General features: G+C 42.1%; 2 protein-coding genes across 4 annotated transcripts; both read right to left on the bottom strand.

Moving 5' to 3' along the window:
* Positions 1-2599: 2599 nt before the first annotated feature.
* ugdh (UDP-glucose 6-dehydrogenase) lies at positions 2600-27326 on the bottom strand. 2 transcript variants are annotated; one of them, XM_068036696.1, is made up of 12 exons: positions 27122-27323; positions 20680-20846; positions 20466-20567; positions 16078-16278; positions 15534-15731; positions 14575-14722; positions 14374-14468; positions 13761-13891; positions 12135-12274; positions 6877-6968; positions 5245-5355; positions 2600-5080 (listed from the first exon to the last, which is right to left on the bottom strand). In XM_068036696.1, the coding sequence occupies exons 2-12, from the start codon at positions 20839-20841 to the stop codon at positions 4976-4978; spliced, it is 1485 nt and encodes a 494-aa protein (XP_067892797.1). In that variant the 5' UTR covers positions 20842-20846; positions 27122-27323; the 3' UTR covers positions 2600-4975. The 2 variants fall into 2 exon arrangements, with proteins under 2 accessions (XP_067892797.1, XP_067892806.1); XM_068036705.1 differs by lacking the exon at positions 2600-5080 and having other exon boundaries at positions 5248-5355; positions 6855-6968; positions 27122-27326.
* Positions 27327-70514: 43188 nt separating this feature from the next.
* smim14 (small integral membrane protein 14) lies at positions 70515-128514 on the bottom strand. Of its 2 annotated transcripts, none has more exons than XM_068036601.1 (5): positions 128406-128514; positions 119432-119534; positions 82026-82074; positions 76421-76569; positions 70515-74803 (listed from the first exon to the last, which is right to left on the bottom strand). In XM_068036601.1, the coding sequence occupies exons 2-5, from the start codon at positions 119504-119506 to the stop codon at positions 74765-74767; spliced, it is 312 nt and encodes a 103-aa protein (XP_067892702.1). In that variant the 5' UTR covers positions 119507-119534; positions 128406-128514; the 3' UTR covers positions 70515-74764. The 2 variants fall into 2 exon arrangements, with proteins under 2 accessions (XP_067892702.1, XP_067892694.1); XM_068036593.1 differs by lacking the exon at positions 128406-128514 and adding an exon at positions 111913-112031 and having other exon boundaries at positions 119432-119519.
* Between the last annotated feature and the right edge of the window lie 2055 nt (positions 128515-130569).

The following is a 130569-nucleotide window of genomic DNA, read 5'->3' as shown; positions in this document are numbered from 1 at the left end:
ATTCAGCAATGCTAATGCCATTAAACATCATGGGGAGGTGGTTAGATTCTGTCTTGTTTGAGATGGTCATTGCCTGGCACTTGTGTGGGTGGCGCAAATGTTACTTGCCACTTATCAGCCCAAGCCTGGATGTTGTCCAGGTCTTGCTGCTTCTGGACACGAGCTGCTTCAGTATCTGAGGAGTCGTGAATGGCGCTGAACATTGTGCAATCATCAGTGAACATCCCCATTTCTGACCTTATGATGGTGGGAAGGTCATTGATGAAGCAGCTGAAGATGGTTGGGCCTAGGACACTACACTGAGAAATTCCTGCAGTGATGTCCTGGAACTGAGATAATTGACCTCCAACAACCACAACCATCTTCCTTTGTGCTAGGTATGACTCCAACCAGTGGAGAGGTTTCCCCTTGATTCCCATTGACTCTGGTTTTGCTGGGGACCAAACTTAAATAAGTTATCTGTGTTAATGGAACTCTCATATGCTTTCAACATAGGCTGACTGTCTCCTGAAATCACATGTTGCAAAATGCTATGCATAGCAAATCGGGTGCATGAGATAAGGTAGAGTTGCCAACTCTGATTGGATGTATTCCTAGAGGTTTCACCACATGAGCTCCTGCCTCCACCTGCCCCACCCAGTAAAACAGCCTTTTTCCAATCTCCAATATTTTAAAACTAACAAAAGTTTTCAAAGAAAATTAAACACTCCCATTTTGTTATGTCGCAATGAATTTTCTCCTGTGTCTGTTTGCAGCAGCGTCATCAGAATTGTTCTGATGAAAGGTCAGCAACCTGAAATATCAATGCTATTTCTCTCTGTACAGATGCTGCCTGATCTGCTGAGTATTTCCAGCATTTTCTGTTCTTGTTTCAAATTTCCAGCATCCAGGGGTATGGTAGTGTAATGGTTATGTTAATGGACTGGTAATCCAGAGGCCTGGAATCATTATCCAGAGACATGAGTTCGATTCCCACCACGGCAGCTGGGAAATTTAAATTGAATGAATGAATTAAAATCTGGAAAAAAAATACTATTAGTAATGGTGATGAAACTACCAGATTGTCGTAAGAACCCATCTGGTTCACTAATGTCCTTTAGGGAAGCAAATCTGCCTCCTTACCTGGTCTGGCCTGTATGTGACTCCATGCCCACAGCAAAATGCCCTCTGAAAAGGCCTAGTGAGCAACTAGTATTCAAGAAGGTGCCTCAACCCCACTCTCTCAAGGACAATTAGGAATGACTGATTATATGCTGGCCTTACTAGCGTGCCCACGTCCCGTGACTAAATAACACAGTTTTGGCAGTATCCACAGTATTTTGCTTTAGTATTATTAAACTATTTTGTATTTGTGCAATAACAGTAGTCTCCATAGATGAGACCATGTAGGATGTATTCTGCTATTGATATTCTTCTATTGTCAAGACATTAGAATATTTAGCTTTGTGGGATGAGTTAGCCGCCATTAAGGAGAATCATAAAACTCTACCATGTGAGTTGGAGTGTTACTTTTAAGTGAAATAATTATTTTGATCAGGCCAATGATAATTTTGTCAAAATTTAATGGATCCCACAATTAAATTTTAAAAATCATGAATTCAATACTATTACACTAAATAAAAGATTTTTTTTTTAGGAAGTAACCATGTTGTGTGAGAAAGGCTTCTAAAGTTCAAAAAGAGATGTTGAATAACCTGATGCATTTGTAGTTTTTACATCACCAAAGGGCACTGCTTGCAGAGTGTAACTAGTTGGGTGGACATTATCACACATGTTAAGGCTGTTTATTTTCTTGCAATGAAATATCACCAGAAGGGATTGTGATGGAAATGCCATTACAATCGTCAACAATGCCCCTGGACTAGAGAAAGGAAAATGAACCATGGTTTTCACTGCTCAGCTATATTGTGACCCTTGCAAAAATGACTGATGGAGGTCTCGATTCACACTGTCCTATGTTTAAAAGCAAAAAATCACCTGTGGTAACTTCCATACTTTAGGCTTTTTGATTAAATTGCAATGTCTTGTAAATATGTTTCCTTGATGGCTCAGTGAGTTAACCCATGGAACTCTCAAATTTGGGCAAGACATTAGAGGTGACTGGAATCTGTAAAACCATATCCCAGCAAGAAGTCAAAAACTCTCAGGCAGGAAAGGAAAAATATTACTGAGAAAAATTATGATGTTTCATAGTTTTGATTAACTAAAACACTGTAGCTTATTCAACAAATGTTTCCTATCTAACCCAAAATCTTATTGTAAGTTAATAGTTATAAAAAGACAGAATATTTTTAGAATTATGTCTTGGTGTCAGTGCTAAATAGATAAATGGTTGGCATTTTTCCATTATTTAGAAGAAAAACTATCATAGAGTCATAGTCATAGAGTTATACAGCACAGAAACAGGCCCTTAGGCCCATCATGTCCATGCCGGCCATAAAGCACCTAACTATTCTAGTCCCATTTTCCAGCACTTGACCCGTAGCCTTGTATACTAAGGCGTTTCAAGTGCAAATCCAAATACTTCTTAAATGTTGTGAGGGTTCCTGCCTCTACCATCACTTCAGGCAGTGTTTCCAGTATATCAAAACGCAAGTCATTCTTTCAGCAGTGCACCATTGAAACTTGTTTTATTTATTATGACATTTGCATAGAAGTTAGAAGCTCCCATCTAAGTTTTATTTAATGATTCTTATCCTAATTACAGCTGATAAATTAAACATTCAAGTAAATGTCAGTGTTTATTTTTAGCAAGGATTATTCAGTGCTGTTAAAAGTTCAACAGTTGGATATGGAAGCATTTGTTAAAATGTTTTAACACAAGGTTACAACTAGTTCCATTGCTGTTAGAAAGGAGATGAAAGCCATGTCTCACTGATGACTTTAGGGTTACAATGATGTGGTTTGGAATAGTCTCAGTATCCTGAGAGATCTTCTCTGAGTGAATTTGCCAATTTGTGCCAAATCATGGACAGCTTTGTGCTATTGACACATTACCAGGAACTGAATTGGCTGCTCAAAATAATTTCATGTATGACAGCAAATTGTACTAAGTGCACATATGGGTATGTGGCCTCATCTGCCAGGAGCACATTGGGAAATCATGGTTCTTATGATTTTCCATCCTCAATTCCTCTTAATGTGCTCTCAGTGGACAAGGTTTCTAACAAAGTACGATTTTGTCATCTCTATAATTTTGCTGACAACAGAGAGGAGATTTTCAATCCAATTGTGTGGGCTATATTTAAAACCAAGTGCCAACATGTGAAACAACAGTGCGCTCAACCAATTGGTCTTATCCAGCTTTATGATGGCTGAAATACTAAATGCAACTGGCAAAAATCCCTTAGTATGTGGGGAAAATTCTCTATGATCAGCTACTGACATCACAAATAGTAGGTTCCAAATATGGTGAAGTCTCAATTAAATGGGAGAAAAGGTTTATTTTTTAAACCACTGCCCCAGTTTTTTCTTTAAACCAGTTAATTTCCCATGGCTCTGCTCATGTCTGGAACACAGCTATGATATTAAGTTGACAGATCTGTGTTTAGTATGGCCTGTCCTTTTCGGCCATTTATTAGATCTTCCCTGTGGTTAAGTAGTCTTAACAGGTACAGCCTTGAGCCAATTGTAAGATAATTGTTTAGGAAAGTTTTTGTAATACTCTTGTTTCTGTCCTTTTGAAGAAGCCAGGTTATTAATGTCAGCAAAAACAGCAGCAAATGACTGGCTTTCATTTTCCTTTTTTCACACTTCGAAATGTGTAATGTGAAGTATATTGGATGCAAGATAAATAGGAACTGGGCCTGGCTGGGGAGGGGGGTAGTGGTGCATAAATCAACAAGGTAGCCTTTATTTGTTCATGGGATGTGGGCATCGCTGGCTAGGGACAGCATTTATTGACCATCCCTAATTGCCCTTGAGAAGGTAAAAGGCTGAAGAAGACCACAAGAGAGGGAAGATAGGTATCAAAAATTTAAGTGGGGGAAAAAAATTAAAGGGGTAGGTAGCCTTGGTGTATGTATGCTTCTCATTGTCGATTGTTAGGTCAATTCCAGGCCTTTTTTCTCTAAATGTGTTGGGTTTTTGATAACTCAACACAGGCAAGAGAAAGAAACAATTATTACTCAGATGGGTAAGAAGATTTATCTCAACTTATATAAACCTTTTGGCTCAAACTCCATATCAGCTATTTCAGTAACCTTTTTTGGTAATAGTTACAAATTAACGTCATCAACTATAGTCAGTACCTGTGTGTTTGGAAATTTCACCATTAGGTTTTCTCCAATTTGCAACCTGAATTTTGAAAGCATTAAAAATACTCAATTATTTTTATATTTTATTAGCAAGTTGAAAACTTTAGAAAGTATAAATTTCAGGATTTAATAATGGTTAAAATACTTGCTAACAAAATTAACTGCACAATAAATGTCACGTAAATGATGGGCTCAGTTAGTAGTTGTGGTGTTAAGTCATATGAGTCGGAAAGGTCTCTAGTGTGATCCCTGGTAGGTGCTGAATCATTTGAGTTTAGCCAAGGTGGCAATGGGAGGTGCTACAATTGGCCTCAGAGCCACTTGGTTAAGGAGAGGGAGAAAATTCAGGGACCCAGCTGAAAAGTGCATATACATGGTGTTTGGGTAAGGATGGACTCTGTCTCTAGGGTCAGCTAACCTGTTGATAATTTCTTTCTAAACATACACATCAAGAAAGGTCACAGGGCAGCTGGCACCTCTACCGCACTCCAGTGCAAATTAGTATTTTCAGGGAGGAGGGGAAAAAGTTAGAGGAAAGAAAATACTACCAATTATAATCAGTAAAAAATTACAGGGTACCATAATTGTTTCATAAAGAAAATACTTTGATCATTATTTTCTTCAATTCAAAGCCCTTTTTAAATATGAACATTAATATTTATTCTGTGGGTGTAATGTTACATTAAAAATATGGCTAATATTTGTCCAAATATTTACACCTAGACTTTCTTCAATGGAGGTTCTTGAAGACTGAATTTAGAAATTTCAGCTGTGGGTGTGAAAGGAATCCTCTGTCCAGTTACTTTCTTACCGATAGTCTCAACCTGGAAGCAAAAAGTTCCAAAAACACTTCATGTTAACTGAGAAGATTCAGGACGGTCTGAATTCTGTTTCACAGATTCAAATCCTTTTCAAGCCATTCAATAAACACAATAAATATCACAAGAACAGCTTTCCTATTACTGAGGGAAAGTCAACCACTTTGTACCTGGAATCCCAGCTTCGGGAGTTTTGAATGCAAATCATCTAGAACACGCCTGCCATCGAAGATGAAAGCTGGTTTTAGCATTTTCTTATGAATGAGTTCGTAATCCAGCACCTGGGAAAATGAAGATACGGAAACATTAGATCAAGACTCATTGAGGGTAATTTCCTAGTTTGTACTACCAGCAGGAGCCTCTCGCATATCTGGACTTTTTGGGTATGCTGCCCACAATTGTTCATCCATTTACCAAAATGTTTCTGGCTTCCCATTTTAGTCATTTTGTTCCAGTTAGTCAGGGTGCCTCACTCCCCTTTGCACCAGGCATTCACAGGTTGAGGTAGTGCCTATGACCTATTCCTAGGTCTTTACCATTCGTGCTATATATCTACCAAAGTGCAGTGCATTTCCGATGCTCCCTGATTTGCCCTTTCTGAAATAGAACCTTACTTATGCAATCTCTCCCATATGACCCAGCTCGGAAAGAAATGTATTGTGATTTAGCCTGTCCTACTCTTTGGCATTGTGAATTACTGTAGAAACACTGTTACTAGCAAGGGATAGGGGGGAGGGGGCAAAGGAAATTATTTTATATAACTGGACCACTTTTGAAAATTATAAAATGCTTTCTAATTTTTTAAATATAATTCTTGCTCTCATTCAATAGTAAGGGCAACTTATGTGATCCACAAACTTGAAGGCTTACTTCTAAGCAGATATTTAACCAGCTGTTCAAGAACTTCACAGGAATAGAGATTGCCATTTGCTCCATTGCTCCTGTGCTACCTGTCTGAATAAACCACCTGTAGTTCCCTGCCCTTTTCTCATATTCTTTAAAAAAATTTACTTTTCAAATAGTCATTCATTTCCTTTTTAAAAGTTATTATTAATTCTGCTTCCACCACTGTTTCTAGTAAAACATTCCATATCCTACCTTTGCGAGAAAAAAAATATCCTTACCTCTTCCTTCATTCTTTTGGCAGCAACCTTAGATTTATGACCCCTTGTTACCAACGCAGCACCCGCCTAATTTCCAATATGCATTTCCGGCAAGCGATGCAGTAGTGTGAGGACAGAAAATTACGCCCATTGCGTCAGCAACAAGTACTACAAATATCAATGCGTCTCGGTCTCAACATTTACCCAACAGCACCCCTATTACACCATCTTTCCATACCCCCACCAGGCACCATGTGACTTCTCTGAGTGGTTGCCAATTTATTGCCAAATTAGGGGCAGGTTAGTTCCAGGAACTGAATTTATTTCACATAGGACCCTTATAGCAGACAGGATAGTCTCATTCAATCAGTCGGAGCTGGGTTTGACTATAAAGATGAAAGATCAGCATTTCATCCACCACCACACAGTTCTCTTTTATAGATCTACATAATGTTAGTTTTAAAAACTTGAGTCATCGATTCCTAGCAGCTTTCCTCATATGAAACTTTTGTATTGCTGTATAAAAACATTAATCAGAGTGCTGCCTATTTCCTCTATGATTCTGGAGTGTACCTAATCTGGTCCCGGTGACTTGTAGCAGTTTATTTCTAAAGTTTCTTAATAATGTGTTTCTTGTGCAAGATAATACTGTGAGCAGGATCTGATTAGGAGCTCACCTTTCATAGGGTTTCCTCCTACCTTGAACTCATCCCACTCAGTGCAGATGACAATGGCATGAGCTCCGTCACAGGCTTCATATGCATCACTGCAGATAGTGATCAAGCAAGGCACTGCATGTTGAGAAAAGGTTTACCTCAGTTATTGTAACTAGTATCTGTACTTCTGACTTAAATTTATACAGCCATTTTTCTGCATCGTAAAAATTTCTAATCATTGCTTTAGAATTTATTGGAAGTCCTAAAATGTTCAACGTGGGCTAATTGAATGAAGTTTAGTCAACAGAGTAATGTTGCACAGTGTTAAAACTGAAATGGCTGTAACAGTCAGGCTTCCTGAGAAATAATGAACAACTGATACAAGAAAGCATAGAACAATCCTACACGTAGAATGTGATAAACATTTTGCATGACAGGTACGGCGAGAAATTCTGTTATTTTAAACAGGTTATCATCAACAAAATAGTAAATTTGGGAATTTTGTACAAGGTCATTCACAAAGTTGTTAAAAATAACTGAATAATTTCTATCCCATCCAAATTTAAATTCCTGTGCCACAAAGGAAGGAACTTCTAACTGCAATATTTTCGGTGCAATAGAAATTCTGTTTGCATTAAATGAAATCTCCCCCTCCCCCCTCACCTCTGTCATTGCTTTGAAGGAAGGTGTCTAAAAGTTAGGCAAACACCTGCCATTCAATTTTGTCATTGGTGAAACTAGATATATTGGTTATGCCTCTTACTGTAAATTCAGCAAGAGGTCAGTGGAAACAGCCATTTACACCACTTCTTCAGGGGTTATACTGATTTCCTGCTAAATCAATGGTAGGAAAAAAGGGAAAGCCCCAGATGAAATTCAGAGCAGTAACATACAGGGATTTTTAGACAGTGTTTGATATGGTGCTGAACTTCTGGATTGCTCCCAGTGCCACGAGTTAGTGAGTATGGAAATTGGAGGATAGGGAAAATGAATGTGCAGCTGGAGAGATGGTGCAGGAGGGGGCTTTAAATTTATGGGACATTGGGACTGGTTCTGGGGGAGTTGGGACCTGTGCAGGCCAGAATGGGTTGTACCTGAACAAAGCCAGGATCAATGTCCTCATGGGGGCAGTTTGCTAGTGCCTTTGGAGAGGGTTTAAATTAATTTGGCAAGGGGATGGGAAGCAGGATGTAGCATCAGAAAGGAGAAGCAAGATGCACAAAAGGATTGGGAGAGACAATAGCACCAGAACAAAAAATAGTAAGGTATTAGGTGGGGTCAGAGTAAGAGTTAATGTAATACGGTCTAAATTAGGTTTACAGTGTGTTTATGAATTCGGTTTATGAAGCATGGGAATAAAGTTGATGAGCTGCTGGTGCAAAAAACATGGGAATATGAGGTTGTAGCGATAAAGGAGACCTGGCTCAAAAAAAGGACAGGATTGGGTTCTAAATATCCCTGGATACTAGTTGTTCAGGAAAGATAGGGAAGATAAGAAAGGAGGAGAGGTGGCAGTATTCTAATTCTAATTCTATTGATTATGGAGAATATTACAGTGCTGGAGAGAATGAATCTCCTAGAGGGGTCAAGGACAGAATCTATTTGGTTAGAGTTGAGAATCAACAGAGGTGCCATTAGACTACTGGGTGTATTCTGTAGGCCAACAACTAGTGGGAAAGATATAGAGGAGCAAATTTGCAGTGAAATTACGGCGCAGTGGCGCAGTGGTTAGCACCGCAGCCTCACAGCTCCAGCGACCTGGGTTCAATTCTGGGTACTGCCTGTGTGGAATTTGCAAGTTCTCCTTGTGACTGCGTGGGTTTCCTCCGGGTGCTCCGGTTTCCTCCCACAGCCAAAGACTTGCAGGTTGATAGGTAAATTGGCCATTGTAAATTGCCCCTCATATAGGTAGGGGAATTAAGGGAAGGTGGGGATGTGGTAGGAACATGGGATTAATGTAGGATTAGTATAAATGGGTGGTTGATGGTCGGCACAGACTTGGTGGGCCGAAGGGCCTGTTTCAGTGCTGTATCTCTAAAATAATTTTTTAAAAATGCAAGAACCATACAGTAGTGATAATGGAGGACTTTAATTATCCTAATATAAACTGGGATAGTAATAGCGTAAAGGGAAGAGAGGGGGAAGAGTTTCTAAAGTGTGTTCTGGAAAATTTTCTTGATCAGTACGTTTCAGGCCCAACCAGGAAGGAGGCATGGCTGGAATAAAAACAAAGTGCTGGAAATACTCAGAAGGTCTGGCAGCAGCTGAAGGTTCTGATGAAAGGTCACAGACCTGAAATGTTAACTCTGTTTCTCTCTCCACAGATACTGCCAGACCTGATGAGTATTTCCAGCACTTTCTGTTTTTATTTCAGATTTCCAGCATCCACAGTATTTTGCTCTTATTTGAGGCATTGCTGGATCTAATTTTGGGGAATGAAATGGGTCAAATCAATCAAGTATCAGTCGGAGAACATTTAGGGACTAGTGATAATAGTATCATAAGGTTTAGATTAGCAATGAAAAAGGACAAGTAACTATCAAGAGTAAAAGTACTTAATTGGAAGTCAGCCAATTTCAGTGGGCTGAGAAAGGACTTGTTCTGGGTAAATTGGAATCAAAGATTGGCAGGCAAAAGTGTAATTGAACAATGGGCTACCTTTAAAGAGATGGTTCAGGTATAGGTGAGGTACATTCCCACAAGGAGAAAAGCCACACCTCCCTGGATGATGAAAGAGATATAGAGTAAGATGAAGCAGAAAAAGAGTGCATATGACAGATATCAGGTTGATAATAAAGTTGGAACCAGACTGAATATAAGAAGTTCAGAGGGGAAGTGCAAAGGAAGTAAGAGAGGCAAAGAGAATATAAGAGACTGGCAGCTAACATGAAAGGGAATCCAAAAGTCTTCTATATCATATAAACAGTAAAAGAGTAGTAACAGGAGGGGTGGAGCGATTAGTTACCAAAAAGGAGACCTGCACATGGAGGCAGAGGGCATAGTTGAGGTACTAAATGACTAATTGCATCTGTCTTCACCAAGGAAGAAGACGCTGCCAAAGTCACAGTGAAAGGGAAGGTAGTTGAGATACTGGATGGGCTAAAAATTGATAAAGAGGAGGTATTAGAAAGGCTGGCTCTACTTAAAGTTGATACGTCACCAGAATCAGATGGTATGCATCCAAGGATGCTGAGGGAAGTAAGAGTGGAAATTGCCGTGGTACTGGCCAAAATTTTCCAACCTTCTTAAACATGAGGGTGGTGCCAGAGGACTGGAGAACTGCAAATGTTACACTCTTGTTTACAAAGGGTGTAAGGATAAACCCAGCAACTAGAGGGCAGTCAAGTTTAATCTCAGTGGTGGGAAAGCTTTTAGAAATGATAATCTGGGCAAAATTAATCGTCACTTGGACAAGTGTGGATTAATTAAGGAAAATCAGCATGGATTTGTCAAAGGCAAATCATTTTAACTAACTTGATTGAGTTTTTTTGTTGCAGTAACAGAGAGGATTGATGATGATAACACTGTTTATGTGCTGTATATGAACTTACAAAAGGTTCTGATAAAGTGCCACATAATAGGCTTGCCAGCAAAATTAAAGCCCATGGAATAAAAAGGACAGTGGCAGCATGGATATGACATTGGCTGAGTGACAGGAAACAAAGAATAGTGGCGAACGGTTGTTTTTCAGATGCAAAGATGGTGCACAGTGGGGTTCTCCAGGGGTCGGTTCCAGGACCACTGCTTTTCTCAATACATATTAAATGACTGGAACTTGGGTGTACAGGGTACAATTTTGAAATTTGCAGATGATACAAAACTTGGAAGTATAGTGAACTGTGAGGAGGACAGTGATAGATTTCAAGAGGGCATAGCCAGGCCGGTGGAATGAGCAGACATGTGTCAGATGAAATTTAACACAGAGACATGCAAAGTGATATATTTTGGTAGGAATATAATATAAACTAAAGGTTACAATTCTAAAGGGGATGCAGGAACAGAGACACCTGGAAGCATATGTTTACAAATCGTTCAAGGTGGCAGAATAGGTTGAGAAAAAGTGATTAAAAAACATACGGGATCCTGGGTTTTATAAACAGGGCTACAGAGTACAAAAGTAAGGAGGTTACGGTGAACCTTTATAAGACACTGGTTCGGCCTCAACTGGAGTATTGTTGTGCAATTCTGGGCACCACACTTTAGGAAGGATGTGAAGGTGGCAGAGAGGCTGCAGAAAAGATTTACAAGAGTGGTTCCAGAGATGAGGGGCTTCAGTTAGATAGATTGGAGAAGCTGGAGTTTTCCTCCTCAGAGAAGCATGAGAGGAGATTTGACAGAGGTGTTCAAAATCATGAGTCGAGACAGAGCAGATAGAGAGAAATTGTTCCCATTGGCAGAGGGGTCGAGAACCAGAGGACACAGATTTAAAATGATTGGCAAAAGAAAAAATGGCAACACGAGGAAAAACTTTATTTTGCGACAGGTGGTTTGGATCTGAAATGCACTGCCTGAAATGGTAGTGGAGGAAGATTCAATCATAGCTTTCAAAAGGGAATTGGATAAGCTCCTAGAATCATAGAACGTTTACAGCACAGAAAGAGGCCACTTGGCCCATCGTGTCTGCACGGCCAAAAAATAAGCCATCCAGCCTAATCCCACTTTCCCGCAATCGGTCATGAGCCCTGCAGGTTTAGGCACTTGAAGTGCATGACCAGACACCTTTTAAATGAGTTGAGAGTTTCTGCCTCTACAACCCTTACAGACAGTGAGTTCCAGACCCCTACCAGCCCTCTGGGTGAAAAAACTTTACCTCATCTCCCATCTAACCTTTCTACCAATCACTTTAAATCTATGCCACCATGTCACCTGAAGGGAAACAGTGTGCAGGGCTACAGGGAAAGGGCAGGGAGAGAGGCCAGCAAAATTGCTCTTGCAGAGAGCCGGCATGGACTCAACGGGCCAAATAGCCTCCTTCTATGCTGTAACCATTTTATGATGTAATGATTCTATTGTTCAAAAAATACAGGCACATGGCAGAAAAAGGAAATGTAGCAGCTAGATAGAAAGCTGATTGATATATAGTAATCAGAGTTGGTGTGAATGGATGTTGCTCAGAGTGGAGAAGAATTGCAAGTGGTACATTCCACGGCTCAGTCTGGGTCCACTTTGGTTCTCAGTGTATATACAGGATTGAACTTAGAGTATGGGGCACACAGCTTCTTATTTTAAAAAGCTATTCATAACTCAATAGTATATACAAAGAGGGAAGAGGAAAAAGAAAAATGTTCTATCATATTACACCTTCATCAGAGGTATCCTGAGAGATATTGGGATGTGACAGGTCCTTAAGGATCTGTTCCTTGGGAACTTTGGGATCATAGATGTGAAGATTTGCACCTTCATCCAGTAGGTATTTGCTGATGTAGATACTGGAAGATTCTCTAAAATAAAATAAAATGTCATTAGCTATAAATCAATTTAAAATTCCATAGAATTAAAATGAATGAATTTAAATTAAATTAAAACAATTAAAGGGAATGTCACTCTACTGGGGTAGTGTTGTAGAAAAATCTATCAATGTAAAACATTCTTCATTCAAAATATTTCTTCTGCGATGCAGGATTCTCAGTTAAGTTGAGTCCCTAGCAGCCTCATGAACACCCCATATTGGTTCCCTTGGTTAGGACTGAACAAGTTAAGATCAACCACTGGATTAATATATAATGATCAGTGGACAAAGAAACCACCAGCTGCATGGGCATTTTTTTTCTCCACAGTTAATTCCACAAGATGCACAGAAATTAAAGTTTCTTTTATCAGTGTCTGTCATATTGATTTCAGTTAAAGATAGAAATTCCTACTAGGTGGATACTTTTTCAAGATATAGTCATAGTATATGCTGCTGTCGTAAATATTTTCCAACGGAAAATCTCAAGATAAGATTCTTCTCAACATTACCGCACTGCACACGCAACTTTATGTCATCATAGTGTCATGTTAGGCCCCCACCTGCCAAAAATGAGGCACATTAATTTTGTCATGAACATTGATTTTAAACTGTTACTGGAGTGAAGAAAGGACTTGTTAAACAGATCAGCTGTAGCTGGAAAAGACATTTGCAAGTTAACAGAGAGTGTTTGGAAGGACAAAGCAGCCATTCCCTGACACATTCAACCCACAATGGACTTTTGATCAACAGACGTTGAAGGTGGGGGAGCTCGCATTCCAGGTTGACTGCTAAGGCGGCCGAATACACAAACGGACATGGTCAAACCAACTAGTCACATGACTAACCTGCTGGGCAACCTAAGTTTTTTGAATTTGTACAAACAGTTTGGGCAGAAAGTCCCTTTGCTCCTGGACTGAGAAGATCTCTCTCCTGTCTGCTCCCATCTCTTTCTCACAAGCCTCTGAATCCATTGATAACACATGAACCCAAGAGAGAAAAGTCTACAGCGAACAAGGTTTAAGAAGAACACTGGACCCCAACGAAAAGCAAGATCTACCTACAATCAAGGACTCTACAGTGAGCTCAAAGAACCGTAACAACAACTCTTCAGACACTGCCTCAAACTTTTCCATTTTGTTTTTCTTCTGCTCTTTTCTGTCTCTATTTGCATGTGTGTATCACATATGCATGCTAGCATGGGTGTGTCGTGTATCTGTAGGTGTCAACCGAATTAGAGTTTAAGTTTAATAAATTTCAACTTTTCTTCTTTAAACCTAAGAAAGCCTGTTTGTGCTGGTTTCTTTGCCTTATAATTGGAAAGTGGTGAACAAGGGTTCACCAAAGGCGAGCTAAAAACAGTGTGTTTAAAATTAAACCCTGTGGGTAAGACCAGGTGAAGGCTGAGAGAGACCCCTAGACACCTTTCTCATCTGGTCGTAACATAAAAACATTGAATCATATCAGAGTAATAAAATTACCGTGTGTCCCCAGTGTCTTTTTTGAAAGCAAATCCTAAAAGGGCTATCTTTTTTCCTGTCACAGTATTGAAGAGACAGTCAATAATGCGGGAAGCAAACCTCCTCCGCTGATAATCATTAATGTCAATCACCTAAAAGAAATCAAACAAAATGATATGAGCAACTGATTTTTAAAAACAATATAACAGAAATTCTTTCAATGTTTTTGTTTTCATATTTCAGGTCGAATATCATTTAACCAGCATAACTTAACACAAAGCAATTAACAATAGATTTGGTAAAATAAACCAAAATTATACCAATTCAGATCCCTCAGATTACACCACATAGAGCAGCTAGCTGAATTTTTCTCTAAGTACAGTGAATTCTGGATACTTATTCCAAGAAACAATGCTGGCTTTGGCCCCTGTGAATTAGTTTTAATTAATTTGGAAACACATTTTAATTATATTCACTCCAATTGAAATGAACAAGGAAATTGAGATCCAGAATAACGTATCTTGGTAAATTAATAATTTGTCATATTTTAACCTGTAATTGTTCCGCAAACCAAAAATAGCTGCTGAGCACTGAGTTAATTATAGAATTTCTCCGACACACCTCAAGAATTTACCTGCTGCCAGTATTGAGCCACTTCAGGTAAGTTTAATGCTTCACATAAATACACCAGGTTCAGAACATCTTTCTGGAAACAGCTCCCTCCAAATCCTGAAATAGAATAAAGACTCCACATATTGAATGCACTTATGAATCCCAACTAGATTTTATAGGGAAAAAAATCTGGATCTTTGTGGTATAAAAATAAATTGCTAACCAATGCTGGCTTTGAGAAATTTGCTTCCAATTCTCTGATCCATGCCTACAGCATGAGCTACCTCCTCAACATCGGCACCAGTCGCCTCACACAGAGCACTGATTGAGTTAATACTGCTGATTCGCTGAGCGAGAAATGCATTGGCAGCCTAATAATAAAGAAAAAACAATAAACATGACTGATAAATCCCATCTGCATTCTGCCAAGTTGCCAGAGGTCATGCTGAGACTGTACAGTTTCTTGGGCAGCTTGTATTCAGTTCTGACTGTTGAGGCATCCAGGGACCATCTAATCTGTGGAAATGGTGAACAGTAGAGCGACAAGGCTGATACACAGTGTTGGAAGGAGGACCTACGAAGGCTTGATAAGTTCTGGCTCTTCATCGCCAAAGAGGGGCCTCACTTAAAATTTTTTTTTAAACTTACTTCTATATTGTGCCCTTCATCTCATTGTGTCTCAAAGTGTTTCAGAAACAATAAATTACTTTTGAAGTGTGGCTAATATTTTACAGGTAATTGCGATTCAAACAATGTCCGACAAACAGCAATACAAGTGCATTTTAAAGTTAAATTTAAAGCATTATGCAAACATCCTCATAAATTCCATTTCTACGTTTGGAAATGAGGTTATTGTATAAATCACCAGCTTCTAAGTCAAAAATGGAAATAAACTTCTTAATTTTAAATTAATATTGATTAAATGAAGTTACTGCAAGCTTTAGTGTAGAAGTTGCCACGTTATGTAGGCAGGAGAGTGACTTATATGTCAGTACAAGTTACAAAGTTTTAACCAAAATGGAATTGTAAATGAAGCCAATAGCCATCAACAGAGAGGATATTTACAACAACGAAAACAACTGGATTTATGTAGCACCTTTAGCTTAAGAAAAAGGTACTTCACTGGAGCATTCTCAGATAAAATTTGACAGCAGACTGTAATAGAGTTGAAAGTGAGTGTACCAGTTTGGATAGCTCCGAGGACCATGTGTTAGTAGTGATGATTTTGTCTTTTGGTACCCAGCGCTCATACACAGCACAGAGTGCATGAATTGCCTTCTGACCCTCTGGTGTTTCATCTCCACCGATCAGCACTCGGTCTGGGTTCTTCAGATTATTAATAGCCGTCCCTTCAGACAGAAATTCTGGGTTTGATAGCACCTACATTGTAAATATGTCCATGGTCAGGTTCATTGCGAAATGGGAGAGTCAAATAGCTAAAAAACAGATGTAAGAGCAGGGAGTGACTGTCCTATGTTTTTTAAATCTGTGGTGACAATTTCCTTTCTGCTATGTGTCGTAAAATTGCAAATCTGCACTTTAAAAACATTTGCAATGTTGTTATACTTAATGCAGGGAGGAAATTGCCTCCTACCACTGATGTACATATTAATTAATTTTATGCGGTTTTCTAGTGTTAAATACACTGCAAAGCTCCTTCTAATACAAATAAGTACAATGGTTATTGAGTTGCTGTATTACCCAGTAGAACAATGCTTGAATTCACCTGTAGAGTCAGGTCTGGCTTTTTGTTTGAATGGAATATCCTGCGAATGCTCTCAGCCGCACGCACAGGCACAGTGCTCTTCTCTGTGACTATTTTGTATCCGTCTGAGACTGCCACTATTCTCCGAGCACAGGATTCAATGTATCTCAGGTCTGCGGCTCGACCTTTACCCATTCCATACATTTTAGTGGGGGTGTTCACCTATTACAAAATAAACGGAACATCCGTGGTTAGGACTTTTCTTGTAATCTAAAAAAGAAAAAAAGACTTGCATTTATACAGCACTTTTCACGACCACCGGACATTTCAAAGTGCCATGCAGCCAATTAGGTACTTTTGAAATGTAGTCACTGTTGTAATGTAGGAAACATAGCAGCCAATTTGCACAAGCTCCCACAAATGTGATAATGAACAGATGTTGATTGAGGGATAAATATTGACCAGGACACTGGGTATAACTCCCCTGCTCTTCTTCAAATAGTGCCACGGGATCTTTTACATCCACCTGAGAGGGCAGACGGGGCCTCATTTAATGTCTCATCCAAAAGACAGCACATCCAGCACTCCCTCAGTACTGCACTGGAGTGTCAGCCTTGATTTTTGTGCTTAAGTCCTAGAGTGGAACTTGAGCCTGGAACCGTGACTGAGAGGTACTACCAAATAGCCATGGCTGACACAAATCTATAAAAGGCAACACGTGCATTGTTTTGCTTTGATTAGCATGTTTCTTTCTTGTCACTAATATTTTTTACTTCAGTATTTTATACGATAATATCTTGTAGGTTTATAAGGTACGAGGCCTTGGATTGGAATTTCTTTTTGGTGTCTTTTTTTTTGTTTCTTTCCATCACACTGCACAATATATTAATCCATAGCTGGAAGGCTGGCTGGGAATTCTGCTCCCAACTTCACACACAAGGCAGGATTTTGGTGCCAATATGGGGGCAGGAACAGAGGAGGGCAGGCGAAAATTTCCCAACGTCAGCCGGCATGCCGGTTCCTCGCCATGGTCCTGACTCCCAGCCATTTTCCTGGAGGCCAGATCGTGCATGGAATGGCTACCCACCCCTTGTTAAATCAATTAAGAGGCCAATTAAGGCCATTGATCAGAGGCCGACTGGAATTTTCCACCCATGGCATCAGGAGCTTGGCAGTTGTCTGGAGGTGGCCTCCTGGCAGCAGACTGGGGGACCAGCAGTGCAGGATCACTTTGAAGCCCACCTCGCAGCCACCATACCTACCAGGTTACTGTTGTAACTGCAGGCTGCCCTGTGGGGGTGGAGGGGGCACCCCCTACATTGGGTGGTCCGGCAGCTGTGGCCATTGATTTTCTTCACATTGTAAAAAGCGCTCAGAGAGCAAATCATGATGGAGGTTCCCTCTCTCTCCCTCACCTACAACGGCAGACTGCAGCTCCTTCAGTGCTGGAGGGCCTCCTATTGGCCCTGCAGGTTCAAGAGCTCACTTGCCGTCCTTAATTGGCCAATCCTGCAAAAATCGTGTTGGCTGACTGTTGCCGACAGGATGTGAGGTCAGGACCTGGATTTGATCCTGACGTTGGGCTCCTGACCCCAAACAGAAAATCCTGCCCACACTATTGGTGTTGCTCTGTAACTATCAGGAGTTTTACAGGACCAATACTTCTTTCATTTTAATGTATTGTGCACAAAGAAAGATCTATTAAATGAAGTTACTGCAAGCTCTTGTGTATAAGTTGCCACTTTCTGACTTATATGCCTGTACAAAGTTTTTACCAAAGACCAACCCCACAGCTGTTCCTGTCTGGAGATGTCCTCATTCTGTCAAATAAACCCATTTTGTTATCATCTAAGAAAAGAGTGTAACCATAGTCAATAGTAACAATAACTGTGCAAGTTTATAGTACAGGAGCGACAGTGCACTCTCAGGAGGAGGTCTCACCTACTCGAAGCGAATGTTGAGAAATTGGCTTTTAGAGGTTTTCACCAAAAACAAAAAACTTGCTTTCTCACTATCTTCCCAGATGGCATGTACTACTCCTCGAACAAGGTGGTGACCAAACAATCTTCTCATAAACCTTTTAAAACAAAACAAACTGCAAATCTTAAACCAAAATAGAACAAGTTGGAAACACACAGTTTTCAGTCAGCACCCTTCCAGGAAGCACACAAGTTGACATTTTGGGTGCTTCCCTTTGCCAGAAATGGAAAACTGAAAAGTGATTATCATTCAAATAGGATCAGAACAAAAGAGAAAGGAGAATAAAAAGGAAGCAGACATACACAAGAAAATATTGGTGAATTGATCTGTAATGTGCTTCAAAGAAAAACAGGAGATGATGATGTGGCAGAGAGTAAATTAACATATGATGGGAAGAAGTATAATTTAAAAAAAAGCTTAAGAGAGGCAAAGAACATTTGAGAAACTGAGGGGCAGAGAGTCATGGGTAAGAATGTACAATATAGGAGCAGGAGCAGGCCATATTGCCCCTTGAGCATGCTCAAAGGATTGTATAGCAAGTCTGAAAAGGAAACAGGAAAAGCCAACAAAACAGGGCAGGATCCAGCAGTCTGAAAGGAAGAGAACCAACTGACCCAGTGCTGGCTGGATGTCAGGTGTCAGCCTGCTTCTCTTCTCTTCAGAACGCTGGATACTGCAGTTTTCTTTTCCTTTCCTAGCCTTCTCTTTGTTCTGATCCTAATTAAATATTATTCTTTTTTCCAGTTTTGATGAAGGGTTACACCTAAAATGTTAACTTGTCTGTTTGCTCCACTGGTGATGTGTGTTTCCAGCATTTTCTATTTTTGTTGATCCAAAACCAGCTACTAGGAGGTGCACAAGAGTGACAACAGGTTTGTCCATCATCCATATCTGATTTATCCTCGCTCTCCCTGTACAGAAGTGCAAGACTTCTAACAGAAAAAATAAAGCTTTTGTAGAACAAGAACCATGTTCCTTTCCATTCAAACCAGCTGCATTTCTACGTTTTCTCTGAATTGTCCAAGTGTCTCTTTCTGTCTACTTTCCGCTGTTCATCAGTCTATAACATACTCCCAAAAAAATAACCACTTTCCCCTCTTATTCCTTAGCTCGAACCAAATAAATTTGATACTTGCATTTATACCTTCCCCATGTTCCAGCACTGTAATTATAATGGAATCTTTGATTAACACTGCCATGCCTTCTCACTTTTTTCTTACTTAACACTCCTAAATATTTTGCAACCAGAAATGTTCGGCTGCCAATCCATCACTAATCCAAGCCACATACCTGTTAATATTATTATACTGTACCCACCCATAGCAATCTGGGCCTCTCGTTCACCAATTTTATTCATAAAACTCTATTCATTTACATATATACAACTCAAAGCTGCCTGTTTGGCCACCTTACTTTTTTTAATCCCTTCTCCTTATCTGTTCTTTCTGACTTCGCTATTTTTCTCTTTTATCTTTCCCACCACCTTTTGCTTTCTTTACTGCTTCCTCCCTCCTACCATGTTAGTTTAAACCCCTTCCTTTAGCACTGGTTACTTTTGGTTCCAGCTTTGTTCAAGTGAAGCTCATTCATCCTGTTTCAACCACTCCTGTTCCAGATTTTGTCTTACTATCCCAAGAATTTGAACCTTTCCTCCTACACCAACTCTCCTATATGGAATACTGTATGAGTAATCCTGAGATAACTACTCTTAAGTTCCTGCTGTTTAACTCTTAATTCCTGAATGTTCCTTTGCAGGACCTTAGTTCCATTCACTTCCAACGCCATTGGTCCCAACACGACTTCTAATTATTCCTCTTTCTTCTCCAAAAGTATGTACAGCTTCCTCTTTGACAATTATTTTCTCCACAGTGTTATGGCATTACTCCTGGTTGCTCTCTTCCAAGTTGTTCCTATTGTCACAGGTATTCAGAACTTGAAGACCTGTTTAGCGTTCAACACTCTCAGGGAACCTCCTGTTTCCTGTTCGTCCTGACAGATAGCGTTTCAGTTTTCTTCCTCACTAAGTTGCTCTGGTTGTCGGGTGGCTGCCTCCTCTTCAGCTCCCCATATCCTCAGAAACTTCAAGCTTGAGAGCAAGTAGTCAGAAACACCTCCTACTTATGGTCAGCTAGCAGACAAGAAGCATTTGGGATTTCCCAATACATGTGAAAGTATCACACATCACAAGCTTCAGCTGTACCCATGTATTGAACTAAAAAGTTGTTTTCTCTAAACAGCTAATAAAATCAAACAGAACAACTTAGTGATTTACCACCTCAAATATAACTTTATATCAAATGCATCTCAAGCCTGAACTCCCTCCAAGGCTGAGGCTAAGCTCCTCAATCTACTGAGCCTGCGCAATCCATTGCTCTCTCAGTGCACAAGGCCCTCACAGAGGAGAGGAGGATATTGGGGGAAAAAGTTACCGAAATAAATATAAGGTCAGCTTCTCGAATGGCAGCATCGATATCAGTCAAGAAGAAAAGGTTCTTCCCTCTGCATGACTCGACCACTTCCTTCAAACCAGGCTGAAAAAAATTAACAAGAACAACTAGAATTTTATACCAATAAATGGCAAGTGGGCAAAAGCTTTGTGAAGCAGAGTTAGCAATAAATTGGATAAATGTTTCAGTGTTGAACCTCATAGATTGGAAGCGTGTTTGAGTTCCAGGCCTCTATTCTCACATGGTTAATGTCTACAACTGTAACACGAATCTCAGGGCACATGTGAGCAATAATACTGCATGTTGGCCCACCAACATATCCAGCACCAATACAGCAGATCTTCTTAATTTGAAACATGGTATCTGTGGAAAAAGAAAAAGAAAATCAGTGCAGAAATTAAATCTTTTAATTCTGTAATCAGGAATTTATCACCTATGTCTACCTCCCAGATGTTATCTAATTTTCTCCCCCAATTTTTCCCTTCTGAACAGCACGATGTACCTACATCCCAAGGACTGCAGCGGTTCAAGAAGGCAGCTCCCCACCTTCTCAAGGGCAATTAGGGATGGGCAATAAATGCTGGCATAGCCAGTGACACCCACATCCCATTAATGGATTTAAAAAAGTGACCTCCCCTAACAGGAACAAGGTGCAAGGCAAGGTACAGAGTTCTCTGGGCTGCTGCTATCCTGTGAATAGCTGACAAGATGCACGCTCATAAACAGAGACAGGAGTATTTTTTTCCCCTTATTTGCTGTGCGTGTACAGGATACCAGGATGCATTTGTCAATCAAGAAAAGTTTGATGTAAAGAAACTGCTCATTTGATAATGTTTAAGACTGTCAGAACCTTTGACCCATTCCTAAATTATTTTCTATTCCCTCATTAGGGCTTTGCACCAGACATCAGTTCCTGTCAAGAAGGGAGGAAAGAAACTTGCTCTTGGGCCTCTTAACAGTGCATTTAACGACACCTAGACTAATTTGTTCCCTGAATGTCTCATTCTTCTTCCCTATGAGCAAGAATTTTAGTACTGCTGATCTTTTGCTGGACATCCTGCCTGGCAAACTGGAATCATAACACCGCTGCCATGTGTTGGCTATCCATGTTCTACAATTTTTTAAATATTGAAACTATTGTCATGCAGGCCTCCAGCTGCCAAGAATGAGGCACATTGGTTTTGTCATGAACATTGATTTTTAGCTATTGCTGGAGCAATGAAATGACTTGTTAAATAGATCAGACGTGGCTGGAAAATAAACATTTACATACTAACAGACATCCAAGGTGAGGAAGTGCATTCCAGGACCTGCTAAGGAGGATACAATCCACAAGGGCTAGGACTGGTTAGACCAGCTGGTCACATGACTAACTGGCTGTTCCAGGGTTTTCTTTTAAACTGGCCACAGAGAGTTTGAACTCAGAAAGACTACTCCTGGACTGAGAAGATCTCTCCTGTCTGCTCCTATCTCTTTCTCACAAGCCTCTGAATCCACTGAAGACACATGAACCCCAAGAGAGAAAGGTCTCCTACAGCGAACAAGGTTTAAGGAGAATACTGGGCCCCAATGAAAAGCAAGATCTACCTACAATCATGGACTCTAAAGTGAGCTCAAAGAACCGTAACAAAAACTCTTCAGATATTGCCTCAAATTTTTCCACTTTATTTTTCTTCTGTTCTTTTCTGTCTCCATTTGCATGTGTGTATCGTGTATGCATGTTAGCGTGGGCACGTCGTGTATCCATAGGCGTCAACCAAATTAGAGTTTAAGTTCAAGTTTAATAAATTTCAACTTTTCTTCTTTAAACCTAACAAAACCTGTTTGTGCTGGTTTCTTTGTCTTATAATTGGAAAGCGGTGAACAAGGATTCACCAAAGGGGATGTAAAAATACGGTGTGTTTAAAATTAAACCCTGTCACGGTAAGACCAAGTGAAGGCTGAGAGGGAACCTTAGACACCTTTCTCACCTGGTCTTAACACTTTCTAGGAAAAAAACTTGCTTTTATCAAAATCTTTTATTGAAAAGATTGCAGTGGACACATTCAACGATTATGTTCTACATTGCTTTCATCATTCATAAGAGATCAGGGATGGGGATCTTCTAATCTGCTGCTTTAACAAAACATGTCCATTTATACCTCACCCTCCCCACAATAATATCCTAACTTTCAGGATTGGGGCCTTCTTGGTATTTCAACAAAGGTTTCTAGTGAGTTGCATTTTGTCATGAGACTGCATTTTGTCAGCCCTGAAGCGGGCCCGCCGCTGGGGCCGAAAACAGAAGCAATCCCGCTCCAGCGGGCAGCAGGACCCTGGGAGGCATTTTTCTGGTGGCAGCCAATTAATAGGCCATGGCCTGGGGTGCCATCCAATTGAGGACAGCAGCCCGCCCCCAATTGCTGCCAGCTCAATCAGAGGGCCAGCAGCTCCGCAGACTCAGCAGCTAGTGGTGGCTACTGCTGAGGCTGAAGCTCAAGGGAGAGGATGTCTCAATGCTGTGGCTCCTTTGACGACAGATAAGTGTTGCTGAGGAAGCCGGGGCCAGGCAGGCTGGCCCTGGTGATCGGTGGGTATGTTTGCATAGCAACTTGGGCATCACTATCAAGTGGTTTCCACTCTGCAACAATGCAGAATTGGAACGAAGTCTGGAGGCAGGCAGTGTGAGATCACACTGGCAGAGATGGAATCACAGGTTTACAAAGTGCTCAAGGATCCCTTGGAACATCTGGACACTTTATAGACTATCAAAACTTGATTTAAATGTATTAAGTACATGGATTATCCATTCTGATTGAATACTTTGCATCCGTCTTCACAATAGAACAGCATGAAGCTAATGTCACAGCAGAGATGGAGGGAGAACAGATATTGGATAGGATGAAAACGGATAAAAAAGGAGGTGCTAAATAAGTTGGCATTGCTTAAAGTTAACAAGTCATCTGATCCAGATGGGATGCATCCTAGGTTGCTGACAGAAGCAAGGGTGGAGCCAACAGAAGCTCTGAACACCTTGCATATGGGAGTGGTGCGAGAGGACTGGATGTTTGCAAATGTTAGAAAAAAGAGAAAGGGTCTTACATCATTGGTGAGAAAACTATTACAGACCATTGTCAAGGGCAAAATTAATTCTCACTTGGTGGTGCATGAGTTAATAAGGGACAGCTAGCATGAATTTGTAAAAGACAAATGATGTCTGACTAACCTGATTGAGTTCTTTGGTGAAGTAACAGAGAGGGTTAATGAAGGTACTGCAGTAGCTGTTATACATATGGACTTTCAAAAGAGATTTGATAAAGTATCACACAACAGACCTATCTGGAAAATAGAAGCACGTCATGAAAGGGACAGCGGTAACTTAAGTACGTCATTGGCTAAGGGATAGGGGGCAGAGAGTTGTGAAGAAAGGATATTTTTCTGGCTGGAGATAAGTATGCGATGGGAACCGCCAGCGGTTGGTATTAGGACCATTGTTTTTCTTATTATATACAAACAACTTGGAGTTGGGTATAGGGAGTACAATTTCTAAGTTTGCGGATGATACAAAACTTGGCATTGTAGTAAATAGTGAGCAGGATAGTAGCAGACTTTAGGAGGTCCCGAGCAGACTGGGGAAAATGGGCAGACACATGGCAGATGCAATTTAATGCAGATCAGTGTGAAGTGATGCACTTTGGGAGAACCATGAAAGACAGTATAATCCAAATGGTATTATTTTTGCCGGGTGGGGGGGGGGGGGGGGGTGGGTCCAAGAGCAGAGGGGACCTGGGAAGCTTTTCACATGTCTCTGAAGGTGGCAATGCAAGTTAATTAGGCAGTTAGGAAAGTGTATAGGATACTTTGCTTTGTAGTTAGGGGTCTTGAATACAAAAAATCCAAGGAAATCATGCTAAACATTCACAAATTTCCAGTTTAACCTCTTCTAGAACATTGTGTCCATTTCTGGGCACCAAATATTAGGAAGGATGTCATGGCCTTGGAGAAGCTACAGAGGAGGTTTACCAGGAATAAGGGACTTCAGTTATGTGGAAAGATTGGAGAAGCTGGAATTGTCTCCTTAGAGAAGAAACATTAAGGGGAGACCTAATAGAGGCATTAAAAATTAAGAGGGGATTTGATAGAGAAAATATGGAGAAACTGTTTTCTCTGGCAAGTATATCAGTAACCAGAGGTCACAAATTTAAAGTAACTTTCAAAAGAATGAGACATTAAACCGAGGTCCAGTCTGCCCTCTCAGTTGGATACAAAAGATCCCATGGCACTATTTCGAAGAGCAGGGGAGTTATCCCCAGTGTCCTGGCCAATATCTATCCCTCAATCAACATCACTAAAACAGATTATCTGGTCATTATCACATTGCTGCTGCAATTCCTACAGTACAATAGTGACTACTCTTAAACAATACTGCATTAGCGGTAAAGTGCTTTGGGACGTCCTAAGGCTATAAAAGGCGCTATATAAATGCAAGTCTTTCTTTCTAGTGGGGAAATGATGAGAAATTTCTTCACATAGAGGGTTGTTAAAATCTGGAACTCACTATCTGAAAGGGTGGTAGATTCAGAATCCATGAGAACTTTCAAAAGGCAATTGGATATGCATTTGAAGATGACTAATTTGCTAGGTTATGGGGAAAAGGCTGAGGTAAGGCACTAAACTGGACAGGTTTTTCAAAGAGTTGGCATAGGCAGGATGAGCTATACTGTAAGATTCTATCATAGAGTACAAAGATTTTACATCTAGGCATGCACCACCCTAATCTATCAGAACAATTCGTGATAACAGGTGACATTTGTTAAACCCATTGTCATGCCCAGTAAAGGCATATCATATTCCTAATTTTAAGATATGAACTATATTCAAGGTGGACTCTTTAAAGTTGGCTTTTCGTTTTGAAAAAAGGTAGACAATGCTGCAAAAGATGGTTGCCAATGGTCAGATGACCTGGCCTGTGTATTCAAACACTGCCTCACTGTCTGTTAAGGACAAAAGGATACATTAGAAGGCTGAGAGATGTCAATTACACCCATCCTGAAACCTTCAAGAGACATCCATGAATTGAATGGGTTCTTCTGAAACAAAGAAGGTGTGAAGTAGCCACATCATAACAGCATTATGCTCATCCAACATTAATAGATAGCCTTGGATACCACATCCTGGTCCATTGTGTGGTCACACCAGGAGAGAAAAACCATGTGTCAGGTACAGCAATTTTTTCTTTTTTTCTTTTTTACATTTTTTACAATTTTTTTTTGCATTTATTTCATTTCATCTTAGTTTGTTCAGTTTGCTTACCCACTGTTTTTTTTTTCAGGTTTGCACTTGCTGCTGTTCAATATTCTGTCCATTAATACCTAATCTGTACTAATGCTTTGTCTTTCAACACACCATTAACATATTGTTTGCCTTGGCTCCATGACCTTTTGGTCAGCTATGTGGCCTTGTCCAATTCTCCTTTGTTATCTCTTGCCCCACCCCCACCTCACTTGCTTATAACCTGTGACTTTTCTAATATTTGTCAGTTCCGAAGAAGGGTCACTGACCCGAAACGTTAACTCTGCTTCTCTTTTCACAGATGCTGCCAGACCTGCTGAATGGTTCCAGCATTTCTTGTTTTTATTACAGCAATTCTAATGATGAATTGTGACCTTAAAAAGTAACCCTCTGGAGAGAGAGATAGTGGGAGATCACAAGAACATCAGAGAAAAGCAGTCCAGTCAGTGGCTGTGGAAAGAAGTCCAGCCAGGAGAGGATGAAGCCCTGCTGCTAATTCTACACTTTTACTTGCTGAAACAGAGAACTAAAAGTGACTCACCACCTCCAATTTGAAATGTTAACCACCAGAAATTTGCAACACCTCAACAAGTCAAAACTACAAACAACCCAGGCCTGCATCTTTAAAAGCAACTGTTCTACTTAGAAGATTCAATCAGTTTACCATAAACCACGAACGCCTACCACACCTTGACTTGAAGGGTGGTGCGAATATTCCGGGGAATTAATATTGATTAATAAATTGTTAATCTTCTGCTTTAAACCTACAAGAAACCCTGTCACTGTCTGTTTAATTGGCAAGTAAAGCACTCAGGGTCTAACTCATCATTTTAAAAACACCCTTGCAGTCAGTTGGGAGGTGAACATTGGGAACCACCCACACCCCCTACCACCTGTCCGTAACACCATACTGCATTTAAAAAAGTATGAAATTCAGACTGCCTTAAAGGCATTGATCACATTTCTACTGTGGGGTGGGCGGGGGATACTGACTTCCCAGGATTTCACTCCTAGGAAGCGATTTATTCCGAGGGAAAGCAATACGTATATTTTAAAAAGGGTTTGATCGTCAAAACTTTATACTTTAAAAAAAACATAAAAGTAGCGTGCTGATCTGAAATGTGCACGTCATATTGAAGCGAAATAGAAAAACAAACAGAACTTTTCCACATTTATTTCCTGCAATGGAGAATGACGATAAGCAGAAAGGAGCACAGCGCTGCTGTACTCACTTACTGAGTGTGCAGTCAAAATCCCTCAGGCTCAGAAAATCTCACGTGTGGAAATACCAGGATTGAAAAGGAACTCAATAATTTTAGGGCAACAGAGAAGTGTCTGAGCTCAACCTTTGCACAAGTAAAGCTTACCTTATGTCAGTTTCAAACAGTTGGGAAATAACTCTGAAGTTCGTACTCTGTTCCGAGTTTCACGCTCCCCCCCACGAATGCCTCTTCCGTGTTTTTAGCGCTTGGTCGACTTTTGACCTGCAACTTCTGTCTGAATAATAATCGGCAATCTAGAAAGTACAGCCCGCCCTTCTGACGTACAAGGAGCCAGGTACCTCCCTGTTTAAACTTGAATTAAGGTGAGCAATTCTTAGAACTACTGTAGCAACAATAAACTGATTCACTTCAGGATACGAATGACGTTCAGAACGGGTTGTAAACTTGAACTCACTCAGGTTGTGAGGGTATTGATTGTTCGTTCAGTAATTATTTTCCCTTTCCTTAACCCCACATTCTCTCCAAATATCCCCTTGCCGCTGCCCTTGTGTACATTACTGCCGGTTTATCCCATTGGAATGTGAGCCTTTAGAATTAGAGGGCGAGAATATGAAGAGTAAGATAAGCTATGGCTATACAAAGTCCTGGTTAAACCAGATCTGGAGCACTGTGCACAGTTCAGGACACCACAATTTAGAAAGCATGGAAGGAGTGAAGTGCAGATTCATCAGAATGTTACCAGAACTCCATGGGTTAGATTATGAAGAGAGATTACATAGATTAGGCTTCTATTCCCTAGAATGTAGAAGGGGTGATTCGATTATGGTTTTAGCATATTTCAAGGAATTGCGAGGATAGATAAAGAGAGACTTTTTCTGTTGGTGGGGGAGTCTAGGGCAAGGACTGACATAACTTTAAAGTCACAACCAGGCCATTCAACAACAACAACAACAATTTATATTTATATAGCACCTTTATAATAAAACGTCCAAGCATTATAGAACAAAGTACCACACCAAGCCACATAAGGAGATATTAGGTCAGATGACCAAAAGCTTGTTCAAGGAGGTAGGTTTTAAGGAGTGTCTTAAAGGAGGAAAGTGAGGTGGAGAGGCAGAAAGGTTTAGGGAGGGGTCTAGGCAACTGAAAGCACTGCCACCAATGGTTTAGTTTAGAGATACAGCACTGAAACAGGCCCTTCGGCCCACCGAGTCTGTGCCGACCAACAACCACCCATTTATACTAATCCTACACTAATCCCATATTCCTACCGCATCCCCACCTGCCCCTATATTTCCCTACCACCTACCTATACTAGGGGCAATTTATAATGGCCAATTTACCTATCAACCTGCAAGTCTTTTGGCTTGTGAGAGGAAACCAGAGCACCCAGAGAAAACCCACGCAGACACAGGGAGAACTTGCAAACTCCACACAGGCAGTACCCAGAATTGAACCCGGGTCGCTGGAGCTGTGAGGCTGCGGTGCTAACCACTGTGCCGCCCTTGTTATGCTCACACGGTGATTGCTTTTTCTTAAATCTGGAACAAACATTTTTCTCTGTTCCAGCCCAGGTTTTCTCTCTATTCCAGACCACATTTTCTCTCTGATTCATTCCTGGTTTTCGTTTGACTTTTTTTGTCTCTGTTTGTTTTTTTGTCCTTGGATCCTTCTGTGCCTCATCTTTTCTTTTTCTCTTTTTCTCTCCTCTTGGCCAAAAGTTGTAGTGTTCTTTTGTGTTCTTAAGTCTTCATTAAGTGATAACCACAGGTTATATATTCAGATTCAACACAAACACTATTCATTCTCTTATTTACCTACATTGCATGATCTCAGGTCCGGGTGTTTTCCTTGCTGGTGTGTGTGGGCTCTCTGTAAGCCATGTGCTGAATGTGTCTCTCAAAATGGTGTCTCCTCCTTATATATATGTATGATTATGTCATCAGTTGCATCAGAAACTTGATCTCTTAAAGAACATAAGAACTAGGAGCAGGAGTAGGCAACTCAGCCCCTCGAGCCTGCCCCGCCATTCAATACGATCATGGCTGATCTCATCTCGGCCTCAACTCCACTTTCCTGCCCATTCTCCATAACCCTTCAACCCATTACTAATTAAAAATCTGTCTATCACCTCCTTAAATTTACTCAATGTCCCAGCATCCACCACACTCTGGGGTAGTGAATTCCACAGACTCACGACCCTTTGAGAGAAGTAATTTTTCCTCATCTCTGTTTTAAATCTGCTACCCCTTATCCTAAAACTATGACCTCTCGTTCTAGATTGTCCCACCAGAGGAAACATCCTCTCTATGTCTACTTTGTCAATCCCCTTAATTATCTTATATACCTCAATTAGATCTCCTCTCATTCTTCTAAACTCTCGAGAGTAAAGGCCTAAATTGCTCAATCTCTCTTCATAAGACAAACCCCTCATCTCTGGAATCAATTTAGTGAACCTCCTCTGAACTCCCTCCAATGCAACTACATCCCTCCTCAAGTAAGGGGATCAAAACTGTACGCAATACTCCTGGTGCGGTCTCACTAATGCCTTATACAGTTGCAGCAACACTTCCCTACTTTTACACTCTATTCCTTTAGCAATAAATGCCAAAATTCCATTTGCCTTCCTTATTACCTGCTGCACGTGAAAACTAGTTTTCTGTGATTTATGCACGATGACACCCGGATCCCTCTGCACTGAAGCACTCTGAAGTTTCTCTCCATTTAGATAATGATTTGCCTTTCTATTCTTCCGACCAAAATGGATAACCTCACACTTATCCATGTTAAACTCCATCTGCCAAATTTTGGCACATTCACCTAACCTATCCATATCCATTTGTAAATTTCTTATTTCTTTATTGCAACTTACTATCCCACCTATGTTAGTGTCATCTGCAAATTTGGCTATAGTACCTTCATCCCTGCATCCAAGTCATTAACATAGATTGTAAATAATTGGGGCCCGAGAACCAAACCCCATGGCACCCCACTTGCCAACCAGAAAAGGAACCATTTATCCCGACTCTCTGTTTTCTGCTGGTTAGCCAATCCTCTATCCAAGCTAATAAATTGCCCCTAACCCCATGTGATCTTACCTTGTGTATTAACCTTTTGTGCGGCACCTTATCAAATGCCTTCTGGAAGTCCAGATAAACTACATCTACAGGATCCCCATTATCCACTTTACTTGTTACATCTTCGAAGACCTCTAGCAAATTAGCCAACCGTGATTTACCCTTCATAAAACCATGCTGACTCTGATGGATTGCATTTTGACTTTCTAAATGTCCTGTTATTATTTCCTTAATAATGGGTTCTAATAATTTCCCAACGACAGATGTTAAACTAACTGGTCTATAGTTTCCTACTTTCTGCCTCCCTCCCTTTTTGAATAAGCATTAGCATTTGTCCATCACCTCAGCCAGATGAACTACACAGCTAGGAGCACTGACCAGTACTGGACTTACTGTTCTCTGAGAAGTTTCTCGAGTACCACTTAACCTATATGGCATCACTTGATACTGGAAAACCCTGTCTGGTATAACAAGCTGATTTTTCTTACCCTGGGGTCTCAAAGGAATTTGACAGTATCCCTCCAACACATCTGACTCTTTGAGACACATGGTGTTGCCCACTCTGTCCATACAGTCCTTTAAATAAGAATTTGGGAAGGAGTCTGCCTTCCTTACCGCAGTTACTTTTCTAGAGTCTATGCAAGTTTGAGCCGTCCCACCAGCTTTAGGCATCAAGACTATCTGAAAATTCAAGCTGCCCTGACTAGGTTCAACTAAACTGCCCTTCAGTATGCATTGTACCACTGCTTCTACTTGGGCCTGTCTGTCTGGACCTGGACCTAAGTGGCAAGGATGTTGTTTTAAAGGAATGGTTCCCCCTATACCCACATCATGTGTGGCTATGGTTGTACATCCTGGCTTATTCCTACAAACGTTTTGAAACGTTTTGAAAGCCCTGGTTAGGACTTCATGCTGTTTTGCCTCTAAGTGTAAAAGCATATTGTTTAATTTTCCTAGCATTGCTAATCTGACAGTTGGAAGTTCAATCTGTGGAGAGAGAAGCAGAGTTAACGTTTCAGGTCAGTGACCCTTTATCAGAACTGGCAAATATTAGAAATCTAACAGATTATAAGCAAATAAAGCGGGGGTGGGGCAAGAAATAACCATAGAAGATGTTGATAGGACAAGGTCACAGAGAATAACTGACCAGAAGGTCATGAGGCAAAGGCAAACAGTATGTTAATAAAAAGGGTGGCACAGTGGCGCAGTGGTTAGCACCGCAGCCTCACAGCTCCAGCGACCCGGGTTCAATTCTGGGTACTGTCTGTGTGGAGTTTGTAAGTTCTCCCTGTGTCTGCGTGGGTTTTCTCCGGGTACTCCGGTTTCCTCCCACAAGCCAAAAGACTTGCAGGTTGGTAGGTAAATTGGCCATTATAAATTGTCACTAGTATAGGTAGGTGGTAGGGAAATATAGGGACAGGTGGGGATGTTTGGTAGGAATATGGGATTAGTGTAGGATTAGTATAAATGGGTGGTTGATGTTCGGCACAGACTCGGTGGGCCGAAGGGCCTGTTCCAGTGCTGTATCTCTAATCTAATCTAAATAATTTCCTAGGCCTGCTTCTGCCTCATCCTCACTATCCTTTTCCTTCTCCACATTCCCGATTACTTGACCTACCTGTACTGGCTTATCCTCCTCCCTGCGGTAATATTGTTTGAGCATATTAATGTGACACATCCGGTTCTTCTTCCGGTGATCAGGGGTGTCAATCAAGTAATCTACCTTACCCACTCTTTTGATCACTCTATATGGGCCACTGAACCATGCTTTCACTGGTTCTCCCTGTAATGGGAACAACACTAATATTTCATCCCCTGGTTTTATGGTAGGTTGTGGTTTTCCCACCATTTGACAGGTATGGTATGTCCTACAAAATTGTCTTACATCCTTTGTTAGACCTGGCCAGTAATAATGTTGGCTTTATGTGTGATTTGGTCTTCTGAATTCCTCTATGTCCTGCAAAAGGAATGTTGTGTGCTAACCTTAATAATCCTTGACGATATTTAGGTGGTACCACTGTCTGTTCAACAACTGTCCAGTCTTCATCGGCAGGTCTATGAGGTGGTCTCTATTTTCTCCTTTAAACCCCTTTTGCCATATATTAGCCTTCCGGAACTCCTTAGCCTCAACGTCTGACAGAGCTGTCTGTGCTATTCGGTATATCTCTGGATCAGCTTGCTGTGCTGCAATGATAGATGATCTGTTAAACATCTCATTTGGATAATCTAAATCCCCAAATAAGGTTTCAGGTACTTGGCTATCTATTTGTGGTGCCCTTTTTACCTCCGACAATGGATCCTGTTTAGCCATTGCTCAGGTGACTACACACGCAGGAAATATTCCTGGAACTTGTTCCTGTAATTACTCCGTTTCCTTAATTTCACTTGTTTCCGCTGTAATTATAGGAGAAACTGATACTTTTGATCCAGCCAAATCATTTCCTAGGAGTAGATCAATTCCCTTTACAGGCAAACTGTGGATAACACCTACAGTTACTATCCCAGATATTAAGTCACTCTCAAAGCATACTTTATATAAAGGTACGGGTATATACTCCCCGCCAATTCCATTAACCAAAACTTTAGGGTTCAAGGCGCTCTCTGGTGGAAACGTTATATCTTTCCCCAGCAAGAGTGTTTGGTTGCTCCTGTATCCGTGAGTGTAATGATAGGTTTTCCTGCCTCACTTACAGGATACGGAATTACTCTCCCCTTCGGCAGAAAGTCATTGTAACTCTTAGGTATTTTATTCTTAACCTCTACACTCATTTTCATTTTAGTATCTGATCTCACAGCTGTTGTTAAAGCTATAACCTGGTCTGCTATACGCTCAGTCAGAGTCTGTTCCTCTGCACTATCTTTGTGTACCCCAACAAGTCCTATGGGTTTACATCACAATTTCCAGCACTCTGAACGAAGATGACCCGTTTTGTGACAATGATAACACTTTGGCTTGCGAACCTCACTTCTACCCTCAGCGCCTTCCTTTCTGACCTGAGGAGGTGATCCTGGGGCATTCCTAGCTGTTCCTTCTTGTCCCTGGCTACTTGCCTTCCTTTCATTCCCCCACTTTCTATCCTTCTCGAGTTTATGGGGGTGATGGACAAAATAGGTTGGCTTATTCACAAGCTGAAAATCATCAGCAATTTCTGCTGCTTGCTTAGCTTTTGAAACTTTCAGGTTATGTATATGAGTTCTCACTACTGAAGGAATGGAGTTTTTAAGCTCTTCTAAGAGAATCTATTCTCGAAGGTTCTCATATGTGGTTTTTATCTTTAATGCCCGTATCCAATGGTCAAAAGTAATTTGCTTCACCCTCTCAAATTCTGAATATGTCTGCCCAGCCAATCTCCATAAGTTCCTAAACTTCTGACAGTAAGCTTCAGGGACTAACTCATACGCAGCGAGAATACCCTTTTTTGCCATCTCATAATCTGCAGAAGCCTCTTCAGGAAGCATGGCATAAGCTTCATGAGTTCTGCCTACCAGCCTGCCCTGCATAAGCAGTGTCTAGCTTTCTTTCGGCCATTTCATCGGTTTGGCTATTTTTTCAAAAGATGTGAAAAATGCCTCTACGCCCTTTCCTCAAACTTAGGAAGAGCCTGAATAAATTTAAACAACATTTCACTGGGTCCTGCGCTAAATTCAGATTCTTCCTGACCTGAATTTTCCCTAGATTTAAGACTACTCCTTTGTCTTAGTTCCATCTCTTTTAACTTAAATTCCTTCTCTTCTCTTTCGCTCTCTCTCTCAAGTTCAAGTTTTCTTATTTCTAACTGAACCCTAGCCAATATCACTGCATCACTCTCTGACCTACTACTTTCTTGTTCCTCGTATCCACTTTCATCATCTTCATTATCATCATTATCTTCTTCTACTAATTCCAGATGTTCAGCTGTTATACCAATTATCCCTGCTTTTTTGGTACCCAATTTCAATTCTAACCCCAAGTGCTGAAACCACTAATGCCATTACAATGGCATAGACTCTTCCCAATAAAGTCCATTCGCAGTCTTCCAGGGTCCAATGAAGGAAGAAAAAATGTCCATTGAAACTTCAACTTCTCGTTCGTCCAGTGATGACCTCAGCCAATCAACAACTCACAAACACTGAGTCAATTTGGCTTTAGAATTTTTTGAGGGGTGCAAAAGTGATCAGTCTAAAATTCACCTTCCTTCAGTTTAAATTATCAGAGATCTCTTCTGTTCATGCTGGTCCAGCTGTCTGTGTGTTGGAACAGTCTGTCTCTACTAAAAGCCAGTTCAAAATTTAATTGCAACATTGTATAATTGATTCTCAGTCTCTGAGTGGCTGTGTCCAAGGCAACCACAATGCACACTTGAAGAAGGCTGGTTCTTCCTCTCAGAATGGCTGTACCTAACGGCACCCACAATGCACCTTCTCTAACTTCTGAGGCTTGCTGGTTCTTAAAGCAATACTGATCCTTTACTGAATTAAAGACACACCACAGAGTTTTAAAAAAAGGATCATAACACAGGTTCAGTTGCAATCTGACCCAAACTGTGCTGTGAGCAGTTCAAAAAAAACCCTGAGCCTGTAGGTTAGTCATGTGACTAGCTGTTTTAACAAACTCCTGCATTTGTGGATTCTCCATCTTAGCAGACATCCTGGAATGCTGGCTTTCTTACACATTCAATGTCTGATGATCAAAGTCCATTTGGGTTAATTGGATCTATTATCCTTCCAGGCAACTGTCCCTTAGTACGCAAAAATGTTTCCAGCCACTGCTGTGATTTATTTAACAAAGTGATTACTGACAACGCACCGGCCCGCTGACATCATCAGAGTGTGCAAAGCTGCGCACATGCGCAACAACATGTTGCCAGGACTTCATGGCGCATGCGTGGGATGACGTCATCACGCAACATGAACGTCATCTCGAATCCGCGTCAGGTCCATCTTCGCGCATGCGCGATAAAGCGTCATTGGGTATCCAGTCCCCTACTCGGCTGGAGGAAGCAGCTGAATGGGAGACTGTGAGGCTGGAGCTCTCCCCACTTGCTCCAGGCCTTGATGCTTCCTCACCTCAGCCGCTCACACCAGACCTTGCTGCTCCCTCCACCCCCCCACCCCCTACCCACCCCCCTGGCCGATTGCTTTGCGCCACCCCGCTCAGTGGCTGCTCGCTCTCTGCCCCCGCTCTAGCCGCTGAGGGGGGTGGGGAGGGGGTGGGGAGGCGGCCAGTAGGGAGGAGGGGGAGAAAGCGTGTTGCCGAGGGGGGAGAGCGGCCAGTGGGGTGGGCGCTATTAGCTGCGTTCAGGTGAAATCAGCCCTGGTCAGTCATATAAACAAATCACACAACAAATTGACAGCACATTTTTTTCTCTTCCGTCAATCGGATGCCACTTCACTATCTTCTAATGGAAATTCAATCATAAAATTGCCCATAGCCTTTGTCACATTGCATGCACTCAGCAGTTTCATAGAGTGAATCGAATTGGCTGAAGACAGGCATCGGTTTCATTTTCTTTTTTTTTTGAGAGGGACCTTTTCTGCGTATTAACCCTTTTTTTTCCTTGTCTTTTTTAATGAAGGAAGCCTTTATACCCCAGGCCCCTTTTATTTTTGTCGAGGGGGCCTTTATTCCCCAGACCCCATTTATATGCATTTCAAATAAATAACTTTATTTAAAACAGACAAATAAAACAGAACTCAAATTAAAATGCAATTTTCTGCATCTATGATGCATTCCAGCCCTTGCGGTGCCCAGCAGTTGCGGAAGACCTCAAGCGAACTGGCAGACACCGCATGCTCCTTCTCCAGGGACACCCAGGCACGAAAGTAACCTTGGAAGAGGGGCAGGCAGTCAGGGCACATAGACCCCCCGATGGCCCGCTGCCTGGACCTGTGAATTGCCACCTTGGTCAGACCCAGGAGCAGACCGATGAGGAGATCCTCCTCCTGGCCCACCCCCTACGCACCAGGTGCACAGAGATCTGGAGAGTGGGGCTGAAGTGCAACCAAAACTTGAGGAGCAGTCCCCTTTAATACTCAAAGAGGGGCTGCAACCTCGCACGCTCCATATAAAAATGGAACACAGATTCGTCCAGGCTGCAGAAATTACAGGCGGCCTGGGAGTCTGTGAACTTACTTAAAAGTCTATTGTACGAGACTGCCTAGTGCAGCACTCCCCACCCCAGGTCCCCAATGTAAAGGAGGTGGATTCCCATGTAGAGAGACCTCCACTGCGGATTCCCCTTGCCGCCAGATGGCAACATGTACTGCCAGAGCATGTCCGGGCGACAGATTAGGGTGAGGAAGTGGAGAGTGTGCAAGAGCAGCCCGTACAGGAAGCCCATCTGCGCGGTGTGGAATGGCATGGAGGGCATTTCCGAGAGGTGGCTCAGGTTATGTGGGAAGACTGGCATCCGTGATGCTGGGGATCTCAGGAGGAGGCTGTGATGGATCATCCACTCGGCACTTCCAGATGAAGATGGTTGCAAATACTTCAGTTTTGTCTTTTGCACTCATGTGCTGGGATCTGCCATTATTGAGGTTGGGGGAATCTGCCATTATTGAGTTTGGGCCTCTTACTCCTGTTTGTTCTTTAATTGTCCACCACCATTCCCGACGAGATGTGGCAGGATTGCAGAGCTTTGATCTGAGCGGTTGGTTGTGGGATCGCTTAACTCTGTGTATAGCATGCTGCTTCTGCTGTTTAGCATGCATGTAGTCATGTGTTGTAACCTCACCAGATTGGCATCTCATTTATAGGTATGCCTGGTGCTGCTCCTGGCATGCTTTTTTATATACTTCATTGAAACAGTGGCGCAGTGGTTAGCACCGCAGCCTCACAGCTCCAGCGACCTGGGTTCAATTCTGGGTACTGCCTGTGTGGAGGCACTGGCAAGCAAGAACCTGGTTTAAAGTGTGTCTATTTCAACGCCAGGAGCATCCGGAATAAGGTGGGTGAGCTTGCAGCATGGGTTGGTACCTGGGATCTCGATGTAGTGGCCATTTCAGAGACATGGGTAGAGCAGGGGCAGGAATGGATGTTGCAGATTCCGGGATTTAGATGTTTCAGTAAGAACAGAGAAGATGGTAAAAGAGGGGGGGGTTGTGGCATTGTTAATCAAGGAGAGTATTACAGCGACAGAAAGGACGTTTGAGGACTCGGCTACTGAGGTAGTATGGGCTGAGGTTAGAAACAGGAGAGGTGAGGTTACCCTGTTGGGAGTCTTTTATAGACCTCCGAATAGTTCCAGAGATGTAGAGGAAAGGATAGCGAAGATGATTCTCGACAGGGGTGAGAGTAACAGGGTAGTTGTTATGGGGGACTTTAACTTTCCAAATATCGACTGGAAATACTATAGTTCGAGTACTTTAGATGGGTCAGTTTTTGTCCAGTGTGTGCAGGAGGGTTTTCTGACACAGTATGTAGACAGGCCAACCAGGGGCGATGCCACATTGGATTTGGTACTGGGAAATGAACCCGGCCAGGTGTTAGATTTAGATGTAGGTGAGCACTTTGGTGATAGTGATCACAATTCGGTTAGGTTTACCTTAGCGATGGGCAGGGACAGGTATATACCGCAGGGCAAGAATTATAACTGGGGGAAAGGAAATTATGATGCGATTAGGCAAGATTTAGGATGCGTAGGATGGGGAAGGAAACTGCAGGGGATGGGCACAATCGAAATGTGGAGCTTATTCAAGGAGCAGCTACTGCGTGTCCTTGATAAGTATGTACCTGTCAGGCAGGGAGGAAGTTGTCGAGCGAGGGAGCCGTGGTTTACTAAAGAAGTTGAAGCGCTTGTCAAGAGGAAGAAGAAGGCTTATGTTAGGATGAGACGTGAAGGCTCAGTTAGGGCGCTTGAGAGCTACAAGCTAGCCAGGAAGGATCTAAAGGGAGAGCTAAGAAGAGCAAGGAGAGGACACGAGAAGTCATTGGTGGATCGGATCAGGGAAAACCCTAAGGCTTTCTATAGGTCTATCAGGAATAAAAGAATGACTAGAGTTAGATTAGGGCCAATCAAGGATAGTAGTGGGAAGTTGTGTGTGGAATCAGAGGAGATAGGGGAAGTGTTAAATGAATATTTTGCGTCAGTATTTACAGTAGAGAAAGAAAATGTTGTTGAGAATACTGAGATTCAGGCTACGAGGCTAGATGGGATTGAGGTTCACAAGGAGGAGGTGTTAGCAATTTTGGAAAGTGTGAAAATAGATAAGTCCCCTGGGCCAGATGGGATTTATCCTAGGATTCTCTGGGAAGCTAGGGAGGAGATTGCAGAGCCTTTGTCCTTGATCTTTATGTCGTCATTGTCGACAGGAATAGTGCCGGAAGACTGGAGGATTGCAAACGTTGTCCCCTTGTTCAAGAAGGGGAGTAGAGACAGCCCTGGTAATTATAGACCTGTGAGCCTTACTTCGGTTGTGGGTAAAATGTTGGAAAAGGTTGTAAGAGACAGGATTTATAATCATCTTGAAAAGAATAAGTACATTAGAGATAGTCAGCACGGTTTTGTGACGGGTAGGTCGTGCCTCACAAACCTTATTGAGTTTTTCGAGAAGGTGACCAAACAGGTGGATGAGGGTAAAGCAGTGGATGTGATGTATATGGATTTCAGTAAGGCGTTTGATAAGGTTCCCCACGGTAGGCTATTGCAGAAAATACGCAAGTATGGGGTTGAAGGTGATTTAGAGCTTTGGATCAGAAATTGGCTAGCTGAAAGAAGACAGAGGGTGGTGGTTGATGGCAAATGTTCATCCTGGAGTTTAGTTACTAGTGGTGTACCGCAAGGATCTGTTTTGGGGCCACTGCTGTTTGTCATTTTTATAAATGACCTGGAAGAGGGTGTAGAAGGGTGGGTTAGTAAATTTGCAGATGACACTAAGGTCGGTGGAGTTGTGGATAGTGCCGAAGGATGTTGTCGGGTACAGAGAGACATAGATAGGCTGCAGAGCTGGGCTGAGAGATGGCAAATGGAGTTTAATGCGGAAAAGTGTGAGGTGATTCACTTTGGAAGGAGTAACAGGAATGCAGAGTACTGGGCTAATGGGAGGATTCTTGGTACTGTAGATGAACAGAGAGATCTTGGTGTCCAGGTGCATAAATCCCTGAAGGTTGCTAACCGGGTTAATAGGGCTGTTAAGAAGGCATATGGTGTGTTAGCTTTTATTAGTAGGGGGGTCGAGTTTCGGAGCCACGAGGTCATGCTGCAGCTGTACAAAACTCTGGTGAGACCGCACCTGGAGTATTGCGTGCAGTTCTGGTCACCGCATTATAGGAAGGATGTGGAAGCTATGGAAAGGGTGCAGAGGAGATTTACTAGGATGTTGCCTGGTATGGAGGGAAGGTCTTACGAGGAAAGGCTGAGGGACTTGAGGTTGTTTTCGTTGGAGAGAAGGAGGAGGAGAGGTGACTTAATAGAGACATATAAGATAATCAGAGGGTTAGATAGGGTGGATAGTGAGCGTCTTTTTCCTCGGATGGTGATGGCAAACACGAGGGGACATAGCTTCAAGTTGAGGGGTGATAGATATCGGACAGATGTGAGAGGTAGTTTCTTTACTCAGAGAGTAGTAAGGGCGTGGAACGCCCTGCCTGCAGCAGTAGTAGATTCGCCAACTTTAAGGGCATTTAAGTGGACATTGGATAGACACATGGATGAAAATGGAATAGTGTAGGTCAGATGGTTTCACAGGTCGGCGCAACATCGAGGGCCGAAGGGCCTGTACTGCGCTGTAATGTTCTAAATCTAAATCTAAATCTCCCTGTGTCTGCGTGGGTTTCCTCCGGGTGCTCCGGTTTCCTCCCATATGCCAAAGACTTGCAGGGTGATAGGTAAATTGGCCATTATAAATTGCCCCTAGTATAGGTAGGTGGTAGGGAAAATATAGGAACAGGTGGGGATGTGGTAGGAATATGAAATTAGTGTAGGATTAGTATAAATGGGTGGTTGATGGTCAGCACAGACTCGGTGGGCCGAAGGGCCTGTTTCAGTGCTGTATCTCTAAACTAAACTAAACTGGGTCACCTGGTTTGTTGTTGTAGCCATAGTCCCTAAGGACCATTGGCATTTCGCCCCATTTGAGAGAAAGACAGTTGGTAATGTAGAGCTTGAGGGTCACCACTACACAAGCATGGACAAGGCGAGGAGGCAGGCCGGTACATGGATTGAACCCACGCTGTTGGTATCTTTCTGCATCACAATGTAGCTGTTTAGCCAACTGAGCTAACGGATGCCTGATGGTGTTGGTAGATTGAGGGATATGCCTGGCCATAAGGTGGTGATTATAGTGGAATATAATTATGCTGCTGTTCAGTTTTGAGCTGTTAGATGTGTTTCGAATCCTTCTAGCATGCTGGTAGTGCCACACAACACAATGGAGGGCATCCTCAGTGTGAAAATGGAAATTTGTCTTTATGGGACTGTGCAATAGTCACTCCTACCCATACCATCATCGACAGAGGTATCTGTGACAGCTAAATTGGTGAGGACAGGGTCAAGTGTATTTTTCCCTCTTGTTAGTTCTCTCACCACTGCCGCAAGCTCAGGCCAGCTATGTTCTTCAGGGCACAGTCAATGGTGGTGCAGATATATTGGATGCGTTAGCTATGATTTTCCAAAATTCCTTAGATTCAGGAACGGTCCCATCAGATTGGAAGTTGGCAAATGTTACACTGCTTTTCAAGAAAGGAGGAAAAGAGAAAACAGAGAACTACAGGCCAGTTAACCGAACATCAGTTGTTGGGGAATTGCTGGAATCTATTATTAAAGAAGTCTTAACATTGCACTTAGAAAAGCACAGTATGATTAGAACAAGCTGACATGGTTTTACTAAAGGGAAATCCTATTTGACAAATTTATTAGAGTTTTTTGAGGAGGAAACTAGTAGGGTAGATAAAGGAAAACCAGTAGATGTAGTATACCTGGATTTCCAAAAGGCGTTCGATAAGGTGCCACACAAAAAGTTAATAGGCAAGATAACGGCTCATGGAGTTGTAGGTAATATATTAGCATGGATAGATGATTGGTTAACAGACAGGAAGCAATGAGTGGGCATAAATGGGGCATTTTCAAGATGGCAGGCACTAAATCGTGGAGTGTCGCAAGGATCAGTGCTGGGGCCTCAGCTATTTACAATCTATATTAATGACTTAGGTGAAGAGATAGAGAGTAAAATATCTAAGTTTGCTGATGATACAAAGGTAGCTGGAAAGGTAAACTGTGGAGAGGATGCAGAGAGGCTGCAAAGAGATACAGACAGGTTAAGTGAATGGGCAACAAGATGGCAGATTGAGTATAATGTAGGGAAGTGTGAAGTTATTCACTTTGGTCATAAGAATAGAAAAGCAGAATATTTTTTAAAAGGGGCGAAACTTATAAGTGTTGCTGTTCAGAGAGACTTGGGTGTGCTTGTACAAGGAACGCAGAAAGTTAACATGCAGGTACAGCAAGCAATTAAGAAGGCAAATGGTATGTTGGCCTTTATTGCAAGGGGACTGGAGTGCAGGAATAAGGAAGTCTTGCTACAATTGTACAGGGTTTTGGTGAGACCACATCTGGAATACTGTGTGGAGTTTTGGTCTCCACATTTAAGAAGGGATATGCTTGCATTGGAGGTAGTGCAGTGAAGGTTCATTAGATTGGTCTCTGGGATGGGGGAGTTGTCCTATGATGGGAGGCTAAGTAAATTGGGTCTGTATTCTCTGGAGTTTAGAGGAATGATCACATTGAAACATATAAGATTCTGAAGGGATTGGATAGGGTAGAAACTGAGAGATTATTTCTGCTGGTCAGGGAATCTAAAACACAGGGGCACAGTTTCAGGATAAGGGGCTGATCATTAGGACTAAGATGAGGAGAAATTACTTCACTCAAAGGGTTGTGAATCTTTGGAATTCTCTACCCCAGAGGGTTGTGGATGCTCCATCATTGAATACATTTAAGGCTAGGATAGATAGATTTTTGGTCTCTCAGGGAATCAAGGCGAGTGGGCGGGAAAGTGGAATTGAATCCTAAGATCAACCATGATCGTTTTGAATGGCGGAGTAGGCTCAATGGGCCATATGGTGTACTCTTGCTCCTATTTCTTGTGTTCTTGTGTACTGAACCATTCTTGATGATGGACATTGAAATTCCCCATCCAAAGTACATTCTATGTCCTTGCTTCCACTCACTGCTTCTTCCAAGTGGTGTTCAAGATGGAGGAACACTGATTCATTAGCTGAGAGCGAGTGGTAGGTGGTAATCAGCAGGAGGTTTACTTGCCCATATTTAACCTGATGGCAGGAGACTTCATAGGGTTCAATGCTGAGGACTCCCAGGGTCACTCCCTCCTGACTGTATTCCACTGTGCTGCCACCTGTGATGAGTCTGTCCTGCTGGTGGGAAACTTTTGTATTAACCACACCTCCCGTGGTGCCGTCCACAAATTTTGAAATTGTGCTTCCAATTCCCAAATCCAAATCAATAATGAAAATTGTGAACAACAGTGGTCCTAGCACCAAGCCCTGTGGAACACCACTTCCCACCTTTTGCATCCTGGTAAGCTGTGCAGTTGCACAGTTGCCTGGAAGGTACCATGCAGTGGCTATGCAAAAAAAAATTAAAGGGACCATTGAAAAACTGGTCGGGCACAACAACTAAATTTTAAATGCAACATAGGCAAGCTTACTATACTTGTCCCCTGATTCTGCATGCTTTGCCCTTCGTCATGAATCTACTATGCTGTACCTTGTTGAAGACCTTTTGGAAATACAGATATATTACATCTACTGTGTTACCTCGTCTACTCTTTCTGTTATTGCTCCAAAGAATTCAATAAGGTTGATCAAGCATAACTTTTCCTATTGAAATCCTTGTTGACTACCCTTTATTATATTTTCAGTTTCTAGATTTCTTTAATTACATCTTTGAGTAAAGATCCCATTATCTTTCCTACTACTGATGTTAGCTAAATCATCTGTAGGTCCCTGGACTTGTTCCATCTCCCTTTTTAAATATAGGAATAACATTAGCTGTCCACCACTCCTCTGGCACTATTCCCTTTTGTAATTAATTATTGCATTTATGTAATAGTGCCTCTACCGTGTCTTCTCTGACTTCTTTTACTATGCAATGATAAAATCCATCCAGACCATGGGTTTTCTGGTCAATTAAACTCTTCTAGTTTGTTTAGTTTATCAATTATCTCCCCCCCCCCCCCCCCCCACTTTCTGTCTTAAACATCTTTATATCTTTATGATCTTTCTCCTAATGTAATGCCCACCTTGTTAATTATTTGGTAAACACAGAGGCGAAGTAACTATTCAACATTTCTGCCATTTTGCTGTCATTTTGTGCATCCTTATCCCTATCATAATTTTTACTTTGTTAAGTGGTCAGCCCCTTATCCTGAGACTGTGCCCCATGTTTTAGATTCCTCAGCCAGCGGAAACATTCTCTGAGTCTACCCTATCCAGCCCCTTCAGAATCTTATATGTTTCAATGAGATCACCTCTCATTCTTCTAAACTCCACACAGTATTGACCTAATTTACTCAGCCTTTTATCATAGGACAACCCTCTCATCCCAATCTAGTGAATCTTTGCTGTACCTCCTCCAATGCAACTATATCCTTCCTTAAATGTGGAGACCAAAACTACACACAGTGCTCCAGGTGTGGTGTCACAGTACAATTGTATCAAGACCTCTTTACTTTTACACTCCAATCCTCTTGTAATAAAGGCCAATATGTCATTTGCCTTCCTGATTGCTTGCTGTTCCTTCATGCTAACTTTCTGTGTTCCTTGTGCAAGTACACCCAAGTCACTTTGAAGATCAACATTTACAAGTTTATCTCCATGTAAAGAAATTCTGCTTTTCTATTCTTAATACCAAAGTAAATAACCTCACACTTCCCCACATTATATACCATCTGCCAACTTGTTGCCCACTCACTTAACCTGTCTATATCTCTTTGCAGCCTCTTTATGTCCTCCTCACAGCTTGCATTCCCACCTAGCTTTGTATCATCAGCAAACTTAGATATATTACTCTCTATCTCTCCATCTAAGTCATTAATATAGATTGCTATTTCAGGTATGTAACTTGTGCCTTCTGCTGTGAAGACAGACACAAAATATTTGTTCAATGTCTCTGCCATTTCCTCATTTCCCACGATAATTTCTTCTGTCTCTGCCTTTAAGGAACCAATGTTTACTTTAGTTACTCTCCTTTTTACATACTTGTAAAAGCTCTTACAATCTGTTTTTATATTCCTAGCTAAATTACTCTCATTCTGTTTTTTGCCCCTTGTTATCAACCTTTTGGTGGTCCTTTGCTAGTTTCTAAACCACTCCCAATCCTCAGGCTTACCAGTATTTTTTGCAACATTATAAGCCTCTTCTTTTAATCTAATACTACCCTTAACTTCCCTTGTAATCCATGAATGGATCTTTCTTGCTGAGTTTTTGTTTTTTAATGGAATGTATTTTGGTTGAACATTTTGAATTGTTTCTTTAAATGTTTCCCACTGTTTATTTACTGGCTTGCCTTTTAGTCTATTTACTAATCAACCTAAGTTAGCTGTCCCCTCATACTTAAGTAATTGGCTTTGTTTAAGTTTAAGATTCATGTTTAGGACTGGAGTATGTCACTTGCAAACTTAATACAGAATTTGATTGATTTGTGATCACTTTTTCCCAGCGAATCTTTTATGATGAGATGACTAATTAACCCTGCCTCAGTACACAATACTAGATCTAAAATAGCTTTATCCCTAGTTGGTTCCAGAATGTATTGTTCCAGGAAACTGCTGGGAAAGCATTCTACAACCTCACACTTCCCCATATTATATACCACCTGCCAACTTGTTGCCCACTCACTCATCTTCCAGACCACCTTTGCCAATTTGATTGGTCCAGTCTATGTGAAGATTAAAGTCCTCCACAATTATTTCATTGCCTTTGTTATAAGCTCCAAAACTTTCTTGCTGAATGCTCTGTCCAATGGTATAACAATTGTTAGGGGGCCTATCAACTACTCCCACCAGTGTTTTCTGAACCTTGCTGTCCCTAATCTCCACGCATACAGATTCTACTTCCTGATCTTCTGAACCAAAATCCTTTCTCACTGCTGTCCTTATGTCATGCTTTGCTATCATGGCTACTGCTCCTCCTATTCCATTCTGTCTATCTTTTCAAAATGTTGTATACCCTGAAATAGTTATTTCCCGACCTTGGTCACCTTGTAACCATGGGCTGAATTTTATTAGCGCGCCGCACTTCATTTGCCAGGACACTGATCCCAGCCCAGTTTAAGTGGAGCCCATGCCAACGGAACAGCTCCCTCTTCCCCGAACACTGGTGCCAGTGTCCCATGAATCGAAACCCCTTCTTTCCACAACTTCTTTTGAGGTATGCATTTAATTCTTTAATCAGCTTGATCCCATGCCAATTGGCACGTGGCGCAGGTAACAATCCAGAGATGATTACCTTTGAGGTTCTGTGTTTTAGTTTGGACCCTAACTCCTCAAACTCTCTCAGCAGAACTTCATTTCCAGTTCCACCCCTGACGTGGGCCAGCTCCACTCATTTTCACTCCAAGTTCGTCTCCAGCCGTGAGGAGATGTCCTTGACCCTGGCAGATAACACAAGCTTTGGAGCTCCTGGTGGCGGCTGCATTGTACAGTATCTGTTCCACTGTCTATACTGTCCCCTATCACTACCACATTCCTTTTCACTCCCTGCACTTGAATGGCATCTTGCACTACGTTACCATGGCCAATTTGCTCATCCACCCTGCAGGCCTTTTTCTTATCCACACAGGTAGCAAGTACCTTGTACCTGTTGGTCAAAGTTAAGGGCTGAGGCTCATACATCACTACATGCTGGATCCCCATATCAGCCTGGCTAACAGTCACACCCTCCTCTCCCTGAGCATCGACCAACTCTAAAGTTCTACTTAAGGGCTGTGACTGTCTCCCAGAACAAAGTTTCCAGGTACTCTCCTCCACTCTGATGCCCCACAATGTTTGCCACTCAGACTCCAGCTCAGCAACTCTGAGTCGAAGTTGTTCAACTGCAGACACTTACCGTAGATATAATTGTCTGGGACTGCAATGCCTTCCACAGATTCCCACATGTTGCAGTCACGGCACACCACCAGCCCTGCCACCTTAGGATAGAGCATTGGTTAGTTGAGAGGAAACAGAGAGTCGGCATAAATGGGTCATTTCAGGTTGGCAAGCTGTAACTAGTGACATGCCACAGGGATCAGTGCTGAGGCCTCAACTATTTACAATCTATATCAATAACTTAGATGAAGGGACAGAAGGTATGTTTGCAAAATTTGCTGATGGCACAAAGATAGGTAGGAGAGTAAGTTGTGAAGAGGACATAAGGAGTCTGCAAAGGGATATAGATAGGTTAAGTGAGTGGGCAAAGATTTGGCAGGTGGAGTTTAATGTGGGAAAGTGCAAATTTGTCCACTTTGACTGGAAGAATAGAAAAGCAATATATTATTTAAATGAAGAGAGATTGCAGAACTCTGAGATGCAGAGGGATCTGGGTGCCCTAGTACATGAAACACAAAAGGTTAGTACGCAGGTACAGCAAGTGATTAGGAAGGCAAATGGAATGTTGTCATTTATTGCAAGTGGAATGGAATATAAAAGTAGAGATGTTTTGCTGCAGTTGTACAGGACATTGGTGAAATCACATCTGGAGTACAGTGTACAGTTTTGGTCTCCTTACTTAACAAAGGATATAATTGCATTGGAAGCAGTTCAGAGAACGTTCACTTGACTGATTCCTGGGATGAGAGGGTTATCTTTGGATTAATGGGTAGTTCTTATTTTTAGCGGAATACATTTCTCTTGAAGTCCATGATCACCGTTTTAAATATTTTCCACTGTTGTTCTATCTCATTGTCAAATATTTCTTCCCATTTGCTTTCCCTAGTTCCATTCTAATCCCTTCAAAATTAACTTGTTTCAAATCAATTACTTTGGTCCTGTCTTACATATGTCTTTCTCAAATCAACATTTCAAACCTTATTATGCTATGATTGCTATTGCCTAGATGTACCTCTACACTTACCTTACCTGGTCTGGTTCATTTCCCATTACTGTAATCTAGTAGTGATTCCCCTCTTGTTGGGCTCTTAGGTCCTGGGTAAGAAAGGAGTTCTGAACACACTGTAAAATCTTTATTCCCTTTTCCCCTTTCCCTACCTCTTCTTTCCAGTTTATGTGATGGTAGTTGAAATCTCCCATGATTATTATTCTAGATTTTGTGCTAGTAACGAAGGCAGAACTGTCAGTTTTCACCATCATTTACCTCTGAAACTGACGGCAACTTCTGGAGTCTGCATATGTGCAGTTAATTGCAGAAATCGAGAAGTTGCTGTCACAGATTCTATGTTTCCTTATAGGTGTGTTTTTGAAGTACTTTGTTGAAATCCTTCCCAGTCTGCAATCAATTTGAAATCACTGAACTGTTGAGAGCTTCCACTTTAATGCTGTTAGTATTGCTATAAAACCGTTGAAAAAGTTACACCTTGTTGAATAGCATACTAAGTTCATAACTGTTGCTGAACAGTCTCACTGGCCCTGAAAAGCTAATTTATTTTGGGGAATGTCAAATTTCTCCAATATGATAAATCACATTTTTAAAATAATACAATTTTAAGACATTTTCCTAATGTTTCATCTTCTAGCTAATCCCATGTGCATGGCTCAATCATGTATTTCAGTCTCTGTAATATATTAATTAAAAGTGAAAACTTCAGTGCATCTTATTTCCTGGTTTGCTGTCTGTGAGAATACTCAAATGTGATTGGCTGCTTAGTCTGCTTGATAACATAACTGTTGTTGGATGCCTGGAGATCCCCTTGTTGCAGAGATCGCTAGTTGTTTGTGGGAAACTTTCTTTGAGGTCAGCATTGCTTCACTTCTAACCATGAAATCCAGGCCATAGACTTGTACTCATTTCATACATTTGCCTACATATTTCTTACTCCACTTCCCTTCCACTGTTAGGTGCTCTGTCGATTACTCCTATTAAGGTGATTGATCCCTTCTTATCCTTTGTCTCAATCCACATGGATTTTGTTTCTATCTCAGTCTTCGTTATATTCCTTTTCTCTACTGCCATTGTTATCTCTAATCAGTACAGCTACTCCATCCCATTATTTTCCTTCCCTATCCTTTATAAATACATTATATCCTGCAATATTTAACTGCTGGTCCTGTTATTTATTAAGCCATGTCTCAGTCATTCCTACTACATCTGGCTCCTCACAACAGATTATTGCCTCCAGTACACCCTATTTAGTTTATGGCGCTGTGTAAATTGCAGTACAGACAATTTAATATGTTTTCATTAATCGTTCTATAAAATGAAACCTCTCCTTCGCACACCAGTCTTTCAGCCACGCATTCACCTTCCTGATCTGTCTCTCCCTATGCCAATTAGCATGTGGCTCGGGTAGTAATCCCAAGATTAGCACCCCTGAGTTCCTAACTTCTGATATTCCCTTAGCAGGACTTCCTCCCTTTTATTCTCTATGTCATTGGTCCCAACATGGACCACAACAACTGGATCTTCACCCTCCCGTTCCAGTTGCTCTGGGATATATTTTACCATTGCACCTGGTAGGTACCACACACTCCTGGACTCTCAGTCAAGACTGCAGAGGGCTCTATCCCCTTAATTATCAAATCCCCTATGAGTACAATCTTTCTATCTGCTCCTTCCCTCCTTGAACTGCCTCTTGCTCTTTGGTGCCATGGTTAGCATTCTGGCCATGTCCTTGCAGCCTTCATCGTTATCCTCACAGGTAGCAAGTAATTGTATCTGTTGAATAGGGCCAGTGTCTGCAGGACCTCTTTCTCTACTTCCCCTTGGTTCCCCCTACCCTGTTGACTGACAGTCACACTCTCCCCTTAACTGCAGCTGTGCTTTCCTCTGAGGTGCGACTACACTCTGGGAAACTATCCAGAAATTCCTTCCCTTCCCTAATGTGTCTGAGTTTCTCTAACTCACACTTCAACTCAACAACTCTCAGCTGGAGTGATTCATTTCCTGCAGATGCATTTCCTGCAGATATGGCAATCCAGGCTAGTTTCAATGTCCACAAACTCCCAGATATCACAGTCTGACACACAGCCCATGCTGACATCCCTCTTTATTTATTAATTAGCAGTAATTTATATGTAGAACTAATAGGATCATTCGAGGTCTATCACAGAATCACAGAATTGTTACAGCACAGAAGGAGGCCATTCAGCCCATTGTATCCACACCGGCTCTCTGAAAGAGCAACTCCTTCAGTTCCATTCCCCTGCCTTCTCCCCATAACCCTGCACATTCTTCCTTTTCATCTAACAGTCTAATTCCCTTTTGAATGTTTCAATTGAACCTGCCTCCACCACATTCTCAGGCAGTGCATTCCATTTTCACTGTGTGAAAAAGTTTTTCCTCATGTCACTTTTGCTACTCTTACAAATACTTTAAATCTGTGCCCTCTTGTTCTCGATCCTTTCTCTCTATCTACTCTGTCCAAACCCCTCATGATTTTGAATACCTCTATCAAATCACCTTTCAGCCTTCTCGTCTCCAAGGAAAACAGTCCTAACTTCTCCAATCTATCTTCATAACTGAAATTCCTCATCCGTGGAACCATTCTCATGAATCCTTTCTCTACTCTCTCCAATGCCCTCACCTCTTTCCTCAAGTGCGGTGCCCAGAAATGGACATAATACTTCAGCTGAGGCTGAACTGGTGTCTTATGCAAGTTCAACATAACTTCATTGCTCTTGTACTCTATGCCCCTATTAATAAAGCCCAGCATACTGTATGCTTTATTAACTGCTCTCTCAACCTGTCCTGCCACCTTCAATGACTTATGCACATATACATCCTGGTCCCTCTGCTCCTGCACCCACTTTAGAATTGTACCCTTTATTCTATATTGTCTCTCCATGTTCTTCCTACCAAAATGAATCACTTCACATTTCTCTGCATTGAATTTCATCTGCCACCAGTCTGCCCATTCCACCAACTTGTCAATGTCCTTTTGAAGTTCTACACTATCCTCCTCACAGTTCACAATGCTTCCAAGTTTCGTATCATCTGCAGACTTTGAAATTGTGCCCTGTACACCAAGGTCTAGGTCATTAATATATATCAGGAAAAGCAAGGATCCCAAAACTGATCCCTGGGGAACTCCACTACAAACCTTCCTCCAGCCCAAAAAAGATCCATTAGCCACTGCTCTTTGTTTCCTGTCACTCAGCCAGTTTTGTATCTATCTTGCTACCGCCCCTTTTAGAGTCATAGAGTTATACACCACTGAAACAGACCCTTCGGCCCATTGTGTCTGTGCCAGCCATCAAGCACCTAACTATTCTAATCCCATTTTCCAGCACTTGGCCCATAGCCTCGTATGCTATGGTGTTTCAATTGCTCATCTAAATACTTCTTAAATGTTGTGAGGTTCCTGCCTCTACCATCCCTTCAGGCAGTGTGTTCCAGATTCCAACCACCCTCTGGGTGAAATTGTTTTTCCTCAAATCACCTCTAAACCTCCTGCCCCTTACCTTAAATCTATGCCCCCTGGTTATTGACCCTTCTGCTAAGGTTTATTCCATGAGCTACAAGTTTGCTCACAAGTCTATTTTGTGGCACTGTATCAAACGCCTTTTGAAAGTCCATGTACACCACATCAACAGCATTGCCATCATTAACTCTCTCTGTCACCTCCTCAAAAAACTTGAGCAAGTTAGTTAAACATGATTTTCCCTTAAGAAATCCATGCTGGCTTTCCTTAATTAACTCGCATCCAAATGACTATTGATTTTGTCCCAAATTAATTTTTCTGGAAGTTTTCCCACCACCGAAGTTTAACTGACTGGCCTGTAGTTTCTGGGCTTATCTTTACTCCCTTTTTTGAACAAGGGTGTAATGTTTGCAATTCTCCAGTCATCTGGCATTACCCCAGAGTCTAAGGAAGACTGAAAAAGTATGGCCAGTGCCTCTGCGATTTCCACCCTCACTTCCCTTAGTATCCTTGGATGCATCTGATCCGGCCCTGGTGCTTTATCCACTTTAATTACAGACAGTCTAGTATTAATTAGCAGATGGATTAAATTGATTTTAAATTAATTGCTCTGATTATTTATTTATATATAACCAACATTTACCATGTGCAAATTGAATCCATTTAATATTGGTTTTCTTCACAGTTTATTTTGTCCCCTTACATCTCTTCAGGCTGTTTAGCTTCAGAGGTCACAAACAAAAACAAGAAATGCTGGAGTCACTCAGCAGGTCTGGCAGCATCTGTGGAAAGAGAAGCAGAGTTAACGTTTCGGGTCAGTGACCCTTCTTCGGAACTCAGCATCCGCAGTATTTTGCTTTTATTTTAGCTTCAGAGGTCTATCTGTTTACCTAAAGGATACAATGCTGTTAATACTTAAGGTAAATGATAAATTACTTGGCTCTAATTTCTCGGGCTCCATTGCTCCTGGATCTGTGCTGACTACGATGTCACTTGTTGAGTTTTTCCCTTTTGTCTGCTATCATCTGCTCACTGCAAGCACCCCCTTTAAACTCAGGGTGCCTGCTCTTTTTATCAGCTGATCACTACTACTGATGCTTTTAAATGCTGCTCCTTTTAAAGGTAGCCAGTACATCTCCAACCGTGGTTTTTCCGCCTGCCTCAGTAGAGAAAGAAATAACTTGAATTTATTATAGCTCCAATCACAACCTCATGACAACCCAAAGGACTTCAAAACAATGAAGTACTTTTGAAATATATTGTAGGGAATTGCAGCAGTTCATTTATGCATGGCAAGGTCCCACAAACAGTTTTACAAAGTATTTAAGGCACAGAAATGGATCTTTCAGCCTACCACTTCTATGCTGGTGTTTATCTGCCACAGGAGTCTCCTCCCACCGCTCTTCATTTAACGCCATCAATACTCTTCTATTCCTTTTATGCTTATGTGCCTATCTGGCTTCCTCTTAAATGGATCTATGTTAGGCACCTCAATTGCTTCCTGTGAGAGTGAGTTCCACATTTTTACCTCTCTCTGGGCAAAGAAGTTACTCCTGAATTCCCTATTGAATTTATTAGTGACTATCTTGTATTTATGGCCCTCAGTTTGGTTTCCCACACAAGTGGAAACATCTTTTCTATGTCTGCCGTAACAGTCCCTTTCATAATCTTAAAGGCCTCTATCAGGTCACCCTCATAACCTTTCATATTCTTCTCAAACACTTATCTAATTCTCTTTTAAATAATGTTAGAGTTTCTGCCTCCTCATCTAAAGATTTGCAGTCAGTTTCCACGCGTACACCAATGGTACCCAAGTCTACCTCTCTACTACCTCTCCTGATCCTCCCATGGCCTCTGTACTGTCAGACAACTTCTCTAAAATTCAGTCATTGACCAATCTCAACTTAGTCCAATTTAACAAGAGGAATGCCAAAGTCATCATCTTTGGACTTGCCACAATCTTGGTGACCTGAGCTGAGCTTTAGAGACTATATCTGCTCCATCATAAAGGCCTGTTAGTTTCTGTTGTTGCCTCAAAAGCTACTTGTACAAAGCATTCCACGTTCTTATAACCTGTGGTGGGTGGGAGTGGGGGGTGGGGTGGGATGATGGTGGGGAAACTTCTAGCTTCCCTCTTCTTTTAGTGATATGTTCCAGAGTGGTATGTTTACCATGTGAAGCAACAACTTCCATTCATATAGTGCCTTTAATATAAAAAAAATTGCAAGGCACTTCACAGGTAGGTATTTAGAAAAAAAAATACTGAGTTGGGAAAGTGGAAATTAAGAGGGTTGACCAAAACCTTGACAGAAGAGAGGAGTTTTCAGGAGGAGGGAGCGTAGAGAGGTTGAGAAATAATCTATTGTTTCATTAAATGAATCTAAGAACATAAGAAATAGGAGCAGCAGTAGGCCATAGGAGCCCTCGAGCCTGCTCTGCCATTCAATACAATCACGGCTGACGTTCTGCCTCAACTCCACTTTTCTGCCTGCTCCCCATATCCCTTGATTCCCAGAGAGGCCAAAAATCTGTCTATCTCAGCCTTAAATATATTCAATGGTGGAGCATCCACAACCCTCTGGGGTAGAGAATTCTAAAGATTCGCAACTAAATGATCGACCCCTTATCCTGAGACAGTGCCCCTGAGTTCTAGATTCCCAGCCAAGGGAAATAACTTCTCAGTGTCTTTCTGTCAAGCCCCTTCAGAATCTTGTATGTTTCAATGAGATCTCTTCTCATTCTTCTGAAGGCCCAATTTACTCAGCCTCTCATTGTGGGACAACCCTATCTCGAGCATGTCTGTGGAATAAAACCTTCTGAGTATGTTGAAGATGATGACTTGCCCCATTGATTGGCAAATTATTGAATCTTTTATTTGCTTTAGTTCAGTCTCTACCCCTAACACTTTCATTCTGGGTCTGTATGTTGTGGAGGTTTACATATTCTCCAGGTTATGTTTTTTGATGTGTGGACTCTTTTCTTGGAATATTGTCAGAAGGTGTCTACTGCAGTGGATTTGGTACCTAGGGAACACCTGTGTCTTTGTAAGAGGAAATGACCTCAGCTCTGCTTTCATTCCATTACCTTGTAGTCTATAAGTCTGTATGATTCCATCCCAGTTTTGGAGGAGTTCTATATGTGTATAACCCTGGATGGCGGGTGGCATATTTGACAATAGTCCATGTTGTCGTATTTAAAGTATCCTTGTCTAATGAAAGGTATTGTGTAATTGCATATGTGTATATCAGAGGGAGGTAGTTACAGAGAGCCATTTGATAAACCCTTGGCTGGCATTTTCTTCAAACATTAAAGATTTGAGGATTGTCAAGAAAACCCTATATGCCAAATCAGAAATATCAATTGCATCAATTGGAAAATTACATTAGAATTTTAATGGGAAAAACATCCTACAGTAACTTTAAAAAAACTAGCAGCCAAGATGGCCACTGCAGTTTACATCTGAACTACCAGGAGATTGAACTGGAGGCAAAATGTCTAACAAGAAGCCCAGCCAGGACAATGGCTCGCTCTAAGTGATTGAATCACCTAAAATGGCTTCATTAGCACTGTAGTCAAGGCAATCCTCACAAATTGACTTTGAAAGAGCCAACCTTCCCCCCCCCCCCCCCTCCCTCCCACCCACCTCCAAGTGTGAATTGGCATCCTGGGGCATGTAGAACCTTGAATTTCATTAGAAGGTTCCAGAAGACCTCATTAAAAACAAAGGGGATTGAGAGAACCATGTGACTGTCTGTCCATCTTGGAAGAAACTGGGAGTTGTTACACAGACAAAGAGACAAGCAGTAGCTGAGTGTGCAGTAGCAGAGGAGGCTGCTGGTTCCCTTTCTCTCTCTGTCTCTGCCCAGAAAACAAAGTTTGAAAACCATCTGTGACTGGGGGACCCTCCAAGCCTACAGACTGCTACAGCCAGAGACGAGGGGAAGAGAGCCAACTGCAATTCTGCCTTCAAGCAAACCCTAAGCAAAGCAGGCCAAAGTGTACTTTGACCAGCGAGGACTTCAAGAATACAGCTTCAGCCGAGGACTACTAGATCATCCACTTCACAGACTATATTTAAGTTCCATTTATTCTGGACTTTAATCCAATCACCAAATCTATTTTCCCTCTGTAATTTATTTGTGTGTGTGTGTGTGATTCTTGTGTGAATGTGTGCATGAATGCGTAGTGTATTTTTTAGTATTTTTAAATCGGGTTAGTGTTAAGTATAATAAACTTACCTCGTTCTCGTTTAAACTCAAGAATACCTGTCCGATTGGTTCTTTCACAATCACAGTAAAGTTAAAAAAAAACACTCACGGAGGTGGTAAGCACAACCACTGTTTACGAAATAAACCTTATTGTAGTCAAATAAGAGGAAGGGCACGAGGGGAGCCCGAGATCCCCTCCCCTCACCTGGCCGTAATAGGATTCACATCTGTTATTTCCCATAGAACCATAGAAAAGTTACGGCACAGAAAGAAGCCATTCAGACCATCATGTCTGTGCCAGCTGAAAATCTAGATGCCCAATCCAATCCCACCTTCCAGCACCTGGTCCATAGTCTTGCAGGTTACACAGCACTTCAGGTGCAGGATGAATTGCTAATCTTAGCTGATGCTATCAGAGCAGATATCAGAGGCTTCTCTCTTTGGCCTCCTTGTCTCGAGAGACAATGGGTAAGCACCTGGAGGTGGTCAGTGGTATGTGGAGCAGCGCCTGGAGTGGCTATAAAGGCCAATTCTAGAGTGACAGGCTCTTCCACAGGTGCTGCAGAAAAATGTGTTTGTCGGGGCTGTTACACAGTTGGCTGTGTTGCTATCAGAGCAGATATCAGAGGCTTAATACTATCTTATGAGTATCAGCCATGGCTTAGTGGTAGCACTTATACTGCTTGAGTCAGAAAGTTGTGGGTTCATGTCCCATGCCAGATGCTTGAACTCATAATGCAGGCTAACACTGCTGTGCGGTACTGTTGGAGATGCTGTCTTTTGGACGAAATGTTAAACAGAGGCCCTGTCTGCCCTCTCAAGGAAGACTTAAAAGATCCCATGGCATTATTTCAAGGTAGGACAGGGTAGTTCTCCCTGATGTCCTGACCAATATTTATCCTTCAACCAGCACCACTAAAATAGATTATGTGGTCATTATCACAATGACGTTTGTGGGAGCTTGTGTACAAGTTGCTGCTGCCTTCATTACAACAGTGACTATACTTCATAAAGCACCTAATTGGCTGTAAAGTGCTTTGGGATGTCCTGAAGCACTATATAATTGCAATTTTTTTTTCCTTTCCTAACTAGGTCACGTTTGTTGACAACACAGCCTCTAGTTGGCACACTACCTGCCCATGCAGAGGTGTAGAGGAAGTGAGGGACCTTGGAATGAATCTCCACAGATCCCTGAAGGTAGCAGGACAGGTCGATAAGGTGGTTAAGAAGGCATATGGAATCCTTTCCTTTATTAGCCGAGGTATAGCATCCAAGAGCAGGGAGGTTATGCTGGAACATACATATGAACACTCGAATTAGGAGCAGAAGTAGGCCATTCAGCCCCTCTAGCCTGCTCCGCCATTTAATAAGATCATGGCTGATCTGTTTATGTCTCAAATTCCACACTCCCATCTACCCGATAACCTTTGATTCCCGTGCCTAACAAGAATCTATCTATCATTTAAAATTATTCAATGACTCTGCCTCCAACACCTTCTGAGGCAGAGAGTTCCAAAGTCGCATAACCCTCTGAGAGAAACGATTTCTCCTCATCTCTGTCCTAAAAGGGCGACCTCTAATTTCAAAACAGTGTCTCCTCGTTCTGGACACCCCCACAAGAGGAAACATCCTTTCCACATCCACCTTGTCATGACTGTTCAGGATCTTATATACCTCAATCAAGTCTCCCCTCCCTCTTCTAAACTCCAGTGAAAACAAGCCCAGTCTGTCTAACCTTTCCTCATAAGACAACCCACTCATTCCAGGTATCAATCTAGTAAACCTCCTCTGAACTGCCTCCAATGCATTCACATCCTTCCTTAAATAAGGAGACCAAAACTGCACACAGTATTCAAGATGTGGTCTCACCAATGCCCTGTATAGCTGAAGGGCTGCATTTGCTGCCAACGCAACCACTAGGTGGCACTGCAATGGCACATGCAGCCTGTGCCAGTAAAACGTCGCAATCTGCGACGTCAGGCAGCTGCCAGGATTAAAGATGGCACTGCTCAAATAATCACAATATGGCAACCTAAACACATGGCCGGGGAGGGGAGGGAGTGGGCGGGCGGGCGGGCAGTGAAAGAACAAGCGGGTGGGTTAGCGAGCGGTCGGAGGTTTGGCGGGGGGGCAGTGAGCAAGCGAGCGGGCGGTGGGGGCGGTGAGCAAGAGAGCGGGCAGCAGGGGGAAGGAGGAGAGCGCACCTGCCACCAACAAGGTCTTCGGCAGTGCTCTCCCCACTCCCCCACTCCCTAGATCCCCCCTCCTCTGCTCTCTCCGGCCCGGATCCCCCACCATCTGCCCTAGTTATGCGCGATGACATCTTCCGCACATGCGCCAACCCCATCTGCCCGCGTTACGCGATGATGTCATCTGCGCATGCGCCAACCAGTCCTGGCACTGCAGAACGCAGCGCATGTGCAGAGGGTAGGAACCAATTTGCGTATGTGTGCATATTGGCGCAGTCAGGTGACGTCAGCTGCTGGCTGCGTTGTCAATAATCACTGTGTAACTTAAAGATAACATCCTTACTTTTATTTTCAATTTCTCTCATAATAAAAGGATAGCATTCCATTAGCCTTCTTTATTACTTGCTGTACCTGCATACTAACTTTTTGTGACTCATACACTAGAACACCTAGATCTGTATAAATCATTAGTTAGGCCACAACTTGAGTACTATGTGCAGTTCTGGTCACCTCATTACAGAAAGGATGCAAATGCACTAGATAGGGTACAGAGGAGAATTACGAGGATGTTGCCAGGACTGGAAAAATGCAGCTATGCAGAAAGATTGGATAGGCTGGGGTTGTTCTCCTTATAACAGAGGAGGCTGAGGGGAGATTTGATTGAGATGTACAAAATTGTGAGGGGCTTGGATAGAGTGGAGGTGAAGGCTCTATTTACCTTAGCAGAGAGATCAGTGACTAAGGGGCATAGATTTAAAGTGATTGGTAGAAAGATGAGAAGGGAGATGAGGAAAAGTTTTTTCACCCAGAGGGTGGTGGGGGTTTGGAACTCACTGTAAGGGTAGTAGAGGCTGAAACTCTCAACTCATTTAAAGGTGTCTGGGTATGCACCTCAAATGCTGTAACCTGCAGGGCTACGGACCAAATGCTGGAAAGTGGGATTCAGCTGGATGGTTCATTTTTCAGCCGGCGCTGACACAATGGGCCAAGTGACCTCTTCCTGTGCTGTAAACACTCTATGATTTTATGCGCAAATGCAGTGTCATTGACTGAAGTGTCACTGTCAGCGACATCTCAGGCAGCTGCATGTAATAAAGATGGCGCTGCTTAATCATACACAGAAAAGCGAATAAACTCTGCATTGGCAAAGTCAGCTCGATAGTCTGAAAGGCAGTCGAGAAAACGCAACCCCTCCCTCAAGCCCCGCTCCTCACCCACCCCCCCAAGCCCCACTCCTCTCCCCCCCCCAAGCCCCGCCCCGCTCCTCTCCCCCCCCCAAGCCCCGCTCCTCTCCTCCCCCCCAAGCCCCGCTCCTCTCCTCTCCTCTCCCCCACCTGCCCCCAAGCCCCGGTCCTCTCCTCTCCTCTCCCCGCCAAGCACCGCTCCTCTCCTCTCCCCCAAGCTCCAGTCCTGCCCCTCCCACAAGCCCCGCTCCTCTCCTCTCCTCTCCCCCCCAAGCCCCGCTCCTCGCCTCTCCCCCCCCACCAAGCCCCGCTCCTCTCCTCGCCTCTCCCCCCCCCCCCAAAGCCCCGCTCCTCTCCTCTCCCACCCCCCCCAAGCCCCGCTCCTCTCCTCTCCCACACCACCCACCCCAAGCTCCGCTTCTCTCCTCTCCCACCGCCCCCCCCAAGCCCTGCTCCCACCCCCAAAGCCCCGCTCCTCTCCTCTCCCACCACCCCGCTCCTCTCCCCTCCTCTCCCAGCCCCCCCCAAAAGTCCCGCTCCTCTCCTCTCCCACCCCCCCCCCCCCAAAGTCCCGCTCCTCTCCTCTCCCACCCCCCCCCCCCCAAAGTCCCGCTCCTCTCCTCTCCCACCCCCCCCCCCCCCAAGTCCCGCTCCTCTCCTCTCCCACCCCCCCCCCCCCCAAGTCCCGCTCCTCTCCTCTCCCACCCCCCCCCCCCCAAGTCCCGCTCCTCTCCTCTCCCACCCCCCCCCCAAGTCCCGCTCCTCTCCTCTCCCACCCCGCCCCCCCCCAAGTCCCGCTCCTCTCCTCTCCCACCCCCCCCCCCCCAAGTCCCGCTCCTCTCCTCTCCCACCCCCCCCCCCCCAAGTCCCGCTCCTCTCCTCTCCCACCCACCCCCCAAGCCCCGCTCCTCTCCTCTCCCACCACCCCCCCCCCAAGCCCCGCTCCTCTCCTCTTCCTCCGCACTAGCCCCACTCCTCTCCCTCCCACCACGCTGCTCTACATTGAAGGTTTGGTTTCCCATTTCTTCATGCCAAGTATGATTGCTGGGGAGCTCTGTGTATCCAGCAGTAGGCACATGAGCACTATGCCTTGTGTATGCCAGATGCACCCTTGTGCCTCTGCACTCGTTCACTTATCCTCTTGGGTTGGAACTCCTGCATCACCGTCAGCAATAGTGTGTCCACCCTGTTGCCCTGTCATTTCCAAGGCTTCCTCCTCCTCCATGGGGGTCAGGATGTGCAGGCAAGGCAACCCTTCACTGGACTTGCAGAAGAAAGGAGACTTTACTTTCCCCACACACCACCTATGCTGCTGACAGCCCAGCAGTCCCTGATAGGAGCACACAAATGCTTCCTGTATACATTTCACCAAGATGCAACCAAGTCTCTGACAGTTGATGCAGCTGCCTGATCCCTTTTCCACTGACTGGGCAGTCACTCCATTGCTATGAAATGCACCTTTTTGCATTGCCACATAAAAGCCCCAAAGGGAAAAGAGGTATGGTGTACTCACCTTGGCGCACCAAAGGAGGTCATTGACGCACTTGTGGCACTGTATCCGGGTTCTCTTGGTGACCCCACGGCTGCTGCCCTCCGCTGCAATTTCCATCCAGGTTTGCTTGGTCAGGCGGGTCGGTCTCCTCTTCCTGTCCCTTGGGAAGAGAACGTTCCGCCTTCCCCTTGCAGCCTGGTGGAGATTCTTTAGGGAGGCATCACTGAACTATGGGGCTACCCTGAGTCTTCCTTCTGACATTCCTGCTGAAGGCTTCCAGTCAGCTCCTTAATTGAAGGCACAAGTCAGGCTGAGGATTCGAGTTTTAAGGTACCAGTCAGGCAGAGGACTCTTCTGAGCAGCCATCAGTGAATGCAGGGTAGGAAGACCTTTAAATATGGTTCCAGCACCTGCCATGGCATCACCTGATGCCACCAATGCAACCTCGTTTCCTGCTCCCATGCCTCCCCGGAGTTAACAGGCCGGCCACAGTGAGATCGCGTGCCAATGTCCAAGCAAAGCTGGCACCTATTTCCGGTCCCACCACCATGGCCTGCGGCCATGTGCAAAATCCAACCCCATTGACTCTGGAGTTCAGAAGAATGAGAGGTGATCTCATAGAAACATTCAAGATTATGAAGGGACCTTACAGGGTAGATAGTTGCTTCCTCTGGCTGGGGAATCTAGAAAAGGGGGGGCACAGTTTCAGGATAAGGGGCTGATCATTTAGGACTGAGATGAGGAGCAATTTCTTCACTCAAAGGGTTGTTAATCTTTGGAATTCTCTATCCCAGAGGGTTGTGGATTGTTGAATATATTTAAGGCTGGGATAGACAGATTTTTGATATCTCAGGGAATCAAGGGATATGGCGAGTGAGCGTGAAAGTGGAGTTGAAACTGAAGATCAGCCATGATCATATTGAATGGCGGAGCAGGCTGGATGGGTTGTATGGTCTACTCCTCTCCTCATGCTCCTATTTCGTATGCTCTTATGACTCCTTTCTGGGGATTTCCTCTTCCCGTACTTTATAGTTCATTTGCTCACTCCCAGGGAAGCCAAAAATAATATCTTGTGGCAGGGCTATCATAGTCAAGCATCGCTGATGATTGCAGTATTCAGTTCAATTCACAGCTGCTCAGATAATGAAGCACTCCTTCCCCGTTTGCAGCAAGACCAGGACAACATTCAGGCTTGGGCTGATGTGTGGCGTAAATAGTACTTGCCACATAAGCATCAGGCAAAGACTATCTCCAATAAGAGAGGTTCTAAGCACCTCTCCTTGACATTCAATACATTACCATCACTGAATCCCCCACCAACAACATCCTGGGGATCACCATTGACCAGAAAATTAACTTGACCAGCCACATAAATAATACTGCAAAGGAACTACAAAAGCAGGTCAGAGGCTGTGAATTCTGTGGCAATATCTCACCTCCTGACTCCCCAAAGCCCGTCCACCATCTACAAGGCACAAATCAGGAGTGTCATGGAATACTCTGCACTTTCCTGGATGGGTGCAGCTCCAACAACACTCAAGAAGCTCGACACCATCCAGGACAAAGCAACCCACTTGATTGGCAACCCATCCACCACCTTAAAAATACACACCACCACCACCAGTGCACAGTGGCAGCAGTGTGTACCATATAACAAGATGCACTGCAGCAACTCACCAAGGCTCCTTCGGCACATTCCAAACCCGCGACTTCCATCACCTAGAACAACAGGCAGATGGGAACACCACCACCTGCAAGTTCCCCTCCAAGTCACACACCATCCTGACTTGGAACTATATTAGATTAGATTAGAGATACAGCACTGAAACAGGCCCTTCGGCCCACCGAGTCTGTGCCGAACATCAACCACCCATTTAGACTAATCCTACACTAATCCCATATTCCCACCAAACATCCCCACCTGTCCCTATATTTCCCTACCACCTACCTATACTAGTGACAATTTATAATGGCCAATTTACCTATCAACCTGCAAGTCTTTTGGCTTGTGGGAGGAAACCGGAGCACCCGGAGAAAACCCACGCAGACACAGGGAGAACTTGCAAACTCCACACAGGCAGTACCCGGAATCGAACCCGGGTCCCTGGAGCTGTGAGGCTGCGGTGCTAACCACTGCGCCACTGTGCCGCCCTTTTTAGAGATACAGCACTGAAACAGGCCCTTCGGCCCACCGAGTCTGTGCCGAACATCAACAACCCATTTTATACTAATCCTACACTAATCCCATATTCCTAACAAACATCCCCACCTGTCTCGATATTTCCCTACCACTTACCTATACTAGTGACAATTTATAATGGCCACTTTACCTATCAACCTGCAAGTCTTTTGGCTTGTGGGAGGAAACCGGAGCACCCGGAGAAAACCCACGCAGACACAGGGAGAACTTGCAAACTCCACACAGGCACTGTTCCTTCATTGTCACTGGGTCAAAATCCTGGAACTCCCTTCCTAACACACTGTGGGTGTACCTAGAGGACGAGGCCTGCAGCAGTTCAAGAAGGCAGCTCACCCTCAACTTCAAGGGCCATTAGTGATGGACAATAAATCCTGGCATTGCCAGCGACATCCACATCCTCCAAATATAAAAAACATCACCATCCAACATCCACACATGCACTGCTTGGGGTGAGGGTGGGGGCGTGCAGAATATTGCTTAAACCTTGGGTGATCTCACCTTCCTTCCTGTGGCTCTCATATACTTGGAGTTCTCTAGTCTATCTGAATATATTTGCATGGGCAAATGGCAGATGTGTTACAGCAAATGGGCAGATGGTAGAAGTGCCGTAACCTGCAGGGTTACCAAACTAAATGTTGAAAAGTGGGATTAGGCTGGGTACTTTTTTTCTTTTGGCCGGCGCAGACACGAAGGACCTTGGAGTGTATGTCAGAGATCCCTGAAGGTAGTAGGACAGGTCGATAAGGTAGTTAAGGAGGCATATGGATTCCTTTCCTTTATTAGCCGAGGCTTAGAATATAAGAGAAGGGAGGTAATGCTGGAACTGTATAAAACATTGGTTAGGTCACAACTTGAGAACTGTGTGCAGTTCTGGTCACCTCATTACAGAAAGGATGTAATTGCACTAGAGAGGGTACAGAGAAGATTTACGAGGATGTTGTCAGGACTGGAAAATTGCAGCTATGAGGAAAGATTGGATAGGCTGGGATTGTTCTCCTTGGAACAGAGGAGGCTGAGGGGAGATTTGATGGAGATGTACAAAATTGTGAGGGGCCTGGATAGAGTGGATGGGAAAGGCCTATTTACCTTAGCAGAGGGGTCAGTGACTAGGGGCCATAGATTTAAAGTGATTGGTAGAAGGATTAGCGGGGAGAAATAAAAATTTCACCCTGAGGTTGGTGGGGGTCTGGAACTCACTGACTGAAAGGGTGGGAAAGGCAGAAAACCTGATCTCATTTAAAAGGTGCCTAGATATGCACCTGAAGTGCTGGAACCTGCAGGGCTATGGACCAGATGCTGGAAAGTGGGATTAGGTTGGGTGGCTTTACTTTTCAGCCAGTGCAGACACGATCGGCCAAGTGGCGTCTTTCTGTGCTGTAAACTTTCTATGATTCTATGAAATAGTAACCTATATTTATACCATATTATACTATTGAATATAAGCATTGTAACTAATAAAATTTTTCAATCTCCGGTTTGTGCTGAAATAGCTGGTCTCATATGCTATGATGGTATGGGCAGCGCTATTGGTTGCCGTGTCAATGGATTAAGGAAGAATCAGCCAGAGGTCCTACTCCTGATCACAACTGCTACTGGAAGCATGCATATAAATGCCAGCTGAGGACATTATCGGGCTCGGCTGCGATAACTATCCCCACCCACCTCATGCTGATCTTCACTGTTCAAACACTGGTAATGGCCAATTGGGTATCGGAACTCGGGGGAGCCTGTGGAACCAAATCCCAGCAGGAAATTAGTGTCTTCAGCTCAGCATGAGTTGGCAGGGAGAGGTAGATCTTTCACAATGCAGTAATTTTAACAAAAACAAGTTTTACATTTCTAAAGAAATATTCACATTTTGTTTGAATGCAATCCTTCTTATTCTTCTCCCCTGCTTCCACCTTTCATTTGATTTTGATTTGATTTAGAGATACAGCACTGAAACAGGCCCTTCGGCCCACCGAGTCTGTGCCGACCATTAACCACCCATTTATACTAATCCTACACTAATCCCATATTCCTACCACATCCTTACCTGTCCCGATATTCCCCTACCACCTACCTATACGAGGGGCAATTTATAATGGCCAATTTACCTACCAACCTGCAAGTCTTTTGGCTGTGGGAGGAAACCGGAGCACCCGGAGGAAACCCACTCAGACACAGGGAGAACTTGCAAACTCCACACAGGCAGTACCCAGAATTGAACCCGGGTCGCTGGAGCTGTGAGGCACATTTCTAACTTTTGCCAGTTCTGATGATGGGTCGCAGACCTGAAACGTTGACTCTGTTGCTCTCTCCATAGATGCTGCCAGACCTGCTGAGTATTTCCAGCACTTTCTGTTCTCAGTTCAGAGTTCCATAATCCGCAGTATTTTGCTCTTATTTTAGTGTTTAATTCACTGCCACTTCTCTTCCAGGAATGCCTACCTTGAAGAAGTTCTGCTTTTCTCTCCGACAGGATTTCCATTTATCTCTTCTACCTTGCTCACCTTCATTGCTTTCCATTTCCCTCCTGGTGTTTGATAAGGTTTCTGCTGAAACTTGTTTTCACATGGTCCATAGCCTGGTCATGGAAGGTAGCGTCATCAGAGCAGATGCGGCAGAGACGGAGAAACTAGAGAATAGAATGGAGTCCTTACAGGAGGCAGGGTGTGAAGAAGTGTAGTCGAGGTAGCTGGGGGAGTTGGTGGGCTTATAATGGATATTAGTGGACAACCTATCCCCAGTGATGGAGACAGAGATGTCGAGGAAGGGAAGGGAAGTGTCAGAGATGGGCCATGTGAAGGTGAGAGAAGGGTGAAAATTAGAAGCAAAGTTGATAAAGTTTTCCAGTTCGGGGCAGGAGCAGGAAACGGCACCGATACAGTCATCAATGTACCGGAAAAAGAGTTGGGGGAGGGGGCGTGAGTAGGACTGGATATGTTCGACATATCCCACAAAAAGACAGGCATAACTAGGACCCATGCGGGTACCCATAGCAACACCTTTTACTTGAAGGAAGTGAGTAGAGTTGAAGGAGAAGTTGTTCAGTGTGAGAACAAGTTCAGCCAGGCGGAGGAGTGTGGTGGTGGATGGGGACTGGTTGGGCCTCTGTTCAAGGAAGAAGCGGAGAGCCCTCAAACTGTCCTGGTGGGGGAAGGAGGTGTAGAGAGATTGGATGCCCATAGTGAAGAGGAGGCGGTTGGGGCCAGGAAACTGGAAATTATCAAAATGACGTAGGGAGTCAGAAGAGTCACGGATGTAGGTGGGAAGAGACTGGACCAGCGGAGAAAAGATAGAGTCAAGATAGGGGGAAATAAATTCAGTGGGCAGGAGCAGGCTGACACAATGGGTCTGCTGGGACAGTCCTGTTTGTGGATTTTGGGAAGGAGGTAGAAGCGGGCTGTCCGGGGTTGTGGGACTATGAGGTTGGAAGCTGAATGGATTGAGGATGGTTAACTCACAGAAGACAGCGAGTCAAGATTAATGGGTCTTTTTCAGGTTGGAAAGATGTAACTAGTGGAGTGCCACAAGGTTCAGTCCTAGGGCCTCAATTATTTACTACCTATCTTAATGACTTGGAGGAGGGGGCAGAGTGTAATATATCCAGATTTGCTGAGGATACAAAAATTGGTGGGAGGGCCATGTTGTGTTGAGGACATAAGAAATCTGCAAGAGGGTTATAGATAGGTTGAGTGAGTGGGCAAAAACTAGACAGATGGAATTTAATGTAGGAAAATGTCAGGTCATGCACTTTGGTAGGAAGAATCAAAAGGCAGACTATTATTTAAATGGAGAGAGACAGCACAGAGGGATCTGGGTGTTCTTGTGCATGAAACACAAAAAGTTAGCATGCAGGTGCAGCAAGTAATTAGGAAGGCAAATGGAATTTTGGCCTTTATTGCTAGGGAGTTGGAATTTAAAAATAGGGAAGTCTTGTTACAACTGTACAGGGCGTTGGTGAGGCCGCACCTGGAGTACTGTGTACAGTTTTGGTCACCATATTTAAGAAAGGATATACTAGCATTGGAGGCAGTTCGAAAGAGACTCACTAGCCTGATTCCTGGGATGAAGGGGTTGACTTATCAAGAACGGCTAAACAGGTTAGGCCTCTTTTCATTAGAATTTAGAAGAATGAGGGGTGATCTTATTGAAATGTACAAGATTCTGAAGGGGCTTGACAGGGTAGATGTTGAGAAGATGTTTCCACTAGTGGGGGAATCTCAAACTAGGGGACATATAGTTACAGAATAAGGGGACATTCATTTAAAACTGATGCGAAGGAATTTCTTCTCTGAGGGTAGTGAATACCTGGAATTCTCTACCCCAGAGAGTTGTGGAGGCTAGATCACTGAAAGTATTTAAAGAGGAGGTAGATAGATTTTTGACATATTAGGGAGTTGAGCGCTATTGAGGAGCTGGCACGAAAGAGGAGTTGAGGTATGGGGAAGATCAGCCATGATCTTATTGAATGGTGGGGCAGGCTTAAGGGGCCGAATGGCCAACTCCTGCTCCTATTTCTTATGTTTGCAAGGCCACATTGGAGGGCAGTTGGAAGTCGACAGCACATAGTAATGTAGCCAAGACGTAACAAAGCTTGTATGTGACACATGATAAAATCACTATGCCAAGATTTACAGTTTAGAAATAATGTATGACTCTGTTATATCCCAATTCACAGTCAAAATCAATAAACTCATTGTAAATGATGCATGTCACTCCATTTGAGGCAAAATATCAGATCTACAATTTGAAGATTGCAGAAATCATATTTTGTAAAGTAGGTCAATGAGGTAAAGGTAATCTTTCCTAACTCAATAGTGTCCCTCAAAAATTGAATTAAAATACTAAAGGTTCACTTAGCATTTTACTGAGAATTTATTTGAGACTTTCATGCTGACAATAGCAGAATTTCATCTAATTTTGGACTCCTGTTTATACTGATAGGAGCCACAGGAATAACCAATAGGCTGACTACAGGACAGAAGTAGCACTGGACATGATGCTCATCCTCCTGTATATAAATTTCCTCAATGTAAAAAAATAATCAGCATGTAGTTTAATACCTTCTGAACTATGCCATAATTCCATATCACAATCTAAGCACTCTGATACACTGAAGGCCAAGGATCAAGATTGGAGCACCAGCTGGTTTACAGATCAGTAAAAATTCGGCCTCTGTTATTAATCATTGAAGGGAAGGCAACAGGTTTACATTCTCAGTGACCTGACTATACAAGACCTGCTCATCATGGATTGACAGTAGTGCAATAGTATCATAACATTCCACCACTACTTTTGTATGAGCCTTAACCACTGTGTACAATAATTCAAATAATCAACAAGGAGAACATATAATTCTGACAGACTTAGTGAGGGGGGGGCAACAGGACATAGGAACAGGACTAAGCCATTCAGCCCCTTCCGCTTGTTCTACCATTCAATTAGATTCAATTACCTATCTTAGTTCTGTGACCTTTCATACCCTTGCCTAACAAACATCTATCAATCTCAGATTTGACATTTTCAAATGACCTAGTCTCAACAGATTTTCGGGGCGACAGTTCTGGATTTCTCCTATCCTTTGTATAATGAAGTACTTTCTGACATAATCCTTGAAAGACCTAGCTTTTATTTTATTATGCCCCCTTGTTCTGGACTCCTCGTCTGAATAAATAGTTTCTCTTTGCCTGTTAACTTACTTAATCATCTTAAATACTTCAATCAGATAATCCTTTAATCTTCTATAGGCAAGGGACTACAAGCCAAATATATGCAACCTGCCTCATAATTTAACACTTTTAGTCCCAGTATCATTCTGGTGAATCTGCACTGCACTCTCATCCAAGGCCAATATATCCTTCCTCACCCCTTCCCCTCCCTCCCAGAACTGCGACAGGGTTTCCCCTGTCCTCACTTCTCACCCCACCAGCCTACACATCCATTCTCCGCCATCTCCAGTGTGATGCCACAACCAAACACATCTTTTCCACTTGTCAGCATTCCGAAGGGATCGTTCCTGCTGCGACACCCTGTCCACTCCTCCATTACCCTGACACCTCGTCCCCATCCCACGGCACCTTCCTATACAATCACAGGAGGTGTAATACCTGCCCTTTTACCTCCTCTCTCCTCACTATCCAAGGCCCCAAACATTCCTTTCAGGTGAAGCAGCAATTTACTGGTACTTCTTTTAATTTAGTACACCGTATTTGCTGCTCACAGTGCGGTCTCCTCTCCATTGGGGAAGCCAAACGCAAATTGGATGATTGCTTTGTGGAACACCTCCGCTCAATCCAAAAACACAACCCCAAGCTTCCGGTCGCTTGCCATTTCGGCACAGCCCCCTGCTCTCATGCACATATCTCTGTCCTGGGCCTGCTACAGTGTTCCAGTGAACATCAACGCAAGTTTGAGGAATAGCACCTAATTTTCTGATTAGGCACGCCACTGCCTCCGACTGAACATTGAGTTCAATAATTTCAGAGCATGACTGGCACTTTATAAACAATTTTATTTTGTTTCATTTTTTTTTAAACCACGTGCCTACTTACTAGTTTTTTCATGTTTGTGCTTTTGGCTAGGGCTGTTCATTATTCTGTCATTAACACTTTCACTGCAGCACACCATTAGCACATTCTCTTTGCCTTTATTCCATGACCTCCTTGTCAGTTAATCTCTCCAGTTATCGGTCCTATCACACACCTTCCCTTTTGTTCTCTTTACTTCCCACGCCCCACTTTACTTGTTTAAAACCTAATTACATTTCTAACCTTTGCCAGTTCTGCTGAAAGGTCATCGACCTGAAACATTAACTTTGCTTCTCTCTCCTCACAGACGCTGCCAGATTTGCTGAGTATTTCTTGCACTGTTTTTATATTCTTCCTGGGGTGTGGCATTCAGAACTGAACACAGTACTCTAAATAAGGTCTAACCAGAGCTTCATATAACGAACATAACTTCCACCCTTTTGTATTCCAGCCCTCATGCAATAAAGGCCAACATTCCATTCGCCTTTTAAGTTATCTTTTGCACCAGTCCACTAGTTTTTAGTGATTTCATAGTTCCATAAGAGCACAGAGGTTCAAGGGAACATTAGAACAGGTCCCACTACTCTTTTCTGTCACTGGATACATTGCATTAATTCTATTCAGGAAATAATAAAAGGAAAAATTACTGGGCTCCAGGGAGGATCACATGTTCATACTGAAATGTTGAACACACCTTAATTGTGCTCTAAGTGTTTCCTTTCAATAGACTGGCATCTAAAGCTGCATAGATCAGGGCAAGCAAGCTCAGGAAATACTGTACTCACTTGAAGTGGCATAGCGTCTCAGCTGAAATTATATATTTACAATTTAATGCTTTACTAGTTATACAGCTGGAATCGGCAAATGAAGTTCAATAAATAAATGTGAGATTGTACATTTTAGTAGGAAGAATAGGGAGGTTACATTTTACTTGGAAGGTGCAAGACTAGGTGGAGTAGAGGAACAAAGGAATCTTGGAATACAAATACAACAATCACTAAAAGTTGCACCACAGGTTAGCAAGGCCATAAAAAAACAAACCAAATCCCTGATTTTAATTGCTCCACCATTGGTGGCTACTCCTTCAGTTGCTTAGGTTCCAAGATCTGGAATACCCTCCCTACACCTCTCTGCCTCTGCACCTTGCTTTCCTCCTTTAAGATGCTCCTTAAAACCTACCGGTTTGACCAAGGTCATCTGACTGAATATCTTTTGTGGCTCGGTGTCGTATTTTGGATCCTTTCTTATAGTGAATCTTTTGAGTAAAATGGGTAGCTTTGTTTGAAAATGTTAGTAAATGCTGACAATAGTAAAAAAAAAATTTATGCATCTTTCATATATTTTGAATAAACCCCAAAATGTCTCAAACAAAACAGACTACAGAATACCAAAACCACAAATATAAACTTGTTTGGCTGAAACAAAAACAAAAGGGGTCCAATACCAATTTATACTGAATTTTATAATTGCTTAAACCTTAAACCACATGAGAGGTATAGACAGGGTGGACAGCAAGAGGCTTTTTCCCCAGAGTGGGGGTTTCAATTACTAGAGGACACGAGTTCAAAGTGAAAGGGGAAATGTTTAGGGGGATATGCGTGGAAAGTTCTTTACGCAGAGGGTGGTGGGCACCTGGAACGCGTTGCCAGCGGAGGTGGTAGACGCGGGCACGATGGAGTCTTTTAAGATGTATCTAGACAGATACATGAATGGGCAGGAAGAAAAGAGATACAGAACCTTAGAAAATAGGCGACATGTTTAGAGAGAGGATCTGGATCGGCGCAGGCTTGGAGGGCCGAAGGGCCTGTTCCTGTGCTGTAATTATCTTTGTTCTTTGTTCTAGATAACATGTTACGGCTTGTTATGACATCAAGCTGTAAGTCTTTTGAATTATTTTTCAAAATTGTAATTAAAAATTATGTAGTTTGCTAAAATGTTTAACTTCCACACTTCCTGAAGTCAGAATTATCATGGTTTTATTTATATGGATAAAAAAAGCTGAAAATTAATTGGAAAGAATGAATAAATATGGCTTTTATGCAGTGTGAAGTATTAGCTTAATGGTCACTGACAGTAGTGTGATTGTGCCACAACTAATTAAATGGTTGAGTTCAAACAGTTCCTTCAGTTTCCATTCATTGTAAACCAAAAAATAACAAACTTCATAACCATATAACCATTTAATATTGAACAGAAAGTGCATAGTAGAAGCCATCTTCCCAGTAACAATTCTTTAAAGTTTTTAAAAGCCTTGAATGGCTATAATTACAGTACATTAGCAGAAATCAAGGGTCAAGCAATCATTTCATGTAAACTTTAATATGACTATGACCTTTTGGCATGTTTATAAATCTAATTTACATAATTTCAGCAATAAAAGAGCAGTGCCTCCTGTATCGTGTGATAGCAGTAAGAAGCAATATTAGTTATATTACGAACAGCCTACAACCTTTATTTTAGGGCAAGTTTCCCAAAGGTAGTATTGCCCAGTTTACTTTCTTGGATCTCTACATCTTATGTGGCTGAAGTGGGCAGTCAGCTCCCTCGTACTTGTTCTAAAACTATGTATTATGAAGAGAGTTAGAGTGGCCTGTCCTTCCAATTTTTAACCTTCCTTGTGTGATGGCACCTGGCCTGCACTTGGTTCCAGGCTCTTATAGCTACACAGAAGAAATCAAAAAATATTCTGAAAACTGGATGCATTTTTTTTTGCTTTTTACAAACAGTACACCTACTACCCTATTTGGGCAAGATGACATCGCTACCCTTCACATGTTCCCACCTAATTGCAGTCCAACATAGCTTTCCAGATGGCACACAGCATGGAGGCAGTAGGAAGAGGGTCAATCACAGATCTGAACCTTGGAATACATCAGAGGTCAGCAGGACTTGTTGAATTAACAGTGTGTTCCATTAAATTAAAAGTTGCAATAAAAACTAAACCAAAATATCAGAAACAAAATATCCTTGAGGTACAAGGGCGATATCATTCTCCATATTAAATAAAATTGGAGTTATGCTCCATTGAGTAAAATGAAAGAAACATTTGCCTCAAATTTATAGAAAATCATATTAAAATAATCTAGACATTTGTTTGATAACTGTATGCCATTTTAGTTATTGGATAAAAACCTTTATGCAAACCGGCAAAATTTAATTCTTTCCTTGGCACAAATTTAAACTGCACAATTGTGATTCAGAAGTGCCTGTGAAACAACAAATGATCATACTTCAGATTGGATTTGCTATTTGAAGAACAGCCCCTTGAAGTTTTTTTTTAAAATTCAACTCCAAATATTTATCGAAACAGGAAGTAGCATTAATTTAACATGTTCAATGGGACTGGTTGAATTCATCGGACCAAAAACAGAATTATAAATGATTAGCACACTATTTTTCTTAAACATTCTCACAAAGACCAATGGTTGTTCATTCTCATAATTTGCCTTCCATCCCTATTTTGGTAAATTATGAATCAAGTACATTAGAATTAAATAGGAGCAAACTTATACATTATAATGGAAACGGAGCATGAAATTGGACACTTTCAAGCTAGAAATCACGTGTTCAAATTCTTCAACTGAAACCATTATAATGGATTACAATTTCATATCAAAAAGTTTCCAAAATATAAATCAGTCACATTTTATTCCCAGATTTCATTCAACTGGCTAGTTTGATTTTCAACCGACAAGGTACATTTATTCTGGTAAATAATGGCTAAAGTCAGTGAATCCTCACCTCTCCCCCTTTTCCCCCCCCCCCCCCCCAATTTAAAAATCCACAAGTCACTGCACCACGGATATAATATTGGCCATACCTTAGGCAATTCATGAATTTTGCCTTTAATCCAAAATCTACTGGTTTATCAACTCAGTCACTAAATGTCAAGAAAGCAACACATGATATGTTGAATATAGTAAATGGATCTGGACTCCTGATAATATGGTCTGTGAACAAGAGATCCATGCACTATGAACTGCCACTATCGGAGGACTTTAAAAAGATGCAAGGTACCCCGCCTTGGTTACATAGCAAATACTTATTGGTTGGCAACGCAGTATTGACTGCAGGTTCTCTTACGTCAATAGTGAATGCAAATTTTCTTCAGAGGAGTTTATACTACACTTTGCCAGTGTATTTCTATTCATATCTCACCTTTCCATCTCATTCATTTAGTATGCAAAATACTGCTACAATATTGGAGAACTTTTTTTGAATAAGTTGGGTCTTCAAACATGAAACAATAATACATTTTTTCTCAAATATGGCAACGTCATATGAAGGCAGCATCATTCTACACATCAACTGAACAATGGGCGACTTCAACTATTACCATACATTTTAGTTTTTCTTCAATTTTATCCTATCTCATCAAAACTCTGCTCTATCACTGGGGACATGGTTCCACTGGTGGCAGTAATCCTTCAGTATCTTACCCAAGTGTTCATTAGCTATGTGGGGGTGCTTTTGTTGGTTATTCATCCATAGGGAGTGTCACAGCTGAGCCCAATATTATCCTCACCCAATGTCTGTATATATGAAACTCCATTAGCAACTACTGACAAAGATATAACATTTTTTCACTCACAGGGGTTATATCCAATTGTAGTACCCAACCCCCCCTCCCAACTGTTACCCTGGCTGAAATCAGTTACTGTAGCACAGACCAACGACTGAACCAGGGGCACAGGCTCGATGGGCCAAACGGCCTCCTTCTCTGCCGTAAATGACTATGACTCTGCTAATCTGTATGGCTCAGACACAAAGACTAGCTCAGAGCCATCAGTACAACTGCCTATCAGAGATGGTGATGCAGACACTTATAAAAAGTTGTCAAATTTTAAACTTGTGTATGAAGCAGTTCAATTAAAAAAAAAGCTAAGAATCACTGGAAATAGGTGAGAGCTATGATGAACTAAGGCAATGCGTAACACACATAGGAAAAGGTGGATTTATACCTCAAGTTGAAATTAAATTTGAGGAGATGTTTCATATTTTTCCTTCCCATTTCCTAGCCTTACTGGGACACCTGCACCACGTTATCTGGCAGGAATGTATGAGCGGCACTCAGATTATTGTCCCCTGATATTTCCCCCACCTTCCCCTGTGGGGAAGCCCCAGTACCCAACAACAATGAGACTTAGATAGAAAATGAGTTGAGCAAGAAACTGCAGACGTGAGTTAAGAGTATTACTGCTTCATACCATCATACCTTGGCTTCAAACAGAGACATCTACACCCCTAAAGTCAAAAGAAGTATTCTCATGTTTGCAATTATGTAAATAATGAACAAAGACACTCAATTACCTGTGTGCCTTTTAAAGCTCAACTCAAGATAGAGCTATCTTCACTGGGCAGATTTTCTTTTTAGAAAAACTTCATCCATCAGATACATGGCAACTATTTTTTTATGCAACACAATCATCACTACTCCATAAATCACTTTGAATCCAGTGTGTGTGCAGTTCACAGGTCTTGGCCAACATACAACTTCATAGTAGTGAATGTTTTTCCTTGGCAGTAGAATTGAAATAAGCCACCTTGCCTTCCAGTTGGACATCACAAATTGACAGCATGTACACAATAGTATTGGCACTGAAACTGTAGAGAAATAGGTAGTGCATCTTCATGATTGAAGGATGCCAATGTAAAATTAAAAAAGTAATTCATTTGCAATATAGATTGGCACCAGGATACAGTATACTGACCTCAGAATACCAGAACATTTAAATGAAGTATACTGATAAACTAAAAGGTGTTTGGAATGTACTGCATCTCACAGAAAAGCAACAAAATGTTCTAAAAGTCTGCAAATATAACTGTTACAAAATGTTTGAAGAATAGCTACCTTAAACAAATTATGGATAAAATTTACTGGCATTGAAAACTTAAAGGAACAACCAAGACAATGTTTTAATTCGTAACGCTCAACCCACTTCCCTACTCCTGCCCCACTACCACCTGAAAACTGGCACAAATAAAAGTTATTATAACATTAGGGAAACATACCCCAGATTTGGCTTATGCTGCTCGCATTATGTAATGATCTAGTGCCAGGTACAGTGACAGATGTGACAATGAACTTATCCCATTGTCCCTGCACAATTCAAGGAAAACATCTGCAGTGTCCTCAAGCTGGCTGAAATCAGCACTTCCATAGAACACTCATCCAGCTTTCACAGTTGTTTTTGTAAAAGGAAATGTTTTCATTAGCTTTAAACATATACATGTTTGATTTTGTTAAGTGATACAATTAACTGTTCAACTGTTAAGTACTATATAGGGAATATTGATCCATTAAGAAAATATTGGTAAATATATTAGTAAACTAAGAGTTTTGAGTGTTATTCAGGCCACAGTTATTGGTTTGGTCATTGGTTTCTTGACTGGTAATTGCAAGATATCCGCAGATCTAATCCACTGGAGGTGCAGGGGGTTCTTGCCTTGGATTCTGGAAAATAAATTGAACAGCATTACTTAGAAATCATTAGCAATATTGGTTTATTTGAAAACTTTCACAGTATATACGGTCAAGTTCAAGTGGTTTCACAAATACATGAGGAGACAGCAAGACCTTGTAATATGTGAGTAAACTAAATCACTATGATCTGTTGAGAATACTCTTTATATCTTGCCGTTAGAACAATGCAGAGTAAATAAATAGAGAACATATTGACAAGTGCTGCAAGATACCATTGTACAGTTTTGACTTTTGAAGTGACACAAATAGTTTTTCTAATATCTGATAAAGTGCAACAAATCAGGCTGTAGCAATAAGGAAGCAAAGAAACAAGACTAACTTACAGGTCATGACAATACTCAAAACAGGAGTGTAAAAAAAATGATGGATTAAAATGCACGGTAAAATGTGGCATACTATTACTGTGGTGGCCACCTGAAAGCAGCGCTGGCTAAATTTAAATATGCAAAGAAGCATCCTACGCCTGTAAAATGACCTGTCTGACCAAATTTAGGTAAAAGTGCATCGGAGCTATGACAGTTTTTTTTGTGTCTGCAATGAAGAAATACAAAGAGAAGAAAAACTTGCATGTATATAACGCCTTTCACAACCACAGCATGACCCAAAGGGCTTTATAGCTAACGAAGTACTTTTGAAGTGTAGTCACTGTTGTAATGTAGGAAACACAGCAGCCAATTTTTGCATGGCACGTTCCCACAAACAGTAATGTGATAATGTCCTGATAATCTGTTTTAGTGATGTTGATTGAGGGATAAATATGGTCCAGGACACTAGGGATAATCCCTCTTCTTTGAAATAGTGTCATAGGATCTTTTACATCCACCTGAGAAGGCTGACAGTGTCTTGATTTAACTTCTCATCAGAAAGATGGCACCTCTGACAGTCAACACCCCCTCAATACTACAATAGAGTCTCAGCCTAGACTTTTATCCTCAAATCCTGGAGTGGGACTTGAACCCACAGCCTTCTGATTCAGAGGTAACAGTGCTCCTTAAAACCTGCTTGAATGTGGAGCCAGGAACAGCAAGAGCAGGAGCAGAAATTCAATCATGATGTAATGTTCCGAATGCATCAGAGCATTAAAACTGTGGGCCACTGCCAGCCCTCACTTGCCCCCTTCCAACTGCACCCCCCCCCACCTCCACAAACTCCTGGACATGGGCCCTCAACTGACATTCCAACCGGACAATTTTTCTTCATCCCACACGTGGTGAACTGCCTCTTGGAGGCCTTTTGATGACACAAGAGAACCAATATTACATGGTCCTCTCACCCATCATTTTAGGCGCGGAGGTTGTTGCCACTGCTTGCTTCATGCCTGAAAATGAGTGCAAGCAAATTCCCAGACCTATCTTTCAAAAGAAATCTCAATCAACATATAATCATATGTAGGCCAAATTTTTTCTGTCAGATTCAGAAACATAGCCTTTGGAATAACAGACAGATACTGAAATTGGATACATCTGGGAAAATCTGATGCAGCTGTGAATTTAGGTGACTATGTGATTCGAAAGGCATGTATATTGTAACTGGGTTTATGTAGAACAAATAAAATTTATTTTGTACAAGTAACCTGGACCAACTTACATTCTGTGGCCCATGTGATTTTCCACCTGTTGGATATCCTCTCAGACTAGCAGGTCTCATCAAGAATAATACGAGGACAATGAACATCCAAGCCATCATAATCATAGACAATGTCATTCCACCGTCATTGGAAGCATTTGGTCCAGGCACTGGAAAGAAACAAATCAAATTACCATACTTCCAGATATATTGGGGGCAATTTTAAACTTAACCCACCCATTGGGTGCAAAGCTGGTTTTACACCTCAACCAATATCACTGTCTATTGAAGTCAAAGAGTAATAATATTGGGCAGCATGTAAAACCAGCATTCCACCCAATCTGGTGTGTTTCCCATCTGGTGAGTTAAGTTAAAATAACCCTGACAGTTTTTAAAGGAGATAGTGACTCTGTCGGGGCACATTGTTGTAATCAAGTAGACAGCTTCCAGGTTTTTGTTGTTTATAAAAATAATGGAGGCGTACTATAGGCAAAAGTTTACTTGCTTTATCCTTTAAGCTCCATCACATCACATGTGAAATGCATTTGTGGTTTTGTATATATATGTAGGAACAATGAGAATGTTCAGCAACCATTAGTGTATTTTATACAGATCTGGTGAAATCTGGCGACCCATTTAGCAAAATCTCCCAAGGATATTTCCCCAAATACACGTGTGTTTTCTGACCAACATATTTAACAGAATTTGTTTGGATATGTGAAAGTAAATGCCAAACTAATTAAAGGAGCAATTTCACAAACTCTCACATCTACTTATTCAATAAATAATTAGACAAAGGAATAAAAAAAAAGTAGCACTAGATTAGATTTAAAAAAAAGAAGGAAGGAAGGAAAAGAAAAGAAAAAAAAAAAGAAGGAAGGAAGGAAAAGAAAAGAAAAAAAAAAGAAGGAAGGAAGGAAAAGAAAAGAAAAAAAAAAAGGAAGGAAGGAAAAGAAGAGAAAAAAAAAGGAAGGAAGGAAAAGAAAAAAAAAAGAAGGAAGGAAGGAAAAGAAGAGAGAAAAAAAAAGAAGGAAGGAAGGAAAAGAAGAGAAAAAAAAAAGGAAGGAAGGAAAAGAAGAGAAAAAAAAAGGAAGGAAGGAAAAGAAAAGAAAAAAAAAAGAAGGAAGGAAGGAAAAGGAGAAAAAAAAAAAGGAAAAGAAAAGAAAAAAAAAAAGGAAGGAAGGAAAAGAAGAGAAAAAAAAAAGGAAAAGAAAAGAAAAAAAAAAAGGAAGGAAGGAAAAGAAGAGAAAAAAAAAAGGAAGGAAAAGGAGAAAAAAAAAGGAAAAGGAGAAAAAAAAAAAGAAGGAAGGAAGGAAAAGAAAAGAAAAAAAAAAAGAAGGAAGGAAAAGAAAAGAAAAAAAAAAAGAAGGAAGGAAAAGAAAAGAAAAAAAAAAGAAGGAAGGAAGGAAAAGAAAAGAAAAAAAAAAGAAGGAAGGAAGGAAAAGAAAAGAAAAAAAAAAGAAGGAAGGAAGGAAAAGAAAAGAAAAAAAAAAGAAGGAAGGAAGGAAAAGAAAAGAAAAAAAAAAGAAGGAAGGAAGGAAAAGAAAAGAAAAAAAAAAGAAGGAAGGAAGGAAAAGAAAAGAAAAAAAAAAGAAGGAAGGAAGGAAAAGAAAAGAAAAAAAAAAGAAGGAAGGAAGGAAAAGAAAAGAAAAAAAAAAAGAAGGAAGGAAGGAAAAGAAAAAAAAAAAGGGAAGGAAAAGAAAAGAAAAAAAAAAAGAAGGAAGGAAAAGAAAAAAAAAAGGAAAAGAAAAAAAAAAAGGAGGAAGGAAGGAAAAGAAAAGAAAAAAAAGAAGGAAGGAAAAGAAAAGAAAAAAAAAAGGAAAAGAAAGGAAAAAAAAAAGGAAGGAAAAGAAAAGAAAAAAAAAAGGAAAAGAAAAGAAAAAAAAAAAGGAAGGAAGGAAAAGAAGAGAAAAAAAAAAGGAAGGAAAAGAAGAGAAAAAAAAAGGAGGAAGGAAAAGAAAAAAAAAAGAAGGAAGGAAGGAAAAGAAGAGAAAAAAAAAAAGAAGGAAGGAAGGAAAAGAAGAGAAAAAAAAAAGAAGGAAGGAAGGAAAAGAAGAGAAAAAAAAAGGAAGGAAGGAAAAGAAAAGAAAAAAAAAAAGAAGGAAGGAAGGAAAAGGAGAAAAAAGAAAGGAAGGAAAAGAAAAGAAAAAAAAAAAGGAAGGAAGGAAAAGAAGAGAAAAAAAAAAAGGAAAAGGAGAAAAAAAAAGGAAAAGGAGAAAAAAAAAGGAAGGAAAAGAAGAGGAAAAAAAAAGGAAAAGAAGAGAAAAAAAAAGGAAGGAAAAGAAAAGAAAAAAAAAAGAAGGAAGGAAGGAAAAGAAAAGAAAAAAAAAAGAAGGAAGGAAGGAAAAGAAAAGAAAAAAAAAAAGAAGGAAGGAAGGAAAAGAAAAAAAAAAGGAAGGAAGGAAAAGAAAAGAAAAAAAAAAGAAGGAAAGAAAAGAAAAAAAAAAGAAGGAAGGAAGGAAAAGAAAAGAAAAAAAAAAGAAGGAAGGAAGGAAAAGAAAAGAAAAAAAAAAGAAGGAAGGAAGGAAAAGAAAAGAAAAAAAAAAGAAGGAAGGAAGGAAAAGAAAAGAAAAAAAAAAGAAGGAAGGAAGGAAAAGAAAAGAAAAAAAAAAGAAGGAAGGAAGGAAAAGAAAAGAAAAAAAAAAGAAGGAAGGAAGGAAAAGAAAAGAAAAAAAAAAGAAGGAAGGAAGGAAAAGAAAAGAAAAAAAAAAAAGAAGGAAGGAAGGAAAAGAAAAGAAAAAAAAAGAAGGAAGGAAAAGAAAAAAAAAAGGGAAGGAAAAGAAAAAAAAAAGGGAAGGAAAAGAAAAGAAAAAAAAAAAGAAGGAAGGAAAAGAAAAAAAAAAGGAAAAGAAAAAAAAAAAGGAGGAAGGAAGGAAAAGAAAAGAAAAAAAAGAAGGAAGGAAAAGAAAAGAAAAAAAAAAGGAAAAGAAAGGAAAAAAAAAAGGAAGGAAGGAAAAGAAAAGAAAAAAAAAAGGAAAAGAAAAAAAAAGGAAAAGAAAAGAAGAAAGAAGGAAGGAAAAGAAAAAAAAAGGAAAAGAAAAAAAAAAAAGGAAAAGAAAAAAAAAGGAAAGGAAAAAAAAGGAAAGGAAAAAAAAAAGGAAAAGAAAAGAAAGAAAGAAAAGACAAAGAAAATGAAATATATTTGAAGTGTAGTCACTAATGCAGGGAAACACAGCAGCCAGCAGTCAATATGCACACAGCAAGGTCCCACAAACAAGAATGCAAGAATGACCAGGATAAACTGTATTAGTGATGTTTGTTGAGGGATAAATGTTGGCCATGACACCAGAACTGCTCTGCCCTTCTTCAAAATAGTGCCATGAGATCTTCTCTGTCCACCCAAGGCTGACTGGGCCTTGGTTTAACATCCCATCCAAAAGCAGCACTTCCAACTCCCTCAGCACTGCACTAAAGCATTATCCTGGATCTTGTGCCCAAGTCTGTGGAATGGAACTTAAACCCACAACCTGGCTCAGAGAGAGTGTGCTACCACTGTACCATGGCTGATACCCAACCACTGTCCTCCTAACTGCTTCACAGTATAGAGATGACATTGTGTTTTCAATATAATCTGAAGATCTCTCAAATCTGCTTCACAAATATTTTCTGCTCTTAGACCTCCTTATCGGAATCAAGAATCTCCAATTCTTCCAACAATTATTGTCATTACAAACAGGCAAGAACCAAGTTGACCTCCTAATACTCATTTCAGTGAGTGTGATGCATTAATTCTGCAGTATTGCAGGCTCACTCCTTAAAACATTTAATGACCAGATTGTGCATAAGCACAGTTGGTACAGAAACTGCATTTCACACTGGGAAGCCCACTGTACACAGCACCTACAATTGCTGGCACAACTACAGGATTGCTGCTGGTATAAATCATTACAATTGCAGCAATTGCAAAATGATCATTTACAAGTGAACCAAAAGTGAAATGTGAAGAAACCCATGAAAATCGGTATTAGTACATACCTGGTATCTATTTCGCTTTGAGGAGAGAAAATAGTTGTTACAGATGAATGCACTGGAATGCAATTCCAACACCAAAGGAGATTTTGATTATTACAAAAATATGATTGGATAGTTGGCATGGGAAATGGAAAAATCTTTCATTTGTGTGATGATTAGGGGAGAGTGAATTCCAGTCACTCATTTCACGGGGAGGTGGGCAGGGTGGCCTGACTAGAAGCTAATTGGTCATGTTTTTGAAATACAAAACATTTACAACAAATCTGTAGTCAAGCATCAGACATTAATAATAGGTTTAGTTGTCATCAGTTGCCAAAAACAAAATGAGCCAATGGACAAATCAAGAAACTGCTGTTCACTCCTTAGCTACTTGAGTAATAGAAATGATCAGTTTCACAACTGCCCGATTTTTGGGGAAAATCTTCTTGATATTACCTGTCTGGACTTCAAGGAACAAACAGAAATACAACTGCTCCCCCAGGTTTGCATTAATTAATTCCCTGCCCGCCAATAAGGTATTCCAAAAAGTGCTCCAGGAGTTCTTCACAATGCAACAATTTATAAAAATTGGTGAGTAATTCAATAATTGTATGTTTCTGTCTCTGTGTTCGAAGGGAGGAATTGCCTCTTTTCCTCTCCCTCCTCCTTTAAGACACTCCTTAAAACCTCCCTCTTTGACCAAGCTTTTGCTATTTTGTTTTAACATGTTGTGAAGTGCCTTGGGACATTTTATTGTGTTAAAGTTGTTGTTGTGAAATTACCTCACTTGTTGAGGTAATTTGACTATAGTTTAGTCTAAAGATTGAAACGTGATGGACAGCCCAAGAAATTGCCAGTGCATGATAGTGTGTAAAAGAATCATTATTATTGCTGCAGCCCACTATCCCATTCACATCACACACTGATTGCAAGTTTCAATTCATAGATGTGGGTCTCTTATAGAAACTGCCTTTTTGCTATGAACCAAATAAAAGTAATTGGAAGAACAATCAAACTGCAATAGTACTCTCTTTATTTCATTAAGTTACAAATTAAAAGGCATGGTCAGTAAAAAGATAGTTTACTCCTGCATATATATTGAATCGACTGGTGGTGGGAAAGGGGCAACATCATGTTAATTCAAAAGTTCCAAAATACCAATTACTAAACTGCAGCCAGAAAAACTTTGAAATTTGCTCACATGGATTATGAAGGGCAGTATACAAAATTATGAATGAGGGGCATAGATAGGAAGAAACTTTTTCCCTTAGCGGAGGTGTCAATAACTAGGGGGCATAGATTTAAGGTAAGGGGCAGGAGATTTAGAGGGGATTTGAGGAAAAATGTTTTTATCCAGAAGGTGGTTGGAATCTGGAACACACTGCCTGGTAGAGGCAGGAACCCTCACAACATTTAAGAAGCATTTAGATGAGAACTTGAAAGACCATAGCATACAAGGCTATGGGGCCAAGTGCTGGAAAATGGGATTAGAATAGATAGGTGCTTGATGGCCGGCACGGACATGATGGGCTGAAGGGCCTGTTTCTGTGCTGTATAACTCTGACTAATAACTGAACGTCCATGACCTTTTATACCTGCAACCAAAATTTGGTTTATGCATACCAGTATTTCACAAAATTACTGATCTATCAATTTAAACTAAAGCAGAACTTACATTCTTGTAGACACTCATTGTCTGTGCAGTAAGATTGTGACTGTCGCAGCTGGAATAGAAGAGAAAGGAAAAAAAGGGTCATATTTTGTAAAACAGAGCAAATTATTTTGAAGAAATTTTAATAACTTGATTATTGACTCTCCTTTCTATTGCAGAGAGGTCTTGTACTGAGTAACTTTTTGTAACCATCTCCAAAAACAAATCATAGTTCAATATGATGCTTCCTATAATTGGAACAAGTGTTCCTGCAATTTCACAATCTCATCAGATGTCTTTTGGAGATACTTTTCTCCAACAGGACTTCGTGGGGGTAGTGGGGGGAAAGAAAACAGACACTACATGTGCACATGTGCTAGTCAAGTTGCACCATCAACCCGGTTCCCCAAAAATCCACACTGGTGAAGTCATGGACATCGAGTCATTTAGGGCACAGGAGGCTGCCATTCGGCCCATCGAGCCTATGCCTGCTCTCCACAGAGCTATCCAGTCAGTCTCAGTCCCCAGCTTGATCCATATAGCCCTGCAAGTCTCTCAGGTGGCCATCCAACTTCCTCTTGAAGTCATTGATTGCCTTTGCTTCCACCAGCCTTGTGGGCAGCAAGTTCCAGGTCATTACCACTTGCTGCATAAAAACGTGCTTCCTCATACTCCCCTGCATATTTTGCCCAAAACTTTCAATCTGTGCCCCCTAGTCCTTGTACCATTTGTTACTGGGAACAGCTTTTCCTTGTCTAACTTATCTAAACCTGTCATAATCTTGTACACTTCTATTAAATCTCCCATCAATCTCCTTTGTTCTAAGGAGAACAAACACAGCTTTTCGAATCTAACCTTGTAACTAAAATTCCTCATTCCTGGAACCATTCTGGTAAATCTCCTCTGCACCCTCTCAAGGACCCACACATCCTTCCTGAAGTGTGGTGACCAGAACTGGACGCAATACTCCAGTTGGGGCCTAACCAGAGCTTTATAAAGGGTCATCATAACTTCCCTGCTTTTGTACTCAATGCCTCTATTTATGAATCCCAAGATCCAAATGCATTACTAACCATGTTGAGATTCTAAACTGTATTCCAAGATCCAAGTCATTTGTATATAGCAAAAAAGGGAGTGGTCCTAACACTGACCCTTGGGGAACACCACTGTCTACCAATCTCCAGTCTGAAAAGCAACCATTACTATGACTCACTGTTTTCTGTCCTTAAGTCAATTTTTTATCCAATTGGATTGTGACCCTCCTATTCCATGAGTTTCAATTTTGTTAACCAGCCTTTTATGTGGTAACTTATCAAATGCTTTCTTAAATTCCATATAAACAACATCTACAGCATTCCCTTCATCAACCTTCTCTGTTACTTAATCAAAAAATTCAATTAGATTGGTCAAGCATGATCTGTCCTGTACAAATCCATGTTAGCCATCCTTAATTAACTCGAATCTCTCTAAGCATCTTGTTGATATTTTCCGTGATTACGTTTTCTAAAACCTTACCCACCACTGACGTTAAACTAAATGGCCTGTAGTTGCTAGGACTGCCCTTATACCCTTTCTTGAATAAGGTTGTCACATTTGCCACTCTCCAATCCTCTGGCACCTCCCCATATCCAGGGAAGATTGGAAGATTATGGCAAGCCCTTCCACTATCTCCATCGCCACTTCCTTTAGCAACCTGGAATGCAAGCCATTCGGACCAGGTGACCTATCTATCCTAAGCATAGTCAGCCTTTTTAGTACCTCTCCCCTCTCAATTTTTATCCTATCCATTGTCTCTACTCTCTCTGCCTCTACTGATATTTTGTCAGCCTTCATTTCCTTGGTGAACACTGATACAAAGAACTCATAAGTATATTAGTCTTGCCCTATGCCTCGAAGCATATATTACCTTCTCTATCTGTAATAGGCCCCACTCCTCCTCTTACTACCTGCTTACTATTTACATGCCAGATGATCTTAAGGTTCCCCTTTATGTTGACTGCCATTCTATTTTCATATTCTCTCTTTGCCAGTCTTATTTCCTCTTCACCTCCCCTCTCAACTTATTGTATTTTGCCTAGTTCTCACTTGATGAGTTCACCTGATATGCATCATACACCCTCTTTTTTTTGTTTCAACATCTCTATCTCCCTCATCAAACCAGGAGCTCTGTTCTTGGTTCCCCTACCTTTCACCCTTGTTGGACTGCTCTTAATAGATTGAAAAGTTGAAAAAAGTGACATCTCTGGTATTAACACCATTTTTGGGAACATTGGTAGCAACAGCGAGACATAATTAAGTCTGAGAAAATCCCCACCCATAAAAAATGAATACAAGAAGCCCATTTCTCAATGCCCTTCTCCTGCAAAAGAAATTTGAGCTAGTGTAAACGGCAGGTAAAATCAAATAAGTGCTCAATTCAGTCCCATGCGTTCCTTATTGGCTGCTTATGCTCACATTATTGCAGAGTGATATATTGCAAATGCAGGTCAAAAAGCATGGAGATCAACACAACTGCTCTCATCTGTATCAAAAAGGCAGAGATCTACCGAAGATGGTGAATTTACATGACTTGGATCTAGTCTAACACTTAGTGCTGACGGAACCCAGATTCTGCTAAGTGTCATTACATAAACCAATGCCATCATTATGCTTACTTATCACTGACCCATACAGATCAGGGAGGTCTGAGATGAGCTGTGCTTAGATAGCTGTGGTCAGACAGATCAGCAGTTCTGGTGCTAAAAGTGGCATCAATGCCCGTGGATTAGGAGGGGGAAATTAATCAGAATTCTCACTCCCGATTACTATCCATCAACTCTGAATTGAAAGAAAAGTGTATGGATGTTGGGCTGTGATGCTTGCAGACTCGATTGATATTGTTTAACCTCATAAGAAGGGCCACATAGACAAGGTATCAAAGGGCAAGCAATGCCTATAGAACCATACCCCAGTAAGACTCGGGACCTTCAGAACGGTGCAGTGGCGCAGTGGTTAGCACCGCAGCCTCACAGCTCCAGGGACCTGGGTTCGATTCCGGGTACTGCCTGTGTGGAGTTTGCAAGTTCTCCCTGTGTCTGCGTGGGTTTTCTCCGGGTGCTCCGGTTTCCTCCCACAAGCCAAAAGACTTGCAGGTTGATAGGTAAATTGGCCATTATAAATTGTCACTAGTATAGGTAGGTGGTAGGGAAATATAGGGACAGGTGGGGAAGTTTGGTAGGAATATGGGATTAGTGTAGGATTGGTATAAATGGGTGGTTGATGTTCGGCACAGACTCGGTGGGCCGAAGGGCCTGTTTCAGTGCTGTATCTCTAATCTAAACAGGAGAGAAATTATTGAGGGGAAAGATTAACTTGAGGCGTATTGCTCAGGATAGCAGGGACAGTGGTGAGTGCACAGTGATACTTCTTACACAAAGAATATTTTTGGTCACTCTTCTTTCTTTGTATATTTCCCTTAGGGGCATCATCTGCAGACATGGGATCACTTTCAACATGTATGCCAATGGCACTCTTGGCTACCTCCCTGACTCCTAAACAGCCTAAGTGCTGTCAAACTGCTTGTCCAACATCCAGTCTTGGGTGGGTTGCAACTTAATATTAGGAAGACAGAAATCATCATTTCGTCACATGACACAAGCTCTGTTCCCTTGCCAGCGATTCCTTGCCCACTCTCCCACCAAGTCGCCCTCTCAAGCACAGCCAGATTAGTTGCAACTGCAGCATCCTGTTCAACCCCAATCTTAGTTTCAGATTCCATATCCTCTCCACCGTGAAGAGTGCCTAGTTCCATAACATTTCCTGCCTCTGCCCCTTCAGTTTTCACACATGCCTGTCACCTCCAGACTTGATGATTCCAATACTCTCCTTGCTGACCTCCCTTCCCCCACACTCCAAAGATTCAAACTTGTGCAAAACTCTATTGTGTATATCCTGTTCTGTTGGAAGTTCCATTCAAACATTGCCCCTGTCCTCGCTGACTTACATTGCTTCCTCATCTCCCAATCTGTTAAATTTAAAATAAGCTCTAAATTCTTCCATGACCTATCACTGAAGCTTCCTCTAACAGCACATTGGCCGACCTCAAAATCCTGCCCCACCAATGGCATCCAGAAAGCAATTAGATGAATGACTGATGAATTGACTGATGGGACTGGTTCCAAATGAGCCTATAGTGGTGCCTGTAATTTACTTAGTGGGTGGGTAAGGTTACAGCATATTTGGATAGATACGTCTCAGCACTCCTACATTTCTAGACATATTGCTGAAAAAAAAAAGACATGCTGTCGAAGCTTTTTGTCTTGCACTCATCAGGACATACACAAAAATGCCAAATTTCTAAGAGTGTTACGATCAGGTGGGGGAGGGGAGTGGGGGGGGGGGAGGGGGGGTGGTCAAAGGGCTCCCCTCTTTGCCCTCTCCTTGTTTGACCACAATATGTTTATTTCTGTTTTGAAGTGGGTATACTTGCCAATTCAGTAAGTGTTTAACTATTTGCAGGCAATGATCATAAAAAGAACCACTCAGACAGGTTTTCTTGAGTTTAACAAAGAAAGAGGTTAGCGTTATTGTACTTAAACCGATCCAAACAAAATAAACTATGTTCCAACTTACTCTCACACGCACACACAAATAGATTACAGAGTGGGGGAGGATAGATTGGTCGGATTAGGGTTTGGAGTAATAAAAAGTGGTATACAGTCTGTAGAAGTTGGTGACTCGGCTGGCTTCAGGCTGAATTTGGTCTTCCTGAGGCTTCTGGTTTTCAGATGTGGACAGCTTATTCGGTGGTTCTCTTGGAAACAGTGATGCAGATGATTTCCTTTGTGGGGTCTCTGTCTACACCAGTGATAGGCCTAGGTGGTTACAGCCTGCAGGCAGGAGAGAGAGAGAGAGGAAGGACCCCACTTGGGTCTTCTTTCATCAGTCTCTAGCTGCTTGTCTGGCTGCTGCAGAAAAAACACCAGCTTAAGCACACAAGATGGTGGGCCTGCCACATGACCATCACCCAGTGATTCAACAAGATGGTTACCAGTGTGTATTCCCTCTTGCAACGTAATCAGTTCATATTTCTCTCAACCAGGGTCCCATTGTTCAAATGATTAGGTTTCAGTGGTTCGTCTCCACCAATTTAATGTTCAAGTGATAGCCTTAATGTCATGGGAACAGGATAGGTAGTTCACTCAGATTCCCCAGGTCATTGTTCTTGCTGGGACTGGACAGACAACTTATCTCCACTTCGATACATTGGAATGTGAAGTATAGGTTGCAAATTGGGGTGGCAATGCTAGCTGCTAGTAGAGTCACCTTTTACCTGTTTCTTTTTCTTTTAAGTTTAATTCAGGTTTCCAGCCAGTGGATTAAAAGAATCATTTTTTTTAATTTAATTTAATGATACAGCACTGAAACAGGCCCTTCGGCCCACCGAGTCTGTGCCGACCATCAACCACCCATTTATACTAATCCTACATTCCCACCACATCTCCTCAATTCCCCTACCACCTACCTATGCTAGGGGCAATTTATAATGGCCAATTTACCTATCAACCTGCAAGTCTTTGGCTGTGGGAGGAAACCGGAGCACCAGGCGAAAACCCACGCAGTCACGGAGAACTTGCAAACTCCGCACAGGCAGTACCCAGAATTGAACCCGGGTCGCTGGAGCTGTGAGGCTGCGGTGCTAACCACTGCGCCACCCTAACCACTGCACCGCCCTTGGGGTGATGCAATGTTTTGTCCAAAACAAGCAGTTGTCATCTTTTATAGTATACCTGTGCACGCTTTCATGACAGGAGCAACAATTTATACTGCACGAAAAAAGGGTGCTGATTGGTTGACAAGCAGAGTCTGGTTCTTTGAGACATTGTCAGGGAACTATGATCTCCCACACTTTTGTTTAATTAAAACAAAGGCACAAAGCCTGGACATGTTCCTTTTGCTTGCAGAGGACAGGTACATGTTTATGAATATATGCAACTTCTAGCAAGCATAAGTGACCCACATTGTGAGCTTAACTAATAATCTTAAATTGGTTGTTAGTTTAATTCTTAGCACACTCAGGATTGTTCAGCAAGTGCTGTCCAAACACGGAATCAAATCTAATGTTAGACATTGTGTTCTGAGTTTTGCAAATACTTGGGAAATAGGAAAGTGGTAATTTTGGCCATAATGAGTTAAATCTTTTCAATAAAATTAACGAAAATAAAATTAAAGTTTGCAAGGCTGTGTTTTTATAAAAGGAAAAATACTACAACTTTCAGTATAAGGCCATTATGAAGTCCTTTTGTAAAAGATTACTAAAATGCGATGTTTGTGGTATGATGCATCCTAAAGCGGCTGATGCTTAATCTATAGCTCTGCTGGTGAAAGTGCTAACCATTACAACTGTAGTTTTAAGCAGATACGTACCTACAAGGTATACTATAAAAGATGACAACTGCTCGTTTTGGACAAAACATTGCATCACCCCAAGTATAATGTTTGTGAGTTCCTCACCATGTACTTCACCAGTTAGTTTAATGTCAGTTAAATGCCTTAGAATCCATAATTTGAGGTAAAATTAGTGACCATTATTAATACATTGGTTAATCAAGCACAAAAGAGGATCTGTTAAAAGCATGGTTGAGAATTTTTTTGACCATTTTTCCACAGGAAGGATTTGGGGAAAAAAATTAAGTTGTGGGATTTAAAAACACTTTTGACTAGTTTAAAAAGGAAGGCCACAGGCTCCATGTATTTGCTAAATATGTATTAAATCCAGACAACATTGCTACCTATGAAAATCAGAAACAGTAGGGAAGGCATTATCCTGTTGGCCAGGGGCTGCAAGAAGTACAGAATCTGTTACAAACTGCTGGATTGTTTGTGAACTATAGTAACCTGGAGCTCAGACACTGGCCTGTGCTGGTAAAAACCAGTTTGAACTAATTAATTTATGTGACAAGACAAAGGAGAGATCACAGGAAAAGAGCCTTATTTGGACACGGTATGATGCTGGGGTCTTTGGGCCTGGGCCAGTAAGGAGAAGAGATGAACGAGGTGAGCAGGCTTAAACCAACCGGAAAGAGGCAGCATAGTTTTGAAGAGATAGAGAAAGAGAATAAGAATAGAGAATCTCAGGCAGAGAGCCAGCGAAAAACTCCGGAGACCAACCATCGTGGAAGTGGAAAACCCTGCGTGAGCAACGCGGCGACGACGTAAAAGAGAGAGAACGGAACGCCTGGTCGGCGTCAGCTCTCCCCTTTTTCGGGTATTATCCTTTGTTTTCTGTGACTAGGTCAGGGAAAGGTCAGAGGAACCTAGTGGGTGTGCTTATTGATTCTAGCTAGCTTTGTTATTAACTGTATAACCCAGTTTGAGTTGCATGCTTTTGTTTAACCAAGTGTATAAGCCTTATTCTTACATTGTACAACAACGTGAATAAAGTAAATTGATAGTTAAAGAAAGGACTGAGTTTCCTCCTCTTTGTACTAAGCCAATAACTGTAGCCAGTGGATTAGGTGGAGGGTGACTCTCCTGTAACCAGATATCCCAAACACCCAGCCTGAGCCTGAATTAAGAGGACTTAGTCCCACGTGACGGCCAGGATTAAGTGGGTGAAGGGAATAAAAGGGGCCAAGGGGGAGTTGACTCCGCGCCATGGTTTACAATCCCATCCCAGAACTCCCAACACTATAGGGGTGGGAAATAGAGTATCCCTTCCTGTTCAGTCTTAACTAAAGCTAGTTTTAAAAGCAGACAGCACAATAGTAGGCTTGACTAACTGTTCTTCTTGTAGTACAAGAGTCTGAAAGGGTTAATGTTTGGGACAGTAAGAGTAACACCTCCCACTGTGATGAAGAGATCACATGGGTAATAGGCTTGGGAGAAGCAAGAAGCATCGTGAGTAGCAGAAGCTAGATAGGCTTAAGGAAAGTGTATATGGTCCATGTAAATATAATAAATGGATTACTGTTTAGATTTACAATGACTCAGATCTCTGTAAACCAAGCTCAACCTAGCATCTAAAGTGATAGCAACAACATACAACATGCTGGCAGCGGTGAACACCAGAAGATTTTGAGAAGCCCAACCTGGTACAGTAGTGCCAAAAGACTGCAGATCTTGTGGAGAGGCTGCGAAGAGCTCCAGAGCTGCCCGTAGATGACGAAAAAACAAACAAACAGTCGGTCACACAGGCATTCAGGCTGCACTACAGAAGGGTGGTGGTCTGAGAGAAAACTACGGAACCGAGCAACAGTCGGGGACTGGGTGAGAAACCTCTAGGAAAGGGTAGAAATATTGTCTAATGGCACACTGGGCAGGCATAAAAAGGGAAAAGCTGAATCCTCACAAAAGGGCGGATCCAAAGTTGACAGCCATTACTCGAGGAGACCGCGAGGGTGAAGCATGGGAAACCTCCGCAAAGTGCAGGAACACTTCTATTGAGAAAACAAAAATTTATAAAAGAAAACAACCTACAGAGTTTAGGAAGGATATGGATCCAAAACATATGATGCCAGAAAGGTTTGACAATTTGGAAGGACCTAACCAGATTCAGAATTTTAAGATACAGAATAGCTTCCCAGCTGCACAGCAATTCTGAAACTAAACACTTTGCTGTGCTCAATAGGTGCAATAGCTGATGATATGATTGCAAGGCAGGGCATCAATGAGGTTTCTGGTAAGTTTGATGACGTTTTACAAGCCTTTGATGAGTATTTTAACCTAAGAAGCAATAAGATCTTAGAAAGGGCCAAGTTTAATAGAAGGATCCGGAAACTGGGTGAATCAGTAGATGCTTTCATTAATGACTTGTACAGACTGACTGAAGGATGAGAGCATGGAGACCTGAAGACAGAATTGATAAGAGACCGCATCGTTGTGAGTATTGCGGATGAATCTTTTATCAGATTTATTACAGTCTAAAGAAGACCACCTCACACTGCAGAAGGGGATACAAATGGTCAGACAAGCAGAGGCCTGGAAGCAGAACAGAATAATCCTGAGAGGGGAAAGAGAAACCTTGGGTCAGGAAAACTCCGACGACCGGACAGTTCTTGAAGCCCAGGACAGAAAGACAGTTTCCAGACAAGAAGGTACACTCTGGAGGGATAGTGCAAGATGCCATGAAACCCTGCCAGCGCTGTGACACGAAAAAGACCCACTGGCACAACCAGTGTCCTGCAAATAAAGCAGAATGCTTTAACTGTAAGAAGATTGGCACAATTTTCCAAAATGGCCTAAGCAAGACCTCTACTTTCAAAGATTCCAAAAAGTCTTCATGCAAAGAGCTGTCAATGAAATGGAACAAGCTCCATTGAAAGATAAATCAGGAAATTTCCTTCGGGAGATCAATGATCCCAATCATGCATTCTGGACACCAGATATTTATGTCAACCGACGTATTACCAATTTTAAATTAGACACTGGAGCAAGTGTCACAGTTTTGTCAGAGAACGAACCATGGTTATCAACACATTGCTTGCAACTCAGTCCAGGCGAGATTGAACTGAAAAATCAAGGGAAAGCTACAGGCAATACTCCAGTACAAGGGAAAGCAGATATTGGAAACACTATGTTCTGCAGAATCAAGAATGTTCTCTTTTGAGCAGAAGAGCACGTTTAGATTTTCATCTAATCAAAAAAGTGGATGAAATCAAGCAACTTTCAAACAGACTTTCCAAAACTATATTCGGGTCTAGGAAGACTCAAGACCAAATACAGCGTTACATTGAGAAGGTGCTAAACCGATATGTATCTTTACGCCTAGGAAGATACCACACGCATTGATGAAGCAAGTCCAAATTCAGCTAGAAGAGATGACCAGGATGGGAGTCATTTCTCCTGTTGCAAAACCAACAGAGTGGTGTTCGGGAATGGTCCCAGTTCCTAACCAAACGGTACTCTTCGCATTTGTGTCGATCTAACTCAGCTCAGCAAGGCTATCGCAAGGGAAAATCATCCAATGTCCTCAGTAGACAAAAGCTTGGCAAAGTTATCCAAGAGTATTACATTCACAAAACTCAACATGAATAGCGGCTTTTGGCAAGTTCCATTAGATAAGAAGTCAAGATTACTGACAAACTTCATCACTCTGCTTGGAAGATTTTGTTTTAATCATTTACCATTCAGTATAACATCTGTACCTGAAATATTCCAAGGGACTATGTTAAATATTCTACAGGGCCTTAAAAGGAGTAATATGCCATATGAATGACATCTTAGTCCATGGTGAATCCGTTGAAGAACATGACCTGAGAATTTGATAGGTTTTGAATCATTTACAAGAAGGTGGCCTGACACTTAATGAAAAATGTGAATTCTTAGACACGTCTATTCGTTTCTTAGGACACAGTGTTAGTAGCAAGGGCATAACGGCATACCCGCAAAAGACAACAGCCATTAGTGAACTCCCAATTCCTACTTCTGTCCAAGATCTTCAACAATTCCTTGGAATGGTTAATCAGTTGGCAAAATTTTTCCCAATCTAGCTCAAGTTACTGATCCCTTAAGGCAACTATTAAGGAAAGATCAAGCATAGTGTTGGAACGCATAGCGAGATCAGGCATTTTGAAGGACGAAGGAAATGCTGATTTTGCCAGATATCCTAGCACATTATAATCCTTCACTACCAATCACAATTGCAGCAGACGCCTCATCTATAGGGCTAGGGGCAGTGCTTTTTCAAGAACAGCCAGATGGATGTAGAAGACTGCTCTATTATGTATCTCAAGCATTGTCTGAGACTGAGACAAGGTACGCTGTCATAGAGAAAGAAACTCTTGCAGTCAAGTGGGCTTGTGAAAAGTTCTCAGATTATATTATTGGCTTAAAAGTTGTCATGGAGACAAACCACAAATCCTTAGTTTCCTTACTGGATGAAAAGGAACTTGCTAGAATGCCTCCAAGAATTCAGAGATTCTGGTTGAGGCTAATGAGATTCACATGCGAAACAGTGTATGTACAAGAAAAACTGCAAACGTCCATAGATGCTTTATCTAAAGCTACTGCTGACCGTCCCACACAACAGGATGTTAACTTCATTGATGAGATTGAGTTGTACTCACAGTACACCACAATTGCAATGGCCGGCAAGTTCACAAAAGCTCCAAGAAATTAGTCATGCTCAGAAGCGAGATGAGGAACTCATCCAAATACGCCAATATTGCACAAGAGGTTGGCCCCAGTGGTACAGTGATGAAAATTTTCAAGTTCAGGAAGCACCTCACTATTGCAGATGATTTGCTAGTGTATAATGACGGGCTGGTGATTCCAGTCTCACTCCAGACAGATATCTTCGAAAGAAAACTTCAGGGTCACATGGGTATCAGAAAATGTAGAGCACGTGCTCAGTCGTCCATCTGGTGGCCAGGGATATCCAGAGATATTGAACAAATGATCTCTAATTGCCAGGTATGCGAAAGACTAGTTAGCAGCAAGGGTAAACAAGTGAAAGATGTAATTTAATGTGGTTAAGTATAACATAAAACATTGCAGGTAAAGACATCAAGGGATATGGAGCAATGGCAGATAAAAGGAGTTGATGCACAAATCTGCCATGATCTAACTGAATGGTGGAACAGACTCAAGGGGCTGAATAGTCTACTCCTGTTTCCATGTTACTATGTGGGGACAAGTAAGAAAGGCAGGTGAAGGATGTGGATGAAGTGACATTTAAGGGGTTCAAATATACAATTATGTTAAAGTGAGAGTGCAAGCAGACAAAGCCATGATAAAGGCCGACAGCATTTTCATGGGCTTTATAAATAGGTTGCATATGGGGCAAGTTGAAAGAAGTAATAAATTTAGTAAGGATACATTTGTACAGGACATTAGTTAGACCAGTTAGTACACACAATTATAGAAAGGACATTGTAGTCTGGGACAGCGTTCTACATAAGATTCACAAGAATGATGCCAGGGATGGGAAATTACAGCTATAAAGAAAAGACTTGAGATTCTCGAACTATTTCCACAGAGTAGAGAGGCCAAAGAGGATATTTAATAAAGACTTTTAAAATCCTGAAGAGTTTTGATAGTCTTACTCTATTCACTCCAGTACCTTTGGTTGGCGAGTCAGTAATAACAAGTCATCAATTTAATGACAACACTAAGGGATTGCGAATAGAGCTGTTGGGAGCACAAAATGCTTTGCCACAGGAAGTGGTTAAGGCACAGACTACTGCATCTTGTAGGGAATATTGGACAAATGTTTGAAGCAGAGGAAAGTACAAGTTTTGCAAGAGAACGAGGAAGTGGGATTAGCTTTAGCCAAGAGCCAGCATAGACATGATGTACTAAAATGGTATTTTTCTACACTGTTTCATGTTCTGATAGAACTGCAGAATGTAAGAACAGAATATGTCTGGACCTTTAAGTCACGTCATCTCAGATTTATTGTAACCTGTCCTTTATCTGTACTATCTAGCTCGCTTGTTGTATTTTGAGATTGTGTTAAACATGATTTCTGCTTAGGTCAACCATCAATAAACTGGACTATATATTTTGGATCTTAAAAGTGCTCCATTATTAGCTACATGGCATAGAAAGAGTAAATTCCCATTAATATTGTGAAAGCATTCCTGTAAAATGTTCCATGAGCTTTGTCCCACCATCATGTGGCCACTGTTCTCTCATGTTTGTGGCAATATAAACTCATTATTATGCACCAACAACTTTCTTGCCTGTTTAGTCAGCTCACCCTGACAGGTCACCAGCTTTTGGTCATCAAGAAAAGGCAGTGGGGGGAGGTGACAGAAAAAAAAAGTCATTGTGTGCAATGTATTGTCAGACGATCAATTTACATATTCTTTGTTGTATTGTTACAACCAAGGCAGGAATAATGCACTGTTATTTCAGTCTCACTACTCTACAGGTCACAGCATATCAAGATAGTTTCCCACCTACCAAAGAATAGCCAAAATTAGACACTATTTGTCCCCCAGAATAAAGCACACCAAACCAGGTTTCTTTAAACAACAACATCATTAACTGTACAGTAAAAAAGAAATGTCATAAACAACAATGAGATAAATTTATATGTGAAAAGATTTTTAAAACTCCTTATTCTTCCTAGCCCACATGCGCACACACACATACATTCAAAAACTGGTTAACCGGGGAAAAAGGATTTTTTTTGGTTTACAGCTGTTTCTTAGGAATTATAAGGGAAAAATAAAATGATTGAGTTTATCACATTCCGGTAGGATGTTTTCGGTACAGTGAGGCATCCCAGAGTCAAATAGTCAGATGCCTCTCAAAGTCTCTCCAGGCAAGATTGATGAATAGTGTGTGATGGGTAGGCATTCAAGGCAATTTGTCTACAGCAGGTGTCACACAGGTCTTTCAGCAAGGGTGCAGCAACCAGTCTGCTCAGGACTCACAGAAACAACACAGCAGTGGAGCTTTCTGCAGGTTCCAGGGTTTCCAAAACAGAGAAAGCAAAAGTAACCACACTGGATTGCAGGAATTCTTTAGAGACAGTAGGCAATAGAAATCTGCCACCTTTCAAATGCAGGATTTCTTTTCAAGAGATGCAGGCTTCCTTTACAGAGAGAGGTCTTTTCTCTGGTCTCCAGGCAGGTCACAGCCAGATTTAAACTGCCTGCTACTTGTTCAGCTCAGTGGTCTTTTCACAATCTAGTCACATGAGAGTCATAAATCTTGACCTGTCATTCCCCTGCTGAGTTGTTTGGAAACAGGTGCCTTGCAGGCTGTGTATTTCACTCCGTTCAAACCCATCAAGTTTCAGCAATCAATGTCCAGAGAGAAAAATCCTCTCAGTTTTTAAATATGCACACAGAATTCGAAGCTTTCACTACAAAAACAAAACTCGTTTAACATTATCGAAAAGCGAACAACCTAGCCTGCATCCCCAAACATGGCCAATATTGCTTCTATTGCAATTACTTTATCCCTTTCGATTGCATGGAGAGATGGATGGAATGTGGGAACAGGAGTAGGCCTTTCACCTCCCTGTTCTGGCATTCAATGAGCTTATGGCTGATCTGTATCACAACTCCATCCACCAACCTTGGCTTTGTATCCCTTAACATACTTGATTAGCAAAAGTTTAGTGATCTTGGATTTAGAATTATTAATTGAGCTAGCATCTACTCCTTTTTGTGGGAAAAAGTTCCACACCAGTACACCCTTTGTGCGAAGAACTGTTTTCTAATGTCTCTCCTGAATGTCCTGGCTCTGATAATAAGGTTATGTCCCCTTGTCCTACAATCTCCCAACAGCAGAAGTTTCTCTAACCAAACTATCAATTCCTTTCACAGTCCTAAAAACCTCAAATGAAATTCTAGGGAATAAAAAGCTTAGTTTATGTAATCTCTTAATTTCCTAGTTTCTCTTCCTAACCTTTCTTAAATAATGGAGTTACCTTTGCAATTTAAGGGATAATTCCTGAATTGTGGGCTTTGAAAGATTATGGCATGGAGCACTGGCAACATTCTGGTTAATCTGCACTGCAAGGTCAATATATTCTTTCCAGGATGCAGTGTCCAAAACTGTACACAGTACTCCAGATGTGGTCTAACTAGGGCTTTGTATAGCTGTAGCAAAATCTTCTCTTTATAATCTATCCCTACTACATACAAAACATACGAATTATGAGCAGTAGGCCATTCGGCCCCTCGAGCCTGCTCCACCATTTGATAAGATCATGGCTGATCTGATTGCAGCCTCAACTCTACTTTCCTGTCTATCTGCTATAACCTTTGACCGACTGGTCAATCAAGAATCGATCTAACTCAGCCTTAAAAATATTCAATGAGCCAGCCTTCACTGCTCTCTGAGGAAGAGTATTCCACAGACTAACACACAGAAAAAAATTCTCCTCATCTCGGTCTTAAATGGAAGACCCCTAATTTTTAAAACTGTGACCCTAGTTCTAGTCTCTCCCATAAACAGATGAACAGATCTAGCAATGCAAAACTGGGCATCCACGAGGCACTGTGGGCCAGCAGCAGCAGCAGAAGCAGAATTGTACTTAACCACAATCTGTAACCTCATGGCCTGGCATATCCCCCACTCTACCATTACCATCAAGCCAGGAGACCAACCCTGGTTCAAAGAAGAGTGCAGGAGGGCATGCCAGGAGCAGCACCAGGCATATCTCAAAATGAGGTGCCAACCTGGTGAAGCTACAACACAGGACTGTCTGCGTGCCAAACTGCGTAAGCAGCATGCGATAGAGCTAAGCGATCCCATAACCAACGGATCAGTTCTAAGCTCTGCAGTCCTGCTACATCCAGCCATGAATGGTGGTGGACAATTAAACAACTAACTGGAGGAGGTGGCTCCACAAATATCCCCATCCTCAATGATGGGGGAGCCAAGCACTTCAGTGCAAAAGATAAGGCTGAAGCATTTGCAACAATCTTCAGCCAGAAGTGCCGAGTTGATGATCCATCTCGGCCTCCTCCTGAAGTCCCCAGCATCACAGATGCCAGACTTCAGCCAATTCGATTCACTCCGCGTGATATCAAGAAACGACTGAAGGCACTGGATACAGCAAAGGCTATGGGCCCTGACAATATTCCGGCAATAGTACTGAAGACCTATGCTCCAGAACTTGCCGCACCCCAAGCCAAACTGTTCCAGTACAGCTACAACACTGGCACCTACCCTGCAATGTGGAAAATTGCCCAGGTATGTCCTGTACACAAAAAGCAGGACAAGTCCAACCCGGCCAATTACCGCCCCATCAGCCTACTCTCAATCATCAGTAAAGTGATGGAAGGTGGCATCAACAGTGCCATCAAGCAGCACTTGCTTAGCAATAACCTGCTCAGTGACGCTCAGTTTGGGTTCCGCCAGGGCCACTCAGCTCCTGACCTCATTACAGCCTTGGTTCAAACATGGACAAAAGAGCGGAACTCAAGAGGTGAGGTGAGAGTGACTGCCCTTGACATCAAGGCAGCATTTGAACAAGTATGGCATCAAGGAGCCCTAGCAAAACTGAGGTCAATGGGAATCGGGGAAAACCCTCCGCTGGCTGGAGTCATACCTAGCGCAAAGGAAGGTGGTTGTGGTTGTTGGAGGTCAATCATCTCAGCTCCAGGACATCACTGCAGGAGTTCCTCAGGTTAGTGTCCTAGGGGGCGGCACAGTGGCGCAGTGGTTAGCACCGCAGCCTCACAGCTCCAGCGACCTGGGTTCAATTCTGGGTACTGCCTGTGTGGAGTTTGCAAGTTCTCCCTGTGTCTGCGTGGGTTTTCTCCGGGTGCTCCGGTTTCCTCCCACAGCCAAAAGACTTGCAGGTTGGTAGGTAAATTGGCCATTATAAATTGCCCCTAGTATAGGTAGCTGGTAGGGAAATATAGGGACAGGTGGGGATGTGGTAGGAATATGGGATTAGTGTAGGATTAGTATAAATGGGCGGTTGATGGTCGGCACAGACTCGGTGGGCCGAAGGGCCTGTTTCAGTGCTGTATCTCTAAACTAAACTAAACTAAAAAGGCCCAACCATCTTCAGCTGCTTCATCAATGACCTTCCTTCAATCATAAAGGTCAGAAGTGGGGATGTTCGCTAATGATTGCACAATGTTCAGCACCATTCGTGACTCTTCAGATACTGAAGCAGATACAGTGTAGAAATGCAACAAGACCTGGACAAGATCTAGGCTTGGGCTGATAAGTGGCACACAAATGCCAGGCAATGACCATCTCCAACAAGAGAGACATTCAATGGCATTACTATCGCTGAATCCCCCACTATCAACATCTTAGGGGCTACCATTGACCAGAAACTGAACTGGAGTAGCCATCTAAATACCATGGCTACAAGAGCAGGTCAGAGGCTTGGAATCCTGAGGAGAGTAACTCACCTCCTGACTCCTCAAAGCCTGTCCACCATCTACAAGGCACAAGTCAGGAGTGTGATGGAATACGCTCCACTTGCCTAGATGGGTGCAGCTCCAACAACACTCAAGAAGCTAGACACCATCCAGGACAAAGCAGCCCGCTTGATTGGCACCCCATCCACAAACATTCACTCCCTCCACCACCGACGCACAGTGGCAGCAGTGTGTACCATCTACAAGATGCACTACAGCAATGCACCAAGGCTCCTTAGACAGCACCTTCCAAACCCGTGACCTCTACCAACTAGAAGGACAAGGGCAGCAAATGCATGGGAACATCACCACCTGCAAGTTCCCCTCCAAGTCACACACCATCCTGACTTGAAACTATATCGCCGTTCCTTCACTGTCGCTGGGTCAAAATCCTGGAACTCCCTTCCTAACAGCACTGTGGGTATACCTACCCCACATGGACTGCAGCGGTTCAAGAAGGCAGTTTACCACCACCTTCTCAAGGGCAGTTAGGGATGAGCAATAAATACTGGCCTGGCCAGCAACACCCACATCCCATGAATGAATAAAAAAGGAAACCACCTCTCAGCAACCACCCAATCAAGTCCCTTCAGGATCTTATATGTTTCAATAAGATCACCTCTCATTCTTCTAAACTCTAATGGATACAGGCCCAACCTTTCCTCATAAAATAACCCCTTCATCCCAGGAATCATTCGAGTGAACCTGCTCTGAACTGCTTCTAATGCAATTATATCCTTTAAGTAAGGAGACCAAACTGTATGCAGTACTCCAGATGTGATCTCACCAATGCGCTGTACAACTGTAGCAAAACTTCCCTACTTTTATATTTCATTCCCCTTGCAATAAAAGATAACATTCCATTTGCCTTCCTAATTACTTGCTGTACCTGCATACTAACTTTTTGGGATTCATGTATCAGGACACCCAGATCCCTCTGTACTGCAGAGTTTTGCAATCTCTTTCCATTTAAATAATATACTGCTTTTCTATTCTTCATGCCAAAAGTGGACAAGTTCACATTTTCCCACATTATACTCCATCTGTCAAATTTGCGCCCACTCGTTTAACCTGTCTATATCCCTTTGTAGACACATTGGGCTGGATTTTGTTGTCGCGCCGCCAGAAACGGTGGCCGGTGTGCAAATTATCAGCTTTCCCGCAAGTGAACTTCATGGTCACGCCGCCGCAATTACTGTGGAAGGTGGCCACTTAACATAATGTTGGCAGCCATTCCCCGAATCACGTGGCGGGGCAGCATTTGTGACACTGTTAAGGGCACCATCTTTACAAGGCTGCCAGCCCAGCATTTACTCACAATCTGCTCTTAAATGCAAGGTTTCAGCAACACTTCTCTGTTTTGGATTCATTTTGCATCTCAGCAAACATCCCCCAGGCACCATTGTCAACATGGCAGACGCAAGAGCAAGGGTGGTCCCACAGTTCAGTGATGCTTCCCTGCCGATTCTCCTCCAGGCTGCAAGGGAAAGGCAGAAGGTCTTCTTCCCCAGCAATGACAAGAAAAGGTCCTCCCGCCTGACCAGGTGAGCCTGGAGGAAGATCGCAGAGGAGGTCAGCAGCTGTGGGGTCACCCGTTGTAACTGGGTCCAGTGCAGGAACAGGATCAATGACCTCCTATGCTCAACCTAGGTAAGTTGTGTGGTTCCACATCGCTTGCTGTGATCCACTTGCCCACAAGCGTAAAGATGCATGGTTGACGCAGCCATTGTAATGATAGGAGGGTCATATCATAATGATAGCTGATTACTGACTGCATAAGTGAGACCAGTCTCCCTCATTTCTATCCAGAACTGATGAAGGGTCACAGACCTGAAACGTTAACTCCATGTCTCTCTACACAGATGCTGTCAGACCTGCTGAGTATTTCCAGCATTTTCTGTTCTCATTAATAAACCTCCTCTGAACTGCTTCCAACACATTTACATCCTTCCTTAAATAAGGAGACCAATACTGTACATGGTTCTCCAGATGTGGTCCCACCAATACCCTGTATGACTATAGCATAACCTCCCTACTTTTGCATTCAATTCCCCTCGCAATAAACAATAACATTCTATTAGCAAATTACTTGCTATACATAGAACATAACAGCGCAGTACAGGCCCTTCAGCCCTTGATGTTGCGCCGACCTGTGAAACCATCTGACCTACACTATTCCATTTTCATCCATATGTCTATCCAATGACCACTTAAATGCCCTTAAAGTTGGCGAGTCTACTACTGTTGCAGGCAGGGCGTTCCACGCCCCTACTACTCTGTGTAAAGAAACTACCTCTGACATCTGTCCTATATCTATCACCCCTCAACTTAAAGCTCTGTCCCCTCGTGTTTGCCATCACCATCCGAGGAAAAAGGCTCTCACTATCCACCCTGTCCAGCCCTCTGATTATCTTATATGTCTCTATTAAGTCACCTCTTCTCCTCCTTCTCTCTAACGAAAACAACCTCAAGTCCCTCAGCCTTTCCTCGTAAGACCTTCCCTCCATACCAGGCAACATCCTAGTAAATCTCCTCTGCACCTTTTCCAAAACTTCCACATCCTTCCTATAATGCGGTGACCAGAACTGCACGCAATACTCCAGGTGCGGCTGCACCAGAGTTCTGTACAGCTGCAGCATGACCTCGTGGCTCCTAAACTCGATCCCCCTACTAATAAAAGCTAACACACCATATGCCTTCTTAACAGCTCTATTAACCTGGGTGTCAACTTTCAGGGATTTATTCAGCCTTTTACGACTCATGCACGAGGATACCCAGATCCCTCTGCATCTCAGAGCGCTGCAATCTCTCACTATTTAGATAATTGGCTTCTTTTTTATTCTTCCTGCCAAAATGGACAATTTCCCACTTTCCCACATTATACTCCATTTGCCAGATCTTTGCCCACTCACTTAACCTATCTCTATCCCTTTGTAGCCTCCTTATGTCCTCTTCACAACTTACATTCCTAGCTACCTTTGCAGCATCAACCAATTTAGCAACCATACCTTCACCCAAGTCATTATGTAAATTGTAAAATGTTGAGGCCCCAGCACTGATCCCTGTGGCACACCCTGCCAGACCTTCAATAGTCGCTCTCCCTATGGCCTCCTCTAGTAGGCAGCCATGCTCTCCCACCCCATGTTGCCTCCTTGAAGGAGGCAAACCTCTGAAGCCCCATGAAACCCACAAGTCTTTTACAAAATGCAATCCCAACCATAAAATTGCTTTCAATTGCCCTCTTAACTATCTTAATTAGCTGTCCGCTGCATCATTGTCAGCACTGCGCCCTCCATATTTGTCGTCATGGATAAAATCGGGATGGGACATCACTATGTCAGACTTCCTGTCCGACATGTCCCATCCCGATTTCATGACCCTCCATGCCTCTGTTCCTGTCCCCAACATTCCCACAAAATTCAGCCCGCAGACTCTTCTGGAAATCCACATAAACTACATTCACAGACATTCCCCTATCTACTACTTCAATTACTTCTGCAAAAAATTTAATGAGGTTTGTTGGACATGACCTACCTTTACAAATCCATGTTGCTTTCTCTAATCAGCTCAAATTTCAAAGTGCTCAGTCACTCTTTCCTAACTTCAGATTCCAATATCTTCTACACAACAGATGTTAGACTAACAACTTGTATTTTTATATTAACAGGTCTATAATTTCCTGGTTTCTCTACCCAACCTTTCTTAAATAATGGTGTTACATTTTCAATTTGCTAATCAAAAGGGACAATTCCTGAATGAGAGCTTTGGAGGATTATGGCTAAAGCACCTGCAATTTTCTCATCTCCTTCCTTTAATTTATGTATGTAAACGCACAAAGTGTGGTGAATAAGGTTGGTGAGCTACAAGCACAATTAACCACGTGGAAATACGATGTAGTGGCAACAACAGAAATGTGGTTTAAAAATGTTAAGGACTGGACACTTAATATTCAAGGATACAAAGTATTCAGAAAAGACAGGAAAGAAAGAAAAAAAATGGGAGGTGGGGTGACAGTGCTGATTAGGGAAGACATTGTAGTGTGGAAAGGGAGGATGTGCTTGAAGGGGCAAGGACAGAATTCATTTCATTCAAGTTGAGAAGCAAGAAAGGTATGATCATGCCACTGGGGGTATTCTATAGGCCTCCAAATAAATAGTGAGAGAGGGAGAAAGAGATAGAGGAGCAAATCTGTCGGCAATTGGCAGAGATGTGCAAGAACTATAGAATGGTGACACTGCGGGACTTCAATTACCCAAATATCGATTGGGATAATGAGAGAGTAAAGGGAAAGGAGGGGGAGGACTTTCTTGACCAGTATGTTCTCGGTCCAACTAGGAAGGAGGCTTTGCTGGATCCAGTGCTGGGGAATGGGATGGGCCATGTGGCTCAAGTCTGTGAGGGAACACTTGGTTAAGAGTGATCACCGTATCATAATATTTAGATTGGTAATGGAGAAGAGCAAGGAACAATCTAAAGTAGAACTTGTAAATTGGAAGAGAGCTAACTTCAGTGGGATGAGAGGGGTTCTAGCCAGGGTAAAAATTGAGCCAAAGAATGACAGGAAAAACTCGAACAGAACATTGGGTGATCCTTAAGGAGGAGACATTTCAGGTACAGGCTAGATACATTCCAACAAGGGTGAAAGATAGGGGTGCAAAGCCAGGGATCCATGAATGATGAGGGAGATGGAGAATATGAATAAACAAAAGAGGTGTATGATGCATGTCAGATGAATTCTTCAAGCAAGAACCAGGCCAAATACAAAAAGTTGAGAAGGGAAGTTAAGAGGAAAATAAGACTGGCAAAGAGAGAAAATGAGAACAGCATGGCAGTTAATATAAAAGGGAACCCAAAAATCTTCTATGGCATGTAAATAGTACAGGGTTAGCAAGAGGCAGGGTGGGTCCTATTAGGAACAAAGAGGGTGATATATTTAGAGGCGCAGAGCAAGACTAGAGCACTTAATGAGTACTTTGTGTCAGTGTTTACTAAGCAAGAGGATGCTGATAAAATATTAGTAGAAGTGAAGATGTCAAAGGTAATGGATGGGCTGAAAATTGATAGGAAAGGAAAGGCTGGCTATGCTTAGAGTGGATAAGTCGCCCAGTCCAGATGGCTTGCATCCCAGGTTGCTAAAGGAAGTGGGGGTGGAGATAGTGAAAGAGCTTACCATAATCTTCCCTCGATAGGGGAGAGGTGCCAGAGGATTGGAGAGTGGCAAAGGTGACACCCTTATTCAAGAAAGGGTGTAAGGACATTCCTAGCAACTACAGGTTGGTCAGTTTAATATCAGTAGTGGGTAAGGTTTTAGAAACAAAAATCAGGCACTTGGAGAGATTTGAGTTAATTAAGGAGAGCCAGCACGTATTTGTAACAGGCAGATCGTGCTTGAATAATCTAACTGAATTTTTTGATGAGGTTACAGAGAAGGTTGATGAAGGGAATTAATGGATATTGTCTATATGAATTTTAAGAAAGGGTTTGACAAAGCACCACATAAAAGGCTGATTAACAAAATTGAGGCTCATGGAATAGGAGCGTCAGTGTCAGCTTGAATAAAAAAACTAGAACAACTTGTATTTATATAGTGCCTTTAATGTAATAAAAAATCCAAAGGCACTTCACAGTGGCACTGTAAAACAAAATATAACACCAAGCCACATAAGGACATATTAGGGCAGATGGCCAAAAGCTTGGTCGATGAGATAGGTTTTAAGGAGTGTCTTATAGGAGGAAAGCAAGGTGGAGAGGTGTAGGGAGACGCCAGGGCTTGCCCAAGGACAGAAAACAGTGTGTTGCGGTAAATGGTTGTTTTACAGACTAAAGGATGGTGGGCAATGGTATTCCCTAATGGTCAGTGCTAGGATCACTACTTTCTTGATTTTCTTTTTTTCTTTTTTCTTTTGGGCCTCCTTATCTCGAGAGACAATGGATACGCGCCTGGAGGTGGTCAGTGGTTTGTGAAGCAGCGCCTGGAGTGGCTATAAAGGCCAATTCTGGAGTGACAGGCTCTTCCACAGGTGCTGCAGAGAAATTTGTTTGTTGGGGCTGTTGCACAGTTGGCTCTCCCCTTGCGCCTCTGTCTTTTTTCCTGCCAACTACTAAGTCTCTTCGACTCGCCACAATTTAGCCCTGTCTTTATGGCTGCCCGCCAGCTCTGGCGAATGCTGGCAACTGACTCCCACGACTTGTGATCAATGTCACACGATTTCATGTCGCGTTTGCAGACGTCTTTATAACGGAGACATGGACGGCCGGTGGGTCTGATACCAGTGGCGAGCTCGCTGTACAATGTGTCTTTGGGGATCCTGCCATCTTCCATGCGGCTCACATGGCCAAGCCATCTCAAGCGCCGCTGACTCAGTAGTGTGTATAAGCTGGGGATGTTGGCCGCTTCAAGGACTTCTGTGTTGGAGATATAGTCCTGCCACCTGATGCCAAGTATTCTCCGAAGGCAGCGAAGATGGAATGAATTGAGACGTCGCTCTTGGCTGGCATACGTTGTCCAGGCCTCGCTGCCGTAGAGCAAGGTACTGAGGACACAGGCCTGATACACTCGGACTTTTGTGTTCCGTGTCAGTGCGCCATTTTCCCACACTCTCTTGGCCAGTCTGAACATAGCAGTGGAAGCCTTACCCATGCGCTTGTTGATTTCTGCATCTAGAGACAGGTTACTGGTGATAGTTGAGCCTAGGTAGGTGAACTCTTGAACCACTTCCAGAGCGTGGTCGCCAATATTGATGGATGGAGCATTTCTGACATCCTGCCCCATGATGTTCGTTTTCTTGAGGCTGATGGTTAGGCCAAATTCATTGCAGGCAGACGCAAACCTGTCGATGAGACTCTGCAGGCATTCTTCAGTGTGAGATGTTAAAGCAGCATCGTCAGCAAAGAGGAGTTCTCTGATGAGGACTTTCCGTACTTTGGACTTCGCTCTTAGACGGGCAAGGTTGAACAACCTGCCCCCTGATCTTGTGTGGAGGAAAATTCCTTCTTCAGAGGATTTGAACGCATGTGAAAGCAGCAGGGAGAAGAAAATCCCAAAAAGTGTGGGTGCGAGAACACAGCCCTGTTTCACACCACTCAGGATAGGAAAGGGCTCTGATGAGGAGCCACCATGTTGAATTGTGCCTTTCATATTGTCATGGAATGAGGTGATGATACTTAGTAGCTTTGGTGGACATCCGATCTTTTCTAGTAGTCTGAAGAGACCACTTTCTTGATATACATGTATAAACTACATGGATAGTGGGAGAGAGTAAACTTTTAAAAACTGCCGATGATACCAAACTTGAAGGTGTGGCAAACAGAGAGGATGATACCAATTGACTGCAACAGGACATCGACAGTCAAGAAGATTGGGCACACAAGTGGCAGACGAATTTAGTACTGACAAGTGTGAAGTGATGCGTTTTGGCAGAAGAGATAGGGAGAGGCAATATAAACTTAATAGCACAGTTCTGAAGAGTGTGCCGGGGCAGAGGGACCTAGGGGTTCATGTGCATAGATCTTTAAAAGGTGGTAAGACATATTGAGTAGTTAGCAAAGCTCATGGGATCTTGGTCTTCATAAATAGAGGTATGGGGTACAAAATCAGGGAAGTTGTGCTGAACCTTTATAAAGCTCTGGTTAGGCTACAACTAGAGGACTGCATCTAGTTCTGGTCACCACACTTTAGGAAGGATGAGAGTGTCCTTGAGAGGGTGCAGAGGAGATTTACCAGAATGGTTGCAGGGATGAGGGATTTTAGCTACATTGTTAGGTTGGACAAGCTGGGGTTTTTCTCCTTGGAGTGAAGGCGATTGAGGGGAGATTTGGTAGAGGTGTACAACATTATGACAAAAGAAAAGCTGTTCCCATTAGCGGATAGAAAAAGGACTAGGGGACATAGATTTAAGGTTTTGAGCAAGAGATACAGCGGGATATGAGGAAGAACTTTTTTATGCACCGTGTGGTAATGACCTGGAACTCGCTGCCCATGAGGGTAGTGGAAGTGGAGACGGTGAATGATTTCAAAAGGAAATCGGATGAGCACTTGGAGGGAGATAAACTCGTGGGGCTATGGGGACAGAGTGGGGTAATGGGAATGACTGGATTTCTCTACAGCGCCTGCATGGACTCGATGGGCCGAATAGCCTCCTTCTGTGCCTAATGACTCTAAAACCCTGGGCTGGAAACCATCAGGCCCTGGGGCTTTTGTCAGTCTTTAGGGTCATTATTTTTTCTTGCTGTTTTCTTGCTTATATTAACTTCAGTGAGTTCCAGTCCATGATTCATTATTAGTTTCCCTGGAAGGGTCCACATTATCCTTGATGTGGCATCAGCACTACCCGCTCATTGATAGAAGCATTAAAAATGTCTGACTGTCAGAGACTTTGGGTAATAGAAAATAACTGAAAATTATAGGCCAAAGTATTAAATGTAAATAGCGGCATGGTTAAAAAAGAGGGGTAAAACAGAATAGACAGCAGGTTTTGGATTAATAAGATATAGCTAGGAGCTCCATCTTGTTTTTCATATACATAGTTGACTCCAACATGGGTATACTGGAAAAATGAAAATTTGTAAATCTAAAATTAGTGGAGATGAATGTAGAAAAGTATAGGACATTGATAAGTTAGTAAAATGGGCACACATTTAGCAAGAGAGCCAGTGTAGACACATGTGGAGGAACACTTGTTGGGAACAGCAAAGAATGGAAAAATTCCCAATAGTGGAGCAGTAAAAATATTCAAGTGTCTAGACAGAGGGTTCTTTAAAAGATTGCAAATTGTAAAAGCCATAAAATCTACAATCTTGATTTTCCCTTTTATGTGACGGGGCACTGAATGAAAAATAAGGACCCAGATTTTCCTGTCAAAGTAACAGTGAAACTAATGGCACATGCTGTTATTTAGGTAGAAAGATGAGGGACAGATCACAAATAAACTCAAATATCCAAAAGATGTTGTCTCAGTTACACCACTCCACCCCTAGCTTTGGATAAATTGCATCTCCCTGCTTGTCTCACTACTGAAATGCACTGAATGGCATGAAGTTGCTGTATTTGCAAAGGAGATACAAACTAAACTTGCCACAGAAAGTTTTGTCCGTTGTAGCATAAGTGCCCTTTTAATGGTGTGATAAGTCTTAAATTACTGCCAATCAGCCGCTCTGGCAAATTAAACTATTAAAAGTAAGGAGTCTTATTTCTTCAGGCTTTAATTGTTGGAGATATAAAAATAAAGTTATTTTTCCTGTCTCTTTTTTCCTCTAAATGCAATCTTTCTTTCCTGCTCATTATTTCTGTTTTTGTACCTAATTTGACATTTAATTCACACTTCCTTCTCTCAATCCTTGCGCTATTAATTTCACAATCCTTCACTCTGATTGGTTAGAGATACAGGTCCTTGCCTGTTCACTCAGGTCCCAGATGCCCAGTTTCCCTCACTGCAACTTTATCAGCTCCACTTTCAGCAACTTGTCACACAAAAGAAATTAAAAACTCAAAATGTCCAAGGGCAAGTCTAACTCATGGCAAACACCATTAGATGCCCAACCACAACGAAATCTGAGCCAAGAAGTTAAATGAATCTATATAGTTTCGGAAACCACATTTAGAAAGGATTTTGGAACCATAAAAAAGGGTTAATACTAGGATCATACCAGGAATGAGAGGATTATAGATACTCAAAAAGGGCTATGTTTGCTACAGCAGAAATGATAAAAATTATGAATGAGTTTGAGTAAATTGTGTAATTATTTCCACTGGTTGGTAAGTCAATAACAAGAGGGATGAGAATAGAAACATACAGGGAGAGGTTAGAAGGGAGTTTGCACCCAAATAACTTATGACATGATTTACTAGATGTAGTTATTGAGGTAGAATGAATCATATTTAAAGTGGGAATTTGATATTTTTTTTAAAAATTGGTGTGGTGGGGGGACGGGGGAAAGCTAGGAAATGGAATTAAGGTAGATGCCCAAGTTAGCACTGGCACAGGCGTGATGGATCAAATCGCCTTCTTCTGTACCAAAACTTTGATTCTCAATCATACAAGTTACTCTAGATATCCCACACCACTTTACTGCCTTTAGCAATCTCACAACGGTCATGGAGCATTTTTACAATGCAAAACATATGGCTCTCAAAAAAAAAAATCTGAACTGTTGATTATATTCACAAATAGAAGCTCTGCTAATTATATCAATCTTCAGCTGATAAATGTCCTAGCATGTATAAATATGCTGAATTCTGAAAGTATGGAAGCTGAAAAATCAATAGAAATTTGATAGTTTTATTCATCCTCTCCCATTTAGCTTTCTTCTTAAAAAAAGAGGCAGCGTTTACACGTCTTTTCAATCTGTACGTACAGTAATCCCTACACATTCTAGATCAACAGAAAACTTCCGCACCAAGGTTGAGTTTGTAATAAGTGTCTAAAAACAAGTAAGTGTGATATTTTACGTCAGTTAATTTTTTTTTAAAATGCCTTCAAATGATCAGCATCTTGGACTTCAAACACATAGGGCTGAATTTAATTTCTGCGCTGCACTCCGCGGCGCTGCGCTTTGAACTCGGCGACCTTCCGACACGGAAGTGCCAAAGAGCCCCCGCAATAATACGCGTGGGGGCTCATTTAAATAAAGGGGGCGGAGTGGCCGCCCCCGATGACAGAGGGGGGCAGCCGCCGCTTCCCCAGCAACGGCATCTGGCGCCACTGCGCAGACGCTATTTTTAAAAGCCTTCAAGCCCTTCACTTGTATTTCAATGTTTAAAGTGGCAGGTTTTGATAAATTTCTGAATAAAACGTTAGGCACACTTCAAATCCCCTCTACCACCCCTTCAATGAATAAGAGTATTATTTGTCCAACCGCCCCCACAAAAACATTAAAGTTGCCATAACAACCTTTCCCCCCAAACTTTCTTTCCTTTACCCTTCAACCCCTTCCCCATCGGCTCACCTAATCGCATTCATTTTTGCCGCTCCCCCCCCCCCCCTGAAAATTTTATTCCTCCCCCCTCCCTACCAGGTTCTCACCTTGGAACTCCTTATGGCGTTCCGAAGGTGTGCAAAGTATGAATAGCAGCCGTAAAATTGGCGTGGGACCGCTGCCTGCAAATAGGATAGTTTACATGTCATTACTGTGCATTTAAATATTTAGATGAAGAACCTGCCGCTAGGTGGCAGGGGTCCGTACCACAACCCGCGGCGTTGAGGGAGTGGTAAAATTCAGCCCATGTTCTGGTCTCTAGTCAAAAAGTATTGTGTGACTGAGAAATACTGCCCTCTGTATCTAGTACAACAGTGAACATGGCGTATAATTCTCCCACATTCTTCTACAAAAGAGAGGGAAAAGTTCCATTAGAGATCAATACAGACAGCCAAAATTATAACAATTCTGTGAAAAACTGCAAACAACAACATATTTCTTATAAATAAGCCAACTCAAGAGCTGGACAATCCATACAAGATCAGTGTGCATCAAGTTATATGCTATATTCTATAAATACATTATTTTAGTCTGCAGCCTATCATTATTTTGTAGAAACAGAAGTTAAGGTGTTGGAGGGAGGGTGGGGTGGTGATGAAGGAATGAAATGAACACCTCATTATTGGGCTTTCTGAAATTTACCAAAAGGTAAATGAAGATCCTTTCAAAGTTCCAATTCTCTGTCACTCTTTCAGAATGAGAGCTCTTTTCTAGAAAGGGTCTTTTGATTGGGGGTTGGGTGGGGAAGGGGGTGGAAAAGCTGACAGCTTCTGGTGTTTACAGCAGTCTGGATTTAGCAACCTTTGCATTTAGCATATCTAGTAAAACCAGAATGGATGCAAGAGTAATTTCCCTAACAAATAAATGTTTGGCTCTCAGCCAAACAGAATTGCCTTCAAAACAGGATCTATGTTATATTTCCAGGTCAAGTCCTGCATCGAAAATTCTTAACTCTTAAGAGTTCTAAGCATTTAGAATTTACTTCTGGTTTCCCCCACTCCTACACTTCCAAAGAGAACAACTTCACATTTGACTGCATTCAACTGAATCTGCTCACTCCACAACATATTTCTTCACCCAGAGAGTGGTGAGCCTGTGGAATTCGCTACCAGAGAAAGCAGTTGAGGTCAAAACATTGTATCTTTTCAAGAAGGAGTTAGATATAGCTCTTGGGTCTAAAGGGATCAAGGGTATGGGGCGAAAGCAGGACAGGCTACTGAGTTCGATGATCAGCCATGATCATATTGAATGGCGGAGCAGGCTCGAAGGGCCGAATGGCCTACTCCTGCTCCTATTTTCTATGTTTCTATATTTCTATATTTATGTGCCCCTGAAGGAATGACAACAATGAAGTAGACCATCAGACCCAACCAGTCCAAGTCGGCATTTATCCTCTACACAAGCATAAATTCTAATATCAAGTGCCCATCATGTTCCTGAATCTATTTATTCCCCATTCCTTCAAATCAACTATCTAGTCTATTCATAAATGCTGACATGCTTTCTGTTTCAATCATATGCTTGATTAACTGCTTGAACAGGAAACTTTCTCAGTCACAGCTCTGCATTCCACAGCCTCATAACCCTCATGTAAAAAAAAAGTCTCTCCTGCTGCTTGTCCGAAATCTATTACATTTAACCTTGTATCAATATCCCATTGCTCTAGAACCCTTAGACCACTGGAAATAGCCTATTTGTCCCATCTCTTCATAATGCTAAACACAGCTATCAAATTACCCCTGAATCTTCTCAATTCTACAGCAAACAGCCCCAACTTTTCAAAGCCTTTCTTCATATTTCCTACAACAGTGACCACATTTCAAAAGTACTCCATTGGCTGTAAAGTGCTTTGGGTTGTCCGGAGGTCATGAAAGGTGCTATATAAATGCAAGGCTTCCTTTTTTTTTTCTTTTTATATTTGTATTTCCTCATACCAGGCAGCATATTTGTGCATCAGCCTCAACATTCTCCTGTAATGTGGAGCTCAGAACTGCATTCAATACTCCAATCTGCAGTGTGTAGTATAAATTACATATAAAGGTCAACTCAGTGAAACAAACGCTGTAATCTATTAAGCTGGTTGACCTTTCAAGACTCCAGTAGCATTAACTTGCCTTGCAAAAAATATCTTGGCAACAACTTCCAATGCTTAGTTGGCAGCCAGTCTGATTCATGCTAACCCAAAAGTGAAGAGGGCACTGATAGCCAGGCAATGTAACCACAATAATTAAACCTGTGAAAAACATGAAACAAAAAAAACTTCAATAACAATTGCATTTCCCAGTAAATTATTGCCACTTCCCAAATCAACAGAGACATTGCTGTGGCTTGGAGGTTCAGAGGATCAACTTTTACACGTAGAGGAAATTTGCTAGCCTTAGAGTTTCTCCCAACCAAAAGATGCAATAGGCAGGAATTAGAAAAGTTTCTGGACTGGAGAAAACACCACTAATTTTCCAGTAGTTGGCAAGTTCTCCACTTTGCGATAACATCTCTCGGACGTATATTATCACCTCACCACAAAACAGGTAATGTCCTGGTAGTTAGCTCAGACGGAAGACTTCTGTAGCATTAACTTGCCCTGGCAAAAAAATATCTTCACACCAGCTTCCAATGCACAAGTTACCACATCAACCAACATCTGGTCATCATCACATTATGGTTGCAGAACCTTGCTGTTCGCAAACTGACTGCTGCATTTCCTAAAGTACAACAATGACTACAGTTCAAAAAATATTTCATTGGCTGTAAAGGACTTTTGGACATCCTCAGGTCATGTAAGACATTATATAAATACAAATTATTCCTTATGTTGGGAAAACATTTCACACAAACATACTTTGATTAACTGCTTGAACAGGAAGCTTTGTCAGACATCACAGACCTGAAACCTCACAACAGTTCTACCAATCTCTTGTAACTCTGGCAGGAAACCACATGGAAGCAATGTGAATGGCCATATTCATCCCATTGCTGCTGTTTTTTTTCCAGGAGTTCCACCAGTTACAGCAGAAGACCGCAAGAATCCCGCAGAATTTCATTGCCCTGTGTTTTAGTTAGTTTAGCTCAAAATGGGCTTTGTTTATTATAACTCAGCAGCAACATCAGTATTCAGGCACAGATGAAACACCCCAGAAATTATGCAGAACACTAATCCAGAGGGATACAATGTTGGACAAGTTCCATCACATTATTCACTGTTAAAAATCAGGAGACTTGATCAGCCATTTGTACTGGCCTGCTATTGATCTCTTACTTCACAGTCCTAACAGTTGAGAACTACTGATAGTTTACTAATTTTACTCTGAATCAGGAGTAATTTCCCAGATTTTACTGCAGATTTGAGAGGACATAAATCATAGGAACTGAACAAAGCTTCTACTCCAAGCTGTGGCTCAATTGGTAGCACTCCCACCTCCGAATCACAACGTTTCAGGTTCAAGTCCCACTCCAGAGCTTCAGCACAAAAACCAAGGCTGACACTCCAGTGTAGTACTGAGGAAGCAACGCACTGTCAGAGGTGCTGTCTTTTGGATGAGAGGTTAAACCGAAGCCCCATCTGCTTGCTCCGGCAGATGTAAAAGATCCCGTGGCAATTTTTTAAAAATTCATTCATTCATGGGATGTGGACGTCGCTGGCTAAGCCAGAATTTATTGCCATCCCTAAGAGGACATTTAAGAGTCAACCACATTGCTGTGGGTCCGGAGTCACATATAGGCCAGACCAGGTAAGGACAGCAGATTTCCTTCCCTAAAAGGACATTTATGAACCAGATGGGTTTTTACAACAATCAACAATGGTTTCATGGCCATCGTTAGATTAGCTATTAATTACAGATTTATTAACTGAATTCAAATTCCACCTTCTGCTGTGGTAGGATTCGAACCCATGCCACCTGAGCAATACCCTGGCTCTCCGGGTTACTAGTAGTGACAATACCACTATGCCACCGCCTTCCCATTTCGAAGAAGTGCAGGGGAGTTATCCCCGGGGTCCTGGCCAATATTTATCTGTCTATCAAAGTACGGAAAGTCCTCATCAGAGAACTCCTCTTTGCTGACGATGCTGCTTTAACATCTCACACTGAAGAATGCCTGCAGAGTCTCATCGACAGGTTTGCGTCTGCCTGCAATGAATTTGGCCTAACCATCAGCCTCAAGAAAACGAACATCATGGGGCAGGATGTCAGAAATGCTCCATCCATCAATATTGGCGACCACGCTCTGGAAGTGGTTCAAGAGTTCACCTACCTAGGCTCAACTATCACCAGTAACCTGTCTCTAGATGCAGAAATCAACAAGCGCATGGGTAAGGCTTCCACTGCTATGTCCAGACTGGCCAAGAGAGTGTGGGAAAATGGCGCACTGACACGGAACACAAAAGTCCGAGTGTACCAGGCCTGTGTCCTCAGTACCTTGCTCTACGGCAGCGAGGCCTGGACAACGTATGCCAGCCAAGAGCGACGTCTCAATTCATTCCATCTTCGCTGCCTTCGGAGAATACTTGGCATCAGGTGGCAGGACTATATCTCCAACACAGAAGTCCTTGAAGCGGCCAACACCCCCAGCTTATACACACTACTGAGTCAGCGGCGCTTGAGATGGCTTGGCCATGTGAGCCGCATGGAAGATGGCAGGATCCCCAAAGACACATTGTACAGCGAGCTCGCCACTGGTATCAGACCCACCGGCCGTCCATGTCTCCGTTATAAAGACGTCTGCAAACGCGACATGAAATCGTGTGACATTGATCACAAGTCGTGGGAGTCAGTTGCCAGCATTCGCCAGAGCTGGCGGGCAGCCATAAAGACAGGGCTAAATTGTGGCGAGTCGAAGAGACTTAGTAGTTGGCAGGAAAAAAGACAGAGGCGCAAGGGGAGAGCCAACTGTGCAACAGCCCCAACAAACAAATTTCTCTGCAGCACCTGTGGAAGAGCCTGTCACTCCAGAATTGGCCTTTATAGCCACTCCAGGCGCTGCTTCACAAACCACTGACCACCTCCAGGCGCGTATCCATTGTCTCTCGAGATAAGGAGGCCCAAAAGAAAGAAAGAAACATCACAAACAGATTTTCTGGTCATGATCACTTTGCTGTTTGTGGGAGTTTGCTGTGCGCATACTGGCTGCCATATTTCCTGCATTGCAATAGTGACTACTCTTTAAAAAGTACGTCATTGGCTGTAAAGCACTTTGAGACATCCAGCAGTCATGAAAAGCAGTATGTAAGGGCGGCACAGTGGCGCAGTGGTTAGCACCGCAGCCTCACAGCTCCAGCGACCCGGGTTCAATTCCGGGTACTGTCTGTGTGGAGTTTGCAAGTTCTCAGTGTCTGCGTGGGTTTCCTCCGGGTGCTCCAGTTTCCTCCCACAGCTAAAGACTTGCAGGTTGATAGGTAAATTGGCCATTAGAAATTGCCCCTAGTATAGGTAGGTGGTAGGGAAAATATGGAGACAGGTGGAGATGTGGTGGGAATGTGGAATTAGTGTAGGATTAGTATAGATGGGTGGTTGATGGTCGGCGCAGACTCGGTGGGCCGAAGGGTCTGTTTCAGTGCTGTATCTCTAAACTAAACTAAACAAACAAGTGCAAGTTTTTCTTTTTTTTCTGACAAGTTGAAAGTAAATACTAATTTACAAGTTTCAGTTCCTCATTTGGTTAAGCCTATTTATATCCTGTTAGTTAAATTCTTTCACCACAGAGGTATAATTTTATTAACTCCTTCTGCTTGGCCTCTTTTCTTTCTGTTCAAAGGCTGTACAGAAGACAATGCCCAATATTCAGTAGCATAATATTAGCATTTTTATTCTAGCACATTTGTTTATGTATATCTTATTTGCAATAAATGAAAAGATCATACTCATGTGGGTCTGGCAGTTGGAAACAAATGACTAAAACCCTTTGTTTTTTTGTTACAGATGATGCATTCAACACCAAGTAACATGTAATCCTGATAGGCATGTTTAGATAGCAGTGGGGGGGAGGGGGGGGGAAGGGTGGAGGTGGAAAGACATCTCTGCTGAGATTAGATAGAACAACTGTCCAATTTCCCAATAGGCTGACTGTATACTAAGGTACACACATCAGACTATCGAAACGGGAAAAATTGTAGGATTTCAAAGTAAAACTTGGACGTGATTAAGGAATTGGTGAAAGGAAAGAGGGCGGTGTGCTTGTTAGGCAAGTGATATCAAGGGACAGAAGAGGAAAGTACTGAATGGCATGGCTCAGGGATTATTGGCAGGGTCCATACTACTAGTAATGTAATGAGGAATTTTAACTCCCAGTGGAAAACAGAAGACAGGAAGAAATATAGACAGGAGCCAAATGTAAATCAGGATCCTATGATGCATTAGGCTTCCAATCCAATTTTAAAAACCTTCTGTGTAGATATTCTGTTAGTAAAGCCTGGCTGACAGTTAGCTGGAGGTCTGTTAGGTTAAGTTTAAACTTAGTTTTGTTTTAAATGCTCTATCAGGTCTCACAAAAGATATTTTGGATCTCTGCCACCACAGGTTCACCCCTCCTCCTCGGAACCACAAAACGCTCCGAATCCTCACACCCAGTGTTCAACCACTCCCCCAAAAAAGGGAAACATTAACTTGATTTAATATTTTAAAATAGTGCAATGAGAAATGCAAGTTTTTTCTTTTACATTGGATGGATGAGCGAAGATGCATTGGTTTTCCACATCGATCTTGTGATCACTCAGTTTTTCAGACAAGTTAAAGCTCCCAAATTGCAAAAAATGAAGTTATTTAATGATTCTTTTCTTCCCCAGACACCCCCTACCTTTCCAAACAGTTCTCCATTTTATCAGCCCCTTGGCCGCCTAACTCTGTACCATTACTTACTATTGGAACATCTTCATAGTGGTCAATAATAAACTAGCTGCCTGCCACTGCTTTGTTTGAAAGAGATCAAAGGGTTGTTATTTCCTTTGATTATTTACCTTCTTTCCTCCTCCCAAAAATTCAGATAGAACCCCACAGATGGACTGAGTTTCTAAAAGCTTTTCACAGCTGTAGGATGCAAATTAGTCAAGGAGCCCAAGGACCCGAGTCTACAACAATACAATTACATCACATTATTCTTGATCTATTGGTGCACTAGATTACTTCCTGGTCTGTGCTGAGTTCAATGTGAACTGGGCCTTTGTGCTTCCCAGCTTCAGTATCCCTGGGCTGGGAAAGGAATAAAACAAACAGAATTGACCATCAACACTTCGTCTCCAGCCTCACATGTGAAAAATGTTCCTATGGTGAGATACCAGAGGGCTGCTGGATTTCGTGGGACTGTACCTCAGCAACAGTCAGTAACCTTGAAAAGGAGTTGAATTATGCTACAGTCCAAACTTCAGAAACCTCTGCTGGATAGTGAATTTATACAAAAAGTTAGTTAAAGCAGCACTAATTACAGAACTACTTTTCTTGAAGACTTATAAATTTAAGTTGTTCTATTCTATTTTAAGAACATTAAACACATTGGGTGGAATTTTATGCTCTCTTTATGGCCAGTTGGAAGGTGGGGAGAGTATAAAATTAAGTGGGATGGTGGTGGGGGTGGGGGGAACCTTGCCACCATCCCACCTCCACTGAAATTTAGTCGGGGGAGGGAATGCCCGTGAACGGCCTTCCTTCCCAGTCATCAGTTGAGGCCCTAAACTGGGTAATTAACCCCCAATTAAGGGCCTCTTCCTGCCACAGCCACAATTAGCCTTGCGATAGGCGGCCCTGCCACCGCACGGGAAGCACACCACAAAAAACCTTATAGGTTGCTTCCCAGAGCAGGAGCGGGGGCGTTGGGGGCAGTGTCTGGTCCTCATTCAAAGACACCGTGCCTGAATGAGGGCCACCCCCCTGCCCGCCTCCCCCGCAACACCTCCCGCCCTGACCTACCTTAAGCCCGGTTCCAGCGCCGCTGCAGCTACCGCCTCAGTGGTGGCACTGCAGCTGCCAGGCTCCGATTGGCTAGTAGCTCTGCAAGGCCTAAATCCTATAGCAGGCCCGCCACCGTCCAGTTAAGTGCCTGATTGGCACTAAATTTAGCAGGTCTTCCATAGAAGAGGGGATGCAGGGATCTAAGCATCAGTTTCCCCCGACATCAAGACCCCCAACACTAGGATAAAATTCCCCATTATAGTTCGGATCCTACCCGCCTCTTCTGTTATTAATTGAAATCGGATTTCTAACTTTGGCCACTTTCCATTTTCTTTGTTGGTAAAGCTAGATAGAAAGAAAGGAAGGGATGCTCAGCGTCTCATATTATGACAATTTATTAAAGAGTTTGGTGTTAAATGTATCCAATGGTTAGTATGAAAATTACTGCTGCTTTATAAATTGAAATTCAACCATCTATAGAAATCAGGATTCAATATTCCTACACCAGAAGCACAGTCTGTAGGGCCTTTGCAAATAGATTTACCTGCTCTGAGTATATATTAAACACGAAAATTCAAAAGGTTACAGGTGACTGGTAACAGCTCTATTCAGTTTGAAGTCCTTGGTTTAATCTTCAGAAAGAAAACTAAATTAGAACAGAAACCTTTATAAAATAAAGAGTCTTACTATCAAGCAGTATCCAAAACACAGCACTAATTAAAAGTACACAAACATGTTTTAGAACAGATTAGATTTTACTAATCGCAGATTCTACATTTTTAAAAAAAACATTTAAGCTAATGGATAACATTGCCATGAGGAGCAATTGCCAAGGGAATATACACCAGAAGCATGTAGTCCAAATCTCACCCTCTACTGGAATTTGAATTTTTTTGCACTCTGTGAGCAAGCTTTCTTCAGAAAAAGGAAAATTAGCAGGACTATTGATACTTTACATCAGTACATTTCAAGGTGGTCATGGACAACAACAGTTATAACAGCTGTTGAATGGCTGAGAAGGCCAAGTCTCAACAGTAAACGTAGTACTCGGCATCAGTAGTGAAAGGCGAAGGAAAGGAAAGCTAAAAGAAAAATAAGGTGCCACATGTTACATGATAAAACCTGTACAACTATTTTAACAATCTATTATCCCACAATGCTCGTCTACAGCATCTTTATATGGATTCAATATCCACTTTAATATTTTTAAGTTCATACATTAGTGTCAACTTGGCTCAGTTGGTAGCACTTACATCTCCTAGTTAGAAGGTTGAGAGAGGGTTCAAGCTTCACTCCAGGAATTAAGTGCCATCTCGGCAGATACTTTGAGGTACCCTCTTTCATACAAGTGTGAAGCGGAGACCAATCTGCCTGCTCAGCTGGATATAGGTAAATTAAAATAAAATTCAAGATTCCAAGGTACTATCTGAAGAGTAGCAGGGAATTCTCCCAAGTCTTGGCCAATATTCATCGCTCAACCAACACTACCAAAAGCAAAAAGTGGTTGGTCATTTACTTCATGTTCTGTTTGTGGGACTTTTCTCTGAACATTGGCTGCCACATTTAGCTCCATAACAACAGTGGTTACACTTTAAAAGTAATGAATTAGGATAAGATGCTATATAAAAAAGGCATTCTGTTCCCTTTAAAGCCAGAGAAAAATTGTATTAAATTTAGATTTTAAATCTTCCTGCTGTTCCCTTAAATTATGGAAGCTTATTTACATAAAGGTTAATTATAGGATGCAATTTCTTACCAAGTTTATCAGCCTTCTCATAGCATGCTGATGTGAACAGATGCATTCACAAGGATCATAACCGCCTTCTGCCATGGCAGGACAAGGTTCCTCCAGCCAGTCTCTAGGAATTAAGGCAATGAAAACACTTACAATTAGAAACAATAGGGTCACAACTCGAGACCCTAATTCAGTCAACCATTTACAATTTTAAAAACATTTTAATTTGTAGACTATTAATTAATAAATCTTTCAAAGTACTTGAAATACACAATACATATAGAAATGAAAGATACCCATAAGATCTAATTGTAACTTGCTAATTCACAAGTGAAGCAAACTAAATATTCTACTTAAAAGCAAAATACTGCAGATGCTGGAAATCTGAAATAAAATAAAGTGCAGGAAATACTCAGTAGGTCAGGCAGCATCTGTGGGGAGAGAAGCAGAGTTAACGTTTCAGGTCTATGACCTTTCATCAGAACTGGCAAAGGTAAGAAAAGTATTAGGTTTTAAGCAAATGAAGCGGGTGGGGGGGGGGGGGGGGGGGAGTTGGTGGTGAGGAAGAGAACAAAGGGGGAAGGTATGTGATAAAGGAAGAAGGAAGAGCGCAGGAGAGATTAAATAACAAAGATGTCATGGGACAAAGGCAAAGAGCGTGTTAATGGTTGTGCTGAAAGACAAAGCATTAGTCCAGAGAGAGTGTTAATGGCAGAATAACAAGCAGCTCTATCCAAAAGCACATGAAAAACAGGCACATGGTTAAAAAATAATTTATTAGGATGGATGAAATGAAACTGTGGAGCAGAACAGCTTTGAGATAAGGTAAGTCGATGCTTCTGGAGAGAGAGGTTGAGTGTGCACATCTCTGGGGTAGGCTGTCCACTAATATTCATTATAAACCCACCAATTCCTATGGCTATCTTGACTAAACTTCCTCACACCATGCTTCCTACAAGGACCCCAGCCCATTCTCCCAGTTTCTCCATCTCTGACGTATCTTTTCTGATGATGCAACCTTCCACAACAGCACTTCTGACGTGTCTTCCTTTTTCCTTAACCGAAGATTTTCCTCCACCCCACTGTGGTTGACAGGGTCCTCAACTGTGTCCGTTTCCCGCACTTCTGCCCTCATCCCTTCCTCTTCCCCCCCAGAACTGCGACAGGGTTCCCCTTGTCCTCACTTTCTACCCCCCCCCCCCCCCCAGCCTCCACATCCAAAGGATCATCCTCCGCCATTTCCCCTACCTCCAGCGTGATGCCACCTCCAAACACATCTTCCCTTCCTCTCCCCTCTCAGCATTCCGAACGGATTGTTCCCTCCGCAACACCCTGGTCCACCCCTCCATAACCCCCGACACCTCGTCTCCTTTCCATGCAATCGCAGGAGGTGTAATACCTTCCCTTTTACCTCCTCTCTCCTCACCATCCAAGGCCCCAAACACGCCCTCCAGGTAAAGCAGCCATTTACTTGTACTTCCTTCAATTTACTATACTGTATTCGTTGCTCACAATGCAGTTGCCTCTACGCTGGGGAGACCAAATGTAGATTGGGTGACCGCTTTGCGCAACACCTCCACTCAGTCCGAAAGCATGACCCTGAGCTTCCAGTTGCTGGCAATTTCAACACACCATCCTGTTCTCATGTCCACATTTCTCTCCTTGGACTGCTGCAGTGTTCCAGTGAACATCAATGCAAGCTCGAGGAGCAGCACCTCACCTTTGGTTTAGGCACTCTGCAGCCTTGCGGACTCAACAATTTCAGAGCATGACTGACTTCTAAGTTGTGCTTTTGGACAGAGCTTTAACACTTTTTGGACTACTGCTTTGTCTTTCACCACAACCATTAAACACGCTCTTTGCCTTTGTCCAATGACATCTTTGTTATTTAATCTCTCCTGCCCTCTGCCCTATCACACACCTTCCCTTTTGTTCTCTTCCCCCCCACCACCTTCACTTGCTTAAAACCTAATACTTTTCTTACCTTTGCCAGTTCTGATGAAAGGTCACAGACCTGAAATGTTAACTCTGCTTCTCTCTCCACAGATGCTGCCAGACCTGCTGAGTATTTCCAGCACTTTCTGTTTTTATTTTAAATATTCTTATATTTTGCATCCACCACTTCCGTTAGTTAAACATGATGGAGGGATAGAAGCTAATGTAAATGTCAATCCTAAACTAGGTTTTTGCACAGATTGCATTGATTAGAGATGTAATAGTGTGGTCATCTTTGTAAGATGCCAAAAAATATTTAATGAAAATACAATTAGCAAATGGAGATTTTTTTGTTTAAATCACTGCAGTATTTTCCTTGCTGTGTAACTGAACTGTTGATTCACTGCAAATAGTTTATTCATGCACATATTAGTGCCGAGAACATATTGGACAAATATAAAAAACATAAAATTAAAAATATAAAAAGGTGCTGTAGACTGATTTCAAAGGAAGTAATTTAATCACTGTGTTCAGATGACCATTGGAATCAATGGAGCTTTTTGTTACTTAAGCAATCGCAACCAGATCACCAGGATACCCATATGTATTCAAGTGTAAAGACAGATAAGCAGCAATGTGGCTTTACATTTAAGTGTCAGTAACTGCTGGAACAAAATGTATTTCTGCAGTGTGCAGCTTTGTATATTAAATTCTGAAATGAATTATCCAAGTGATTTACTTTTGAAGTTAAAGGATCAGGCATTTTCCTACCAAAGCTACTACAGCACACGTCCAACATCCATCCGCAGGTTCGCCATTACTCTGTTCTGTTAGTCTGCAGCGGACTTTTGTACCAGACTTAAACAAGATGCACTACTGTTACGACCGGGTGAGAAAGGTGTCTAGGGGTCCCTCTCAGCCTTCACCTGGTCTTACCATAACAGGGTTTAATTTTAAACACACCGGGTTTTTAGCTCCCCTTTGGTGAATCCTTGTTCACCACTTTCCAATTAAAAGGCAAAGAAACCAGCACAAACAGGTTTTCTTAGGTTTAAAGAAGAAAAGCTGAAATTTATTAAACTTAAAACTCTAATTCAGTTAATGCCTACAGATACACAACGCACCCATGCTAGCATGCATATGCGATACACACATGCAAATAGAGACAGAAAAGAGAAGAAAAATAAAGTGGAAAAGTTTGAGGCAATATCTGAAGAGTTGTTATGGTTCTTTGAGCTCATTGTAGAGTCCTTTATTGTAGGTAGATCTTGCTTTTTGTCGGGGCCCAGTATTCTTAAACCTTGTTCGCCATAGGAAACATTTCTCTCTTGGGGTTCATGGGCCTTCAGTGGATTCAGAGGCTTGTGAGAAAGAGATGGGAGCAGACAGAAGAGATCTTCTCAGTCCAGCTTTCTGCCCAAACTGTACGAATTAAAAAAAACTCAGGTTGCCCAGCAGGTTAGTCATGTGACCAGCTGGTTTGACCATGTCCATTTGTGTATTCGGCCATCTTAACAGTCAACCTGGAATGCGCACTCCCCTACCTTCAGCTTCCCGTGATCAAAAGTCCAATGTGGGTTGAATGTTTCAGGGAATGGCTGCTTTGTCCTTCCAAACACTGTTAATATGCAAATGTCTTTTCCAGCCACGGCTGATCTGTTTAACAAGTCCTTTCTTCACTCCAGTAACAGTTTAAAATCAATGTTTATGACAAAATTAATGTGCCTTATTCTTGGCAGGCAGGGGCCTAGCATGACAACTACACTTTGCATAGTCTGAAGTAACAAAACAGGGGCAAGTATCTGTTAACTTTTAAAAGAAATTATACAATGGCTTACACGTAAAACACAATGATTTGCAGGCAGACCACCTCAGATTGCATTTCAGCAACACACTCACCTCAAGAGATGTTTTTCCCTCCACTAACAAATTGCCACACTGATGCCACAAGCCACCACTTTTTTGCCTGCAGGTGGGCTGAACCATCAACTTGTCCATAAGGGGGCATGGTTTTGGCTATTTAAAAAAAAAACATTGCTAAAACTACCTTCTGCTTTTAACATCGGAAAGATTCATGGCCAAAAAATATGAATCACATTTCTGAATTTTCAACAACCGTCTGTGTTCAGCTATTTAGTTAAATTCAATTAGGTTTGCAGTCAATGATGACCAACCTCACCCAGGAGGCTGATGGTGGGGGAATTCAATGATGATATGCCATTGAATGTCAAGGGGAGGTAAGTTAGACTTTGGCTTGTTGCAGGCCATCATTGCTTGGGAAATGCTGATCATACCACCATTGAATTTCATGTTAAGTTTGAAAGTGATATATTTCAATCATAAACAAGAATCTTAAACTTAAACAAAGCCAATTACAAAAGGTATGAGGGGAGTGTTGGCTAAGGTTAATTGGGTAAATAGACTAAAAGGTATGGCGGTAAATGAACAATGGGAAATATTTAAAGAAACATTTCAAAGGGTTCAACAGAAGTACATTCCATTCAAAAACAAAAACTTGTCAAGAAAGACCCATCCGTAGCTCACTCAGGAAGTTAAGGAGGGTACTAAACTAAAAGAGGCTTACAATGTTGCAAAAAAATAGTAGCAGGTCTGAGGATTTGGAGTGTTTTAGAAACCAGAAAAGGGCCACCAAAAAGTTGATAAAAAGAGAAAAAAATGAGAGTAAACTAGCCAGCAATATGAAAACAGATTGTAAGAGCTTTTATAAGTACATAAAAGAAGAAGAGAGTAGCTAAAGTAGATGTTGGTCCCTTAGAGGCAGAGACAGGAGAAATCATCATGGGGAATGAGGAAATGGCAGAGGCATTGAACAAATATTTTGTGTCCGTCTTTGCAGTAGAAGACACAAGTTCCATACCAGAAACAGGCAGTAACCTAGGGGATACAATGAATGAAGAAATTAAGGAAATTGATATCAGCCGAGAAAAAGTAAGCATTGGAGAAACTTGAGGGACTAAAATCCGACAAGTCCCTGGGACCAGATGGCCTACACCCTAACGTTCTAAAAAAGATAGCTACAGAGATAATGGATGCCCTACCTATGATTTTCCAGAATTCCTTGGATTCAGGAATGGTCCCATCAAATTGGAAGTCGGCAAATCTTACACCACTTTTCAAGAAAGGAGGCAGAGAGAAAAAAGGGAACTACAGACCAGTTAGCCTATCAGTCGTTGGGAAGATGCAGGAAACTATTATTAAAGAAGTTTGAACAATGCACTTGGAAAAGCATAGCATGATTAGAAGAAGTCAGAATGGTTTGACTAAAGGGAAATCCTGTTTGACAAATATATTAGAATTTTTTGAGGATGTAACTAGTAGGGTAGATAAAGGGGAACCAGTAGATGTAGTATACCTGGATTTCCAAAAGGCATTCGATAAGGTGCCACATAAAAGGTCAATAGCCAAGATAAGGGCTCATGATGTTGGGGGTAATATATTAGCATGGGTAGAGGATTGGTTAACAGACAGGAAGCAGAGAGTGGGCATAAACGGGGTATTTTCAAGTTGGCAGGCAACGAATACTGGGGTGCTACAAGGATCAGTGCTAGGGCCTCAGCTATTTACACTTTATATTAATAACTTCGATGAAGAGACAGAGTAATGCATCCTAAGTTTGCTGATGATACAAAGCTCGGTGGAGCGGCAAGCTGCGGGGAGGATGTAGAGAGGATGCAAAGAAATATAGTCAGGTTAAGTGAGTGGGCAACAAGATAGCAAATGGAAAATAATGTAGGGAAGTGTGAAGTTGTTCATTTTGCTCGTAAAAATAGAAAAGCATATTTTTTTTTATAAAGGTGTGAAACTGGTAAGTGTTGATGTTGAGAGAGACTTGGGGGTACTCATCCAAGGAATGCACAAAGTTAACATGCAGGTACAGCAGGCTATTAGGAAGGCAAATGGCATGTTGGCCTTTATTTCAAGGGGATTGGAGTACAGGAATAAAGAAGTCTTACTCAAATTGTACAGGGACCACACCTGGAATACTGTATGAAGTTTTGGTCTCCACATTTAAGAAAGGATATACTTGCACTGGAGGCGATGCAGCAAAGATTTACTAAATTAGTCCCTGGGATGAGGGGGTTGTCCTATGATAAAAGGCTGAGTAAATTGGGCCTATATTCTCTGGAGTTTAGAAGAATGAGAGACGATCTCATTGAGACATACAAGATTCTGAAAGGGCTTGATAGGGTAGAAGCTGAGAGATTGTTTCCGCCGGTCGGGGAATCTAGAACACGGGGGCACAGTCTCAGGAAAAGGGGCCAATCATTCAGGACATAGATGAGGAGAAATTACTTCACTCAAAGGGTTGTGAATCTTTGGAATTCTCTACCCCAGAGGGTTGTGGATGCTCCATCGTTGAATACATTTAAGGCTAGGATAGACAGATTTTTGGTCTCACGGAGAATCAAGGGATATGGGGAGCAGGCAGGAAAGTGGAATTGAAGCCTGAGATCAGCCATGATCTTATTGACTGGCAGAGCAGGCTCGATGGGACATATGGTCCACTTCTGCTCCTATTTCTTGTGTTCTTGACACTGGTATGACATGAATGTTAATTACCACTTACCAGCCTGAGCCTAGATGTTGTCCAGGTCATGCTGCAAGTGGGGACATACTGCTTCATTATGAGAAATTGTGAATGGAACTGAACATTGTGCAATCAGTGTCCATCCCCACTTCTGACCGAGGATGGACGGAAGGTCATTGATGAAGCAGCTGAAGATGGCTGGGCCTTGAACACTTCCCTGAGGAACTCCTACAGTGATGTCCTGGCTGAGATGACTGATCTCCAACAAATCTTTGGCCTCCTTATCTCGTGAGACAATGGGTAAGCGCCTGGAGGTGGTCAGTGGTGTGTGGAGCAGCGCCTGGAGTGGCTATAAAGGCCAATTCTAGAGTGACAGGCTCTTCCACAGGTGCTGCAGAAAAATTTGATTGTCGGGGCTGTTACACAGTTGGCTCTTCCCTTGCGCCTGTCTTTTTTCCTGCCAACTGCTAAGTCTCTTCAACTCGCCACATTTTAGCTCCACCTTTATGGCTGTCCGCCAGCTCTGGCGAACGCTGGCAACTGACTCCCACGACTTGTGATCAATGTCACAGGATTTCATGTCGCGTTTGCAGACGTCTTTAAAGCGGAGACATGGAAGGCCGATGGGTCTGATACCAGTGGCGAGCTCGCTGTACAATGTGTCTTTGGGGATCCTGCCAACGACCACAACCATATTCCTTAAATTGGCTCCCTGTCCCCCAATGAATTAAACCTCAATGTTAAGCTCCTTGCATGACCTAACCCTATTTTATCTCTACAACCTCCTCTGGCCTTCGCTGTACTCTTCCATCCTTTGATGCTGGTCTTTTCTGTGCCCTCCCTCCCTGTGCTTCACCACTGGTGAGAGCCTTTAATCATTTCAACTCCATTTTCTGTAATTCCATCCATGAACAGCTACTCCATAAAAACCTTCTCAAAATGCATCTTTTGAATCAGTCACCAATTCTAGATGGTCATTGTTTTTAAGCTATTTCCATTTGTGAAGTGTTTCAAGGTGTTAAAGTTAAGCCCAAGCCCCATCTGCCCTCTCAGGTGAACACAGGAGATCTTATGGCACTATTCAAACAGCAGTACCCTGGCCAACATCTATCTCTCAAGCACTAAAACAGATTATCTGGTTATTTATCGAATTTTATGTTTGTGAGAGCTTGTGTGCAAGTTATCTGCCATGTTACCCTGCATTACAATAGCAACTACTCTTCAAAAGTATTTTTTTTAAGCTTCAAATGCTTTGGCACATATTGTAGTCATGAAAGGTCAGTTCATTCTTTTTTTTAAAGGTCCTACATAAATGCAGGTTTTTACCTCAACATTAGATTTGTATAAAAAAACCTAAAATAAGTTAGAGAAACAAGTTTGCTCAGTGCACTCAAGCTTTTCAAAACAGCTGCACAGTATGTAAATATTTGGTATTCTATTTATATATTTACATCTCCATCGGAAATATAATTTGAATCGAAATGAATAACTTTCACCAGAACTATTTCAAATCTACTTTCTAAATATACGTATGATTTTACGATTTCGTTGAACCATGTTAACTATAATGCTACAAACACTACCTGCATTTTAAATATCTCCATAAATTACCGATCAGAATATGTCCAAACTCACCAATATGAACAGCAGAAATGAGTTGTTTTGAGATATTAAAGAAATTCAGAGCTGAATAAACAATTAAATTCTATCCAAATTACATCTAAATAGTTACTTCAGCGTAGGGGAAACAGAAGCGAAACAAACCAAATGTAGAAAGTTATTACAATCGGTGTCTAAACATGACCCAAATGTATTACACCCTCACACTATGCTAACTTGGGTTCTTTAAGTTCGTGGAATGATTTATGTAGATACAGAATTAACGGTTCGTACTTAAAATGATAAGTTAGACTTCCCACATACTGAATTGAAATGCGTTAACCGGCACACACAGCAACACTACAAAACGCCAAGAAAAACATTGTGCATTGATAGCCTCCACCAATTTATAATACAGCAACACAGCCTCGATGTACACCATCGGACCATCAACTTCTAATCAAGAAAACTGCAAACTAAGAAATCTACAAGACGAGCTTTTTTTTTTCCAAAAAACCTTCTTTCACCCACTCTCAACAAACAATATCAAGTGCGGAGAAAGTCACTATTAAAAAAAATAACTTAATGGCAAGAAATGAAGATAATCACTTAAATAAAACAAGACAACCACCTCAATTTCTTCTCAGTCTACCTAATCACACCCCAGAAACATGACAAAGATAACACGTTGCTATTAACGGAACTATAACAATACCCGCATCAGAAACATTAATAAAACGGGATCCCTTCAGATGCGACCGGGATTTGTTTTGAAAGCTGATTACAGATGCATTCCTTTCCCTGAGTTGAACGGTTTCCAACGGTGTCACTGGACCCCACTGTCCCTCTAAAACACATTCAACACGAGCGCTGCAACACCTCTCAGAACGTTCCGGACTTGCGTTCTCTTACCGGGCTCGCGTTCTCTGAATATCCGCCACAACCTGTGTTCCCCGACTGCACTTCTGCTCCACTGTTTTGATACAATACCAACAAGCACGTCACAAGAAGGGGGAGGAGCAAGAACCGGACCCGGATCTACGCCATCTGTCTTTCTCCCTTTACGTGCTCGCACATGAAACATGCGGGGGAGCCGTGGCAACATTGCCAGCGGCGCACTATGGGATGATCTCGCGCCCAGGGAGAGACAAGTCCGAGTCAGCACAGAGAAGTCAAGGCACAGTCTAAACTATTACTTTGCAATGCAGCCAATGGAACTTGAATGCAGTGTATAGCAAAATATTTTTTCTTTAAAATATTTGAAACGATGTCGTTTGAATAAAAAATTAGAGGCCTCACGACAAGCACATTCCAAAGATGCCTGCAGGGGGCAGAGTGTTCCGCTTGCGAGGGAGTGACACGTATCTCTTTTCGGTTGGTCGGTGCCCTCAAGGCATGTTGGGAGCTGTGGGTGGGGCGAGGCTTAATGATGAGAGGAAGCACCTGGAATGTTGGCGAATTGGCCGGAAGTTTATGGAAGAGTGTTGGCTGTGTTTTCGGCGCCCGTGGGTGGGTGGGGTAACTACCAGCCCTGCGGTTTGAGCTGCTGCAAGTTTCCAACATTTTCTGTTCTTGATCGTTGCGCTGTTTCATTGAATCTGACTCAAGTTTTTGCGTTTGGCGGATGGTTCGTTCATTGCTATCATCTTCCTAGAAGGTTGACTGTTATGGATCTCAACCTCTGTCCTGTGTTGCCCTGAAACATTCCGTTCAGTGTGTTGAAGAATTTTGCCCCAAGGAGGAAGTAATTTATTGTGGATTAGAGTGAGGTAATACGTGTATTCTGGGAGGAGAAACCCGGAATGGGGACGTATCCGCTCTGGAAAGATTGAAAGCTGTGGGAAAAAAACAGCGAGACCTATAGGTTCAAACACAGTGCCCTGCAAGTGGAACTGCAGGTGGATCAGACCATTAAAAGGGCAGCGTAAAAAGTAAACCATCTATTTGAGTAGAGTTCGAGAGGAAATAAATACTACGGGAATATCTTCATAAAGTCTTTCCTTGCGTGTATTTTTAACATAGAAACCAGAAAAATATCTTCAGCTTAATTAAGTGTAATCTTGAATGCATCCATAAGACGAGTGGAATGTAATTTTAAAAATACCTACAAAATCTGTTCGGAGAAAAACAAGGGAATGCTCTAACGAGAAGATGGAAACAAAGACGTTACGCTTCCCCACATTAAACTCGAAGTTTTGGCCATTCGCTTAATCTGTCAGTGTCTCTTTGTAATTTACTGCTCCAATCCACTTACTGTACCTCCTAATTTAATGTCCTCTTTAAACTTGAATGTACCGCTACCTAGGCCTTCACTGAAGCGTCGATTATATTGTGAAAAGGTTGATGCCTCAGTTTATTTCGGGAATACCACTTGTATCCTGCAAATCACTTTATCTCTACTGTTTCTTCCTTCTGAACCAATTACCAACTCATCATAAGGATACATCGAATTCCATGTGCATTAATTTTGCCAATAATCTTTTGTGTGAACCTTTTATCAAATGCCTCTGAGATCATATTGACAACACCCATAAACACTTGCTACTCAAGACTACTGTTCCGTCTAAGCTGCGCAGCAATCCGAAAGTCCCCACACAAGCTGTGGACAAATCAGTCCCTTTTAAAATACCATGTATGTGTGGTGGCGTAAAAAATTTAAAGGGGCTATGCACTTAAATGCTCATGCAATCCACAAAGCAATTAGAGGGAACATTGCTCATGACCTGAAAAAAATTGAACTAGGTTAAGCAGACATGGCCTACCCTTCACAAAGCCACATAGATTCCATAACTTTCCCACAACTGATTGTTAAACTGACAGGTATGACGTTTCCTAGTTTCTCCCTCTCTACCTTCTTAAATAATGGAGTGACATTTGGAATTTTCCAATCCAAAGGTACAATTCCCAAATCTAAAGCTTTGAAATAATGCATCTGCAATTTCCTCACTTCCTTTTAATAGCTGGGGTAGAAACCCTTAGTTCATGGAGATTTATCTACCCTTTATTTTCTTTGGATTTAATACAAGTAAAATCGTAAGTTGACAACCCATTAGAAACTTGCACATGTACTTTAGAT

The sequence above is a fragment of the Heterodontus francisci genome, chromosome 1 (assembly GCF_036365525.1).
Source record: "Heterodontus francisci isolate sHetFra1 chromosome 1, sHetFra1.hap1, whole genome shotgun sequence".
In the NCBI taxonomy this organism is placed as follows: Eukaryota; Metazoa; Chordata; class Chondrichthyes; order Heterodontiformes; family Heterodontidae; genus Heterodontus; species Heterodontus francisci.
Note: the sequence above shows the minus strand (reverse complement) of the source record. Positions and strands in the feature narration are given on the sequence as shown.

Excerpts from the sequence above, each read along its gene's own strand:
- ugdh (XM_068036696.1), bottom strand. The coding sequence starts at position 20,841 with ATGTTTCAAATTAAGAAGATCTGCTGTATTGGTGCTGGATATGTTGGT. Across the intron at positions 20,568-20,679 it reads ACACGCTTCCAATCTATGAG|CCTGGTTTGAAGGAAGTGGT; the intron begins GTTCAACACTGA and ends AATTTTTTTCAG. Across the intron at positions 14,723-15,533 it reads CCTCGGAGCTATCCAAACTG|GCTGCCAATGCATTTCTCGC; the intron begins GTACACTCACTT and ends CTTTATTATTAG.
- smim14 (XM_068036593.1), bottom strand. The coding sequence starts at position 119,477 with ATGCATCTGTTCACATCAGCATGCTATGAGAAGGCTGATAAACTTG. Across the intron at positions 76,570-82,025 it reads CAATGAGTGTCTACAAGAAT|TGCCTGGACCAAATGCTTCC; the intron begins GTAAGTTCTGCT and ends GTTTCTTTCCAG. Across the intron at positions 74,804-76,420 it reads AATCACATGGGCCACAGAAT|AATCCAAGGCAAGAACCCCC; the intron begins GTAAGTTGGTCC and ends TTTATTTTCCAG.